The sequence below is a fragment of the Furipterus horrens genome, unplaced genomic scaffold (genome assembly GCF_987537825.1).
Source record: "Furipterus horrens unplaced genomic scaffold, mFurHor1.1.pri manual_scaffold_3, whole genome shotgun sequence".
NCBI lineage: Eukaryota > Metazoa > Chordata > Mammalia > Chiroptera > Furipteridae > Furipterus > Furipterus horrens.
In genome coordinates this window covers 36,797,843-36,940,706 of record NW_028327173.1, presented here as the reverse complement: position 1 = coordinate 36,940,706, position 142,864 = coordinate 36,797,843, and the positions used below count along the sequence as shown (strand labels likewise).

General features: G+C 49.4%; 1 protein-coding gene across 5 annotated transcripts; it reads left to right on the top strand.

The window, feature by feature from the left end:
- The first annotated feature begins 61,967 nt into the window (after positions 1 to 61,967).
- On the top strand, positions 61,968 to 135,040 carry LRP8 (LDL receptor related protein 8). 5 transcript variants are annotated; one of them, XM_090269496.1, is made up of 19 exons: positions 61,968 to 62,179; positions 62,943 to 63,062; positions 95,421 to 95,543; positions 104,430 to 104,558; positions 107,652 to 108,032; positions 109,076 to 109,198; positions 112,036 to 112,074; positions 113,308 to 113,427; positions 113,501 to 113,626; positions 117,127 to 117,301; positions 119,398 to 119,625; positions 120,562 to 120,680; positions 120,926 to 121,065; positions 122,471 to 122,612; positions 124,797 to 124,949; positions 125,799 to 126,023; positions 127,851 to 127,919; positions 131,301 to 131,473; positions 134,868 to 135,040. In XM_090269496.1, the coding sequence occupies exons 1-19, from the start codon at positions 62,068 to 62,070 to the stop codon at positions 134,904 to 134,906; spliced, it is 2,736 nt and encodes a 911-aa protein (XP_090125622.1). In that variant the 5' UTR covers positions 61,968 to 62,067; the 3' UTR covers positions 134,907 to 135,040. The 5 variants fall into 5 exon arrangements, with proteins under 5 accessions (XP_090125622.1, XP_090125620.1, XP_090125624.1 ...); XM_090269494.1 differs by lacking the exon at positions 112,036 to 112,074 and adding an exon at positions 110,011 to 110,133; XM_090269498.1 differs by lacking the exons at positions 107,652 to 108,032; positions 112,036 to 112,074 and adding an exon at positions 110,011 to 110,133.
- The last annotated feature ends 7,824 nt before the right edge of the window (positions 135,041 to 142,864 follow it).

Sequence of the window (142,864 nt, the reverse complement as noted above, 5' to 3'; positions counted from 1 at the left end):
TCTATTTCTCATCCCTTTTCTCTCCCTCTGTCTTTTTTCTTTTTTTCTCCCCCTTCTCCTCCCTAGACCTCCCTTGCTTTTGTTTCTCTGCTCTGCCTCTCACTCCTCTCTTTCCCTCTCCCCTCATCCCAGCCTTCCTGCCTCCCTCTCCTTTCTTAGGTATCTGCCCAGAGGACACCATTTTTTCTCAGGTGTGACAACCAGGAAGACCTAAAAAAATCCTGAGTCTCTGCTATGCTCCAGTGACCACACTATGGCTTTTCTTTCTCAACTTGGATTGGGTCTGCTTTTTACCCTTCTGAATTCTCTTTAGAATTAACAATGTTAAAAATAAAAATATTTTTAAAAGCCTGGTTGTTTTCTCTTCCTAGGGGAGCCACAAACCGAGATGGGTTAGTTAGTTCACCACGAGTCCACCCCATGCGCTATAGAGGAGACCATTGCTGGCCCCTCTCTAATAGAGGCTGGCCACAGGCCACACGTGGGGGTGATTAGGGACCACACTATCATGCAGTTGCACCATTTGCTAAATTTTTGTTGTCAGTGCCTTAAGCCTTCACCAGGTTTTTTCTAAGCTGTTCCTTGTGATCTGGTTGGTCTATTCTGAGTCCAGATCTTGGTTCATTGCCCTGAGGAATACAGATGCTTAAGTCCTAGGTAATCAATTAGCAAACCAAATCTAGCAGAGTATTAAAAGACTAAAAGGCCATGACCAAGTAGGGCTTATCACAGACATCGAGGAAGATTCCAAGAGATGAACCATTGATATATGCCACACCATGGATAAATCTCAAAATCATTATTCTGAGTGAAAGAAGCCAGATGAAACAAGAAAACGTATAAAATTCTAGGAAGTGCAAATCAATCAATACTGACAGAAAGCAGACTGGTGGTTGCCTGGAGGAAGGGGTGCTGGGGAGGGGCCAGGAGGAATTGATTTCAAAGGAGCAGGAGGGAACTTCTGGGGATGGTAGGTATGTTCTCTTTCTTGGTAATGGGGATGGTTTCACAGAGGGTATGCATATGCCAAACATCAAAGGACACACAAAAAAGATCACAGAAGATTCCACGTTTAAGAAATCATTAATGCAGTCGAGTATACAAAACTTGGTACCAGGGGTCAAGACGTAAACTGGAAAGGCACGTGGCAGATGGGGAGAGCCGGTGACGGCCCCACACAGATGTGTTCAGTGACAGTGGATTCCGGAGTCCAAAACTACCCCCTGGGTCTCACCATGTCTCTGCCGGCAGCTGCAACTGGATGACTTGTGTTTGGGCTTTGAGTCTGTTTTCTGCAAAATGAGGATAATAACTGTGAAATGAGGGTAGTAACACCCATGACTGCAGTTGTGAGGGCAAGAGGCAGTAAGTGTGAGGTGCTCACAGCACAGTAGAGGCTCCACAGATGGCAACAATGAGAAAGGGATTATTCCTCACACCTCTTCTGAGAAACTTCTGCATGCCAGGTATCAACTTCGCAGCCAGATCCCGAGAGGAAAGGCGTGGATCCTGCAAGTGTGTCATTCTCAAGTCCTGTGTGCAGGAACAAACGAGGTCTCCGCCGGGTATAGGGACCAGGCCACCTCAGTGCTCAGCACATTGACTTTTCAGGTCTCTCATTCATGAGTCCAGCCCAAGATCCATCCTCACCCTCTTCCCAGAAATTGTTCTGGGATCTCCCAGGGGAGGGAAGTCTTTTCTCACAAGCAAATTTTAACTGTTTGAAAAGCATTTTTAATATACTCTTTGAAAGCTGGGGGGAATGATAAACACCATAGAACAAAATATATTTTGGAAAGGACATTCAGATATTCACTTGAAAAGAAAGGAAGCCATACTTTTGACCCAGAACAAAGGACAGCATGACATTGACGGAGAAAAACATTAAGGACATGTTTTGTTAGTTGAGTTTTTAACTTTTAAAATACATATCCAAGTTCTCTTGATTGTGGAGGGCCTGATTCATAATCAATACCTGCCTTTCCCAGCGGAGGCAGAGACTGGTGATGTGGTGGGGGCTGGACCAGGTTGGGGGAGGGGGTCCAATGGGTGTAGGCTTAGTTGTATGATGGCTGGTGGTGAGTCCTCTAGCCTCTCCTGGTAGCCCAGGTATAGGCCCCATGTTGGATCTGGTCGGGTTGCTAAAGGACAAACCCATCACCATCGCAGCAGCAAGCTCCTGCAGAGTACTTACCTTGTGCGAGGTGAGGTTTGAAACACTTTCCATCTTTCACGTATATCTTGTTTAATCCTCACAACAGCCCTCTGAGGATTAGTACTGCTTATGAGAGTTATAATATAATCCCTGTTTTGCAGATGAGGAGACTGAGGCATTGAGGGTTAAGTAGCTTGCCCAAAGTCATGCACAGAAGGTTGGGGAGGAGTGAAGAGAGCTGAGATGCTGGCAAGGAGAATTAAGAGAGAGGCATTGGAAAGGGCAAAGCCAGTGCCATTTGCCAAGCAGGCCTATGACCTTGTTAAACATGACTGCCATTTTACTCTTCTGAGCTTACGTCTCTACGACTGGAAAATGACTGGACAGCAAGAACAGAACATGACTAACAGCTCCCCACAGCTGCCAGCAGAAGATAACATTGGCGCAAACTGCAGCTTACGCAAAACCAACCGAAACCTCCTGTGTTGCAATGCCCCTGACAGCCCGGTGGCCACACAACAGCAACGCCCCCCCCCCCCTTTATAATCCAATAAAAGCTCAAAACCACAACCCCGCAGGGCCCGCATGATTCTCCGCACCTGGCCTCTTTCCTCTCTTGCAAAGTGAATAAAAGTTTGCTCTCTACATTTTCCTCTCTTTGTGAATTCTTTCACAGCCTGCATCAGTAGCCACCCTAACAGTATTGTTCTTAATGGACCATTAATCTAAATCTAAAATTTAAGGAGAAACTGAGTTGAGAGGAGCTAAACAACTTGACCAGGTCCCCACAGCAAGTACAAGCTTGAACTCAATATCTTCCGTGTGCTAACTTTGCCCACAACTAAGAACTGTGAGAGGCCCCTCTTACTTCAGCCCCAAGAACTGAGGCCATCAGAAGTGAAGACACTTGTTGAGGACACAACTGGCCAGAGCTACAGCCAGAGCTCCATGTCTCTCTGTCTCTCCAATCTTGTACCTTTGTCTCATCCACAGGGACCCAACTGCCACAGGGCTACGCATCCTGACTGTGGATGAAGGGCTTTTTCACCACGGCTGCTCTTCTGGGTAGAGACACAGACCTTGCTGTGGCTGGATAGCTCAGCTGGTTGAAGCATCATCCCATACCCCAAAAGGTTGCAGGTTTGATTCCCAGTCAGGGCACATGCCTAAGCTGTGGGTTTCATCCCCAGTCAGGGCGCCAATAGGAGGCAACCGATGGATATTTCTCTCTCACATTGATGTTTCTCTCTCTCTCTAAAATCACTAAAAACATATTCTCAGGTGAGGGTTGTTTTTGTTTTGTATTGTTTTTTTTTTTAAAAGACACAGACACCTCCCATTTGGACAAGCAGGGTCCTCAGGTGCTGGCTGATGCTCTGCTTGCTCTCCCTGGCTCAGGAGGGGTAGGCATGATCCAGGAGAGTGGATGTGATTTTTAAATAACCTTTAATACCTGCCCATTGGAAAAAAGAACATCCACATAGAGAAAATTAAACTAATGTGCTGCTTGAAAGACCTCGATTGAGAAAGGCTCTTGATTAGAACTGGAAATGCAGCCAGAAAAAAAAAAAATCATTTCCACAGCTCTACTGTGGAGCTCTACTGGGATTGGAGACAATGATTCAGTTAGAGAAGCCTTTGGGAAGGGCCTGTCCTGACTGCTCCTCTGGAAGGCGGCCTTCCACCCCTTTTCTCTCAGAACCACATGAAGGACACAATTCTTTAGGATCTTTGATTTTTTTCTCTTAAGGAAGTGGGGTGTTCTCTCAGCTAGGGACTGAATTAAGCTAGTCATGACACATCCTTACTATGGAATACTACCCAGCAATAAAAAGGAGTAACCACCAACACATGCAATGACATTGATGAATCTCAAAAACAAGCTACTAAGTTAAAGAAGCCAATCTCAGAAGGATACATACTGTATGATTCCATTTCTGTGATGTTCTGGAAGAGGCAAAACTATAGTGATAGAGAATTAGAGGGACCAATGTGGCCGGGGCTGGGGCTTGGGTGAGCATCAGCTGCAAAGGGTCCCCAGGGGACCCTTTGGGGATGATGGGAATGCTCTATGGTTTGTGGGAGTGGTGGTTATACTTTGTCAGAACTACTCAAATGTGTTAAATAGTACATTTTATTGCTTATGAGTTATACTTCAATATAGCTCATTGAAGATCACTGAAAAAGGAAGGAAGGGAGGAAGGAAGGAAAGAAGAAAAAAAGGAAGGAGATAAGGGTAGCATCCACCAGCTGTTGCTGGGTCCCAGTCCCTGCCTTCATGATCATGTGAGAAGGGTCCTTTCAGGGTCTTTCTGGGGAGGGGGCAACCCTGTGGAAGCCCTGACCAGGCCCAGCATCCACTGGCTCTCACACTAACCTGTGAATGAACGAATCCAGGGACAGCTCCACCAGGAGCGGCTCCTCTGACCAGAGATACCACAGAGAAGGTAGATGGCAGGTCCCTGGCCTCTGTCCAGGAGGCTGCTGGCAGACACTGTCCTGGCTGGGTCCCCAAGGACTGCCTGCTTCCTTCACCCCCTGCCCCTACTGCCCCTCCTGGGTGCCAGACCCTGTGCAGGTGCTGGGGACAGGACCCTTTCCTGGAGGGACTCACATGCTGCTGGAATGGCAGACTCAGCTGCAGACAGTTATAACAGGTGGGACAGAGGGAATCCACTGACAGTGGAGCCTGCGTGAAGCGGACTCTGATGGGAGGTCGGAGAGGCTTCCTGGCAGAGGCCACATTTGGGCTAATCTGGGACAGGGGGTGAGGAGGGGTTAGCCAATAAGAGGCCAGGGGAACGTCATAAAAGAGGGCAGGCAGGGGGCAGCTGGGTGGTTAGGGAGAGAGGTCAGCAGGGGCGGGGGTGGGGTTCTCACTGGAGAACAACAGACAAGGCAAGGGTCAGGGCTCTCTTGGGTCTTGAAGGTTTGGGAGCCTCTAGGACTCGGGACTCTCCTGAGTGAGGCCCCTGGAGGGCAACATCATCAGATGTTCATTGAAGAAAAATCCCTGTGGCAGAGGATTTACATGAGCCACAGCCAACACGTTTATGGCGTTACAGCTGGAACAGGGCACTTGGGTGAGCGCCGCCTGGAGTAACAAACACAAGCGCTTTGTGGATTATGTACAATTATGATGACCTACCTCAGACAACCCTGTGAAGTTGGCGAGTGTTTGGAGCCTGTTTCACTGGTGGGCGGGCAGACAGTGGAGACGTTTGCCCAGAGTCCCAGTCATTTGTGGTGGGCCAAGGCTGGAGCCTGGTATGGCCCTCCCCATCCTGTCTGCTAAAGCGGCACAGGAGGTAACGTCATTCACACACTTCTGTGTTCAGTAGTTTGGTGCCCGCTCCTCGGGGGTGCCGCCTGCGCATGCCCAGGAGGACTGCTTGGCCGGCCTGCATCCACCCTGTGATCCTTTGTCCAAACCGGAGAGGCCTGAGCTGGGCAGGACGCCGTTTTGCCTATGGCCAGCAGGGGGCGCCGCAGGACAGACGACTTCTTCGGGCTCTACTGCAAGGATCACCCAAAGAATTGTGTCCTTCCTACACTCCAAACCAGTGTCCTTGCTCTTCCTCTTTTGCCCAAAGCCAAGGTGGCCAGGTGTCTTCAATAAATCATGTTTAGGCCTTCTCCACCTGATACCCTTGACCAGGCCCAGCCCTTGGGAATGAGAGGTCCTTGAAAAGCCTCTACCAGTAGCTTTTTCCAAAAATAGTCTTTCCCATTTATCAAGGAAAGGGAACAGATCGTTTTAGGGAGAGCTTGGGGAATACTGATTGGAAGAGTTTCCCAGGGGGCCCTATTAAGTATTCACCACAACCATTTATGGAGCCCACTCAGCTCGTTCCTTCATTAAGCCCGTCACTCTCAGGGAACCTGCCTGCCAGGAGGGATGTCAGAATTTTGGGACCCTACACCCATGATAGTTCCAGAACTGCCTTGGTGTGGCAAAGGGTACTGTGGGCCCCAGAGGGAGGTCTTCACTAGTTATTTTAGGGTGAGAGCCGACAGTGCTCAGGACTGTGCAATGAGCTGCACAGATAAGCGTCACACAAGCAGAGCTCAGCACTGTAATTAAATACTACATACAACAAAGTCAATCCCACACCTCCTTAAAGACACGTGTGATGGCGATTGTGCAGCATGAGAGGGGCAGAAATAGAAAATGACTATAATTAACACTGCTTTGCTCAGCCAATATTTTGGCAGCTTCCTGTCCTCTGCTAGTGCTTTCCTGTGAATGGTTTCTCCTGACACCAGTCTCATGTCCATCCACCCACCCTGACAGAGGCACTGATTTTCTTGGAAGAAACTTCCTTACCCTGCTTGCAGTCCATGTGGTATCCATGGTGCTGACCCCATGACAACCTCAGACACACCCAGTTAGAACACTGCACACACCTGTGCCCTGGTGATTAGGGATGAGCAGGCAATCTAGTCACAGTCGATGAAACTCAGCTCTGGGATGCTGGTTAGATCTGTAGGGAAGAAAGAAATATCCTTCTGTTGGCCAATCAAAGTTGCACTGATTGAGGGGGGGAAAAAACAAAGCAGAAAGACCAGGTATCATTGACATTGTTTGGCCTTCTGGAGTCGGCTATTCCTGAAAGCCACTTCTGAACTTTTTAGTTATGGGAATCAATAAGTTCAATTTTTTGCTTAAGCCAATTTGAGTTAGGTTTATGTCACTTGCAGCTAAAATTCTTTCTGCTGAATGTTAGGGAAGATTAAGGCAAAAAAACAAATGAACAGAAAAAGGTGAGGAATGAGAGGGAATCAGTCAGATATGAAAGCCTGAACTTGAACAGGTACTAGGAAGACAGAGAAAGAGATCCAAGAAGAACTAAGCAGGCAATGGGCCTCCTTGAGTGACTGGACTGGTTGAGAGATGGAGAGAGGAGTGAGGAAGAGCCAGTGGCCAGGGTCATGCTAGTCACTAAGGCGGAGAGTACAGGAAGAGAGGTACATACTGCCACCATCAGTTTCCACTTTGCAAGTGTGTGGTTTGGGTACCTGTGGGCATCTGGGCACTTTCCTGGTGGGCTGCTGGCCATGTGGGTCTGAGGGTCAAGGAGCTCTGGGGAATTCCTCTCCAGAGAGGAGAGGACAGAGGAGCCAGGGCCAGGTACCAAGGGGCACCTATGTTAAGGGATAAAGAAGATTTGGAAAAGGAAGAATAGAATTTGGAGGTGACAATGTCAGAGAGCCCTGTCAGAGTCATTGCCAGTCCCCACGTTGACCTGGCTTCACCAGCCCGGGTCAGGGCAAAGACTGCGTCTGAGTCATTCTCTCAGCACCAGTCTTCACCTGGCATGTGATGGGAGCTCATAGGTGTTTGGTGGAGGGAGGAATGAGTGGATGAAAGAATGAAAAAGGAGTGGGGCTGGTGGGCTACAGATATGAATTTTGTCCAAATTCTTAACAAAAAAAATCAGATTGGGACATTAGGACAGCAGGCTGGCTTGTTCCTTGGGGTACGCACTTTTGTCTGACACCTCTGAGAGGGACTGTCTCCTCCAACTGCGGGGCCAGGGTCCTCCCCCACTCCCCTCTCTCCCTTATGCTGCCTCGAGTCACAGCCAGGAAGGAGCTGGCAGGGAAATGGGCCACTTGTTTTTGTTTTTCTTTCCAAGAGCTTGGTCCTCCCTTCATGTAGGTGCCCCTCAGCGCCTGGCCCCAGCTCCTCTGTTCCTCTCCACTCTCCCCAGACAATGTCCCCATTCTCAAGGCTTTCAGATGCTCCCCTCTGCCCACTACTGCAGTGCCTGCTCAGACCCACATGGCCAGCTCCCCACTGGACAGATGCCCAGGTACCTACGGCACCAAAACCACATATTTGCAGTGTCTTTCCGTGTACCCGCTCCTCCTCGTACTCTGCCTAGGTGAATACCATGACCCTGGTCCCCTGGTTCATCATCACTGCTCTCCCTGCCCCACCCCCACCCAAATTCAGTTTCTCATCCAGTCCCTTTAATGCTGTCTGCTAAGTACTTACATCTGCCCACTCCAGTCTTCCTTAGTTCCTGTTTGACTTCAGGTCTTTGAATCTGGCTGGTTCATGCTCACTCTTTACCCTTCCTCTTCTTCTGGTCCCCAAACTCCCCTGATGACACTGCAGGTGGGAAGTCGAACCCAGCCTCATCCCAATTCCCATCCTGGTCCCTGGACTCCCTGGACTCCCTGGACCAGAGGGTCTGCTGCTCTCATTCACCAAAGTCGCCTTTGTTTTTTCATCTTTCCCATCTCTGCCTGGGCTCCTGACACTCCACTCAAACAAGTAAGTGAAGTCCTGTTAACGGCAGGTGGGTATTTGGAGTGCCGGGATGGAAGTCATAGGTGGAGAAGAGAGATAGACCAACTCCTTCAAACTGCCAGGAGCTGGTGAGCCAAACTCACTGCACTGCCTGGGAGCCAACATAATGAAACTCAGATTGGGACCATCCTAGCAGGTGTGGTATCTCCTTGTGTCTTTAATTTGCATGTCCCGAATAACTAATGATCTTAAGCATCTTTGCATGTACTCATTTGCACTTTGTATGTCTTCCTGGGTGAAGTGCCTGTTCGAACATTTTGCTAAATTTTTAAAATTTAGTTTTTTTCATCTTAAGTTGCAAGAGTTCTTTATGTTTTCTAGATACAAGCCCTTTGTTGGATATGTGTTGTGTCTGGGTACAGCTTTATTGAGATATAATTCACACACCATAAAGTTCACCTATTTAAAATGTATAATTCAGTGGCTTTTAGTATATTCACAAAGTTATGCATTGATCAACATGTTGGATATATATTTGTAATTATTTTCTTCCAAGGTCTGGTTTCCTTTTTCATTTTCCTAACATATTCTTTTGAAGAACAAACCTTTATCATTTTAATGAAGTCCAATTTATTACTTTTTTATTTTGTAATTTGTAGTTTTTGTGTTATATTTAAGAAATCTTTGCAAAACTCAAGGTCATGAAGATTTTTATCCTATGTTTTCTTCTAGAAGTTTTATAATTTTTGCTCTTATATTTATATCTATGATCTTTTTTAGGTTGACTTTTGTATAGAGTATGAGGTAAGAATCAAAGTTAATTTTTTTTCTTTGTCATTTTAGTCATATAATTGTTACAGCACAATTTGGAAAATTGGAAAAGAGCAGCCTTCACCTTTGTTGAAAATCAGTTGACCATATATGTGTGGTCTTTTTCTGGACTCCCTATTCTGTTTCATTGATTTGTCTATTTTTATAACAATACCACACTATCTTGATCACTGTAGTTTTATAATATGTCTTGAAACCAGGTAGTATACATTAAGTTTGTTCTCTTTCAAGTTTGTTTTGGCTATTCCAAATTCTTTACATTCACATACAAACTTTGAAGACTCAGCTTGTCAATTTCCACATAATTGTAAAAAGGAGGAAAAAAAAACCTGCTGGGTTTTGATTGGTATTGCGTTGAACATATAAATCAATTTGGGAAGAACTGACATCTTAACAATATAGAATCTTATGATCCATGAACATGGTCTATTTCTCCTTTTATTAGGTCTCTATTTCTCTCAGCAATGTTTTGTAATTTTGAATGTTTGAATCTGAATATCTTTTGGAAAATGTATCCTTAAGTATTTCATATTTTTGTTTTCTTAATTTTTTTTATTTATTGATTTGAGAGAGAGAGAGATTTGTTGTTCCACTTATTTATGCATTCATTTGTTGCTTCTTGTATGTGCCCTGACTGGGGATTGAACCTGCAGCCTTGGCATATTGGGATGACACCCTAACCAACTGAGCTACCTGGCCAGGGCTCATATTTTTGATGCTATGAAATTGATATTATGTTTTAAATATCAATTTCCAACTGTTTATAGTGTATAGAAATATAATTGATTCTTGTATATTGACCTTGTATCTTGAAACCTTGCTGAAACTCCTTTATTTCTAGTAGCTTTTTTGTAGGAGGTGTACGATTGTCTACATAAATGATCCAGTCATCTGTGAATAAAGAAGTTTTTTTGCTTTCCAATCTGTAAGCATTTTATTTTGTTTTCTTGCTTTATTGCACTGGCTAGAACCTCCAGAATACAAGATGAATAGAAGTGATAGAGAGGACATCCTTACCTTGTTCCTGATCTTAGAAGGCATTTAGCTTTCCTTAGAAGCATTTTGGTATAGCAGCTAAAGGTTCTTTTTGTAGATTCCTTATACCAGGTTGAGAAAGTTCCCTTAAATCCTTAGTTTTCTTAGAGCAATTTTTTTTATCATGAATACAGACCACATATTGTCAAAACTCTTTTCTTTTATTAAGATGATCATTTATTATTTTTTAGTCTGTTAATATGGTAAATTACATTGATTGGCTTTTAAATATTAAAATAACCTTACATTCCTAGGATAAGCTCTACTTAAGTCACAATGTGTTATTATTTTTATATAAGGTTGGTGCAAAAATAATGTCCGATTTCAAGGTCTATTTTAAAAATGAAAAAGCTCACGATAATGAAAATACTTATTCATTAACATAACCTCCTTTGTTTTCTAGAACCTCATTGCATCTGTCAACTAGCTAATAAATGCCATGTTTGTAAAATTCTTTAGGTTTTGAAGCAAAATATGAATCCAACTGATTTTCAACCTCTTCTCTTGATGTCAACCTAAGAACATCAAAATGGCCCTGTAGTCCCCAAAACAAGTGATAATCAGAAGGAACAAGGTCAGGAGAATATGGAGGATGAAACAATATTTCTCAATCAAGCTCTTTCAAGAAATTTTTGGTGAGTCGAGCTGTGTGAGGACGAGTGTTATTGTGAAGGAAGATGACACTCTTTCTGTTGACTTAGGAGAGTCACTTTTGGTTCAAAGCTGCTTTCAGACGACGAAGTTGTCCACAGTAAAGATTAGCAGTAATTGTTTGATTGTTGTCTAACAGTTCATAATGAACAATTTCTTCTATATCCCACCATACACTCAACATGATCTTCTTTGGATGAAATCCTCCTCTTGGTTGTTGAACTCTTCTTCCTCCTCAACTGATCCACGATCAGCAGTGTTTAACATTATGGTAAAGGATCCACTTCCCAGCACCTGTAACAAGTCTACTTAAAAATGGTGCCTGAAGGTGTCGTGAAAGCAATGATTCACAATAAGCAACACGCTGTTGCAGATTCTCTGGAGACAGTTCATGTGCGGCCCGTTCTCCAACTACTGGAACCTTTCCAGTCCTTTTCAGCTGGCATAGCACGGTTGTATGGGCTACATTAAATTGTTCTGCAAGTTCCCTGGAGGTAATGGTGGGGTTTTCTGTAACAGCTTCTGACACTTTGAAATCAAGTTTTTTTGGACGACCCTCTTTTGGCTCATTTTTCAGACTGAAATCCCCACTTCGGAAATGGGAAAAACAGCTCCTGCAACTTCTTTCAGTCACTGCATCGTCCCCAGAAGCACTCTGAATAGACTTTGCTACTGTACCTTCATTTGCACCTTTATGAAACTCATAGAGTAAAACATTTCTAATGTGGTCTTTAGATGGGACAAACATGGGTGCAAATATTGCGGATGATGATGAACAATACTTCGATCATTTTTAAAAAAGATATAAATTAGTCACTGTGACATAAAAAAATTATAAGAAGAGGCACAAATTTAATAAATACTATCTAAAACTTTCTTTTAAAAAAGTCAGACATTACTTTTGCACCAACCTATATACTGTTGAATTCCATTTGGGGAAATTTTGTGAAAAAATTTTACATCTACATCTGGTAAGAAATACCCATGATTTCCTGTCTTGTGTCGGCTCTGGTTGTCATGTCCCCTGTTCCTTTGGGGTGGCTCTTTCCCCAGCCTCAAGTGGTCTCCTCATGACATGGCCTGATCAATTCTCAGCTGAGGAACGAGGGAGGCAGATCCCCAGAGCTTTCCCTCTGAACAGCTGCCTCTTCTCTGGTACTGCACCTGCAAACTCTAGTTGTCTTAGCTCCGCGGATTTTCACTCTGTCACCTCAATTCAGGGGACACGCTCTACCTGGGACCCCCACCCTGCATAAGCAGCCTGAAAACTCTTGCCAGGCAGGAAACTGGGGCAACAAGCCTCCTTCCTCAGGGGTGTCTCCTCTCTCAGGGTCACTGTTCTGTTCTGTCTGTTGTTCAATGTCTGAAACCCAAGGTGTCATATATTTTGTCTAGCATTTTAGATGTTTCAGCTAGGAGGGTGAATCTGGTCACTGTTACTCCAACTTGGATGGAAACGAAGTTCCAGTTTGTTTGTTTTTTATATGAGAAATTTAGTCAGTTTTCAGGTAGTAAGGATCATCTGTTTGTCTGACTCAACATTTTAGCATAAGCGTTTTCACGGGGCTGTAAACTTTCCACAGATGTCATTGCGAGGGATTCAAAATACCCAGTCAAGGGCGTTGACTTGCCCTTCAGTCTGGACAGCCCCCCATGCCAGCCAAGTAAAAGGGGGTTCGGCCCTTCCCATGTCAGGAGCTCTGCTTTCCCTGCTCAGATATGGCCCATCACTCTGATGCACTTCCTCAAAGGGAGACATTCTGTGCCACAGGCTTCAATGAGGTGGTGATTAAGGGCTGCAGGAGAAACGTTTTTCAATTTAAACCTTTTTTTTTTTTTCCCCTGAATGGAGCAGGTGTCTGGAAGTCACAGTTACAGGAATGAAAGGATCACATTATTCACAATTTCTCTGTGATTAAAACTCATCCGCTTTCTGAATGGAGCCATGTGCTCAAAATAATAACTACAGCTCCCACTTGGGGAGCTTTCACTGTCTGTGCACCAGGCACCCTCTTAGGCACCAGACCCAGTCTGCGGTTTGCTCCAGATACCAGTGAACCCCAAAAAGGCCTCTCTTGGGACCTTGGTCTGTTGTTAGCTGAACTGCTGCTCTGACCAAGCTTTCTTTTCTCTGGTGCTGGCGGAGACCTGGGGGAGGAGATAAATGGAGCATGTTATAAGGGAACTGACAAGGTGAACTCAGCAACAACATAATGCTAATTACAACCATTTATTAAGACTCAGTGCTAAGTGCTTAGTCCTCACAAAACCCTGTGAAGGATAGACTGGGCTATTACAGCTCAGAGAGGTAAATTAACTTGCTCAAGGTCACACAGTGAGTTGGTGGTGTTACTAGGATTCTAATCTGGACACTAACTCCAAAAACATTTCTTTTAACCACTATAATTTCTTTAGCTAGTAGAAGCCCCATACCCCCAATTCCCAGCCACCCTTCTCTCCATCCACACGAAGCACGTTGGAGCCCCGGTGTGTGGGACAGTCTGAGAAGTGCTGAGCCCCAAAGAAAACCGCAGCCCTGGGAACTGCTCGCGAAGTGGCCAGAGCACACCTGAAGCGAAGGGCCCACAGCAGCCATGCTTCTATCCCGAAAACAGCAGGGTAGGCTCTCTGCCCAGCGCAGGTCTCTCCTGCCCCCATGCCTATCCCCTGTCCCCAAGTCCCAGGGCCCTCTCCCTGCCCCAGGTTCAAAAAGAACCAGAACATTCTTTAGTGAGGTCCATCATTGTCCTGCCAAGCACCACTCCTGGGTGATGCATTGCAGTGTTCTCTCTTGGAATTCTCTGGGTATTAATATTCCAGCCTCACTGATGAGGAAAGCAAGTCTGGGGCGGGGGAAGGGTGATTTGTCTAAGGAAAGTGACGGGAATAGGACTTGAAGCGAGGCCTGCTAAGGATCCTGCCATACTATGCTGAAATAGGGTCCACTGGTGGTGAAATCCTTCATCAAGTATCAAAGGCCTTCGTGTCCCTTATCTCATTTGTGAATCTATAAGTACTTACTGAGTGAGTGGCAAACAGAAGGCACTCTGTTTCTCCCGGGGGGCCAGTGGAGGATCAGACAGAGAACAGATATTACACTCTTAATCCGAGGCAGCCCTGACCACACAAACTGAATCTGAAAGCTCCCTTTAAACCCTCCTGTGGATTAATTATGGCATGTACATGGCAGGGTCCTTGGTTAAGGACAACAAAAATGGATTTAAACAACTTGAGCAGAAAAGGGCTTGTTGAAAGGATATTGATTTGAGCCAAGGGTGGCCAGGCCACTGAGCACCCAGCCACAACCATGCCACCTGGTGTCCCCGCACCACTATCGGGGGTCCCATGGAAGACCTACCCCCACCGGCAGGACCATCAGAAATAACAGCAACAGTTAACCTTCACTGAGCCCTCCAGGTCTGGGCACATGCTCAATGCTTTACCTGTACTAACTGATTTTATAGATGAGGAAACCGAGGCACGGAAAGGTGAAGCGAGGTGCCCAGTATGAACAGCCAGCGAATGTAAGAGCCAGGACTCCATCTGGCTGGATTGTTCTGAAGCCCACACTCTTAACCACCATGGTGCTACCACCTCTGGTGGTCCTTTCAGCTTCGTGTTCCTCCTTCAGGATCCAAGGTCCTAGCAGAGTTCGGAGCTAAGCCCACCCCTCAGCTTTCAGGGTGAGGAGACCATCTGTTCTGCATCAGTTTCCAAAGGGGTGGCATGGCCCTGCATCTCAACTGTCTTCAGATTCCAGCTCATGTGGAAGGGGACTTAGACACTGGCTAAGCCTTAAATGTTAACGGCGCTGCAGGGAGGAGATGATTCCTAATGAGGGCTATCTGCCACGTCTAGCCCTCAAACTTGTAGACCCTCAGATAGGAATCTAGATACACAGATGTTAGGATTCTTAGCAAACAGGTTTGGTCCTGCATTCCAGGGTAGAAGGGGTAGCTTGTGGCATGGGCTGGTGGTCTTTCATGGGGACAGCTGGGCTGGGGTTCCCCAGATGTTCAGGGGCCATTTCCCTACAGGCCCGAAGTCATGTTTTTCCCAGGATGGTGTCAGCATCCCTCACCCCATTTTCCCGAGAGACGGTGGTGGCTGCCTCAGCATCCCTGAAGTCACAGCTCAGGGAAAGTGGAGCTGCTATCTTTGTTTGGCATTTTTCAATGTCAGCAACAGGGAAGCAAAATCAGCCCAAAGGACTGTTTAATTACAATATAAGAAATCACAATTTTTCAAGGGAAAACGGAGAGTTCTCCCCCTTCGGTTTCCAGCGCAATACCGTATCTGCTGATTCAGTCCCACCCCAACCCAAACAAGCACATTTGTCATCACAAAAAGTGCCATAAGTGAACGCTCTCTATAGGCCTGTATTTCACCTCAAATGTTCCCAAGCCCAATCCGGGTGCAAGCTCCTGAACCACAGCAGAACAGGTGTGGAGGGGAGATGCTGAGATGGCACCTTGGGAAATGCCACCCTGGGGTTTCCCCCAGGGCAGAAGGACAGTCAGAAGGAGCCCTGGACTGAGTCAAAAGCCAGCTTGTACCTCGGGCATGTCCCTTCCCCTCTCCGGGGCTTAGTTTTCTCCCTATAAAATCAGAAGTCAGGCTGGATCGGGGATGGCAAGTATGTGAAACCCACATCTCACTCTCCCTGCCCCCTCTTGCCCACGCCAACTTCTCTAATGACTTTAGGCTTTACTTGCTGAGCCCAGGTTCAGCCTCAGAATCCTTCTCAACACAGCACTTCAGGCAACTGGAGATGAAGTGTGTTGCCACCCCCTGGGCCAGAACAGTCTCCTGAGTCCCTTCCATGTCATGCACTTGAACTTTGAGAGTCTCAGTAACAACCCGCAACTCCTGCTATGTGCTTTTTGTGGGTCAGATATATTCTGAGTGCTCAGTGCACACAAATACTTACTGAATCCATTCAATGACCTGTTGCCAATGGCCCCGTTTTATGGAGGAGGCACCACTGGGCAAGTAGAGGAGTTGGAATTCAGACGTCAGGTCGTCAGGTTCCAGACTCTGAGCTCATAACCCCCCCACTATGATGTAGGTCAGCCAGCAAAGAACCTACCTTTGGATAGAGGAAGGGGTCCCACCTGCGTCCTCTTTATGCCCCGTCACCCTGCGTGCAGTAAATGGTTGTGACTAAGTGAATGAATGAATGAAAAGAAAACTAGAAAAACATTAGAAACAACACAATAATAATTTTGAGAATGATGGCTTCCATTTCTTAAGTGCCTACTGTGAGCCTGACATGACCCCACCGCCACCACTTGGAAGAAGCTCAACAAATACTTATAGAAAAATGAGGATGGTAATACCTGTTTTATCCAACCTCCACACCCCTCTGAGGTAAGAAGCACATGGCCTCATTTTATTGAGGGGAGAATGGACCAAGTTTCCTCTGTTAGCAATGAGTAGAGTCAGGCTCTGTGCCCAAGTCTGACTCAAATAGTGCCCTTCTGGACTTGACCTAAGTGCTATGGGAGGGCCTGGGGAAAGAGAAGCTAGGGAACCTGGAGGGGAGTGTGCCCTGGTTAACCTGCCCAGGGAACTCCCTCATGCTGCTGAAAAAGAGAAGATTAAGGGGTCAGCCTGTAGCAGCCTCTGGGTTTCTTCTATCCATGTCCAGTGCTTCCTCTGCCTGGCTGCTCAGTGACCAGAGGGCCAGCCTCGGGGAGGCACATGGAATATCGGTGCCCTTGGTGCCCCCCCCCCCCCAGCTCCTGCCTCAACACCAAGAGCCAGCCACCAGGGAAGGAAATGGCCTGACATTGCTCAGGCATAGGCTTTTAATCTTTTTGACTGTGACCACAGAAAGAAATCTGTTTATACACACACTGAAACAACAGTCCCACGAAACAATACTTACCCTTTCGAATTGCAAAATATTGTGATAGCTTTCTGGTTGAGTCTATCAAAGGAAAATGTCAGTAGTGACGCACTAAGTTGATTCCATGGTCCAAAGGAGGGTGTGTGATTTGAAATACATCCCTCTAATGCCATGCGTTATAGTAGCTAACAGGAACTGAGCGCTCACTACCAACCATACATCTGGAGCCCACTGGACTCATGCAGCAGCCCGATCAGGTAGGTCATGACTCTCCCTGTTTTTCAGTTAAAGAACATGAGACTCAGAGAGTCTGAGTAACTCAGCGGGGCATCCCTGATGTACTGGTCAACCACTACCACAGAATAAGCAACCTCAACATCTCAAAGGAGCGAAACAAGAAGCATTTATTTGTCACTCACAGTCTGTGGGTTGGCCACAGCGGCTGTGCTCCATATGTCCCTTCCTTGTGCTGGGACAGCAGGCCAGCCGGGACATGCTCTTATCCTATCCACGGCAAGGGCTCGCAAGCACATTTAAAGCCCCTGGTTGCATCACATCTGCCAGCTCCCAAGTCATGGATAAGCACTGCTGCACTTTCAATTAAAGCTCTGGGCTCTTCGACAGAAGAGAAAGAGACCCATGCCTATCAGCACAGCAGCGGAGCACATTCCATTCGGACTGCTGATTGGGCATGGAGTCAAACACAGCACTTAAAAATCATCCATTTATGTACTTGATGGCAAGACTTTCTTTGTTTCTGTGCTTCCGGGACTTCATTTCTGTGAGAAGAAAAGAAGGGAGGGGGGAAGGAAGGAAGGAAGGAAGGAAGGAAGGAAGGAAGGAAGGAAGGAAGGAAGGAAGGAAGGAAAGAAGGAAGGAAGGAAGGAAGGAAGGGAGAGGGAGGAAGAACCCAGAGGGTGGGCTTGTGGGCAAAAGGTCCCATATCTCTGAGCTTAAATTTCTTCACCTTTAAAATAATGACACAGACGAATATGTTTAAAACGCTGTTGGGTGACAAAATTAGGTTATGGCACAGCATGTAGAGTAGTGTCTGATTTTTGCACCTTTGTATTCATATTTAATATATATGCATGTGTGTATGCATAAAGAGGTGTCTGCAAAAGCTTCACCTAAATATTACCAGTGGCTACTTCACAGTGGTGAGATTTGGAGTGATTTTTTGTTTGTTTGTTTTCTGGGTACTTCTCTGTTCTGCGTAAATGTTTTTATCAGGAGAACCGATTATGTAGATCATCAGAGAAAGGACAATCATATTTTGCTAAACAAACTGCAAATCACCAGCACCAGTGCCCTGCCCCACCCCCGGATGCAGGCAGCCTCCACCTCCCGGCTGGCCCTCTGTTGGAGTTTAGGCCTGCTTATCTCCCAGGCAGGGTGCGGGCCCACGCATGTTCCCTCTACGTTCTGGTCTTGTCCTTGTTTCTACTGCTCACAGCTCAGAATACTCTGGACCACTTATCTTTCACATTCCATTTCTCTTCCCTGTTCCCATGACCCTTAACAACTTGGAGTTCATCTTCACTAACACCCCACCCTGTGAGTTTGGAATTCATTCATTCATTTTTCCATATATTCACTCATCTACTCATTCATTGATCAAACACTCTCTGGTGCCCTCTCTGTACCAAGCTCTGTACTGGATGCCAAGGACCAAGAAATAAATTAGAGGTCAGCCCTCAACGTGTCCCTAGTCTAACACGTGGCATGTATCAGCTAACAGAAGCATGTACAAATGGCTTACAGAAGCACAGAGGAAAACTTTGACTTTCCTGGTCTAACACTCAAGTTTACAAAGAGGGAAATAGGATCACCTTCTTTGTACAGAGCGGCACAACAGAGGCCCTAGTGTCAGAATTGGAAGGCCCTTAGAGGCACCTATTAGGAATGACACATACATGGCATGTGTAGCATCACTTGTCCTAGCCCATGACCCTGTTGGACACGACTGATCAAGTAGGCATCTTTCCCTGTGAACCTGGGCACCGGTGGGTCCATGTCTGCCCTCCATTCCAGGTAGTCCTACCAGGGAACTGGAGCTTGCCTATGTGTTATTACGTCCAATCCCAGATGGAGAAACGGAGACTCAGGCTTAGAGGCACTGAAGGTCATTTACCAAGTTAATCTCCTGACTGCTTGCTCTTCTTAGTCACAGAGGAACTGACCACAGAGGGGGGTTGTGTCAGAATCTCATGGTTTTGCTTCAAGCTGCCTCCCTGCACTGCTAACAGGTGAGCTCCTGGGTTTCTCTATTTGCTGCCCCGTGGCAGGCAAGAAGAGAAGTGACCCTCAGCTGAAAAACTCGCAGGTGAAGTGGCAGGGTGGCTTTTTGGCAGGCCCATATGTTGCCAAGCAGATTAGGGAGGATAAATAAACCAGAAGATGCCAGGCCCACACACGGTCATGGGCAAGCTTGGATGTATTTTATTTCTGATCACACCAGAACAGAGCAAGAATTATGGACAAAGTGCATAAACCTAAGTAGCCATGCCTGATAATTTACACTCCTTACTGTCATTTTTAATGTGCCGTGGCTGCCTCTCTCCAACCTGGGAAACACTAAATCTGGCTGCTTGAAGAACCACTTCATGCTACAATATGCCAAGAGTCTTTCTCAAGAGTCGGCTTGGTTTCCGTGGAAGCTCCCACACATACTGGGAGCCGGGGCACCCACCTTGTGGCCCTGGTGTGGGGACAAAACAAGAGAACAAGTCTGGGCGAGGGGTACTTGATACCTGGTCCATACCTTACACATTAAGCACACAGTCCATGGCCATAGCGTACCCCTTCTTTCCAAAGCCCAACCACATGTTAAGCATTAAAGCAAGTTGGGAACATAGGCTTCAGGGTCACATGGACTTGGATTCAAGTCCTAACCTCAACACCTATGAATGGTATGACTTTAGATAAGGCACTTAATCTCTCTCAGACTCAAAGCCCTCATTTGTAAATGGGCTAATGAAATCTACTTTCATGGGGTTGTTCTGAGGCATCCATGCTGGAAATATGTGTCTGACCCTTAGCACAGTTCATGGTACCCAGTTAATTTTTCAAGCAACACAGTTATTATCATGGTTATTGTCCAGATACAGAATGATGGACCGGCCACCTGGATCCTGTCTGAGATGCTCTCCAGGCCAAGCTTCACAGAGCCCATGGCTGGACACAGGATGACTGTATGTATTGGATGGATAGATGGATGGATGGATGTCTGAATAGGTTCTTTTCCTGGTACAGAGAACATCAAAATAGGGGTTTGAGAAGGCCCAAGTTTGGCTTCCCTTAATGTCAATCTCAAAGGTGACATTTTCTGCTTCCCTCAGTAACCCATCACTCGCCCACTATTAGAGAATTTCCCTGAACTCTTCCCAACCCTATCCAGATCCTCATTAGGACTACATAGATTCTGTCCTCCCTACCCCATCTTCTGCCTCCTTCAGTCCAAAATCCTTAGCACTTAACTTAGACAACACTATGGTCAGGTCTGTCCACCCACACCCTGAGCTGGGGGCTCTGTGGAGGGCAGGGATGGCTCTGGGACATTCCAGGAGCCCTGTTCTTGGATCAGCAGTTAGTATTTCGGGGAGGATGCCCCACTGGCAAGAGTGACTGGGGCAGGCACTTTCAAAGTCTGCAAAACTGTTCAAGGTCTCTGGTTCTCTGCTCATCTGGGTCCATGGGCACCATCCCTTCCCAGCTTTAATGAAAAGTACAGAGCACCCCTACCATCTCAGCCAGATGCCCAAGGTGGTGCAGGGCAGGGCCTTCCTCTTATCTCCTGCCATTACCAGACACATTGTAAATTGCTTTTTCTGAACTGAGGGAAAAGGCAACCCGGGGGAGCCACTGCCTTGTGACAGGTGACATTCATAAGGTGCAGTCTTCATTCTGCTCAGGCAGAACCAGGACTGCCTGGTGTGGAGAACCCACAGCAACAGGCTGCTGTACCATGAACAAGGCCAAGTGCATCAGCCAGTGGAACTCCATGGGGGGCAGAGACACAGGTGGGGGTGGGACAGGCGCCCTGAAGAGACTAGTGTCAGCTGTTTGCTGCTGTTTCAGAGTTTTGGCTTCCTCTGCTTTAAAATGAGTGCAATGGTTGCTCCCCTTTCACTCTGTTATTCTGAGGATCAAACAAACAGCAGTCATTAGAATCATAACAACGCTAGCATTTGCACAGCTTTCTAAAATTAACAAGGGCCCTTTCCTTGCCAGGAATATGATTCAGTAAATATTCTCCTCTCATCTATGAACTGCTGCCTAAAGTTCAGCCATGAGAGTCCAGTTCCTTTAACCTGTCTTTTTAAAAAATATATTTTTATTATGCTATTCCAGTTGCCCCAATTTTTCTCTTTTCCCCCCTCTGCCTGGTACCCCATTTCCCTCCAACCATCCCCTCATGGATCGTACATGTAAGTTTTTTGGCTTCTCCTTTCCCTGTACTATTCTTAACTTCTTGTCTATTTTGTACCTACCAATTATGCTTCTTAATCCCTGCACTAGTTTCCCATTTTTCCCTCTTCCCCCTCTCAATTGATAACCCTCCACATAATCTCCATATCTATAGTTCTGTTCCTGTTCTGGTTGCTTGCTTTGTTTGTTTTTTAGATTCAGTTGTCAATAGTTGTGAGTTTGTTGTCATTTAAATGTTCATAGTTTTGATCTTCTTTTTCTTAAATAAGGCCCTTTAACATTTCATATAATAAGGGCTTGGTGATGATGAACTCCTTTAGCTTTACCTTGTCTGGGAAGCACTTCATCTGCCCTTCCATTCTAAATGATAGCTTTGCTGGACAGAGTAATCCAGGTTGTGGGTCCTTGCTTTTCATCACCTTGAATACTTCTTGCCAGTCCCTTCTTGCCTGCAAAGTTCTTTTGAAAAATCAGCTGTCAGTCATGGGCATTCCTTTGTAGGTAACTCTCTTCTTTTCTCTTGCGGCTTTTAAAATTCTGTCTTTATCTCCAACCTTTGGCATTTTAATGATGACATGTCTTGGTGCTGTCCACCTTGGCTCTAGCTTGTTTGGGACTCTGTGCTTACTGGGCTTGTATGTCTATTTCCTTCACCAAATTAGGGAAGTTCTCTCATTATTTTTTCAACTAAGTTTTCAACTTCTTGCTTTTCCTCTTCTCCTTCTGGCACCTCTATGATTCAGATGTTGGGATGTTTAAAGTTGTACCAGAGGTTCTTAAGCCTATCCTTGCTTTGTTTTGTTTTTTAATTATTTTTTCTTTCTGCTGTTCTGATTGAATGCTTTTTTCCTTCCTTGTGTTCCAAATCATTGATTTGATTCTTGGCTTCATCTTCTCCAGTCTTGGGTCTCTGTAGAGTTTTCTTTATTTCACTTAATGTAACCTTTATGTTGTTGCTATACTCAATGAGTTCTTCGAGCATCCTGATAACCAGTGTTTTAAACTCTGCATCTGATAGGTTGGTTATCTCTGTTTCATTTAGTTCTTTTTATGGGTTTTGTTCTGTTCTTTCATTTGGGTCATATTTCTTTGTTTCATCAATTTGGAAATCTCGCTGTGTTTGTTTCTGTATATTAGGTAGAGCTGCTTTGACTCCCTGTCTTAGTAGTGAGGCCTGCTATAGTAAAGGCACCTGTAAATTGTGTGGGGTGGAGCCTTAGGTAATCATCAGGGTGGGGCAGCCAACATCACTGCTTGTGACTCTGTGTGGGGGGAGGGTGAGGAGAGGGCAGAGTGCTACTGCCTGACTTCTGGAGGTTTGCCCAGCACTTGCCCCATTTCCAGTCACTTCACCCACTCCTCGTATGCAACTGCACCTTCCAGCTGTTGCCCTGGTGGTGAATCCCAGAGTGGGTGGGTGTGCGTATGTTCTAAGACTGTGTGGGTCCTTTAAGCAGAGTCTCCTGAAAATCCAGCAGTTTCTTCTGCTGCCCCAACCCCTACTGGTTTTTACAGCCAAAGGTTATGGAGATTTATCTTCCTGGCACTGGAACCTGGGCTGTGCAGTCTGGCTTGGGGCTGGGATCACTCACTCCCAAGGTACCCCTCCCGATTTTTATCCACCACATATGAATGTGGGGTTGCCTGTTCTGCCTCCACTGCCACCTCTCAGCACCGCACTGCATCTCCTCGCCTCTCTGCCCATCTCCATGACTCCGCCCCTCCTACCCATCTGGATGCATGTGAGTTCTTTAACTGCTTGGTTATCAGATTTCCATACAGTTTGATTTTCTGACAGTTCTCAGTGTTATTTGTTTTGAGGTTTATTTGTTCTCTCTGTGGTTGCACAAGGAGGTAAAGCATGTCTATCTACACCTCCATCTTGACTGGAAGTCTATCCTAAGTCCTTATTACTACCCCCCATCCCTTCCCAGAATGGAATGTTCGGGAACAGAAGCAGCAGCTGCCCACCTCCCAGCTCTAGCATTCTCCTCTACACCCTCCTGGCTCCTTCCATCTTTGAGGTTTGGGGAAGAGAAGGACCTTGCTGGCATGGGCGGAGGGGGCTCCCTATGTGTGTCTGTGTTTGTTGTGGGGGCAGAAGCAATGGGCCAGGACAGGGGGTATAGGATGCCACAGAGGAAGCATCTTCTACCCTAGAGAGGATGGAAGGGAAGGGAAATGAACCCCACAAGTGCTGGCTGTTCCCAGATATGTGCTGGGTGTTTCACAAGGTGTTATGTGATGCTCCCAACAACCACTGCTAGGAAGATATGTATTAATACCCCTGTTTTACAGGACGTATGCCCCAGCTATAAGGCTAGCAGGTGGCCATGCCAAGTATTCAGATCTGCTCTGTCTGAGGTGGGGGTGGGTAGATGGGAGAACAGAGGACAGTTAGGTGAGTCTTATCTACATGGATAGACAGACAGGTGATCAGGTCATGGAAGAGTGGCGGATGGTGAAGGAATGGAATCTGGAGGGTTGCAAGTTAATAGCAGAAGACTGAGTCAGGCTTCATCCCTCCAGCTCAGTGTTCTCCTGGACTTCTCCAGTCTGGGCTCTCCTGGGCCTCCAGCCGAGGGCAGAAGAGGCCTTTACCTGGGCACAGTCTCCAGGAAGCTAAGTGGGCCCCCGGGGAGGATTGAGGATGGGGACAAGAGTAGTAGAAGAGATTGACTTCCTCCCGCTCCTCCTGTCCAGTCCCCAGAGGTGTGGGGGCACAGGCTGAGGGACCATCTGGAAGAAAAGCCAAAAAAGCTGTAGTGGGAAGTCCCACCAGAGTAGAAGTTGTATCAGAGAAGCTCCCAGCTTCAAGAATAGTCACAGCATTACTCCTGCTAGAACAGAGGAAGCCCACCCAGGAGGGAGTCCCCTGGGAGTCCTGGAGTGGCCCAGCACAGAACTGTTTCCACCTCGGCTGCCAATAGTTTCTTCTCATTAAGGCTCATCAGCCTCCTGCATTATTCACCAGGCCCTGGGTACGCACTCAGATCCACATGCACCCAGGTCCCCTCCTCCCCTGCTCCTTTTACTCCATGACCCTTGCACACCAAACGCTTTTCTCTCGTTTCTCTGTTTTATTTTTATTTTATTTTTTAAATAATTTATTTATTTGTTTGTTTATTTATTTATTTATTCATTTTTAGAGTGAGGGGAAAGGAAAGAGAGAGGGAGAGAAACACCACTGTGTGGTTGGCTCTCACTCATGCCCCTAACTGGGGACCTGACATGCAACCTAGTAATGTGCCCTGACTGGGAATTGAGCTAGCGACACTTGGTTCGCAGGCCGATGCTCAATCCACTGAGCCACAGCAGCCAGGGCTCTGTTTTATTTTTAAATACACTGGTTTCCTTCCTCATCTTTTAAGCCATCTGCATGGACAGCTCTTCCTCCCAGTTATCCAAGCCCACAGTCTTGGGATCAATCATACTGGGAGATTCTCTGTTTCTCCCACTCACATTCAGTCTGTCAGATCTCTGGGCTCCTCCTTCAGGTTCTAGTATCTTTCACATTCCCTCCTCACCTGAACCCCCCCCCCCCCCCCAGGCCCAGGTACTCACAGTGGCTGCTCCTTGGTCTCTCTGCTCCTCCCTGTGCCCCTGCGGTCTCTTCTCCGTTTAGTGTTGGGAATGAGCCTGATTAAATCCAGGTCAGATTACAGCCCCCCTGAGCTCAGAACACTGCAAGGCTCCCAGCTCAGCTCGCCTGACCAGGTCCTGTCCTCTCTCTGGTTCCATCACTTGATCTCACCTCACTGGCCTCCTGCCTGTTTTGTATTCCCAGCTCAGGGTCTTTGTCTGGGCAGTTCCCTCTGCCTGGAACCCCCGCCACACTCTTCAGTCCTGCAACCTGCCTCCCCCAATGAAGCAGATCCAATCTCCTTCACTTCCCTCAACTGCCCTTAGTACCTTCTTGCAGCTAGATAATTCCTTATTTACTGTATCTATTGTTCATTTTTCTCTTGCTTAGGCAAGTCAGAGGCAGAGATTTTTGTCTGTCTTATTCATCCATGCATCTCAAAGCCTAGAACAGTGCTCGGCACATTATAGGCACTCAATAAATAGTTGTTGAATGAGCAAAATAAGAGTCATTAGAAATGTCCTCATTGTACAGGTGGTTTACCATGCTATAAAAAAATACGGAAAACAGAAACGATGAAAATTTAAATTGTTCATGATTTTACCACTTAAACACAGCTCATCATTAATATTTTGGGAAAGGGCCTTCTACTCTCTTTTGTTAAAATGTTTATATCAAGAACCATGAATTGTTTGTCCTAGGCTATTTCCAAATATCATTCTATTCTTTTTCACAATTAACCACATGGTATATATTGTACTGGGCTTTTATATGAAGAAATAGAGGCTGAGAGGGATGAAGAAATTTGCCCAGGTTTAAATAATCAGTTTTATAACTGTGTTAACTAAATATAGTATTTTTTTATCCTGCCTTTTTTACTTACCTATATCATGACCATGTCCCCAAGTCACTAAACCTATTTGTAAACATGATTTTTAATGGCTACAGAATATTCTGCCAAGAGGCTATGGTTAGAATTTCAAATATTTCTAATTTTTATTATTATAAATAATAAAAAAATATTCTTAACCATAAAGCTCTTCCCACATTAAAAAAGAAAATTATTCTCTTCATCTAGACTTCAAGGAAAACCAGGGGTAAAGTTGTGCAAAATTTCAGAAAGTCTCTAGGTGACTGTTACCAAATGCCATGTTGACGTCTGCAATGGAGTGGTTCTGAGCGTGCTAGTATGCATGTGGGCAGCTCATCTCGGGTGTTTTCCTGTGGTTTCTGTGTCCTATTCATGGGCCAGAGCAGCTCACGTTTCTCCAGGTGAGGCACTCGTTCATTATTGAAGCCCCAGCCTCAGCCTGGCTGCAGCCAAACGCTTTGGCCCACCACGTTAATATTGCAGACAGGACACCTGAGGCCCTAAATATTTGATCAGAGTGTGTGCCAGGCTGTCAGTGAGCCATATTCAGAGCAAATGACACCTTCCTCCCCTTTCGCAGTACCCAAAGTAGTGTGAGGCCTGGCCACCATCAGATAATGCAGCCAGTTGTCTGTGTAGAGCGAATAACTGTGGGGAAGACAGGTTAAAACAATAATGACACATGTTACAGCAGCCTCAGCATTCACTCTTTATATGTCACATCTGACAGTCTGCAACAGCCTCCCGCCATCTGGGGGTGGGGAGGGAAAGGCAGGATTTATAACACCCAGCCTGATGCCTAGTGCACAGTAGGCCCCCCAGCATGTTCATCTGTGAGTGGGTGACTTGTCCTTGAGAAGTGAGAATGTTCATTCAGTTCATTTGCTCACCATTTATTAAGCACCTACTGAGCACTAGGCTCTATGCTATGCACTTCGAAGTAGTTATTTTAATTGCACTTAGAACAGTGCCTAGTACATAGTGTTTTAAAAGGGTTAGCTATTATAATAATAACAAAGAAATGCTATTATTATTTATTATCTTAATTCTCCAAGGCAGGTATGATCATTATTCCCACTTTACAGATGAGAAGACAGAGGCTCGGAGACTCAACTGAAGAGTCAGGAGTCTGACCACAGACCTTGATCATTCATTCCAGATCTAGAACTGGACATGGATGCCATGGCCCTGGCCCAGGTTCAGGCGCTGCCTGGGATTCCATGTTCCTCAATCCAGGCTCTTCCTGCCCTGCCTCAAGCCCTAGGTCTCCAACACCTGCTCCTAGCTCAGCCGCAGCTACAGGGAGAGAGGAACAGACACACTCCTGGGGCCAGTGGATCTGCCTCATCTGACAGGCATGGCCCTGAGGAGAGAAGACCCTGGTTGTCACAGTGGAAGGCCCCCACCTCTTGCCTTTTATAGAGCTCTCAGGGCTATGACAAGGTCCTGGAAGAACAGGAATGAGCTGTGGGGTGACTGGGAGATGATAGAGTGCAGAGGATGGTGATGGAGGAGGCTCAAGGCAGATACTTAACCCTTAGGGACACAGTTGACCATATGACACTAATATAGAGCTGACAGCTCAAGATGAGGCCATCTGGAGCAGCCACATCCTGGGCCCCAGTGAGAAGTGAAGATCTGCCCTACACAGGGCCAAGGAAGGGGCCAGGGCTCCCCTGTCTGCCTAAAAGTCACCCCCTTCTGGCCTTGGGCAGATTTCTGACAGACGTGTCCTGCCCCCCAAGCTCTCCCAGCTCCGTCTGTGACACCATGTCCTCTCATGTCCCAAGAATATTATTTATTACTTCTAGGAATGCATTCTTGGAAAATAATCAAAGAGGTGTGTAGATTTAGTCACAATGGTGTTTATCATGGTGGTGACAGCAGTCATGCTACAGCTGTATGCCTGGACCCACTCACAAACAATCACTGATTCTCTCCCTCCCTCGTTTACTCATTCATTCACTGAAGAGGTGGGGACTATCACTCCTCTGTCTTAAATGCTCCAATGACTTTGCTTCACATTTACGACAAAAATCAAACTCCTTTCCTGGCCTGCAAGGCCCTAAATAATCCTCCCTGGCCTATCTTTCTGATGTCTTTCTGCTTCTCCACTAACATCTGCTGTTCCTTTTGTTTAAAGCTCCCTTCCTCATGGCTTCCCATCATCTTTCAGTCTCGCTCAGCCTCCCCTTCCTGGCAGGCCTGGCAGCTGAGGTGGCCTCTCCACCTGGGGAACTCTAGCCCATCACTCTGTTTTAGTTCCTCGATAAGTTATCTTACTTAGTAAGTTACTTGTCTGTCATGCACCCCATGAGAACAGGAACTTGTCTTGGTCACTGCTGTACCCAGAGTGTGCTCACTCTTGCCTAGTATTGCTGAAGGGAAGAAGACAGGAGGAAGAGAGACCAAGCAGGTCACCGTGCTGTCTCTGAGACGATTTGGGGGGTACAGCTGAGGTGCCGGGCCAGCAGGCTGATGGAAGGGGAGGGAAAGACGCTGCAGGTACCAGGACCCACTGTGTCCCTGGCCTGTGGGGTCTCTCTATCTCATCTCAGGAGAGGACTAGGATGAGTGTGACTTCGCCCATTTTGCAGGTGAGCCTCGGAAGAGACTGACACCCTGGGATCAGGCCCCCCTCTCCCACTCCCGGGCATTCTGCACCGGCCCCACCCGCTTCCTCCACGGCCAGGTGCACGGCTCTCAGTTGGAGAGTCTGCCTGCCCTGCTTGTCATTCCGGCCTCGGCTTCCTTCACTCCCGCGTTTCCCACCGCGCCAGGAGGGGGTTTGTGTTAACGTCCAAATAAATTATTCAAGCGACTTTCCGCGAGTCGGAGATGAAACTGCAGGCAGACCACCGAGTGGGGGCTGGAGGGGAGGTTCAGGCCCGCCCACTCCGACGCCGTTAGTGACGTTCCATGCGGGCCCCCTGCAGGTAGATGCGCGTTTATTACGCGGGCAGTGCGGGCTGTGACGGCAGTGCGGGTGGCGCGGGGCCGGCGGCGCGGGTCCTCCTCGCTCTTGGGCTCGAAGAACCGCCGGCAAACCACGGGCAGGGAAAGCAGGCAAAGGTCCCAGGCTAGGAGGGCCACAGGGAACGCCCCCCGCCCCCCGGAACTCCCCCTCCAAGGGGAAAGGGGCCCTGATAGGGGCGGGACTGACCCATCAGCATTGCTGGCTCCTGAGGGATCGGGATGGGGTAGGGAGTCCTGTAGAAGCAGATAGGGGTAGAGTGGGGGACCCCATGGAGATAAGGTGGAGGGAGGTGTGCGGTGGGGTGGGGGCGCCTCTGCGGAGAGTGGAGGACCTTTTGCAGGGATGTGGTTGTTGCCTGAAGAAACACTTCTGAATTAGGGGCAGATTGGGACCCAGGTGTGTCTGTGGACTGCCAACAGTCCTTCCATATGGCTGGGCAGGGAGCTTCAGGCAGGTGACTTGCTCTCTCCCCATGGAGAACAGCACAGCCCCCTCAGGTCAGAGAGTGTGGGGAGGTGAGGTAAAGCATGCCCTGGTGAACCCCGAGGGGAGCTGGGGGGGGCCAAGCACACATCTGCCCGTGTGTGAGTACTACTTCCTGGCTTTTTCTAAGAATCAGTTTGATCTGCTCAAGATGGTGAAAAGGGCCTTGTGGTGCAGGCTAAAGCCCAGGCTGGTCCACACCAGTCCCTGCTCAGTCCTACTGTCCCCAGCCCCTGGTGCTGTCAGGCCCCCTGTGGGTCATCCAGTCTCTGGAGGGGATGGAAACGCGACCTTTCCTGCCCAAGATCCTGTTGTTTCAGGGCCCGTGTACCCTCCCCACACCCAGGGCTGCTGTCTTATCCCTCTCCCTGTGCTCCCCTGACAGGGCCCCCTCTCCCCAGGTTTTCCTCAGAGGACCCCCTCACAAGAATAGTGAGATTTTGACATCTAAGCCTGGAAGGGAAGTGTCTAGCGGGCAACTTCTGCTTTGGGCCATGCTACAAACCTCCCCTGAGCCAGAACAGATCCCTTATTTGAAAAAGGGAAGAGAAGGGGAGAAAATCATAAACAGTTATCCCAGATGATATTCCTGCTCTTTGTAATCATTGGTAGCAGCAGCATTCATTAGGGGCTGCCAAGGCTTTCTTCTGCACTAGTGTGGGTGCAAGGGGAGGGGCAGAGCCTTGTAGCCTCCTGCAGGGATAAGAAGGTTGGGGGAAGATTCCTGGCTGGGGAATGGGCACTTAAGCTTTGGGCTTCTTTCTAAGTTTAAGGGAAAGTGGGTGCCTAGTTGGTGGGCTCTGATCAGGGTATCCTTGAAAAGTTTCTGTTTGGGAGCAAAGGACACAAGCAAAGTGGGTTCAAGACCTGGCTGCTGTGTGCCCCGTGTGGCCTTGGACCAGTATTCTGACCTCTGTGAGCGTCTACCATCTCATCTGGAACTTTCATTAAAATACACTCTCCTATGCTCCCCTCCCATGGCCCTAGGCCTGTCCAGTCGTGGGCTGGTGTGAGTCCCTCCAGCACCGAGCCCGTAGGAGGTCTCTTGAGTCCAAGAGGACTATGAGGTAGAGAACTCGTGTGGAAGCTGATGGGCTGGTCTAGGAAGGGTGGAGGCCAGGAGTGAGGTCCAGCCACAGTCCGTGGAACTTTGTGATCTTAGGAAGTCGTGTCCCCTTCGGAGCCCCAGCTTCCCTACCATCAGTGGGCATCACAGTCCTTGCCCTGCCCACTCACAGGATACAGATAAAATAATAACAGCTCATTCTCATGGAATGCTTCCTGAGGGCTATGCTCTCCTAAAAGCCATTCATGACTCATTTAGTCCACACAACAGCCCTGTAAGTCGGGTACCATTATCCCACTTTACAGATGAGGACACAGACGTAGAGGGTTAAACAACGGGCCCAAAACACAGCCAGTTGCGGCTAACAGCAGCGAAGGTTGGCTTCACCATCAACTCTCTTAACCTTCCCAACTGTGTGATGGGAGATGGGGAAGATTTGCTTTTCAACTTCTTGGGCTGCCAGAGCTGGCCTAGGCTACACCCTAAGGCCCTGGTACCAGAAGGACTTGCCCCAGAGCCTGGTGATAAACTCTGCTCCCTCAATCCTAAAGGAGGCTGAACCTGAGAACTCAGGCTGCTGGGCTGTGGGTGGGACTGTGAGGGGAGGAGGAGCAGAGGTCTGGGAGGAGGGTGGGGGTGGGGAGGACAGGCTGTCCTCAGGCAGCAGCGACCCTGCCTCCATCCCCATTCCAGGCGCAGATCTTCGTCACTGTCTCTGGGGCTGCTTCCTGCTCCCTGCAGAACCCTCCCAGGTAAAGGGCAGCTGCTGGTAGGGAGGGATGCTGGCAGCTGATGCCACGTGGAAAGTCAATGTGTCAGGGCCACCTGGCTCCTAGTTGGAAGGGTGAAAAGAAGGAAGCAACACCCCCACAAAACCTCTGCTGAGCCAGGCCCCAGAAAGCAGTGCCTCATTTCATCTTCACAGCAATCTGTAGCGTAGACTTGTTGTGACAGCCCGTATGACAGAACAGAAACTGAAGGCTGGAGGGTGTGGGAAGAAACTGTATGATTGAAGCAAAGGGGACAGCTGAGCATGGAGAGTTTGCCAGCTTTGGGCTAAGCACTGCAGAAGATGCAAGTTGCATACAGGCTAAAGGTTCAGAGCCAGCATTTACTGAGCACCTGTTTTGTGCCTGGCAATGTACTAGGGCCATTAGCTTCATTTTACAGATAAGCGAACTGAGGTTCAGAGGAGAGAAAGTGGCCAGCCCCAGGTCACACAGCTGGCTGTGTTACAGCTAACTTGAAGCAGTCCTCTGCCCTTCTGGAAGTTTTAGTCAGTTGGGGGAAACAGATTTATACCAGACCCAAGGCAGCTTTGATGGAGAAATAGGCCAATTCCTTTAGGAGACAGAGGAAGGGAGAATGCCAACTAAAGGTATCTTGTGAAGAAGGAGAAGAAAGAGTCTGATGAGGACATCTGGGCTGCTGTGCAATAGTTAAAAAGGCAAGATGAGGGGCAAGAATTCCAGGCATGGGAACGGCCCCGGCAAAGGCACGGAGGCAGAATAGGTCGGGGCAGTGCCCACAGAATTTTGAGGTGTCCTGGGAGGCTGGGGCATCAGCCATGACAATAGGGAGGGAGGGAGGCAAGGCAGCATCCTGGAGGTCCCACAGGATGTGGAGAGACTTTTTGAGGTTTGGACCCTGGGAAGGCTAATGGGATATGGCTGCGAGGGAGATAAATAGGGTCAGGCCAGAGACACCAGAGGGGAAAAGTGTGGTAAGGAGGGAGGCACCTGTGGGGCTCATGAGTTCAGCTGGGCCAGTTGTCTTAGGCTTAGACTCTGGTATCAGGCACATCTGGATTTGAATCCTGGCTCTGCCCTTACTTGCTGGGTGGCCATGGGAAGTGGCTCATCCTCTCTGGGCCTTGGTGTCGCCCTGTGTAAAGAACTGCCTCCTGTGGTCATTGTAGATGACAGCTAGGAGTCCAGAGCTTTTCATTTAACCCTTCTAACCTGGGAAGTAGGAGCTATAATGCCCCCCCCCCCCCATTTCATAGAAGGGCAAACCAGTGACTAATCATGGTTAGGGTGTAAAGGTCCAGACATTTCGCCCCACCACAGGATAACTTAGATGGGCCGTGTAGTCTCCAGGAGTGGCTGAAGCTCTGTTGGGCCAGGAGTGCTGGGTCTCCCCGAGTTCTTCAGGGTCACCAGGGTGGCTGTTGTGTGACTCACAGAGTCTGTGGATGGGGCCAGGCTCTATGAAGGCAGCCAAGGGAGGTCTTGCACCACCCCATTATTCCCAGATAAAGGGAGATCTTTAAATAGAGATTGGGTTTCTGGGGAGGGATCAGCTGTGGGAGAGGCAGGGAGGGGCACTGTTCCACAGCCTGGAGTCCTCCCCAGGATGGCACCCAACTCCTCATGATAGAGGAAGTCAAGAGTTAAAAAAATTTAGCTTTAGTTATATGGTCAATAGGCTTCACAATTAATGCATATAGAAAGCTGTTGTTCCAGGTACTAAAAGGTATGACAGACCTACCCTGACTCCAGGAGACCTACAAGCAATTCAACCCTTGTGGCCCAGGAGGACTGCAAGCGATCAAGGTGGAATTTGAACCATTTTGCTTCAGGGAGAAAAATTCCAGACGCAGATAAAGAATTGCTGGTATGCTAGGGAAATCGCCGGACTTAAACTTTTATTCTGATTAACCTTTTTTCCTGAATTACAAACCCCTTACCTACCCTTTTCTTCTCCCTGTAGTAAAGGTCTGCTTGAGATGAGATGTTAAGGTGGTTTTTTAGGGTACATAACCCACCACCTTCTCAGATTACTGGCATCTGAATAAAGTGCCCATAAAGATTCCAACCTTGTCTCTACTTATTGGTTCTAGTAGTTGGTTCTGGTAGTGGCAGGCAGCACAAAAGCTGACTTTTCCAGTTTCACTCAGAGGAATGAAGACTCCTGAACCATGCAAACTGAGTATTTGCAGGGAAAACTGGGAACTGATTAGCACTATTAGTACATTCCACAGGGTTAATCAGATTAGCTCCAAAGAGGGCCAAGGAGCAGGAAGATAGAGTAGGAGGAAAAGTGGACAAGAAAGGCCTCCACTCTGAACTCTCCTAGTCTTCCCCACAACTCCATTCTTTTTTTTTTAAAGTATTTTTCCCCCCCTGGCTGTTGTGGCTCAATGTATTGAGCGTCGGCCTGCGAGCCAAGTGTCGCTGGTTCCATTCCCAGTCAGGGCACGTGACTAGGTTGCACGTCAGGTCCCCAGTTGGGGCCATGAGTGAGAGGCAACCACACAGTGATATTTCTCTGCCTCTCTTTCTCCTTTCCCCTTTCTCTACAAATAAGTAAATAAATAAATTATCTTTAAAAAAAATAAAAGTATTTTTTATTAATTTTGTTGTTACAGTAGTCCCAATTTTTCCCCTCTTTGTTTCCCTCTGCCCAGTAACCCTATTCCCTCTAGCAATCCCACCCCCCTTAGTTCATGTCCATGGGTCATGCATATAAGTTCTTTGGCTTCACCCTTTCCTATATTATTCTTAAGTTCCCTGTCTATTTTGTACCAACCAACTATGCTTCTTAGTCCCTGCACCTTTTCCCCATATCTCCCCCTTCCCCCTCCCAGCTGATAACCCTCCAAATGATCCCCATACCTATGATTCTGTTCATATTCTGTTTTGCTTAGTTGGATTTTGTTTTTATTTTTTATATTCAGTTGTTGATAGTTGTTTGTTGTCATTTTAATGTTCATAGTTTTGATCCTCTTTTTCTTAAATAAGTCCCTTTAACATTTCATATAATACTGGTTTGGTGATGATGAACTCCTTTAGCTTTATCTTGTCTGAGAAACACTTTATCTGTCCTTCCATTCTAAATGATAGCTTTGCTGGATAGAGTAATGTTGGTTGTAGGTCCTTGCTTTTCATCACATTGAATACTTCTTGTCTGCAAAGTTTCTTTTGAGAAATCAGCTGATAGTCTTACAGGAACCCCTTTGTAGGTAACTCTGCTATTCTCTTTATGCTTTTAAGATTCTCTTTTTATCTTAAACCTTTGGCATTTTAATTATGATGTGTCTTGATGTGGGCCTCTTTGGGTCTAGCTTGTTTGAGACTCTGTGCTTTCTGGACTTGTATGTCTATTTCCTTGGCCAAATTTGGGAAGTTTTTCTTCATTATTTTTTCACATCAGCTTTCAATTTCTTGCTCTTCCTCTTCTCCTTCTGGCACCCCTATGATTGGATGTTGGCATGTTTAAAGTTGTCCCAGAGGTTCCTAAGCCTCTCCTCATTTTTTTCAGTTCTTGTTCCCTCATTCTGTACTGGTTGACTGTTTTTTTCTTTGTTATGTTCCAGATCATTGATTTGAACCCTGGTTTCCTTCCCTTCATCATTGGTTTTGTGTGGATTTTCCTTCGTTTCATTTGGCATGACCTTCACTTTTTTCCTTATGCATTTGCCTTACTTAAGGATATCTGTCAAGTCTGTGAACATCTTTATAGCCAGTGTTTTGAACTCTATATCTGTTAGGTTGGCTATCTCCTCATTGCTTTGCTCTCCCACTGGGACCTTGATCCGTTCCCTCTTTTGGGCCATACTTCTCTGTCTCCTCATCTTGACAGGCTGCTGTGTTTGTTTGCCTCTTTGTCTTAAGTAGAGTTATTGCACCTGTTACATTGTAAGGGGCAGAGCCTTAGGGATTAATCAGTACCGGCAACCTATTTCACTATGTTGTGGTGCTGTATGTGGGGGAGAGGTCTGAGAGGGAATAATGCCATTTGCTCAGCACTTGCCCCTTCTCCAGGCACTTTTCCTACTTCCTGTATGGGACTGGCACCCCTATAGCTGTTGCCCGGGCTGTCCTTCCCAGAGTGGGTGGGTCTGAGGACATTCTAGGGCCATGGGGGCCCTCTAAACAAGCAGACTCTACTGAGAGACTGGCAGTTTCTTCCTCTGCCCCAACTCTCACTGGTTTTCACAGTCAGAAGCAATGAGGCTTTATTTTCCCCGGTGCTAGAAACATGAGCTGCAGGTCTGGTTTGGTGCTGGGAGCGCTCCCCAGGTGTCCCTCCTGACTTTTTAAAACGTGTGATTGCGCTTTCTGCTGGCCTGCCACTGCTGCCGCCACCATACTGCTCCTCTCTGCCCTGGCTCCGCCTCTCCTACCTGTCTGGGTGAGTATTTCTTCTTTATATCTTTGTTTGTTGGACTTCCATGCAGCTCAGTTTTCTGGAACTTCTGGTTGTCTCTAGTTTTAAGGTAGTCTTATTCCTTCTTAGCTGTGGAGGGAGACTCCGAGTGTCTGTCTATGCCTCCATCTTGGCCGGAAGTCCTCCTAAATCTTTTACATCTCACTATCTAATTGCCCTCCTTGTTGTTTATATGGGGAAACTGAGACCCAGAGGAGAAAAAGGACTTGTTCAGAGTCACATAGTATCAGGAATAAGTCATGACCCCAACCCTGCTTTTCTTCTGTTGTTTTCCCAGCCCCTTTGGTAATAGTCTCATCCCCACCCCATGTAGGACTGGTGCAAATAAAAATGTGAACCCTCCCCTCCTGAAACATTATTAAGAATTTCAAGATGGTGACTGCAGAGCACTAAACCCCTCTCACTGTGGAGCCCTGTGGGAGTGCACGGACTTCAGGAAGCTGGCCGGCCCTGACCAGTTCAGTGCTGCCCAGGGCTGTTACTCCTCTTCCCCATTACCTGTTAACATTCCACCCTCCATCATCTCTTAGGTCCCGGTCCCCACCTGCCCTGGGAGGGAGGGAAATCTTTCTGGGTGGTGGGTGGGTCATAGGCTCTCCCAGATGCAGCACCTCCCTCCAGCCTCACTCAGGCTCACTCAGGACCCAAGACCAGACCTTAGAATGGGATGTCCCCAAGAAATAAGGGGCATAAATATTAGAAAGAAAGAAAAAGAAAGAACCCAAGAAAATAGAACAATTACTAGAAATAAGATAATTTGGTAAGATAACTGGATACAAAATTAAAATATAAACATGAATAACTTCCCTATCCATGAACAATGAGTTATAAAAGATAATTAAAGAAAAAATGTCATCTAAAATATAATAAAAAAGACAAAATAGAGAAAATAAACTATCTAGCAACATATTTAATAAGAAAAATGCAAGATCTATATAAAAAAAATTAAACACTACTGAACACCTAAGAAGAAACACAAAAGAACTGAATAGGAAATCCAGAACTAGACCTCCCTTATATGGTCATCTGGGTTTCAACCAAGGCACCAAAACAATTCATTGGAGAAGAAACTTCTTTTTCTTACCAGAGATATTGGAATAATTAGATATCCATATGAGAAAATATTAAACTCAGTCTTTATCTCATTCTAAACACAAACATTAATTTGATATAGATCATAAACCTAAATGAAAATGCCCAAATCATAAACCCTCCAGAAGAAAACAGGAGAATATTTTGGGGACTTTAGAGGTAAGCAAAGATTCTTGGGCAGAACAAAATAACCATTAAAAATTGTTAAACTAGACTTGGAAACTAAAAGCTTTTGCCATCAAAAGATACATCAAATGTCACAGATTGGTAGAAAATATCTGCAAAACATAGGATTGGTATCCAGGATATACAAAGAACTCTTACAACTCAATAAAAAAGTCACACCCAATTTTCAAAATAAGCAAGAGATTTAAACAGATGCTTCACAAGAGATTCAAATGGCCAAAAAGCAAATGAAGAAGTGTTTCACACTGTATATTTTCATGGAAAACCACAATAAGATACAACTACACACGCATCAGAATAGTTAACTTTTTTAAAACTGACAACATCAGTTATTAGCAAGGTTGTGGAGCAACTGGAGTTTTATATATTGTTGGTAAGAATGTAAAATGGTACAACCGTTTTTGGAGAAAAAAAAGATAGCTTCTTATAATACTAACCATACACCTGACTTTCAACTGAGCAAATCCCACCCAAGATAGATGGAAAAATATATTCATGCAAAGATCTGCATTAGAATCTTCATAACAGTTTTATTCATAGAAATCCCAAATAGGACACAGCCCAAGTATCCATTGACAGGAGACTGGCTACACAAACAGGAATATTCACATCATGGAATACTGTGCAGCAATAGAAAGGAACAAACTATTGATACACACAACTTGGATGAATTTCAGAAACATTAAGGAGTAAAAGAAGCCTGGTATAAACATGTACATACTGTACGATTCCATTTCTATGAAATTTTAGAATATGTAAGACAAATCTATGATTGAAAATTTTAAAGTTACTGCCTCCAGGATGGTAGGGGTGGAAATTGGGAAGGAGCATGAGAGAATCTTCTGGGATGATGGAAATTTCTGTCTTGTTTTGAGTGGTGGTTATACACATATACATTTGATAAGAGGTACTGAACATTTAAAATCTGTATTTTATTACATGTAAATTACACAAAAAAGAAAAGAATAGCTGGGAAGATGGTAAAAAAAGAATTGAGAATTAGACACAAATACATATGAGATTTTAATTTGAAAAAGGTGTCATCCAAATGAGTTAAGATACCTGGAAGAAAGTAGGTTGGAACCACATGTCATTGCTTACACCAACATTAATTTTGGATGGATCAAAAACTTAAAGGTAAATAAAAACATGAAAGCACTGCAGCAAACATGGATAATTCTTTTGTGATTTTTAGTCTGGGGAGGAGAAAGACTGTCTCAAAATTATTCATACCCAGAAACCATGGAAGAAAATATGAATATGACCACTAAAATTGAACATGCCTGATTGAAAATGAAATCTTTAAAAAAAAGAAACTGTCTCATAAATATGAGAGACCACATGTCAATTTTTTAAAAAGATTGATAACCCAAAAGAAAAATGAGCACAGGACAGGGGCAGATGGTTCACAGAAAGTACATGCAAGTGGTTTCTAAACATATGAAAAGGTGTCCATGCTCAATTACAGCAAGAGAAACCCAATAAAATCTACACTGAGTTACCATGTCCCCTAGCAGATGGCGGAGACCAAAATTTTGGATAATATCCTGTGTTGGTGAGAGTGTAGAGCACAATTCTCTCGTGCGTTATTGATGGGAGTATAAATTGTTGCAATTCTTGGGAAAACAATCTGGAGGTATCTACCCAATATGAAACTTCACCTAGCCTGCGACCCAGGCATTCGGCACCTAGGAATTAATGCGGCAGATCACTTCCACATGTCCAGAAAGATGAATGACAGTACAGCCTTGTTCACAGTGGCAAGTAATGGCCATCAAGAGGAAGCTGGTTAAATAAATGATCATGTCTGGATGTAATAAAATTCCATGAAACTGCCTGAAGTGCCCCAAATGGATTAATGTGGTCCCTCACACTGGACCCTGCAACCAGAAGGCCTGGGTCCGGAGCCTAGCTCTGCCACTTACAGGCTGTGTGACGTTGGGCCAGTTGCCTAACCTAACTTCTCCGAGCCTCAGTTTTCTTATCTCTAACGTGGGATTAGTAGCAGTAGTCATAATGCCACCTACCTTAAAATGTGCTAAGGAGTAAATGAGTAAGAAAAACTTGTCTTAAGACATTTAGACCAGTGCCTGGCACAGGGTAAGTACCATGTATGTATCAACTGTAATTATTACTGATCTGAAACAATCTTCAAAATATATTAAGGCCAAAAAAAAAAAAAAAAATAGAAAAACCAAAATGCAATTCCAGTTGCATAAAACCTGGGTGTGCTGGAGGATCCTACATATGTACACTTGCATATACAGTAGTCCCTCTCTATATTGCGGTTCACTCATCACAGCCCCACTGTACCACAGGACTTAAAAAAATATATTATTTATCACCAATTTTTCGCTACATCGCGGGATTTTGCAGTACTGCATGATATATTGTTAAAGTTACGTAGATTTAAGAGTGTAGAATATGTTTAAGAACATAAATAATGTTTATAAAAGTGTGGAAAAGATTAATAAGGGAGTGGGAAAGGTTAATAAGGACGGGGAATGGTTTATAAGTGTGTGGTTTAAAGCCTTACAATATATATAAATACAAAAATAAATGTAAGGTTTCTACTTCGCGGATTTTCAACTATCGCGGGGGGGGTCTAGAATGTAATACCTGTGATAAGTGAAGGAATACTGTACGTAAAATATCTCTAGAAGGAGACACCAGAGAGAGTGCATCTGAGCAGTGATCAGGAGTGGGAAACTCCTCACTGGGTAACTTATACTTTCAAATATTTTTACGAAGTATATATATTCAAAAAAGAAAGTCCCTTTGGAGGACAGGAGGACAGTAGGAGGTGATTCATTTTGGGGGAAAGGAAATTCTTAGAGCCCAGGGGAAGGAACAATAGCTATTGCTTATTCCTGCATCTGACTCAGCCGCTGAGTCTGCTGTAGGGCAACCAACCATCCAGGTTTGCTGGGGACTGTCCCAGGTACAGCACTGGAGACACCCTTCCCAGGAAAGCCCTCAATCCTGCAGCTGGCAGGTCTAGGCTGGCCTGGGCTAGGATGGCTGGGGCCTCTCTCCATGGTATCTGCCATCCATCCTTCAGCCCACTAGCCCAGGTTGTTCTCAGGATCGCAGTGACAGGGACCAAAAGCAAAAGCATGCAAGACATCTTACGGCTGAGGCTCAGAACTGGCCTATCATCTCTCCTACCACATTCTATCAATCAAAGAAAGTCGTAAAGCCAAGCCAGATTAATGGGGTAGGAAAATAGCCTCCCCTCCTGTTGGAAGGAATTGTAAAATCACACTGTCAGGGGCATGGATATGAGGGCCAGGGGTGGAGAACTGGGGCCCACTTTGTAATCAGTCTGTCACAGGAGGGAAGTCCTAACTCAGGTGTAGCAATAAACCCAGCTGACCTGTAAGTGCTTATTGTTTTAAACCAACTACTGAATTTTAGAGGTTGTTTGTTAGACAGCAAAATCAAACTGATACACCTTCTCCAGCTCATGGTGTATTTGGAGAGGGGCGGGAAGTTCAGTGTGGCTGGAGCATGGTGGAGCTCTCAGAAAGTGGGGAGAGAGAGAAGAACAGATGGGTCTAAGCAGGATGAGGACAACAGGAGAGGGACCATCGTTCCTTTTTATAGGTGAGAAAGACTGGGGCCCAAGGCCACACAGCCAGTCAGCATGGGCAGGGGTTAGAACCAGGGCTTTCCTTGCTGGGCCCAGGAAGGCCATAGGAGGAAGAGGGGCTTGAAGGTACTTTTGCAATCTCTTTACTTAAGACCAAGAGGCCATCAGGTACCCATAAAAGAATGGGGAGGGATGGCCTGATGGAGAAGAGGGCGCTGAAATTATGAAAGCTCCCCTTGGCACCTTCATCTGTGCAGGACCGCGCTTATTTATTCTTTCCATTTGAATGATTGTGTTTTTCCTTGAAAAATTCCCTGGAGCTCCCTCTATATCATTAGTAGCAAATGGATTTGAAGGTGTTAATTAGGCTGGAAAATTATAGGCAGCCAGAAGACTTGACCAGGATTCCCTGCCTCCTGGGGAGGCTCCATTGGCCAGGAGCTCAGGCCTTTTCAGGAAGGGATCTCCCTGCCCATGTCCTGGCCAACAAGGTCCCTTAAATCCACTGACCTGTCACTAACTTTTGTGTCTTCGGACTAGCTGCTCCCCTCTCAGGGCCTCTCCTCATGGCCTCTACCGTGAAGGGTGGACCAGATGAGAAGCAGTGTGGTGGGATTTGAGATAGCCTGGAGGCCTGGTATGAGCCAACTGGTGGTAACAGAACCAACCGCGGGCTGTGCCGAGGACACTGAGCCCCAAAGTGGCTGTGAGGAGTCGGCTGGGCCTGTGGAGCAGGGAGGAGCGGGAATGGGCTCTGTCCTCTCTTAGAAAGGGTAGGCGATAGATATTCTGGTTTGACCAGCAAGCCTACTTAACTGTGCCCCAATACATGGGGTCTGCACTGATTCACTTCAGCTTCTTAGCACTCCGGGAAGGAGTGTTTGTTCCCCCCAGTGACAGAAGCGGGAGGTGACTGTCCTGTGCGATGCAGTAGGTGGAGGAGGTGTGGTCTCGGGCAGTCGGATGTGGGCTTCCAGGCCCTTTCCATAATCTGCTGGATGTCTGCAGCAGTGCTCCCAGCCCCAGCTGCCCAGGGTAGGACTGGTGTTCTCTGTTTGTCCCTGCAGGTGCACACTCTGCCCTTCTCTCTACGCCACTCGCTGAATCATGAGCGCACCCCTGGCCCTCTGGCTCCTGGGTGGTTCAGCCGGTGGGAAGCAGCAGCTTGGCTTGGGGGTTTGTTACCGGGCTCCCCTCCTGTGGGGTCTGGTTGCATTGCACCAGGGAAGGCCACAGAGGCCACAGCTCCTGTCAGGTGGCCCTCTCCCAGAGCCTCTGCCCTCAGGGGACTCCCGCAAGGGCTGCCTGCCTAGCCCTGAAGGTGCTAACTGCTCCCACTGCGGCTAGTCTCAGGGTGTGTCACCACCCTTCACCCGTCATCAGGCACAACTCTGAGAGGGACCCTAGCAGAGACATCCACCCACAGGCTGCTTCGGTCCCCAAAGAGCTCTGTGCTCTATCATCCATGATTTCTCCTCTCCTCTTTCCCTGTCCCCACACTCTTGTTCTGTGAACGCAGTGGGCCCGGGGTGGCAGGAAAGCAGGCCAAGGGAGCCAGTTTCCAGCAAAGCAGTGTTTCCCACCCTTCGGCCCCTGCAAATCTCCAGAGCCAGTATTTAATATTTTCCTTTAATCAACTCTCTTTTCTGTAAAAAAATTAATATTGAATCTCGGGTTTTAATTAATTTCTTTTAAATTTTAGAATAGTTTTAGATTTATAGAAATATTGTGAAAGGAATTCAGAGATTAACTTACTTCTTAAACTTTATTTTAAAAAGAAAGTTTTCATTATTCCTGCATATGAAAAAAAAAGCATGATTTGCCTCAGATAAACTTCACTCTTAAAAATGAACAGTGAAAACAAAACAATGCTATTAAATTATTAAAATTGAAATAAAAAATTAATAGCCCACTAGAAGTACTAATAAATCTGATATATTTATTAAAATACATTCTGTTCAGAATTGATTGGTGTGTGTGTGTGTGTGTGTGTGTGTATGACCCTGACAAAAGTTCTCCAAGGAGGGGGTCAACCATAGCATAGCCTCTGGTAGGGCACCATCCTGGTGACTTAATATATTAACTCATCAGAGCCTCAGGACAACCTGATGAGGTGGCAGGTGCTGCTATCATCTCACTTTTTTGATGGATAAACTAAGGCAGGTTAACTAACTGATTCAAGGCTGCAGCTCAGAGACACGCAGAAGCAGTCAGGTCCCAAGCCTGCACTTGTAACCACTCTATTCTGCTACAGAGAAAACAGGACTATGTGTAGAAGGGAATTCAAGGGAGAACTATTACCCCCACCAACTTTGTGCTCTGAAATTCTTTAATTGCACAGAAAAGGTGAAAAGACTAGAGAAAGAAGACCCTGTCTCCTTATCCAAGATTCAGCAATTGTTAGCTTTCTCTCTGTGTGTGTGTGTATTCTATTTTGGATTGAAATAAACAAAACCTTTCTCCATGTGTCCTTGGCTATAATACTAGGTCTGATGCACTTGTTATTTTTTCCAGATACATTTTAAAATAAATACATTACTGTAAAAATAAGGAGATGCTGTCTGTGTACCTCCTAAGTCACTCGGTGCAACTTACTAGTATGACTGCTACATACTGGGGAACTCAGGCCCTAAAGTGGGGGGATCTCCATGGACCTCGGTGGTTATTTTCAACAAGGATGCCACCTAGACCCACCAGCTCTCTCTGGTGGCAGGGCTGGGAGCTGTGTGGCAAAGATACTGTGGGGTCTGGGTGGGGAAGACAGAGGTGTCCTGTGGTCAATCACCTCGACTGAGGAGGCCATGGTGCAGTGAAGACATGGCTTCACATTGGTTGTTCCCTGTGTCCCCTGTGCTTGGACACTCTTTCCGTGTAATTGGAGTCACCCTCCTTTCCTTTAATTGGGTATCTGCTCAGATGTCCCTCAAAGAGGCCTTGCTGACCACCTAGCTGCAATGCCCACTGTACTGCTTAACCTTCATTTTCCATCAAAGCATTTCAAACCATGACATTGTTTTCTGCACTTGTGTGTCAACGACCTAAGGACAGGGACATATCTCTACTCAGTGTTACACCTGCATGCCTAGCACAGAGCCTGGTACTGGCACATGCTAAATAAAGGTTTGCCGAATGAGCCTGGCTGAGTGGCTCAGTTGGAATGGTTGGAATGTCATCCCATACACCAAAACGTCGCAGGTTTGATCAGGCACATGTGGCAGGCAACCAATGCTTCTCACATAGATGCCTTTCTCTCTCTCTCCCTTCCTCTCTCTCTAAAATCCATAAACATATCCCCAGGTGAGGATTTTTAAAAAATGACTGTTGAATGAATGAATCAGTGGCATGGGGTTCAGATTCAGACTCTAGGCCTGATGCCATCCATCACTAGGGGCAACCCAGTGTCTGCATGCACTTTATGGCGGGGATCTCAGTTCCTACATCCTGGAAGGGGCTCACCTTTGGGGAGTTTCTCTCCAGATTTTTCCATAGATATGATATTTTATGTCCCTCCAAAACCTGAAACTTATTATTTCAAACAGTAATATAACTCCCTGAGGAAATGAGAGGGAGTTTGTGCCCAACACAGGGTGCCTGCCAGAGGCAAGGATCCTTTGCTTTCTCTGAACCCCCCTTATACATATTTCTGAGAAAGAGCCCAGTTTCCCATCAGGCTCTGAGCCCATGGGGTTCTCACTTCCCACTCCCCTCCAGTTTACTCCTCTCCCTACCCATTCCTATTGGGAGGAGATGGGAACATCCTCATCTTGCCTGGAGGCCTTGTTGACAAAATCCTGAGCTGGATGAGGGATAGAAAGTGTTCCAGCTGAGCTGCGTCAGTGCTGAGTTCTCTGTCATGGACTCACTGTGTGACCTTGGGCCTTGCCTTCCATACCTGTAAACTGGGGATGGTGGATTTGTTCTGAGTCCAGGGATAAGAAACTATATTAGGTCACATTTCCAAACCCCAGGGGGCTCTGCAAATAGCAACTAAACCACCCCATCTCCAGAGGCCTCGGGCACAAATCAGCGGCACAGAAACACCTCAGGCGGCCCAATTCACCTAAGCACAGGCAGAATCATGGAGGAGAAACCAGGTGCGGGGCCCTGCAGCTGCCTCATCCTGAGCTGTCAGCATGATGCATTAGACTAAATAAGTTCATAATTTAGTCAGATTGGGCTGTGGCAACTTGGCCTCAAACCATGCTCCTGGCCACTTTGGCTGGGGCCTGGGTACCTGGCCCAGAGTGGTCAACATGGTGTGTGGGGGTGGAGATTTGTGGTGGAATCAGGAGAAAAAGCAAGTGTCCTGGGCTGGGCTGGGGACTGATTGGCTGTGGGAAGTGGGTGAGACAAAGAGCCTCTTAGACTGGCTCTTGTTGGCCAGCCCCTAGTCCTGGTCTGCAGGGCGGGCCTCACCCCAAAGGGTTGCCCCGCAAGGTACAGGGAGCTGGAGGTTCTAGCCTGACACTGGCTCTCAGGACTCCATGGATGTATGGTATTTTCTGTTAATGGCAGGAAGCTGAAGCCAGCATTGCCCTCCGAGAGTCTGCCATGTTGGGTATGGAACAGGCAAATTGACTCAGCTAACACAAGTGCCAGGCTCCTGGAGTCCTCTGGCAGAAGTGACTGTCACTGATTGAGTGCGTGCTATGTGCCAGGCATGGAATGGATCTTTTATATGCATTTCATCCTTACAAAGAGCAAGGCAGGTATTATTATTACCCCCAATTTAGAGACATGGAAACTGAGACTCAGAGGGGCTAAGTAATTTGTTGGGTTGACATAGCAGCAGAGCTCTTTCCACTCTACCATGCTGCCTTCTGAAAGGAAGCCAGTCAATAAGCACCCAGAAAAGGCATTTATGATCATCACAGCAGCTCAGCAATGGAAGGGCAGCCTGGGAAGGAAGCAGTAGCCTGTCCCAGGATGTGCAGCTAGAGGCCAGGTGAAGCTTGTCAGTATGTCTGTGGAGGGGAAGGGGAAGGTGAGCTGTCTTTCGGGTTCCCTTCCAACTGGCATCTCATAATGTAGGAAGGCCGAGCTGAGGGGCAGCTGTGCCCCGGCCCCAGGCCCCCAAAGACCCCGTTCCCAGGAGTAGAGTCCCCTTCCTCAGGCTGGGCCTGATACTCTGCAGAGGCACGATCCTGCCACATTCGCTCTCTCTCTACCTCATAGCCCTGGAACGAACTCTGTAGCACAGGCCCAGAGAGTAACTGGGACTGGCCCAAGTCGCATTTGTGACATTGGAGGATCAGAACACACTGTTCAGTGGTGTCCAAAGGCTTTGACTGTTGTTGAATCAGCTGGGCTTAGCCCTGCCCTGGCCACCATGGTTGCCTGGCTGCTGGACACACGCCTGCAGGCCCAAGTTTCTCAGGGAACCAGGGAGCTGGAATCCCTAGGACTCATGGTGCAGTCCCTGCACACTCCGGCACAGGTGTGCCAGCCAGAAGTGTCGGTGGGACCATAGCATCTTACCCTCAGTGTGGCTGGAGAGCTGCCTGTCCTTCCCCACTACCTGGCGTTCCACAGTTAAAGCAGCATTGCTTTGGGTCTCAGTGGTGTCTCTCAGGTGTCTCATTCCCACTGGAGAGCTAATGACCTATGTCCACCGATTCTCCATGTTTTGGACCTGGTGAAGTGGGTGCAGACTCAAGAATCCTAGCCATGCCCCCAGTTTTGTGACCTTGGCCAGTTTCCCTCTTGTCTCTGGGCCTCAATTTCCCAGAGGGTTCAAATACTCCATGGGCAGAACACAGCCTGCATAGTAGTATGTTTGTTTTAATCAATTAGCTGCCAACATTTAAAAGATAAAAGATCATGAAATTTCACACAAAAATCTAGATTTTCAGCTCTTCCTGAAAAATCAGAAAAGCTGGCCTCACTGGGTCCCCACCCCTGCCAGGTAAAAATCTACTGGATTGAATCACATTCTCAAGGCCCTACAGGCCATGTGGTCCCTGGAAGCTGCTGAGTCTTCTGTCCCTGAGTCAAGCTGGGACCCATCAGCCTCTTGCTTCAGCATCCCCAGAACTCCTAGCTCAGGCCTGGTTATTGGATGCGTGCTGTCTGGGTTGATGAATGAATGAATGAATGAATGAATGAATATAGCAAAAATGATAATAATAATGCCTACTCACTGCCACCCACTTTCCCAGAAGAGCACAAGGAGGTTCTGGCATTTTGTTAACTTTGAAGCTCTGAGAATAATAATAACAACAAATATGTATACAGCACTTACCAAGTGCCCAGCCCTATTCAAAGCAATTTTTTTCTATTATCTCATTTGTCCCTCACCATGGCCCTATGACGTGACATCTTTTCTGTCCTGGGAGGAGAAGATAATGAGGAACAGTATGCCACTTGCAGGATTGGTGGGAAGATAAACTTTATTTTTTATTTTTGCCTTTTTTTTTTATTGTTGTTCTTTTACAGTTGTCCCTGTTTTTACACTGTTGCTTTCTCCTGCCTCCTGCCCCCAAGATTAACTTAATAAATGCAGGTAAGTGCCCGGAAAAGAGCCATGATAAGCTCTAGCCATCAACTTACACATCAGGCACTTTCACCAGCAGTGAGCTAGTGTGGTGAACAGGTGAGCCCGCCAAAGCCGAAAGAGGTTGCGAATTGCCTAAGGTCACAGGGCAAGTGGCTTGGAGAGGATTCTTGAGCAGAAAAGATTCTAGAGATGGGGAAACAGGTGACTTCCTGCAGTGGCGTGGCTGCTCTGGAGCAGGTTCTGATGAAGGGACTGGATTCAGGGAGAGTCTCTGGGTAGGAGCAGTGAAAGAGGATGGGGCCACAGCAACATGATGCTTGTCCTGGTTTGAGCTCTGGCACTTTGGGCTTTTCTGCCGTTTCCTCCCAGGTTTGCAGCTGGTGTCTGGAGGCTGCCATCCTGCAGCCTGAACTCAGTGCTCTCCACCCTTATTGACCCATCCAATAGACCCTCTCAGTTCAGCTTCTCCCCTTATAGATGGGGAAACCAAGGCCCAGAGGAGAGGCAGCCTGGGAGGGTGGAGGTGCCTGGGTTTCAGGTCAGACCTACTACGCTTGTCCCAATCCTGCCACTTGCTAGCTCTGTGACCCTGGCCAAGGCTTTTTGACAGCTCTGATTCTCTGTTTTCTCACCTTTTATGACCCATCATAAGTATTTACCCAGCACCAGGCACTGGACTAAGAGCCTCGCATGTACCATTCCATTTATTCAGCCCTACTTATTTCCCAAGGTCACACAGCTGGAGGTGGACTCAGAGTCAGAATTCAGACTCAGGTCTGGGTGAGTCCAAAGCCTGCATTCTTATTTTATTATCCCTTCTGGGAATAATAAAAATAAAATAGTAGTTAATGCTTCCATAGCTGTTAATTGCCATGCCAGGTGCTGTTCTAAGTATTTTACCTTATGAAATTGTTTAACCCATGCATCAACACTATTAGCAGGCACCAGTCCTACTATTATCTGCCTGTTATAGATCAGGAAACTGAGGCACAGAGGTTAAGTGACATACCCAAGGTCACAAACTAGAGAGTGGTAGCTCTGAATCCAGGCTTTCGGCTCTGGATCCTTGCTGTTGCTCACTCCCCTGTGAACACGGAGCACCGTGCATGATGGCCACATGCAAGACCCTAAACCCACCTGCGCTCCTCTCCATCCTAGTTGGTGGCAGAGCCAGCAGTGAGGATGCAGTTCCCAGGGATTCCTGTCCCAAACCTGCCCCCCATCACCCCAGCCTCACCCCAGGGTATGGCCCCCGGGTGCAAAGGACATAACCACCAGGATAGAGAATTAACAGGTTGAGGACAATGCAGGAGCGGCAGCGTCCATCCTGCTGGAACTCTGAGGCAGGGCTGGCCCAGCTGACGTGGGGGAGGAGGGGGCATTTGCCTCCTGTTCTGCATCCCCGCTCAAGGCTCCCTTCCTCTCAGTTCCCTGAGCCTGGGACCTCACAGCAGGTCCACGGGGGCCATGACCATGCTCTTTGCCTACTCCTGTCCTGTATCCGGCCCCTCTAAGTCCCCTTAGGTGAGGACACTTTTACAACATTGTCCCAACATGCTCTTTCCAACTTCTGGGCCTTTGCTGGGACTATTCCCTCTACCTGAAGGCTCTCCCACACCGCCCCTGGAAAAACTCTCTTTTCTCTGAAAGTAGAGTCTGTCCCACCTTCCCCATTTCCCCCAAGGCCCTCATCACACCCCCAGCACACATTATTGGGATAATGTATGTATCCGTCTCAAACCTGGCCTGTGCACCTAATAGCTTTATGCAAGCACACAATCCTCTCCAAACACACAGAAGCACACTCAGAGACTTGCAATCGCACAGAAATAGGCCACGACTTTCTTTTCTTGGTGGCTCTGAAGCTGGGGAGATCCTGGCCTGGCTGAGGATGTCCGATCTCACTGTCCTCCCAGCCCTTTAACCCTCCCTCAAAGGTCCTCAATAAAATGGTTTGATCCCCCCAAATATATACCATTACTCTCTTCTACACAAGGGCCTTTGCACACACATATGACTCCCTAACCAAGACACCCCCGTACATGCTTACACTCAAGCAAGCAAACAAGATAACATCTGTGAGTTCACACACACACACACACACACACATACACACATCATACATCCCAGCAAACAGAGACACGGCTCCCCGCACAGAATCTCATACTTGCAGACATAGCCAGCCTCCTGCGCTCCTGAACGTACACAAATACACAATCTTGCAGAAACATGCCACATTGCCCAACAGTGGGATACACACAGATGTGTCGAACTGCATGCATGCTAGACTCAGTCCTCAGAGTCAGCTGGGCTGGCTCTGACCTGAGGCTGGGAGGACATCTCTTTGCCTCCACCACCTCCCACTGGAGCTCACACCTGGAGGGGAAGATAAATGACATGTCTATTCGGCTCTGGCGTGGAGGGTTCTGGGCAGGAGGGGCTCTTGGGCTGATTGTTAGCTTCTGGTTCCTTCTTGCCACTTGTGTTTTCAGACTCCCTTGGGCCCAGTCGGCCCCTGCCTGTTCCTGTGGGACCCCAGGCTCCTAAAATCCCTAACCTAAAGGAGCTGGGAGTCTCAGGCTATTTCGGGCACAGCCAGACAGCAGCTGGAGTTGGCAGCGGGCATGAAGGGTCTAAGAGATTAGGACAGGTTTCTGAAGACTTAAGAAACCTCCACGTGAGGCTGATTGCCCTTAAGAATTCAACAAGACTACCAGGAACAGCAAATTTTGGGTTTAGAGGGAGAATGAAGCTGCTCCTGGGTCCTGCGTGCCCCCCGCCCCTCCCCAGGACCCCGAGGAATGCTTATCCTGGGACTCACTGAGTGAGGTCGGAAAAAGCCTGCCCATCTCTGAACCTCAGCCTCCCTGGCTACTGATGCCAGTGGAGATTTTCACATTATGTTCCCCATTTGGGGGAGGGGCGCTTGGGCGGAATGCTGCCAGTGGTGGGGCTCTGTGATTCCGCTCCAACCTTCAGCAGAAGCACTCAGCATGACTGCAGGCTCACGGGTCTTATTTCTTCTTCCTGAGCCACAGGAAGATTGCATTTCTCACCTAACTTGCAGAACTGACAAAGACTGTTAACTGGGTTCTTTGGAAAGAGTAAGCAGAAGTGATGTATACTGTCCCCAGGGCCAGCTTTAAAATCCCTAATGTGACACTCTGTTCTTTCCTCTGCCTCTCAGAGTGACAATGTGCTGATGTCACATTATATAGTGGCACTATAAGATGGAAGGAACTGGAATCCCTGAGTCGTCACGTAGAGAAGAGGTGCTCAGGAGAGCCACTGACCCATTTTATATTTGTGAGTGAGAAATAAACTTTTATTGTGTTACCCAACTGGGATTTCAGGGTTTATTTGTTACTTCAGCAGAGCCCAGACTAGCATGGCTAATGTACTCCTCTTTGATGGGTTTTATATCATGAGGTTTCACATAGGTTTTTATTGAAGAAAGACCTTTGTGCCTAAAATCCCACATCCCAGGTGTTCTTCCTCGAGGTCTCCGAGCCCCACAGTCCTGAGACGCACTATTCAGACAGCTGTGGGGCAGTGGAAGCCAGGAGTCTTGAGCATGGTCCTATATCCTGGCTGTGTGACCGCGGGCAGGCTTCATACTTCTTTGAGCCTCAGTGTCCTCACCTGTAAAGTAGAGGCAGCGATGCTTCAGTCTACAGGGGCGCTGTGAGGATCAACAAGGAACTGGGAACTGTAAAGCGGGGAGATTGCACTTCAGGGATACACTGTCATTACCTCACTATGTGCATCGTACCCACGACACCCACTCCAGGCAAGGACAGACGAGAGACTTCAAGTGGGGCTGCCGGAAGTCATGAAATTTCATTCATTCACTCACTAAACAAATATCTATTGTCACTGCTCTAGTTGCACAGGGCCCAGCAGCAAAACACCGAACTCCTTGCATCAGGGTGTGTGTATATACTGATGGGGGGCACATCCTGCCCTATGCTGGGTCTTGGGCTGCAAAGATATTCAATGCAGTCAAACCTTCTCTTCTCAGCTGTAATACCTTCTTCTTGGAGGAGAAGGGGTGGTGTCTGCCCCCAAAACAATGATGGTTCCCACTCATTGAGAGCTTACTATGTTCTAGGCCTTTTATGATTTAATTAATCCTTATCATATATTATAATATTCTTTATTCAGAATGGGAAACTGGAGGCACAGAGGGATTGAGCTACTTGTTCAAAGTTATACGGGTAGGACATGTAGCAAGGCTGGGATTTGAGACCAGGAAGTCCTACATCAGTGCCTGCACATGAGACCACAAAGCTGTTTAGATCTTGTGTGTATGGAAAGGTATGTGTGTGGTGGGTGCAAGATGAGGGGGAGGAGGCTGGAAGGGGAGTGGATTTCCAAGATTAAGCAGAATAGTAAAGTCTCTATTGCTTTGTGTCCTTCTGTCTCTTGGATTGTCTCTTCTCAACTTCCTTCTTAACCCCATTTGATATGACTCCTCTCTTTGCCTTGGTTTAATCCTTTAGTGCCTCCTCACTGCCCAGGATACAGCCCAAGATCCTAGGCTTGGCATTCAAGGCCCCCAGGAGTGCCCTTCTTGGTCTTGTCCCCTGCTGCTGTGCTGCTCTGTGCTCTGTGCTCTGCTTAGAGTGAACTGTGTGAGCTGCCCTCCCTGAGCCCAGCTGGCTCCTTCTCACCCAACGGCTCTCTGTGCACTGCCCTCTCTTCCTCTCTCCTCCCACCCAGCCCCAGGCCGCTTCCCTTGTCCTTGGGTTGGGCTATGTTCTCTCCCTGGCGGTATCACGCCTGGACTGTGACAGTCTCCTTCTGGATTGTCACAGTCTCCATCTCCACCTGACCCTTGACAACTTCCCAAGAGCAGGTCCCAGATGGAGTCCCTAACTGTCCCCAGCACAAAGCCTGGCATAGAGGGGACATCAGTGAACCTATAAGGGCCTGGATTATAGGCAAGTTTTCAGTTCAGGGACCCCTAGAGAATGACCCCACAGAGAGTGACAGGTGGAGAGGAGGGCAGAGTGAGACCTAGGGTAGGGTAGGGTAGGGTATGAAGACTAGAGAATGAGGAGGTCAGAATGGCCAGGTGTTCATCTGAGGCCCCAAGAGCAGATACCCGGACTGGTTCAGAAGAATGGCAGGGCCAAACCACAAACATTCTATGTGACCATGCCTAAGCTACAGCCTTGGCATTAAAAATGACATATATTAAATAATAATAGATACATACAAAACATGTATGTTGTACTTTTATAAGAAATAAATAGATAAGTGGTATAATTTATTATCCAGTTCAGGACTTTCCTGAGAAAGAAAGGGGTTGCAATGAATAATTATGTTGGAACAAACAGGTGTAAATCAGGACTGTTCTGGGAACACCGGATGTATGGCCACCTGGATATGAAGCATAAAAGCAGACACCTTTGAACCCAACTTAAACACAAGAGTGTGACTAATGCTTCGGGCTTCTTCCTTATCTCAACCCCTCTTCCCTACAATAGCACCTACTATGTCAAATTTTGTGTGAATCATTTTCTCAGTAATAAAAAAAAAAAAAAAACTTGTATCACATATGTATGGAAACCTAAACACTGTTAATTATTTTGCTTGTTTTTGAGACTTAGAAATGTTGGATTATCTTGTATAGTCTCCTACAGCAAGTTTTTCTCAATCAGAATTATATTTCTAATATTCATTCTCATAGTTGGCTGCACCTATATTTGATTCATTTCTACTGCTATATAGGATTTCATTAGATGGAGAGAGCATAATCCATTAGTTAATTTTTCTACTAAGGACATTAGCTAGGTTCCCAGGTTTGTACCATTATAAGAGGTGCTACTATGAACATACTTGTACAGGTCTCCTGGTGTTTTTTTGCAAGAGTTTTTCCAGGGTTTTCACTTAGTAATGAAATCGCAAGTTTCAGAGTGATTGTAACAATTTTTGCTTCTTTAGGAGCATAGAAGAATTCCTGCTGCTTCTCATCCTCATTAATACTTGTCCCTATCAGATTCCCCTTCTGTGAAAAATCTCATTGTGGTATTAATTTGCATTTTCCTGATTTCTCTAAGTTGAGCATCTTTTCTTTAGGTTTATTTTGCATTCATATTTCCTCTGCTGTGGAATGCTTGTTTATAGCCTTTGCTATTTTAATTAAGTTTTTTGTTCTTCTTATTGATTTGTAAGAGTTCTTGATATATTCTGGATAGTAATGTTTTATTCATTATTTGTGCTGTAATAGAGTTTCCTGATTTGTGGCTAATTTTTTCAACAATCAGGAAAAAAGTGAACTTGGAGGAAGCAGAGACTATGTGTGGTGATAAGCACTTTAACAAAAACAATGACAAAACATTATTAACATCCTTAAAGAAATAAGAAAATATTACATCCATGAAAAAAGAACAAGGTTCCATAAAAAAGAAATAGTTAGCAAACAAACACAGAGTTCTTGGGAATATGGTAAGAGAAAAAGAAAACTATATAGGGTTGTAATTTTCCAGCATGGAGAACAAAAAGAGGTGGGGAAAAAAAAAAAAAAACAGTCCAGAAGAGTCAGTATTGGAATTATTAAGGAGATCCAGAAAGAAAAAACCATGGGGGGTGGGAATGGAGGTGAGGAAATCATTATAAAGGTAGTTTTAGAGAATTTTCTCCTAACTGAAGATGAGTTGCAGAATGAGAGGACCTGCTGCATGTCCAGCACAATGAATGGAAATAGATTTATTCTACGACACACTCAGGACACAGAAGTCTAAAACCTTCCAGAGAGAAAGAACAGGGTTGTTAGAAAAGATAAGGAAACAAAATGGAATTAGACTTCTCAGCAGAAACTAGAAAACAATGGACCAAGCCTTCAAAATTCAGAAAAAATAAAAGTATTTCCAACCTACAATTCTATACCTAGTCAAACTATCAATTAAATGTGAAGCACTTATAAAAATGCACAGTCGCCCAAAATTTACCTCAAATGTCTACTTTTAGAAAGCTATAGGTAGATATTCCCCAAGTAAGGTCGGCAGCCGTCCGTCTCGAGAGACGATGGTGTAGCTTCTTAAGAGTCTATCTGCACCGCCGAGAATGGCTGTGCAGTCCAACTCGGGAGTGACACGGTATCTGTCTCCTCCCGTGTTGAATCGACATCTTGTGATGACGCTGGAGTGTCCTCTCCAGTGAAGCTGAAGCTACAGAGCCTGGGCAGGGTGATATGGAGGGTCTGCTGTTGCCCATGCAGCAGACCCCCACTCTCTTCGCAGCTGAAGGGTCCAAGGGAAAGACGGAGTCAATACAGCTTGGCTTCAGGTGCGCCGCAGGAGTTGCCGGTGTTGACTACAATGTCAAACCGCCTTAGGGACTCCGGCTCCGGATTTTCTGTCGGGGTTTACTCCCTTAGCCTTTCCCCTGAAGAGGTATGCCGCAAGGCAGCGGAGGTTTTTTGGAGTCAGAGTTTTCCTTCTCTGATGTGCCCTGACTGGAAGATCGAACCAGCGACACTTAGCTCGCAGGCCGACGCTCAATCCACTGAGGCAAACCAGCCAGGCCCCCCAAGTAAGGTAGTGCGTATAGAAAGGGAAGACATTGGATCTAGGAAGCAAAATATTCAACAAAGAAGAAAAGTACAGAGAAACTTACACATGATGGTGAAGGAAGAGCCCACAATAAATGCTCTGATCATATAAAAATTCTTTTAAGATATGACACCAAACCATAGATAACAAAAGAAAAAAGATAAGTTGGATTATATCAAAAATAAAAACTGTTTATCAAAGAACACAATCAACAGAGTGAATAAGCTACCCACAGAATGGGAGAAAATATTTTCAATCATATGTATGATGAGAGATTGATATCTAGAATATATACAGAATTTCTACAACTCAACAACAACAAAACCAAAAAAAAAACTCAATTAAAAAATGGGTAAAGGACATAAACAGATATTTCTCCTAAGAAGATATACAGTGGCCAATAAGCACATGAAATTATGCTAAACATAACTAATCAAGGAAACGCAAATCAAAACTACAACAAGATACCACCTCATACCCACTAGAATAGCTACAATAAAAAACAGAACAGAACAGAAAGTGACAAGTGCTGACAAAGATGTGGGGAATATGGAACCCTTGTGCACTGTTGGTGGTATTGTAAAATGGTGCATTACTATGGAAAATAGTATGGCAGTTTCTCAAAAAATTAAAAATAGAATTACCATATTACCCAGCAATTCCACTTCTGTATATATACCCCAAAGAACTGAAAGCAGGTACTAGAAGAGATTTTTGCACATTCATGTTCATAGCAGCATTATTCACAATAGCCAAGAGATGGAAGCAACCTAAGTGTCCACTGACAGATGAATGGATAAACAATATGTAGAATATACATTCAATGGAGTAATATTCATCTTTAAAGAGGAAGGAAATTCTGACATTTGCTACAATATGGGTGAACATTGAGGACATTATGCTAAGTGAAATAAGCCAGGCACAATACGGTAAATACTGTATAATTCCTCTTGTATAAGGTACCTAGAGTAGTTAACAGAGTACAAAGTTTCAGCTTTACAAGATGAAAAAGTTCTGGAGATGGACAGTGGCCATGGTAGCACAACAATGTGAATGTACTTAATGCCACTGCACTGTACACCTAAAAATGATTAAGATGGCAATTTTTATGTTATGTGTATTTTTCTACAATTAAAAATTAAAAAGACATTTTAGAAATATGGGCAAAAGTTAACACATAGTTGTGTTTGTGGACGTCTGTATGTGCATGTGTTTGGGGGTGCTGGGGTGTGCATGAGAGAGCTAAATCTTTATCTTTGTGGTGGGAGTCAAAAGATAGTGCCTAAAAACGAAAGATCAGAAATAGAAGTGTGTTATTTAATGATAAGAAGGTAAATACCAAAAGAATCGGCCATAAGAGTTGAAAGTGTTTGCCTCTGAGAAGGAAATGAAGGTGGGGAGTGACTGACGTAAGTTTTCCATACCAGCCTTGCAGAACTATTTGATTCTTTAAACTATGTGAAGGAAAACCAGAGGCGGATTAAAGTCAGTTGAGGCCCTGGGCGCAGAAGAAAATATTGGGCCCCTTAAAAAAAAAGAGAGAGACAGGAAAAATAAAAGTACATGTTAACCATATTTTATGTGGTGTAGTAATGAAACCAAACTTGGTGTCATTAGAAAAAAGGATAAAGTTAGGGTTTTGTGGGGCCCTTCAGAAGTCGGGGCCCAGGGCGCTTGCCCAGTGTGCCTGACGTGAAATCTGCCTCTGAGTAAAACTTTGATAATAAAACATAAAATAAAAACAAAACAAAACAAAACAAAAGCAAACAGAAAATTGTTGAGCCTCCCCTAGAAGGCTGTGTGACTCAGGCAGTGGGCACCCTGGGCCTGAAGGCCTCCACGTCACCTTGAGGAACCTGTCATCATGGGCAGAGGGGTCAGGGCTCCTGCCCTCCATCCTTCCCCCAGATTAAACGGGGGACACAGAGCTGGAGGCCTTGGGAGAAGCGAGCCACATCTGGATGGACAGAGGAACATTGTTTACTTGAATTAGCACACACTTATTTTAATGTGTGTTGGGAAAATATAATTAGCATATCAAATGTGATTTCATAGAGATTCTTGCTTAGGATAAAGCTAAGTTTATTAAGTGAAAGGATTTAAAGGAAAATGCTAGGATGACAGTAGAGGCAGTAAATAGAAATGGAGATAAGAAAATGGTATGCCAGTTTCGGGGTAAATACTGACCTAGTCCAACCTCTCGTGTTAGAGGTGGGGAACCCAAGCCCAGAGGGGGAAAGGGACCTGCCCAGTGTCCTATAGCAAGGCAGTGAGGGAGGTAGTTGTGACCGAGCTCTCCTGAGAGTACATGGCCAGTGGGCAGGAGACAGGTGGGGTTAGTCCTGCTCTGCCTCTAGTTGGCTCTGAAACCCTGAAACACCTTCATCCTCTCAATTCCGGGGGTCTCCCTCTGCATAATGAATGGGTTCTATGGCTAACAGCAATAATGTTCATGATAATTATAGACAATCCTTATGGAGTTCTTAATATGTACCAGAAAAAAACAATAATAATATGATAAGTGAACACTCATATAGGGTGTACTACGTAGAGAAAACTCTTCTAAGCACTTTATATATATTAATTTATTTCATTCTCACTAACCCTGTGAGATAGTACTGCAGCCAGGCTCTAAGATGACCAAGTTATTTTTGCCTCCTGGATGCCACACTCCTGTATAGAGTCCCTTTCCACATGGAATAGGGTGGACCTGTGTAACCAGCAGGACATTGCAGAAATGATGGAGTGCAACTTCCCAAGTGAGGTCGTAAAAGACATTGTCGCTTCCTCCTCTCTCTCTCTCTCTCTCTCTCTCTCTCTCTCTCTCTGTCTCTCTCTCTGTCCAATCAGTCACTACGGGGAAAGCTGGCTGCCATGTTGTGAGGACACTCAAGCAATCCTGAAAAAGTGAGTTGTCCTGCCAACAGCCAACATGAACTTGCCAGCCATGTGAGTGAACCAACCCAGACCCTCTGACCCCAGTTAAACCTTCAGAAGATTGCAGCTCAGCCAACATTGTGAACCAGCTAAGTTGCTCACAAATTCCTGACCCACAGACACTGTGAGAGATAATAAATATTCATCGTTGTTTTAAGGGGCAAAGTTTGGGGATTACTATTAAGTAACCTTGTCATCCCTGTTTCACAGATGAGGAAATTGAGGCCCAGAGAGTTCAAGTAACTTGTCTCAGGTCACACAGTTAGAAAGTAATTAAAATCCTGACAGTTTTGGTCTACATAAAGTTCATGTAATGAATTAAAATCCTTCTAGTACAGGAATGAAGATGAGGAAGAGAGGGAGAGAGAGAGGGGAGGAGAGAAATACAGAGAAACAGTGACAAGGAGAAATTAGAAGTTGCTTCATAGTACAACATGAAGGACTTGAGCTAGACTTCTGTAAAGTAAAGGTAGTGAACAGTGGGAGAGCTCTGTTGCCCTTGAAGCTCAGCTGTGACTAGCTGAGGACCTCTGTCTCTGACCCTGCCTGACCATGTGACGTAGCCTTGGGTACCTGGGGGTGGGATTCTGATGCCTCTGAGCAGCCCCCACTCTGGTGGCTCTTATCACACTGTTTTGACAGTGTGTTCTCAGACCAGAGATCTCAATGGCCATGATGGGGTCTTGTTAATCCGTGTCGCTTGCCTAGCACAAGATGAGAAAGAGCAGGCTCGGGGAAGTGTATGCAGAAGTCCCTCTGATCCTAGCCCGTGCCTTGGTGAGAATTCATATGGTCACACTTCCCTTTAACAAGTCACACTGGGGACAAAGCAAGAACCAGGATGACCCAGTTTCTGGCTTGAGGGGCTCCCCATTGGAGGGAGGATTCAATGGCAACCCAGTGTGATTAAAGAGATTGGGATACTCTGTGTTGTGGGAGCCCAGAGGAACAGGCAGGACCTCTCAGAAGGAGGCTGGAAGTCTTCCCAGAGGAAGAGACATTTGAACTGAGGCCCAAAGGAGACTAGAAGTTAGCCAGTGCAAGTGTTCTAGGCAGAGGGCAGCCTGGCAGAAGCTGGAAACTTCAGCTCTGGGGGGACAGGGTGAGGGAGTAGAGTGTGCAAGGGGTGGGCTGCTGGGCCTCTGGTGGCCCTGGAGGGAGGATGTGGAGGCTTAGGTGGGGCAGGGTGTCACTCTGACAGCAGGTGGAATGTCTCCTATTTCTGTTTCATGGGAAATTCATTGTGTTTGGGGTTGGGTGAGGGTTTCCTTTGGAAACTCAGGAATGGGCCAGGCCCATACGCTTGAGTTAGCCCAGGAGGGAGAGAGAGGACAGGTGAGGACAAAAAGTCCCCCGGGCAGCAGAAGTTGTGCAGGGATCTTGGTGTCCATTTGATGTGTGGTGTGTGCCAAGGGCTGAGCTTTCTCCATTTTCCCCTCACTGGAATTAAACAATGTGTATGCCCTGAAAAATTCCCAGTTCTGCCATGTAAGTTCAAATGATGGCTCTGCCATTTACTAGCTGTGTGACCTCCTCATTCCTCAGTTTGTTTATTTGTAAAATAGGAAGACATAACTCTTGTGTCATGGGGCTGTTGTAGGGACTAAATGAGTTAAAGCATTTAAAGCACTTAGCCTGTGCTTGACTACCAGCAAGTGTACAATAAGTATTTACTATTATTTTTCAAGTATTTAAACATCACTTACCTAATGCTTGTTACACGTCAAGCCTTGTATTTATCCTCTGAATGAGGATGACAAGACATAATCCTCCTGGGAGTGCAGAAACCTTCAGTAAAGGCAGGAATAAGCCCCGGTAAAACGTGGCCTGTGCCAGAGACCCAGAAATGCAGGAAAGCTGATTCCTGTCCTCAGGGAGACCACAGACCGACCAGGGAGAGAATAAAGTGGCCCAAATTGGATGGGGGTTGAGAGGAGCCCAGAGAACCTCTGCCAAAGGGGCTGTTGGGTGACCAGACGGATGTGGGACAAGACTCCTTTGGCAGGGAGGTCAAGGAAGTCCTGGGCTCAAGCTACATTCTCTGCGTGTTGAGAAGTCATCAGGGTTTTTGTGAACAGGAACTTATGTTTGAATAATAGTAACATAATTAACAGTTATTATGCACCTACTGTATACTGCATGCTATGCATACATAATCTCATCTGATATAATTCTCACAGAACTCCATGAGGTGAGTGTTGTCAGCATTCCCATTTTACAGAGGGAGAAACTGAGCCATAGAGGTTGTGTTGCCCAAGGTCACAGAGCGAGGAAGGGAAGGAACAGACTTAAACCCAGGCAGTTTAGCTCAGAGCCCATGCTCTTAATCTCTCTATCTTGCTGCCTCTGAACTTCAATTGACATAATTATCTTAAAACTAGAATGAACCTTGTAGATACCTCAACTCTCCCATTTTGCAGATGAGACACTGAGGTTCAGAGATGGGGACTAACTTTCCTAAGACCACAGAGTGGAAAGGGTGGGGCTGAGCCAGGGAGGTCAGTCTGGTCTGAAGAGGGGGCTCTATGCTAGACCCCACAGCAGGTATCATTGTGTTTAGAACAAAATCCAAGCTTTCTACTGGGGCCTACAAAGCCCTCATGTGATCAGGGCCTTGCTGCCTCCCCCTGACCTCACCCTGTCACCAGCCTCTCCTCATTACCCGGCTCCAACCCTCCTCAAGGCCTCTGCACTGCTGTTCCCTCTGACAGGAATGCCTTCCCACCTGATTTTCATGTGGTTGTGGCGGTGTCTTTGTTTGGGTGGCTAATGAACAATGGAAATTTATTATAATTCTCATAGTTTTGGAGGCTGGAAAGTCCAAGATCAAGGTGTCTGCAGATTTGGTGTCCGGTGAGAACCCACTTCCTTGTTCAAAGACAGCCCCCTTCTCACTATATATTTTCATGTTGTAGAAGAGGCCAGAGATCTCTCTGGGGTTGCTCTTATACAAACGCTAATTCCATTCATGTCCTAGTTTCCTCCCACCTTCAAATACCCTCACACTGAGAATTAGGTTTCAACATATGAATCTTGGGAGGACACAAACATTCAACCTACAACAGGCTCCTTTTTGCCATTCAGTGAAATGTCACCTCCTCAGAGAGGACTTCCCTGATCATCTCACTAAATTAACCTATCACCACTCTCACATAACTGTGACTTATTTTCTCCATAGCAGATATGATGATCTGAAAATTCTTTTGTTTGTTTTCTTGCTTTCATGTCTGTCTCTCCCAACTAAAATGTCAGCTACTAGAGAGCAAGGAGGGACCTCATCTATTTCTACACTTTATCCCCAGGCCTCAGACAATGGGTGGCATATAATAGGTGCTCCATAAGTTTTTGTTGAAAGTATGTCTGTATTTCATTGTCTATCTGTTGATGGTCTATCTTCCCACCAGTCAGGGACCTCACAGGTGCTGGTACCATGTCTGATTCACCTTGGCACCACCTCTAGGCTCAAGACAGAGCTGGCACAGAGCAGGGCTGGAATATGTTCATTGTGTGACTGTATGAACAAGGATAGAAGGGGTCATGGCAGAAGTACCTGCTGGGCTCCCGGTGGGGTGGCCACAGCCATTGCCAAGTGGCTACCGTTGTAGGAAGTATCAATAAGAGGACTCAAAATGTTGATGATGAAACGGTAGCTTCCAGGCCTGGGATTACAGCTCCTGAAGCCCCTTATTCTGCCCCTCTGCAATGGAAATAAGAGGCCAAGAGGGGAGGAGATGGTGGGCTTAGGCACCTGTGAATCTATCACCATTAGTGGCCAATGTCCTCAAACCTCATTGTACAAAGAAGGTTGTATGGGTTGTGCCTTGCTTACTAGCAGTCACCTAAAATCCAGTCCTGGGTCTGCTCCTTGCACCCTGGCATGGGTGAGGTGGGCTGTGACCTTCCAGAGGAGGGGCCTTCTCATTCATGCAGAGGTCAGCAGTACCACTGGGTGTGCGTCCCCTGTGGGCAGGAATTACTCATCCCTTCTGTAGGGCCCCACAGTCCCTGCCCTTCTCTATTACAACAAGGACTACCATGTTGTTCCTTCTGATTGTCTGCCCTCTGCACCACCCACTGGAGTGTGTCCAATGAAGATGAATGAATAAAATCTGTGCACCAGGCCCAAGCCACTGCCTTGCATCTTCTGCCACGGTCACATGTGTAATATGCACAGATGTACATGGGCACATAAACCAGCTACACAGATGTCTAATATCTGGGTTGGAGCCAATGAGGGGTGCAGAGATCCAGTCCTGCTCCCCCACCTTCTTTCTGATCATACACATCCCGGTACCCAAACTCCTATCCAACACCACCTCTGCTTTGTGTGCACACTGCCCAGATCTGTGCACCCAGGAACATGATTCCCCTTCCGCCTAGGTCCACTCCTAGGCTTCCTTCAGCCTCCTGTCTGCCTGTCACCTCCTCCAGGCAGCCCGTGCTGCCTCGCCGGGCTCCCCCAGCGTCTGCAGCGCCCAGCACGCGGCCAGATCAGGGTCACGAGAGCCTGCTGAGAGAGGAGCGGACCAGGGACAGAAGGGAGGAGGGAGAGGTGGCAGCAGGAAAGGAGCCTGGGGCGGAGGCGGCAGCGGGAGGGGGCGCGCGCGCCGGCGGCCGCAGCCCAGGGCCGGGGCCGCGCGCCCAGCCTGAGCCCGCCCCGCCGCCGAGCGTCACGGAACCTGCTTGAAATGCAGCGGAGGAGCCGGGGCGGGCGGCGGCGGTGGCGGCGGCGGGGGCAGCGGCAGCCCCGGAGCCGGGGCAAGGACTCGGCAGGCTGACGTGCGGCGGCGGCAGCAACACGGGGTGCGCAGGGCGCGGCGGCCGGAGCCCCCGGCCCGCCATGGGCCGCCCCGAGTGGGGCGCGCTCCGGCCGCTGGAGCTGCTGCTGCTGCTGCTGCTGCTCCAACCCCAGCATCTTGCGGCGGCGGCGGATCCACTGCACGGTAGCCAAGGTGCGTGCGCGGCGGGTCCCCGGCCAGGCTCTGCGCCGCGGTAGCCGCCAACAAAGCGCGGCCCGGAGGCCAGGGGGACGGGCTGCACCGCCCCCACCCCCAACCCCGAGCCTGGCAGCGGCGCCCTGTGGGATAGGTACCTCTGGACCCATCATCTATCCTTTCATTGGCACACCCCCGCCGCCCCCGCGGCTCCCTGTGTTGTGGGCTCTGCCCTCCGGCACCTGCTTTTGGGGGATGGGCGCAATAGGGGCCGGGCGGGCCGGGAACTTTGCTGGGGTGGTGTGTGAGAAGGGGTCATTGATGGTTTCGATGGACTGTGTGATTCTCGTCGCTGACACGCGCGCTCCGTGGCGGCTGCAAGTGGAGCCAGGCGACTTCTCCGCCTGACAATGCGTTTCCGGGGACCCCTAAAGCGCTGCCGAGGAAGAGAGGCTGTGTGCAAGAAGGGGATGTGCCCGCAACACCCAGGGCATGTGTTGCGGCGTGTTTGGGGGCTCCCTGTGGGCTGTGTCTGCGTGGATCTGACTGTGGGCCGAGTGTGCTGGGTGAGTGTGACTGGATGGGAGGTATGCCTCTAAGTCGTGTGACACCGACTGTATGTGCCTGGCCTTATGGTGCCACCGTCCATCCGGATCGAGGGTGCCCGATGTTGCTGGGGTCGTGGCATCGCCCCCTTTCCTTTCTCTCAGGAGAACCCTGCCCGCTGCCAGGACCGCATGGTCTGCGGAGCCGGCTCACGCCCCCTCTCCCCCCCGCGCAGGGCTGGTCAAGGAATGCGAAGAGAACCAGTTCCGGTGCCGGAACGAGCGCTGCATCCCCTCTGTGTGGAGATGCGACGAGGATGATGACTGCTCGGACAACAGCGACGAGGACGACTGCCGTGAGTGGCCGGCGGGGGAGGGAGGGAACGGAGTGGGGGCGCCATGCTTAGCGCGCACTTGGCGGCATCTGCCGCTGGGCCACATGCGTGGACCTACCCCCCCATGCCCCACCCCCAGGAAGCCTCCCGGGCGTCGCCTCCGTCGGGACTGGGTGGCGCTTAGCATTAACGTGGAAGCTGGGCTGCAGGCGCGTCCTAAAGGCAGAGGGGACGAAGCCCTGGGAATTGTGGCCCAGGAGGAGGGCACACCACGCGCGGCTGCTGGGCGGGAACTGTGGACCGGGGCGTGACTGTCCCTGCACATGTCTAGCTTCCTGCGATCAGACCCTCCGGGACTCCAGCCTCGGCTCACAGAATGCGCGGGTGTAACAAAGTTCCATGCAGCTCCGGGCCTCCCTGCGCTCCTTTTCCTGCTCGGGTTTTTTGTGAATGAATGGACTCCCCGGGGCCCCTGATTGGCTGGGCGAGGACCACCCCATCTGGCCCCCATGGCTGGAGAGGCCAATCCTGGTGCGGGCGGGTGTGTAGTTTTGGGCAGAGGCTCAGGGACCTTGCCCTGGTCCCACCCAGGCCACACCTTTGTGCGCATCCAGCGGGTAGTAGGTGCTGGCCGGGTGCGAGAGCTGACGCCCGCCGTTTTTCTGCCTAGTTACGGTGAAGCCCTTTTGTGCCACCCTGGTTAGCCGACCTCGATCTCCAGCCAGACCCGCTCGGGCATGAGTCCAGGGGCAGATCAGGAAAGAGGGAGCCAGGAGGAAGAGCTTGTTTTCTAAAATGGACCCGAGGATCCCAAGGCCGCGCGTGTACCCCCGGCAGTGTTTGGGTGCAGGCAGTCTTTTCTGAATGTGGTGTTTTACACCCGGGGGCGACTGCTTTGGGAGTTCCTTCGTGAGGTGCGCGCAGTTTCGGATGTCTGTGGGACCGGAAGTGGGTTGGCAGGCAGTTGCCACGGTGCAGTGTAGTTCCAGGAACCAAAAAAACAGTGCTTTAAGAAACAGACTCTGAAGGTCCTTCCTTCTCCGTTACTGGGTGCCTGCTGTGTGCAGGCACTGGGGCGCTTGGAGAACAGGCCCACCCCGATGGCCAGGGAGCACAGGGTCTTCGGGAGGTGAGCAATGAGTAAGAGACCCACAGCTCCACACAGTGGCAGGTGTAGGGGTTGGGTAGAGAGGACACCTGTACAGGAACTGTTTGTTGAGTCCTCAAGGTCTTGTTTTTTTAACTGGGTTTGTCAGTCAGCCTCTGGGTTCATTTTCTGAGATCCAACCCAGAGTTGGCTCTGTGACCGGGGCACATCTTTTCCTTCTCCCTCAGTTTTCTCACCTGGCCACTTGGGCTAAAGATTCCTACTTTGGCTTAGAGGACCAGTTCCAGTAATGTAATTGAAAGTAATAAGACTAACACATGCTGCTGTTAGCTATGTGCCAACTACTGTGGTTGTGCTTATCTTATAAAAACTCCTTTCATCTTTGGAGTACTACTATTTTACAGACAAAACAAACTGAGGCACTGAGAGATGAAGTTACTTGCCCCACAGCTATTGAGTTGCTAAGTAGAAGCTTGAATTTAAGCAGGTGACTCCAGAGTTCTTATTTAGCCTAATCATGATGACCATTTGCCAGTGCTATTGAAGTTATGAATATGGCTGAGCTGAAGTAAAATATTATAATGAGTCTCATCGCGAGGAGTTGTCCTGGTGGTCCCCTTCCAGCAGGAGTGCTGAGGATGAGGCAGAGAACTAAAAGCTGCATTTCTGATATTTCTGGGCTAGTTTTACCTTATGTCCCTGATTCTTTATAACAGCAGTCTTGCAAGAGTGGCTGTGAAGAGCAGACAATTTTCTTGTCATCATGTTTGTAGATAAGAGTTCTGAATCAGAGAAGTTGAGAGATTTGCCTAAAGTCACACAGTAGAGAATGACAGAACTTGGTCAGGATATCCGCCTGCCTCCCAGCTCAGGGGCACTATTTGCTGTGGTGGGGAGTGTGGTGTGGAAGGATCTAGGAGGGTGATCCAGGCATGTTGGCCCTGTCACTTCTCATCTTTATGTGAAGGTCTGGGCAAGATAAAGGTGTGAAGTAGTGGGAGACTGGGTGACCCCAGGTGGGACCATGGGAGCTCTGACGGCCAATCTGGGTTCCTGTTTTCATTCTGAGGTGGGGTAGAGTCATAGGCAGAGAGTGAACAAAAACAAATGACCTTGACAGTTTGGAGTGGGAGGGGTAGGGGCTTTGCTGTTAGTACCATGTATCAGTTCCACACACTTGTCTCCTCTGAGCTTGTTTCCTCCTTATCTGCCAAGTTGGGGTAGCTGTTCCTCCCTTATAGGTTATACTCACAGGGCTGGCAAAAAGAAGTGGATGGATGAGTGTTCACACCTTCAAGGTCTTTAGAAAGGGGCCTCTGGGAGCCACAGAGAGAAATCTTGAAGAAAGAGGGTGGGCCTTTGGGTGGCTATGTGGGGCCAGTTGTTCGAAAATTATCTCTTCTCATGCCTTCCTTCCTCATCTTGGAAATTCTCCCGATTGTGGGTCACCTGCCCAAACTGCATTTCTTTGAACTGTCCTCCCTTCAAGGCTGTTGGCTTCTGCCTGCACAGCCTACCTTTCTTTGGCACTCCAACCCTTCCACTCCGTGGGAGCTGCCCCACCTCTGTACCTTTTGACCTGCAAAATGGGTGATGCAATTTGTAGGTGAAGTCTGTGAGGCAAACTGAATTCAAGCTCCCAGACAGGCCAGAATGTAGCCTGTGAATACCAAGGGCTGATGGAGGCTGGTGGGAGGGAGCTTGCATATTGAGATAGTACAGGAAGGCTTCCTGGAAGAGATAGCTAGACCAAGCCTTGAGAGATGGTGACTAATATTATTTCTTTAGGGCTTACTATTTAAAAATAGGTAATATAGTCTTCATATTATAGAGGAGGAAACTGGGGCTCAGAGAAGTACGATGACTATCCGAGTCACACAACTACCCAGGGCTAGAACCAGCACTCAAAATAAGGCCTTCTAAATCCTGATCCTCAACCATAGCAGGTGGAACCTGGTATTCTGGAGATATGGGACAGAGTTGGCAGGATGGGGAAAGGAAAGGCTCATGGTGCTTTAGCTTCCAGCTCAAAGGGCCTTCAAAGTGTAGGAAGGGGCTGGAAGCTGGAAGGCCAGGCCCAAGGAAGCCCAAGGGTAGCCCAGCCAGGGGAAGTTGGGTGGGTCCCTGGCTGTGGACCTGGGTCACGTAGGCCCTCTGGCCCCTTGGCCTCAGTTTCCTGTTGCTTCTTATTGTCTGGTAGCAGAGATGGGGGCCAGTCCTTTGCTCCCAGAGTAACAACAGTGAACACTTACTGTGGACCAGGCATTGTGCTGAGATTCCATGTGCATCTCCTCATGCTTCTCAAGTCTATAAAATGGGCAACTCTGTGAAGTACCTGCATTATTCCCATTTAACAAAGGCACAGAGGAGTTAAGTAACCAGCCCAGGGGTATATGATTTTTAAGCAAAATTGTTGGGGTGTGAATGCAGGCACCCAACTATGGAACCTGTGCTGTCTCAAGCATTAGCTGGTGACCTTGGGCCTGTTTTCTCCTCTTGAGATAGCATCAAACCTTCCCACTGTCCCTCCACCTCTGGAAGGAAATCTGTGTTTCTCTTTGTGGGTGGGCTGAAGGGCTGGGTATATGGTGGACTGGTTTTGTACTCACATTCCTCTACCTGTTATGACTTCATTAGGCTGCCTTGTTCTCCCAGCCCCTATCACCCCTCCATTGCAGGTTTAATGAAGAGTGGCTGCAGTGAGGTCTCCTATGGCCAAGGGTTTATTTGCTGGGCAAGGCCAGGCTGCAGGAACACTGAGGCCTGCTGGGAAGCAGCCTTGATAATAATGAGAACTCTGTCACGGCTCCTAGCTGGACTGTGGCCTGCATCTGCCCTTCAGTGTGCCAGCTGGCCTTCGCCCCATTCTCACACCCCTGACACCAGGCCCAGGTCCATCTCCTTTTTGGGTGGAGTCATCTGACAGATAGTGCTGTTCCTCTCTGAACCTCAGTTTCCTCATCTGACCAGGCACCTCCATCCTTCTGAGACTCTGTAACCAACTCTTGTTGTCCACTCCCCTCTAGCCTGTTCTGTCTCTTCCTGTGAGCTTGTGACACCATTTTTGTCTCACTCTTGCTTTCCTATGGCTTCTTACCTCCAGGTCTTTGCATGGGCCATTCTGTCTGCCTGCAATACTCTTTCCACTCCCTCACCTGGCTACCTTCTTTTTGTCACCTTAGAAGATTCAGCTCAGGTGTCACCTCCTCAAGGAAGCCCTCCCTGCTACCCTCTCTCTGCAAGGCTGAGATACAGAAGTTGAGAGAGGGACTTAGGGACCTGTGTTGAAATCACAGCTCAATGGGGCCCTGAATCAGACACACCTGGTTTTCTGTACTGCTGTCTCCATTGGCTGAATGGACTTGGGAGAGATTTAGTCTCCCCCTCCCAGAGATGGTGTGAGGATTAAATGAGATAATGTGCCTGGTAAGCAGTAGATGTTCAATGAATGGGGATTGTTCTGGGAGGGAGGATTTTCACTGAAGTCTCTAAGTACCTGAGTGCTGGGACCCCCCTGCTGCCCAGACGTGTGAAGGATCCTGCAGCTGGGGCTTGCCTCAGCCAGACAGTTATCCAGCCACAGTGGAGGTTGCCCCAAGGCATTCAGTGTTGGACCTGGAAGGGAGAAAGTTGCCCTGTAAGGGGCTGAGGGGAGAAACGTGTCAAATAGGCCTTGTGGCAGCGAACAGGGCCCTAGGAGGGGCTGACAATGGCTTCCCTCAGGCCCTGCTTGTCCCAAGACTGGCTTTAACACTCTCTGGCCTGTGCCCCTTTCTTCCTGGCTGTGCCTGGGAAGGAGGAAGTCCAACAGCCCCCAGGGCTCTGCCCAGCAGGCCCCAAGTTTCCCTCTCTTTTAGGCCCAGGTCTGTGTATAAGTAAGAGGCCTTGGGAGTGTTGCTGAAGGCTCTCCCATGGGCCTTCCCACCGCCCTCCTGTGACTTGGCTTTCTCATGCCTGCTGTGGATCCTAAATGCAAAAGCCTCGTGGCTGGTTGGCCTCTTCCTCCCAATTGCCTGTGGGTGACTAACTTGACATTTTTCCCTCCTTGGGGAATGTCAGCAGCAGGTGAAGCCAGAGGGTTGTTCTCAGGGAGAGGGTGAAGACAAGGAGAACCCAGAGGGCTGATAGAGCATGAGTATGTGGACTCCGCTTGTGCTGGCAAGGGATATAACCAAGTGGGAGCTTTCCTGGCCCCAGGGTGAGAAGTCATACACCCAGGCCACCCCCAGGGGGGCCATCCCAGGCCTGTGTGAGGGTGTGGGGCTGAGTTCTTGGGGCTGTGGAGCCAGGTCCTGGAGGTGCTATTCTAAGCAACACTGATAACACCTGCCCCACAGGTGCCTTATATCCAGATCATTCAGTCTTTGAAGTCACAGATGCCACCTCCTCCAGGTGGCCTTCCCTGACCCCTTATCCTTTAGCCTACCTGTCCTGAATTTCCCAAAACACACCCCTGTTGTTCCCTCAGTCTCAGGTCCTTCCCCACATTGCTGGATGCTAGGGATTCCAAAATAAAATTATTAATAACAGATATTGGCTACTTACCCCATGCTTGGCACAATGCTGGACAATGTGCATTTGTTATTTTTGCTCCTCAACCCTGTGAGCATGTTTTGTTATTATTCCCTCTTTAAAGATGATGAAACTGAGGCTCAAACAGGAGAAGTGACTTGGCTAATGCCATGACGCTTAAGTGGTGGAGCCAGGATTTAACTCAAGTCTGTCTGCCCTGGAGACAGGTTATGCTACTCCAAGCTCTCTGTCTGCCCTCTTGGGATCAGGGGCCTGGGGCCCAGAGGGTATGGAGGAAGTTGGGTAGATGACCACAATGGCCAGCTGTGCCTCCCTTGGCTATAGGTTTCCAGCCTGGGGGATAGGGTTGGGAGGGACTCTTGTATCTGGAGAACACACAGTATAAATGCCCCCCTTTTCTGGCTTCACAGGGTATGACTCTCCACCATTTCTGAAAGTCTCTCTTGGCCATTGCCTATGAGATGGAGATTACTCTTTCAGGAGTACAGACGGGGAACTGGAGACCCACTGCTGGGATTGTCCCTCTCTGATTCCCACTCATGCTTCCAAATCAGCTCATCGCACCTCCAAGAGGAGGCTTCCCTCCTCTTCCTGGTGTTATCTAACCTCTCGTGTGTCTGGATGCCCATGGCTTTGTGCACACTTGTCATAGCTCATTACAGGAGCTCCAGGGGCCTTGGGAGTGTCTGTGAGTGACCACAGGGCCTGGCCTAGACGTGGCATTTTGGGGATGGTGCATGAATGAATAAATGGACTGAGGAAATGTTACTCACTTTTAAGGGTAAGAAGCTGATATTGGTCCGATGTGGGGGCCCAGCAGCTTCTGAGAAGGTACTGAGGGGCCCTTGAGGCTAGAGAAAGGAGCTGAATGTCTGCAGGGACCATAGTCAGGCCCCCTCTAGTGAGCTAGATCACCTGAAGCCCAGAGAGCACAAGCAACTTACTGGCAGTCACACAGGGCCTGGCTGCGTCCTTGCATCGGGCTTCTCAACACTCACCCCGCAAATTTGGGAGCTCTTCTAGCCCCAGGCTTCAGAAAGTGAAACTAAGGCCTTGGTGGCCAGAATTGGCTCCAGGTGTCAACAGAGACCCAGTCTCAGAACTAGTGTCCTCAGTTCCTGGGCAGGACTTGAGTCAGAACAGTCTTCTCCTACTCCTACCCACGACAGCACCCATCCACTGCCTCTGCCCTCTCTCCTCCCTGTGGGGTCAGGGAACAAGGTGTTCCCAGGCTAAGGGCTGGGCATAGGCTTCCGCACACAAAAAGGGCTTTGGGGGACCTCAGGTACACCACCACCCCTGGCTAAGCCCTACCTGCCTGCCCCTGGATTGCTGGGAACTCATCTAAAATAGTCATGTTAATGTAATAAGAGTTAATGAGCATGTTCGCTACTAGGGGCAAAAGCTCACTTGCCCCAGGCAGCCTGGCTGGCCAGTGGCAGGACTGGGCCATGCCTGTCTGGTTGTCAAGTCTGATGCAGGTGCACAGCAGTGTGAATGGCGCACAGGGTGAGATGTGGCCTGCCTTCCGTTCCAGGGACTCCAGGTGTCCCTCTTAGCCAGCCCCTGCCAGTGGGGATACTGGCTCCCTCCTGAGAAGCTCTGGCCTCTGCCTGTCCTCAAGTATTTTTAATCACCAACCGTGCTTACCCTGGCTCCCCTCACAAGCTGCTGTATTTATTTCACAGACCCCAGGCATAGCCCCTCAGCTGGAGTGGCTCAGAAGGGGTCCCAACTCAGAGCTCCCCCTCACTGCACCTGGTCTGACCTCTGTGTCCCTAGAAGGGCCTAGCACAGCTGCCCACAAGCTGGCCATGTTGGGGGTGTGGAACCCAGCATACTATGAGGTCCCTCAGAATGCCTTCTGGCCGCCCAGCAAGCCAGAGCCACAGGGCTTCCAGGCCCACATGGTCCCATGGCCCACATGGTCCCATGGCCCCTTACAGCCTCTACACACCTGCCCCTTGGAATATGGCAGGACAGATGGCCCAAAGCCTCTCTGGGGTCTAGGAGCCAATGGGAGTGGTCATGTGGCCACATGAGTTGCCACAGGGCCTTTATGCCAGTCACTCTGGAGACTCTCAGTTCTAGCCCTCTCCGCCTCTGAGGCCACAGCATGGCTTTTTCCGGTTTGTGCCTCACAGCCATGCTGGGAGGCAGGTGATACAGGAGTTAATTATTACCCCTCTTTCCTGATGAGGAAATCGAGGTTCACAGGGAGGGCATGGGGCTCACCCAGGGCCACACAGCTACTTATTGGTAGTGCTGGTGCTGAGACTCACTTCAATTGATTTTACTTATTTATTTTTACAGTAGAAGTAACTTTTCTGATTATATGAGTTATTTCATACTTGTAATAATAATTTAAAAAAAAAAAAAAAAAAAAACACAGACAATACAGAAAAGCCAAAAGAGGATGGTAACAACACCCTCGGTTATACCACCATGGAAGCAGCCTATCTTCCCACAAGTTTTCTTCTGCATGTGAGCTGGTGTGTATGAACATGGTTTTTTTAAAACAAAATGAGGATGTGCTATGCCAATTCTTTTCTCTCCATGTCATACATGTCTTTCCGTCTCAATAACAGTAGCTTCATATCATTGTTTTAAAGAACTAGGTAGTATTCTGTTGCGTGAAGCATTTCAATTTAATGATACCGTCTCCTATTGATAGACATGTGTTTAGTTGAGCCTGTGTTTTTCCTATTCCACTCAGTGCTGGGATGAACATCCTTGAAATACATCTTTGTGTGTTTGTCTGATCCTTTCTTTAAGATAAATTCTTACCAAAGGGATTGCTGAATGTGTGCATTTTCATGAGAAAGCCACGTTGCTCTCTCCTGAGGAGACTGTCTGTCCATCTCAAAACACCACCTAACACTCCATGGTCCTTCCTAGCCAGGCAGCGGCCCACAGGACTTCCTTCTTCCTTGAGCACAGGGCCACCTTGTCCCGGGTTCACAGAGCAGACAAAGTAACCAGATCTGATTCGCACAAAGCAAAGCAAGGAGAAAGGACAATTGTGTTCTGGTCCCAAAGACTCTCCACCCCCACTGAAGAAAATAAAGGGGAACAAAATTGGTCTTCGTTCCTCTGAAGATATTTGTAGAATCCATCTCCTCCACAGCATTATATTTGTTCTGTCTCCACCCCCAACTTGCTGTGTGACCCTGGATGAGTGGCTGTTTCTCTCTGAACTTCATTTCCCATTTACCCATTGGTCTTTGCTCTGCCTACACTGCAACCAGCACTCTGAGCAGATTCCTTCTCCCTGGAGTGGGGCTCAGGGCCAGTCCTGGCCTGGAGGAGGCAGACCTATGGCCCTCAAGCTCCCTATTGCCTGATGAGGACTGGTAAAGAGCTTGGCTGGTGTGGTGGGTGGATTCTGGGCAGGCAAATATGGAGGGTAGCTGGACTTCTTAGGGTCCACATCCAGACCTCAGCTGTTAGGCCCAGTTTCCTCGGCCACTTTCCCTTCTTCTGCCTTCTTCCTATGCCCATGAGTGAGTTGGATGCAGTGGAGGGATGGAGCAAAATGGAGTCAGGCCCTCCAGACCTGTGGCCCACCAGCTGGGGAACCCTGGTGTGGGTCTTAGGTTCTGAGCCTTAGATCCTTGGCCTGTGACATGAGATCATGAGGTCAGCTCACAAAGGCACTTAGGCTGATGTAAAGCATTCTGCCCAGAGCCCAAAAAGGAGCATCCTTGTCCTTCTCCCCAAGCCTGTGATCCCTGCAAGGGAACAGCTGACTAGGAAGGACCGGCAGCAGCTTTCCTCCTTCACCAAGGACACAAGAGGGCAGCTGCTGAAACAGCAGCAGGAGAGATGTAGGTCAACTGGCCAGTTGGGAGAGGACTTGGCTGCCTGGGAGAACAGCAGCTTCTCCAGTTGGGAGGGACTGTAGGAATCCTCCCATCTGCACTTGGAGCCCCTCAGTGGCTGCTTCCTGGGTGGCCTAGGGGAGCTGGTTAAGCAGAGGGAGCCAAGGAGAACTGGTTAAGCAGCCCGGCCTGCCATGGTTAGTTATCCAGGAGGGGTGCTGGTTCACCGATGGGTCCAAACTGACCTCAGAGAGTTGGCAGCTGATAAGAGGCAGGAAGGCGCCATCAGGTCAGGTTAAGCTGCTGGAGTGAATAGCTGAAGACCAAGGCTGGGCGTTCCTGGTGGCCTGAGTCCAGGGACACTCAGGTCAGTGCTCCTCTCTCCCCCTCTCCTTCCTGGACCCTGAGCTGCCATCTGCTGCTGGCATCACCTCAGAGCCCCCTCCCAGCCACATGCCCCAGCACACATGCATGTGCACTAGTGTGTGTTCTGGGGGAAAGGATGCATTAAGGCAGAGGTGACTGCTATGAAAACGTGGGGACTGCAGGGCCAAGGTGGCTTTCTTCCTTCTCCCACACTGACCAAAGAGGCCGTCCAAGCCAAAGCCAAAGCCTAAGCCTCCCGCCGGCTGTTTGTGGTGGGGAAGTACCTGTAGCTGGAGAGGCGCCTGCAGTCTTTGCTCCCAGCCTGCCCCATGCACCGCAGCCTCTCCCACGAAGCCTCAGCCTGGGCCCGCTGTCTAGCCTCCACCCAGAGGGCAGAGGTTATTATAAACACCATGGCCCAGGAGGCAGGCCATGCTGCACTCCTGCCTGCCCTTTCTGGGGTCTCTGTTCATGGGGAGCCAGGCATCTCCAGGTCCCTTTTGGCCTAATTCTCTGGGATTCTTTTGTTTTTCCCTGAGAGCCAGGATATCCACAGGTGTCCACCACAGCCAGCCCTAGGTGGGGGTTAGGGGTGGACTAAGGAACTCCCCCAGTTCCCTGAGGCCAGGAGATCCGGAGCAGGGCACAGGGACTGTGAAATAAAACCCCTCACACAGACCGGAACCAACTGTTTATTAGCTGAACCTACGACCACTCAGGGGTTTGCTGAGTCTGACCAGGCCGATTTTTTAATACTTGTGAGCCAGCAGAGCAGACTTTATATCAGCTGTGTATGTGACACTCTTTTGTTTCCCTCCCCTGTCCCCTCCCTTGTCCTCGCCCCACCCCCTACAAGCCACAACTGTCTGCTTCTCCGTGGAGCAGAGGGAGCAGGGACAACTGTGGCCTCCCAGTGTCAGCCAGACCTAGGTTTCCACTGCAGTTCTTCTGTGTCCTAGTTGGGGAACCTGAGGCAAGTCCCTTGAACCTGAACCCCAGATGTGGGTATTAAGTAATTTCTGGCTTATATAAAGTACTGGAAACTTTGTTGAGTCCCACAGAGCCTGTCTGTTCTTCCTACACCAGGACAGGGCCACACCAGGGCAGAGGTCTGCCAGCCTGTGTGGTTGCAGCCGGTTCCCTGCCACTTCCTCTGCCAGGCCCCTCGCCCTCCCTCTCCATGGCCTTTGACCCCTCCCACACTTGAAGAGTCTGTGCCAGTTCTCCCCCGCTTATCTATGTCCTTTAATTGAACCCAGTTACTACTCCCATCCCCTTGGCTCTCAGCCCCACCAGGAAACAGGTAGCCTCACTTTGTCAGACTCCCTGAGTGACCTAAGCAAGTCTCTGCCCCGCTCTGGGCTTCGGTCTCCCCCACCTGTACTAGGAAGGAGCCAGGACTGGTCAGGAGTTTGAGTCACTTTGGGCAGCTTTTGAAATTCAGATTCCGTAGCTCCTGTCCAGGCCTGACTAACCTCAGTTTTCTGTGCAGCCAAGTGGCAGCCATACGGTGAAGAACCGCCCTCTCCCCCCAAGCCCCCTGCCTCTGACGGCTCCTGCGTGTGTCACTTCATTCCTGAGAGGCCTCCCTGTGACTCAGAGGACAGCCAGGCCTCTAACCAGGCTGCTTGGGGTCCAGTTCGTACTTCACTCTTCCCTCGCTGTGGGACCTTGGGCACGTGGCTTCACCTCTCTGAGCTCTTGCCTCATCTGTAAGCTGGAGCCATCAATACCTAATCTTCAAGGTGGCTGGAGGATTACGTGAGTTAATTTACAAAAAGCACTCAGAGCAGTGCCTGGCCTGTGCTCAGTGCTCTAGTCAAGGTTAGCTAAGCTTCGCTGACCGTCTGTGAACCTCCATCTCCTGTCTGTACTTCAGGAATTCCCTCCCAGGCCGTGCTTCTTCACTGCTGGGTAGAACGGGAGGGGCGCCTTTGTCTCCTCTTCTTCCCTGCGTCCCCAGGCCGGAACTTGCTGTCCTAGTTTAATTAGGAAGAGTCCTTCCAGGGACCTCATTAGGAAATGAGCCCAGAGCCTAAGGGACCTTTGGAAGGGGTGGGGTGCAGGAGGAGGCTGCATTGTGCCTGACCCTGCCCAGCCCTTGGTCCTGTGCCCCAAATATGCCCAGGAAGGTAAAGGAGCTCACTCCTTTAGAGGGAAGGATACAGATCTGTGACGTGGAGTGTGGCAGCCAGGGCCTCCATCCTCTGTCCCCTGCCCTGCCCCAGCCTTGCCCCCGTGGAGGGGGTGGGGAAAGTTGAGAGAGGAGGCTTCTCTGGTTCGGTCCCACCCACCCCCAGTGCCCACTGTCCCCAGCCTGGCAGAGCAGGCCTTGGTGAATGTGTGTGCAGTGAATGAATGAGTGAACTGCAGCTCTTGGGGCTGGAGCAGCACCCTCGTTTGGCCAAAGCTGCCTCCTCACTCACACCCCAGTGCAGGAATTCCCTCAGCAGTCCCAGGATGGGGGTATATGGAGGGCTTTCCAACTTCTACTTGAATACCTCCAGGGACAGGGGACTCACTAACTGACTAATAGCCTTTTCTGTCCTTGGACAGCTTTTTCTGTTTGAAAATCTGTGTTCCTTTCAATCCCAGATCTGCCTCCTGTGACTCTCTTATGCCCCTTTGGTCCCATCTCTATTTCTGGGGCCTCTCATCTCAGACACCATCCCCCACCTTCACCCCAAGCCTGCTCAGTGTCCCTTCCTAGCTTGTGATAGCTGATGTGCTGTGTGGCCTTGGGTAAGGCCTATCCTCTCTCAGGCCTGGTGGGCGGCACATGTGCAGGTTCTATAAACACTGGCTGCCTCCTGCAACCTATCTGCCAGGGAAGTGGAGGGTGATGACAGATGTGTCTAGAGATACAGGTGACATCTCTACAGAGAGCTTGGGCTCCTGATCAATAGGGTGGCAGTGCCCAGACCTTATGATGATGGACACACAGGCACTGGAGGGCTAAATATGGACCTCTTCTGTCCCTGGCATCAGTCCACAGTGTGGACATCTCCCAGACCTCACCTTTAACAGCCACCAAGTCATTTGATTCCTCTCCTGCCAGCTACCAGTCCAAGCCCTCCCCAGCCACCTGGCCCAGGGCAGTAGCACTGACCGCCTCTGCTCGGCAGCCGAGTACTCTTAAACACACACACTTTTGTCCTGCCCTTGCTCAGCATCCACTCATAGGCTCAAGTCTGCTTGACTGGCATCCAGGGCCCTTCAAGACCTAACACACACTTGGCATCTCTCCAGCCCCAGACCCCACCATCCACTTGTCCCCCAAACCTAACCATGCTATGCTCCAGCCACACCTCAAATGAGGAGAAATGTCACAGAGGCATCACCCTCTCCCATGGGGCTCCCCTCTGCCTGAAGGCCCTTGCTCTGCTTGTCTGACTCTGCTTGACCTCAAGAGTCGCCACTTCTAGCGACCTTCCCCAACAGGTGAGTCGGGACCTCCTCTGGGCTTTGACCCTGTTTTTCCCTCCAGTTCCATTCTTGCCGCTCTGCACCAGGATGATGTGGTTAAGAGTGTGGGGTTCACACCAGACCATGGGCCTCAAGGGGACCTAGCCAAAGCCTGTGAAGGAGTGGGGAGTAGAAGCTAGAGGGATGGGTTCTCACACATGCCAAATGTCCCTCCCACCAGCCCTGTGCTGTGTTTCTGCTCCACATGGTACATGCCTGAACATGGGTGTTTCTGTGAGTCCCACAGAAGCATCTGGTGTGGATGGAAGCTTTTAGAGTCCAAGCTCCAATGTTCACTGAAGGCCTGTTCTGTGTCAGTGCCCTGCCAGGACCTAGGGATGGAAAGGCAGGTCCTGTCTTTGGAACGGCGGCCACCTAACTCAACATGTGACCTTGGGTGACTGGATTCCCTTCTCTGAACCTCAAGCTTCCTTGGCTATGAAAAGGCTGGAATACCCAAGACCCCTCCCCCTTTCCTTGGGCACATCTGTGTTGTGGTTGGGGTGAGATATGGTCCTACAGGGCCCCAAGACTGCAGCTGGGCCCGAATTTCCTCTCCATCTGGCCTCTGGGGCCTTGGGCCAAGTTTCACAGGGGTACAGAGTGAGCAGGGGTTACTCTCTTTGCTGTGAAATGCACCACTGCGTTTGCCCAGCACTTTGGTGTTGTTAACTGCCCACTCCCACACAGGGTGACCAACTTGTCCTGGTGTGCTTGGATCTATCCTTGTTTTTAAACCAGAAGTCCTGTGTCAAACTGGACAGTCCAGGCAGTCTACCTGCACCCCATAAACCCTGGTCACTGCTCCCCAGGTCTGTAGCAGAGCTTCCCCATTATTTGTGGGTTCTGCTGCCAGTTGGTCAGGGATCGCTTAAAGGAGAAAGTAAAAAGCTGATTTCTTCCTCATGTTTTGGAGGAACTCAAGGAGAAATAGAGCCACGTGGAAGGAAGGTCTGGAGGAGCCAGGGCCCAGCATCCTGTCTGGGGTGCTGGCATGGACAGGTCCCAGAGGCCAGGCCGTTGTCCCAGTCCTGCCTGTGACACAGCTGTGTGACTGCTTTCTGGGCCTCAGCTTCCCCAGCTCTGCCCTGCGCACATTCATATGGTGAGAATCATTACCTTGGTGGCCCTGCCTTGCCTTCTTGCTGCCATTTACATCCTTCAAGATGTTTTTCTGTCTGTTCTTGTACCCGTCTGACTTCTCCACTTCCGAGAGGAGGGCAGGCTGGGTCTTCACACCCACATTAAATAGGAAGAAGCTGGGACCAAACATTCGCCTGCACAAGGCCCTATGATTCACAAAGCCCTTTCCACATATTGTCTCCAGGCTCCTAGGAGCCCTTGGGAGGCAGGCGCGACAGGATTTACTGCTTAGTTGTACAGATGGGGACACTGAGCCTACAGTTCCACAGGATTCTGTTCCCTTAATGGGCAGGGAGAAAGAAGGTAAAGGATGGAGACAGATGGGTGGCTTGCTGTGGCTGTGGTGTGTAGAGGTTACAAGTAAATGGGGGCCCCTGGCTGGCTGGTCCTCTTCCCCTCCCCACTCCCACTTTGTCAATGTCTTCATCAGCAGGAAAGATGCAAATAAACAGAAGGGAAAGAAGACACAGAGAGGAGGGTGGTGGGGGGAGTGTTAGGGAGGCAGGGGGGAGGAGGGGTCCAAACAGAGTCGCTGCTTACTCTTGTGGTTCTCACAGTCTGTCTGCACCGATTCCTGACAGATGGAGGGTAGGGGGGATCTGGTGCCAAGAGACTGTCACCGCAGGCGGGCAGAGTTGGGGGAAGGGTGCTTTGTGACCAGGGTTTGTATGGGGAGGGGGCAGCAGCTGGTGGTCTGGCTGCTGGGCCTCCTTGGAGCCTGCTCCCCGGGAACCATGGCTGGGAGGGGGGCATGGATGCTGTGGGGCAGGAAAGTGGGCAAGGGGTGAGCCCACCACCTGCCTGGGGCTGGCTGTGCCCTTGCAGAGAGAGCCACCCCTCCCTCTTCCACACCCTGCTGCCAGCAGACTCCTCCTTCCAGGGCCACCTCCCACCCATCCCTCACTGGGTATCAGGGGTAGGCAGGGGCTCTGGGGGCTGGCACTGATCTGTGGTCAAAGTGCACCAGGGCACAGAGAGCATGGGAGGCACCTGGAAGCCTGGGGGAATCACAGGGCCATGGGGGGCCCTGGGAAATCCTGGGCATCACGGGGCCATGGGGGGCTCAGAGTAGGGTAGAACCCAGCCTCCGGTCTGCTGGGCCAGAGCTCAGCCCCTCTCTGAGCTGCCCTGGGTGATTCCCAAGCCTCCTTCATGGCAAAGTGCCTCTTCTTTTTCTCTAGCTCTGACACATTTACAGGGGGCAGGCAGGCCTGACCGGGATCTGTTTGGCACCTTCAGCATCTCTTGCCTTTTTAGACTGTGGGTTTATCCAGGCAGCACTGGGTCTCATGCTGTCTTTCCCAACCCCCAGTGCCCAGTACAGGGCTCAGCACAGAGCAGCGGCCGGTGAATGCTTGTTGAATGAATAGATGGATCCCTTGCTTGCACACCTCCTGGGATGGAGACTTCACTTTTTCTTTTTAAAATTATTTATTTACTTATTTGTTTGTTTATTTATTTTTAGAGAGGGAGGGAAGGAGAAAGAGAGGGAGAGAAACATCACTGTGTGGTTGCCTCTCACTCGCGCCCTCAACTGGGGACCTGACGTGCAACCTAGTTATGTGCCCTGACTGGGAATCGAACCAGTGACACTTGGTTCGCAGGCCAACACTAAATTCACTGAGCCACATCAGCCAGGTTTCCACTTTTTGTAAGGAAGTTCTATTTCCAGGAATGAAGTTCTTTCTGGTTCTGTCCTGAGAGGCCCTGTGGGTCCCAGGCCTGTCATGCGGTTCATACAAAGACCTGCAAAGCCCCCCAACCCCACCACCCCTGGCTAATTCCACTGCCTTAGAGCAAGCTTGTAGAGACTAGAAACACCCCTGAGCCCACCTGTCTCCTCAGGGTGCTGACAGGGTTGGGTTTCCACTGCACTAATCTCTGGGTTGTCAGCAGTCACAGCTGCCGCACGCAGTGCCAGGGGCTTGCTCGTTTGACCCTCACATCTGCCCCATTAGCTAGGTGCTCTTTTTGTCCCCCATCTTACTGATGAGAGCAAAAAGGTGGCAGGAATGGCGGCTTCCTCAAGGTCCTATGGCTAGGGTCTGAGTCAGGAGCTGGAGGGTTGGCTGCGGGGGCCAGGCAACTCTCCTGGAATAGGGCATTGTGGCAGGGCTTGGGGTACACGGGGCTTGGCTGGGCTGAAAAGCAGTCACACTCCAGGGATGGTTCTGCCCCGGCCTCTGCCCCCTCCTTCTTCCCCACACTATTCCCAAGCAGATTCTTGACACCAAGACTGCAACTGGGCAGTCCGTCGGGTGAGACCTGGGAACCTGGGGCCCAGAGTCCCTCCTGCCCCCTTGAGACCAGGGTACGGGGTGCTCCTGGTGGAGCCCAACTTTAGTACAGCCTGTCCTGTTCAGTGATCCAATGTGTGTGCAGAACGAAGGCTGGGCCCCATGTGCTGAGATGTGTGGGTGGGAACTGGGTCTTCTTCCTGCTACTGCTTCAGGTTGGCTCTGGTCATTAATATTAATGATGGTAGTCATTAATGATAAATGACGGTGTGCCTGCCTCGTGCCAGGGCTGGGCTGAGCACCCTGGGGAAAGCTGAGCAGTGGTACCAGTCCTGAGAGCGGGGCTGGGCCGGCCACTGCACTTATCTCCCTCCCACTTGTCTCTGCACTCGGGTGGGGGGCAGCTTAATAAAGTCTCAGTGGTTGAAAGACAGGCACCTCTCTGGTGGGTTACCCATTGCCAAAGAGCACACTTCTCCCCTCCCTCCATCATTCACAGATGGATTCCACAAACGCTATGTGCCCACCCTCGCATGGCCCCCACTGCCTGACCTTTGCCCTCCCCTTGGCTCTATGGATCCTTCCAGAGGCTCTCCAGTGAATGTAGTGGGTGCCTGTGGTCCCCTCACCCCTGCTGAATATCTGTGTGGCCTTGGGCAAATCACTTCTCCTCTCAGTGCCTTGGCTTCCTTATCTGTACAATGAGGTTATAACAGTCCCTACCCCAGAGAGCTGTTGGGAGGGTTACATAGGATGACGGATGAGCACAGTGGCAGTAATCATCAGTGTTTGCTCCAGTGCAGTGGGGTGGAGAAAATGAAGATCTCAGGGCACCCCTTGCCCTCCACGCCTGGCCTCGCAAGTCCCCGACAGCCCTGTGAAGGGGCACTTGTCCCGTCCCCTTTGCTGACAGAGATGGTGAGGCACAGAGAGGTCCCTGGGCATGAGAGTGGCAGATTCGAACCCTGGTCTCTCAGACTCTGATGCCCATGTGTTTGCCACTGCACTGGGCAAGGACGAAGAGCTCAGCCTGAAAGCTCCTTTGGAATCGGAGTTGCAGAGGCTCCTGGCTTCCTGAGCAGGTCTCCTGCAAGCCTCCAGCCCCCAGATCCCAAATCCCTCCTAATCCTGGGAGAGAGGCAGCCTCCATGGTCACGTCTGTCAGCAGCTCTGAGAGTCCGCCCTGGGCCTCTCACCTCCCATGTGAGCAGAGAAGCGGCAGGCAAGGACCTGGGCTGAAAGATGGGGGATTTCCCAACTACACTGAGCTCTGTCACAACATTAATGTTAATTAAGCCTTGTTAATTCAGCCCTCTGCTTACACAGAGCTCCTGACAGCAAATTACTCGTAAGTGAGGTGGTAAATTTATTGCTGCATTTTCCCAAAAACTCAGCAGCAAAGAAAGCATCCCTGGGGAAGGCAGAGGTGAGGTCTGGAGTGCATGTGCTCCCAACCTGAACCACCGTGCGCTCATGGTCCAGAGGATGTGCTGGGGCTCACCCGAGACCTGGGTGTGGATGGACCTTGGTCCAATCAGAGCAGCTGCCTGGAGATGTAGCGTGCTTCCCCTCACTGGAGGTGTGTAAGCAGGAGGGCAGGGAGCATTGCAAGTCCCTCTGGACCAGCCCTTCATCTTTGCAACTCATCCATCCCATGTAGCAGATGGCGGTGGCTCTATGCTTTGTTTCCCCTCAGAGTGCCTTGAAGTCACACAGTAGGGCTCGTAAAGGGTGAGTTTGGCTCTGGCTGTGAGCCCAGACTGCAGCGCAGGCTGACCAGAGCTCTGGTGGCCTTGCAGGGACGGAGCTCCCTATCTGCTGGGGTGTGCACATTGGGCCAGACATCCCTGCCAGGGATGCTGCAAAGGGGCCTCCCCCTGTTTCAGGATGTGGGGCACTCTTGGAATCAGGATCAGACCCATGTCTCAAGTTCAGCCTCCCTAGCTAGGCTAGGCATCAATGCTTCAGATGAGTGCTCAGCCTCTCCTGGGTGCAGTGGGAGCCCCTCTCCCTTCCTGGCCCCCTTCCCCTTCCCTAGGATCTGCTTCCCTCCTTGGCCTCAGGCTAGACCGTGCCTGGGACATTTGGAATAAACCCATGCTCTGGGTTCCTAGAATTTTTTAAAAATTAATTAGAGCATTAAGTGGTAGCCCTCTGGGAGAATCCCACCATCTGGCTGTCACAAGAGAGGCAGGAAAATCCACAATTATGTGTCTATAATGTGTAAGAGTCATATGAAGCCTGTGTATGTGTGGGTGTGTGCTGTGACATGTAGACAGTGTGGCATGTGTGTCTGAGTGTGCTTGGTATATAGTGCACATCTGAGTATGCAAATGTGTGTGCCTATGTGCACATTATGTGTGCTGTGTGCATGGGTCCGAGGGTCTGCATGTCTGCCTGAGCACACCTCTGTGCCCAGGCCTGGCTTCTCGGTGCAGTGAGTAGGGCGGGGCTGTATGCAGAGATGGGGCAGCCTCTCATCCCTTCCTGGCTGAGGAAGTGGTCACAGACTAAGAGAGCACACAGCAGGGGGGCAGGGCCAAACTTAGCAAGTGCACGACTGGCCTGCAAGAGGCAGGCAGGGCAGGATTCTTGTCCCCTGTTTGACAAGTGGGGAAACCCAGGCCCTCCCAAGCACAGAGCCAGGGTGCGAAGGGGCCAGGACTGGAGTTCAGGCTTTGGGGCTCCCGTGCTCTTTCTGCTCTGGTGGGCCGTCACCCTGGCCAGTGCTTCATGCTTTTGCCACCTTTTTGCTGTTGGATTTTCATGGCAGTTCAGAGAGGTTCTTGAGAGGGTACCATTTCCTTTCTCAGGGTTGCTCAGAGGGCAAGGTCATGACTTGCACTGCAGAACCTTCCCATTTTGTGGAGTAGGCAGCTGGGCGGATGAATGGTCCCGAGGCCATCCTGTCCCTTCCTGAGCCTCACAGGGTGGTTGTAAGAACTAAATGAGGAGGCTTTTATGCAAAGGGCTTTGTAAACCTCAAGGTGCAGGGGACAGATGAGGACCTGGCCCAGAGGCGGCTATCACGCTATGATCAGGACCACAAGTCCCCAAGGTTCCGTGAGGAGCAGGCCAGTATGTGGAGTCCCAGACAGAGCTCTGCAGACTCCCTTTCCAGAGCCAGCTCCAGTCTCCCACACATGGCTCTTGGTGATGAACTATAGGAAGAATGGGGCTCAGAGAGCAGTGGGACCCACCCCTTACCCAACAGGTGACTAGCTTGCTGAAGGCCACACAGCAGCCCAGGGGTTCAGCTGGAACAAGCCAGCCCCCAAGTCTGTTCTCCTTGGTACTGCGCTGCTGTGTTTTGGGAAAGGGAGAAAGAGAACACAGAGGTGGTTCCTGTCCCTGGAGGGAAGGATGTGGGAATGCCAACCAACTATAGAGAACTTGGGGTCCCCTGAAGTCCCAGGTCAGTGTGCATGAATGAAGGATTTTTAAAGTAATGTTTTGATGATTATTGTTTTTACTATGCACGTAGAATAAAGGGTGGTGAATTCGGGGCTGCAAATTCTGTATAGATAGAAAAGAGCCAACCCTCAATGTTGCATTCATTCATTCATTCACTGATTCAAAACACATTCCCTGAGCATCCCCTCAGTGCCCACCATGCAGACCTCATCCTGTCCCCAGTGAGTGACTAGTCTAGCGGGGAAAGGGAGTGACAGTGGTACAGGGTGAAGAAGCTGTAGCCAGAAGAGGCCTCGGATCCCACGTGGAATGGGAGCAGGGTCCTCCACTCAAACTCCCAAAGAATGAGGAAGATGTGCTCACTGGACACCCTAGCCTCCCAGCCTCACATGGGCTCAACTTTAGACCAGCTCATCATTCATCCAGAAATGGTCAACAGCTACCTTCCAGCTCCACTTTCCCACCGCTCCCCAACACAGCTCTCCTGGGCTCAGGCCCACATCCAGGAGTGGCAGAGAGGCCCCCTTGAGGACCCTGTTCTCTGTGGGGCTCGGGACAAACCAGTGTGGGGGTGGGAGTAGAGGCTGTAGGGAGTGTTGGTGGCTAGATCTCCTTGTGATTTCCACTCACCAACTGTAGGTCTAGGGGGGGCCAGTCTTGGTTCTGACAAGGTTTATAATCTTTATCGGCTAAGCTGGGGGCGCCACTTCTAAAACAGCTTGTCCTATGAGCCCTGCTGGCCATTGGGGAACAACTCCACCTGGACCTTTTTCTCCGAGGAACAGCCCTCTCCTTTATTCACGGAGAAGCCAAGTGAGGAAGAACCGGGTGGCCAGGCCTCCTGATGCCCTTCAACAATTGCAGCAGAAACTTCCCGAGGGCCCGTGTGCCGAGCCTGGGGGTGGGAGAGCAACTGAGGAAAGTTGAGAGGAGCTGCCACCACTATTTTCTAAGTACCAGTTATGTTGGGCACTGATACATGTTTGTTCACAACCAACTACCCTGCAAGGCAGAATTCATAATCACAATTTAAGGTGAGGAAAACACAGGCTCTGAGGAGTCAAGTAACCTGCCTGAGGTCACACAGCCAGTAAGAGGCAAAGCCAGGATTTGAGCCCTGGTTTCTTCACCTGCTCCTTGTGGGAGGAGGGCCACCGTGGGCAGCAGCCTAGAGTCTTCTGAACCTCTGAGCTAGGAAACAATGTCCACTTGAAGAAAAGAGCAAGGTAGGTAGGATCCTCATGGGGCAGCAGGCATCCTAGAGCAAGCTGTCTCCAAAGCGGCTTCTCTTTCATCCAAGTGGTAGTGAGTGGGACCCCTAGCTTGTTGGGGAAATAACCATGCTGCCTCAAAACCTCAGGGTGATGGGCACCCTATCTGAGGGGCTCCGAAAAGTGGCAGGGGTGGCCAAAGTGAGGATTTGTGGGCACCCGCCCCATTCCAGTTCTCTGCTCACCTCCTACAGCCATGTCTATCTCCTTTTCCCAGCTCTGGCCTGGAGCCTCATAGCCACCCTGCTGGGCCCCTGGCCCAAGGCACTGAGTGGTGGCCCACAGCCATTAACTCTGCCCACGCTGCCTGCTCATGGGTGGGTGGTCTCTGCCAGAGCCCTGAGCCCCAGGCCCTGAAGGATATGGCCACCTCTTAAAGTCTTACCTAATTCCAAGGCTTGCTAGCACCTAACAGGACACCTGGCACACAGTAGGCCCCCTACTTAATTCTTTTGGCTTCCGGCATCAGAAATCTGAGATTTTCCAGTTATAAGAGGGGTCATCAGCTCCACCTTCCCAGGCTCCATCATAGGACACAGGACTTAAGTGTGTGAGCCATGTGAGCTGGGAAAGAGGAGGCCCCAATGGCCCCTACACTGAGCCCTCCCTGCAGGGGACCTGGGGACTTCCTCTGCCCTGAACACTTGCCGAGCAGCCCAGTGACAACACATGGGCCTGACTGTCCTCTCCACGTCCCAAAGAGGGACTCTTCCCTCATTGCCATCATTAGGGTCCCAGGGCAAAGGAACAGCCTAATCCAGATGAGCCCAGGCCCATAGTCACAACCTCTTTTTGGGTTTTCTCTTTATTTCTAGCCATTTTGAGAAGCCCGAGGTAATTGGTATTCCAAACAGGTTACTAGAACTGCTGCCTCCTCAGTATTATGCCTTAATTTCCTTTATCACATAGCAAGTTGGAATTAATCGCCCGTCTCCATCCTTTTTCCCACCGAAAACTATTACCAGCCTGTCTGCTGGTTAAAGTCATTTTGTGGCAGCTCTTGGCTCCTTTCCACTTCCCTAGGAATCTTTCCGATCAGAGCCAAAGAACAAGGAGGGGTGAAAAATCCATTTGTACAAAGTGGGGATCTCCTGTTGAGAACTTATTTCCCTCCCTGTTCAAGAGGAAGGAACGCGTCCAGCCTCCAGCCGGCACAGCTGACTGATTCCCCTGTCGCTGAGTGCATTCAAGAAGGCAAGTGGCCATATGTCAGTGGTGGGAACAGAGGATTCCTGCACGGTTGGGAGGGGAGAGCAGGCCTTTGTCACTCCTGGATATTCGAATCTGTGACTCAAAGCTTCTAGGGTTCTGTTTACTGTATCTGAGTTTACAATTCTCTCTGTGATTTCGAAGTTGGAAAGAGTCTGTGCTTTCATGGTCCTAAAATGTTAGGACATTTAGGTTTAAGTACTTTTAGATTGTGTGTTTCAAGACTCTAAGATCCTCTCCTAGAATTGGAGATTCTGCTCTGTGACTCCAAGGCTAGTTAGTTTATGATTCTGTGAGCCTCTTAAGCTGCAATTCTTCTCCATGACTAGGTCTCAGGAGGGTGGGTAATTGCTTTGCTGAGTCTGCCTTGGGAGTGTGGCCTCAGGCCAGCCCAGGCCTTTGCGGGCCTCAGTTTTTCCTCATTTATGAAATGCAAGATTTAGACCAGATGGCCTCCAGGGCCTGACTTCCCGGTGTGTTCTGCCTGCAGCCCCTGTTGTCACCTTCCCAGCCGGACCAGGGATCCATCTGCACAGCCATCCCCCACACCTGAGGGGACCTAGAAGCTTTCCCCTCTGAGCCACGTCCCTTGTCCACTTGCCCCAGCCCTCTCCCATTCCAGCAGGAAGGCAGCTTTGCTCTCCTCCCAGTTCCAACCAAAGCACCAGTGGGATGATGGTAAAAAGGGAACCAGATCATTGACAAGAGCTCCACTGTCATTGTGTATGCTACTGTTCACATAATTTCAACATCTATAATATCTTTTATTTTTATTAATATTTTTAAATTCTCGCCCGGGGATATATTTATTGATTTTAGAGAGAGAGGAAGGGGAGGGACAGAATGAGAAGAGAAACTCGAACCTGCAACTTAGGTACGTGCCCCAACCAGGAATCGAACCCGCTATCTTTTGGGGTACAGAACGACACTCCAACGAACTGAGCCACCCAGCCAGGGCTATAATAGTCTTTAATTCTCACCCCTCAGGGGTATAGTTATTGATTGGCAGCCTCATTTTATAGGTGAGGAAACTGAGACTGAGAGGTTAGCTGACCTCATACTGGTGATGCCAGGACCTTGAGTCACACAGTCTCAGGCTGCCTGAGTTGATCCTGACCCCTGCGTCAGCATGATGAGGGAAGCACAGGGCCCTAGGGTCTCTCTCCTAGGAATCTGCTGCCTGGCAGATTGTGGCCACCACACACACACTTTCCTGCTGGAACCAACCCCTGGGATGTTAAAGGACTTTGGAGAATAGACCCCATTTCCTTCAAAATGCACAAAGAAGAAAAAAAAAGAACCACCTTCTCCATCTGATTTTAGAATCTACCTTCTTCTGGATCAAATGAGGTTTCTTGAGGGGGGCTTCCCCAGCCCCTGCTGCTGCCGGCTAAAGTCATTCCTTCTTTGACGTTCAACTTAAAGGCTCTCAGCTCTGTCCCACCCCCCTCAGCAGCCCTCGCTCACAGAGAGAGGAAATGCTGGTGAAAGTTTGGAGACCCCTGCATTCAGCATCCTTTTTCAGGCTAGGGCACTGAGGCCCAGAGAGGGATGACTGTCTGAGGTCACAGAGTGATCTCACCAGCCCTTATTCTAATCAGGATCACCTGACCTGGATCTGGGTTGTGACTGTTACATCTGAATTCCTAGCTCCTCAGCTTGGCTGTAAACTGTGACAGAAGGTCCACCTCTCACTTTTTCCTTTTCTTGTAGACCATTAGGGATAAGATGGCCTGGGTTCTGGTTCTGCCCTGAGCTCTATGACCTTGAGACAGTCTATTGCCTTTCAAGAGCTTTGCCCCCTCATCTCTCAAAGAGGGTGATGCCCCCCACCTCTCACCCACCTCACAGAGCTGCTGTGTATAGCCAGGGTCTGGGGTCTGTAACCTGTCACTCAGCACTGCATCCACTCAGGATCCCAGTTCTGCATATTTCCATTTGGCCCAACCAGTCTCTTTGTCCCCCAGCTATCCCCACAGCTCACCACCACTGAGCCGCAGCTCCTCTCTAGCCCCTGCTGTTGGCTCCCTTGCCTCCATGGAGCACAGGCCTGAGAAGCTTCACACTGACACCCTAACCTGCAGGCCTCCTGCAGGGCATACCACTGGCCAAGACTTTCTGGCTGGCCAGTGAGGAGCTGGGGTGATGGAGAGCTCATACCAGCCTCCTGGGCAAGAAGCCCAGGGCCAGCACAGTGGGGGTGCCCCTGAGAGACCCACCCAGTCTCAGGAGATGGATTTCCCAATAATAGGGTGTCAATGTTCATTTATCACCAGGATGGCCCAGTGGGGCTCCTCCTGGAAACGCTTCTTTGTTCCAGCCTAATTGGTGAAACTATTTGCATTTTCCACTTAGCCAGGGCAGCTTCCCAGCCATGTTCAGCCCCTGCCCCCTGGCCAGAGGGTGCTGCATGGACATTTCTGCAGGAGCTAGCGCCGGGACTGTGCATGGAATGGGAGGAGGGACCCCAGACAGTGGGGGTCATGCCCTCTGGCTGTGGGGCAGGAATGACTGGCTTGTCTTCTGCTCCCTCAGCAACCAGATCCAGGCTGTTGGCTGAGGCAGTGTCTGCCCTGCCGTGGTTCTCAGGCCCCTCTGGCCTGGTCTCCTCACTCCTGACTGCTGAGCTCTGCTCCGGGAGCCTTTTCCTCAGCTGCAGAAGAGGAGGCAGAAGAGCTGCCACTTCTCCCACTGGAGGAGAACAGGGCCTGGAAGGTGGATGTCCTTGGCAGGCTCTCAGGTCTGCCCGAGGGAGGCAGAGCCGTGAACCCCACAGCTCAGGTGGTCTACCTGAGGTCAGAAAGGAAGGTCCCCTGGTCAGTGGAGGCTCGAGTGACCCCTGAGGCCAGCAAGTGCCCCCGCTGAGTAGAGGGGTGGTATGTGGCTGGGAGCCAGGCAGGACACTGGCTGGAGGTCCCAAGGGGTTCTCCAGCCATACCTCCTGTCCTCTGCAGGCTTTCACTCCGAGGATACAATCAGTTTCCCTCTAGCTCTCCCCTTGGGACCTAAAATCCTAACGCTAAGTGGGTGGCCCAAATCCAGGTTGAGCAGTGCAAGACTGAAAAATGGGCAGGACCATGGGTGTCTTCTATGTGTGCTGCCTGCTCCTTTAAGCGGCAGCCCTGTGTGGTGCTCGGTCCTTCTGCAGGCGCCAGCCAGGAGCTCCTGCCGATTCCACCCACCTCTCCCCACACCCACTGTCCCCCACCCCCTCACAGCTGTCACTGGCTCAATACCTCCTGCATCCACAAATTACTGCAACAGGAAGACCCCTTTGTTGTCCGTACCTTGGAGACGCTCATCTTCCCCGTGGTGACACAGGCCCACATACCCCAGTGAGGGCTTGGACCTCCCTTGGTGACAGCAGGGCTGGGGTCAGACAGCGTCCTAGAGCAGCTGGGATGTGCAGGGGCCTGGAGGAGGGACTTGGCTGTGGGAAGCTCCAGGTGACCTTTCTGGTGGGGCCTCAGGCAGCACCATGAACCCCAGTCCGTCTGTGTCTTAGTCCCTGAATGCCCTCTGGTGGGGTCCTTGAAGATATGTTCACATGAGGGAACTGAGGCCCAACGTGGGAAGGGGTCATGATCTGTCTGAGGTGTGGGGCCGTAGGTATTCTTGGAGCACCACTGGGTGTCAGATCTTGTTCAAAGCCATGTGATGAGGACAGCGAGATGAAGGAGGTGACCGGGAAGCACTGTTGTGGGGCCAGATGGACACCTGGGCTGAGGACATCCTGAGGACATTGCCCAGGTCAAAAGCAAAGATGCTCTCATGAGAGTGGTTCTCTCACGCTCACCCCGTGGTTCTCCACCCCCTCCCACCCTTCACATGCCCACCCCTACCCCACCCCACACCTGCTGCTGCTGCACTTCCTCCTTCTCCCTAGGTGGGATGACAGGGTGGGAGGGGAAGCGAACTCAGATGTCACCTGCTGATGGATGGCAGTGGCCTGAGCTCCAGAACCCCTCGAGGGCCCCACAAAACTGAGAGTTGAGCCCTGGCTACCACACTCTGTGGGTGTCAGGACACTGTGGGAACTGTCTGCTTCTCTGGCACCAACAAGGGCCTAGAGTCTGACTCTCAGCATGTGGACTCAGGGACCCAGTCCCATGCAGGGTTGGAATGGGGGCAGGGGGGCATCCACAGCTCATTGACAAGTCTGACTCATGCACTGACTGTCCTGGAGTCCTGTCACAGGGCCAAGGGTGAGCAGGTCACAGCGGCACGGTCTTCGAGTCTTGGGTTAAAGAGTGAGAACCTTAAACCCAAGGCAGCTGTTCTAGATGTTATATTAGACCCACGGATCTTTAAACCCAGGGTTCTTAGGAGCATCACAGGTCTGGGGAGGTGTTGGGGTCAGGGTTTGGACCCAGAGATGCTGGTGACAGGCTGTGAACCCGGGTTTCATGCCCCCACCAAGCCTGGTAGGGGGATAATGGAGAATCAGCTGATGGGGTTCCGGCAGTGCAGCTTCCCTGGGGTTTCACTCGGGAAAAGGGTTCCTCTGCTGAAAATAAAGAGTACGTTTTCCAGGCCCTGGGCAGTGCTGTAGCCCCATGCCAAGCCTGCGGCAGCCGGAGAGGACTGCCGGCTCTGGCTCTGGCGGTGACTGAGTGGGCGTGGGGGTGGGATGGGGGGTAGTGGGTCCTGGGAGGGGCACAGGTTGCTCTGGGCCACCAGCTCCTCCCCCTCTCACTCCTGCTGTGTTGTTGCCGAAGCCAGAGAACACTCCGAGTCTGTCGTCCATTGACTGGGGTGACAGTTTAATAGTAGCTTCCTGGGCTGTCATTTAAATCTGCCTGCCAGGTTAGTAGGCCAGAGGAAGGCTGGCACACCCCCTGCCCCCACCCCAGATCTTCAAGCGGCTGACAGCAGTTGTCTTGGCAACGCCAGGGCCTGGCAGGCTCTGCAGAAGGGTAACCATGGGGGGAGCAGCCCTTTCATCTCCCCGACTCGGGTACAAGTGGCCCAGCTGTCTTAGGGCTGGGCTGTAGGGCGAGCCAGGCCACCCGGAGCCATGCTGCCCAGAGCTGGTCCAGGCCCGGGAGAGGAAGTGGGAGCAGATGAGTCCCTTCTGTGCACTGACCTGCAAGGTGGGGCTTCACATCTTTGCTCTGTCAAACTCTCCCCTGCCCTGGGAGGGGAAGCGGCATGCCCCAGCTGGCTCAGCAACAATGTTGAGCCGGAATCCACCTTGCCTACGGGTCTCTGCTCTCACAGAATATTCCTTGAGGCCCACAACTCGTGTGCAGAACCTGAGAGCAGACAGAGCCTGCACCCCTGACATCTCTCTCATCTCCCTGTCCATGTGGCCTGGCATCATTCCCCTTCTCTCACCTTGGGCTCTCCTCTGGACGTGTCCCTGCTCTGAGGACTGGGTGTCCCCAGTGGTGTCCCCCCAGCTTCACTCTGGGCCAAGTGCTCTGTGAACAACTTCTCCTATTTTTTACTGCTTGGTGGAGATGGCCCAGAAACAGAAAGCTGGGAACAGCCTCTGCTGTGTGACCATAGGCCAGTCCTTCCCTTCTCTGGGCCTCATATGGTCTGTAGAGTGAGGGGCTTGCACTACAGTGGGGTTTCCCCATGTGTGGTTCATCGGACCACTTGTTTCTTGGGAAATTAACACACATGGTGACTGAAAAAGAAGTTCCTTGGCTAAACAAGTTCATGAAGTGCTGGGGGAAACAAAGTCAATTCAATATCTTTACTGTAGGCTTTCTTAGAGCCCTGAGCAAAACAGTGGGCGACATGCATCTCCAACATGAAAAATAAGCGTCTTATCCCGGACATCAGGGTGGGTGGCCACCTGCTCTCCGTCCTGCCCTCTGCCTTTCTCCTCCTCTGCTAGGAAATCCTGAAGGAAGCCCTGGCAGCCTAGAGCCATGGGTTGTGTTGGCTGCTAAAAAGCAGCCCTGTGCTTAGCAACATCTGGGTAAGCCTCTGGGGGAGCTCAGGAAAAGCCAGGCTCTTGCACTGGGCCTCTGAGGAGGAGCTTTGTGCCAGGTGGGGAGAGCTGGCCTTTGACCTAGGGGAGCTCCCAAGTCCCCAACCCTGCGTGGCCATTCTGCTCCACGTCCCAGGCCCTTCATCGCTCTCCTCACTCCCATACCTTGGCTGATTCCTCTTCCTTGAATATGGTCTCCTCCTCCAGGAAGCCTTCCCCGACCCCTAAGCTGGGTCAGGCAGCTTCCCTTGGTTTCCTGGCCACAGGTGGAACCAGGAGTGAGAATCCTGGGTTCAGGTGCAGCCCTCCCAGGGATAGACGCTGTGACATTGAGTGGCCACTTGTCTTTGTCCTTGATTTTCTGGCCTGTAGGATGGGAGAGCTGCACAGAGGCCTTCAAGGCTCTCACCTGCCAGAGCACAATGATTCTCGAGACGAAGCCGCACCAAGCAGTTCCATCTGGCAGCCCGCACTAATCTTCGTTTTGACGCCCCTGTCCGCACTGGGGCTGTGGGATAAGGTGGGTGGGGAACAACAGGGTGAAGGAGGCATCTTCTCTCTGGAAAGGAGGCCTCTGGGGTGGGGAAGCTGGGAGGTGCTGAGTGATCATCGTAATTTCACAAAAGCATAGACTCTGGGTGCGGAGAGGGGCTGAAGAGTCTGTCAGCACCACACCTCCATTTCCATATGAGGAGGTAGGCCCACTGTGACTGATGGGTTCAAGGTCACACACACAGCAGCAACTGGGGCCACTGACTTCACACACCTCAAACTTGCACCTTCATGCTTTCCAGGTTATGCACTGGCTCCATCCTTAGCCCGTTGTCTCCTCACAGCAATCCTATGTGGTGAAGCAGGGGTATTACCCGTGAATGCAGATGAAGGAAGCAAGGCTCAGAGAACTTAGGTGACTTGCAAAAGGTCACACAGCCCACAAGCGGCAGAGCAGAGTTCGATTGACCATGGACTGTCTGCCACTTTCCTTGGCTAGTGTTCTTATGATAAATAGCCACTCCCACTTCCTTTGTCCTGGGTTTCTCATTCTCCCCCCACTCTGCCCTGGTATCAGCCCTTCCCCACCGCCCTCTGGAATCCTGAGTCCTTTGTGGCAGCTCATCTGTTGCCATGGCACCAGATTATGATGTCGCAGACCCTGGATGACTGGGTACTGCTCCTGGGATGTGGAGAACAGGGACTCACAGAGGTGGGCATTGTCCAAGAGGCGACTGGCATGAAGGGACATGAATCCCTGGAAACAGGGAGCCACGGCCTCCAGCCCAGCCGGGGAATCACCCTGGGAGCTGGAGCCAAGGTTGCCAAGGCCAAGAGAGTGGGGGCTGGCATGGTTTGCTCCAATAGCCTCGAAACACCGCCCAGCCCTCATCACTTGGCAGTGCCGATGTAGCCTCTGGATGAGGGGCTCTCGGGCTCCGTTCACTGGGATGTTCACTCAGATCCCTCAGGAGAACCGTGTTTACCTTGTGTTCTGTGTCGGCGCTGCATGGGAAAGCTGCTGCCCCCACTTGCCCAGAGAGGGCGGGAGCTTGCCCAGAGTCACCCGGAGATTCAGTCTCAGCTCTGACTCCAAATCCTTCCACGTGATTACACTTCAGACAGGCCCATCCAGGTAGTTTAGTCTAGTCCCCAACCTGAAAGTGGCATGCTGCCTGCCTCAGTTTCCCCAGGGCAGTCCGTTAGCAGAGCACAAGTTGTCATAAGCCCAGGTTTATTCTGCTGGACATTTACGGCCACATTCCAGGGGGACGCCTTGTGCAGGCACCTCCAGGCTATCATTGCTCCGCCTTGTCCTGTGACTTCTGGATCAGTCACACTGCGTGTGCCTCTCTGGAGTCCTGCTTCTTAGCCTGTATTGCTGCAATGGCTGAGGGACTTAGTGGCAGGATCCTAAGCGTTGGCAACTGCCACCTGGAATTGAAATCCCACTTCTGCCACCTTTCACCCTCACATCTTTGAACCTCCATTTCCTCTTGTATAAAAGGGATTAACAGCAGCTACCAGGGGCACCTGACCGTGAGGCCAAATTGTGACCTTGGGCATGTCAATTAGCCCCCTGCACTTCCCCTGTGTCAAGCAGGACAAATGGGCCCATTGCTGTGGGGGTTCCCGGAAAAGTGCCTAGCACAGACACTGGCACACAGAATACACTCAGAGGATGCTGGAAGAGGGAAAAAAATAAAACACCGGAAAAGTGTTTCTTTTTTGGACACTGAGATTCTGGTGGAGAAAATACTGCTGTCCAGGTTAGGAAATGCCCCAGGTGCTGTGGGTCATAACTGCACTTACTTTTCAGATGATTATGGGCTGTGATTTACCGTGCTGGTAACTGTTACCTACCACGACCCCTCGGTGCAGGGCTCAGGACCCTGGCCTGGGAGTCAGGAAAGCTGGTTCTGACCCCTGCCTTGCCGTTGCCCTGGGCTGGTCCCTTTCCCTCCCTGTCTGAGCCTCCAGCTCCCCACCTGTGGGTAGGTTCTGATTCCTGTGGTTTCTTCAAGCCCTGCACAGACAAAGGTGTTCTTCTATGGAAAGTGTAAAGAAAACTCATCTTAGAATGCACATCTACTGCAAAGATTCCACTGAAAAGAAAGGCAGAAATGGAAATGGATTTAGGAGACCCCGTATCTGTCCCCCAGTCCCTGCCAGGCTGCTGGGGTGATGGGGTGGGAGTGAGGGTGGGGGTGTGTGTGGCAGTCACGTGGTTCCAGAGGCAGCCAGAGGGCCTGTGGAAGGAGGTACAGAAGTCAAGGCTGGCCACTGGGAAGGTGCTTCTGGGGAGAAGAGGAGCCCAGCCCTGGAGTGTGTGAGCAGAGGCTGGGCAGCTGTGTTTCCAGTGGGTTCAGTGCCCCCACGAGAGCTACCCCGAGTGAGGTCCTGTGTTGAATGTGACGTAGGACCTACACTGGAGGAGCGTGGCGCCAATGAAGGGACAGGGAGGATAGCAAAACATACTGGACTCTGTGTCTCGTCCCAGTTCTGCTACCAGCTATGAGATCTCAGCCTGCTACATGCATCCCCTGGGAGAGCATGGAACACCCCATCTCCTTTGCTTCTAATTAAGAGTTCAAACCATAAAAACAGCAATGGCTGCTACTTTCTGAGCATCTGCTGTGTGCCAGGGTCTCTTCTGTATGTCCTTCATACATTATAACTTCTTGTAACTCCCCACGCCCCAGAGCCCTTTGTTTTCTTCTTCCCTTTATATAGATCAGAAAACAGAGGCTCGGGGATTAAGTAACAACCCCAAGGTCAAACAGAAAGGAGAGCTGGGATTCAGACCCCTCTCTCCATGTGGAGGCCTCCCCCTCCAGACTGGAAACACCCTGGGAGCAGAGACTAATTTGGGTATCTTGCCCTATAGATAGTCTCTTTCCACCACTCTAAACAGAGAATACCTTATTAATTATGCCACAAAGGAATCATTTGCCTTTATGATTTGTTATCACCAGCTTTCTGGTGTTTATGAAAGAGGCCTTGACTTTGGGCTGGTTGTGGTGAGCAGGACAAGCAGGTAAAGGGACTGAGGACTGGCAGAAGGGAAGTCTTCCTGGAGGCCGTGACAGTGGAGCAGGACTTTGGGGGAGGAAAGAGGTCTGGTAAGGGGCTTTCCCTTGGTGGATGGATCCTGTCACCCTTGTTGGACTTGAGTCTGAACTTGGAGGACAGGACAGGCATCACCTGTCTCCACCTGGTGCTCAGTAAAAGCCTTTCTCTCCTGTCCCTTCCCCGTGATTGATGGGGCACCCCGTGTCCTAGTGTGGCTGCAGGAGGCCATCTGGTTCAGCACCTTTTGGTCACCCCATGATCACCTGCCCACCAGGCCCCTTACACTCTTGTCCTTGCCCCACAGCCAAGAAGACCTGCATGGACAGTGACTTCACCTGTGACAACGGCCACTGCATCCCCGAGCGGTGGAAGTGCGATGGCGAAGAGGAGTGTTCTGATGGCTCCGATGAATCCGAGGCCACTTGCAGTGAGTCCTGTTCCTCGGGCCGGGGTGGGGGGTCTTGTTCTGGGCTTCAATCTCCTTGTTAGTCTTCCTTGTTGGGAGGCTGGGAGGCTCGAGTGAGGTGATCTGTCAGTCATAGCCCCAGACTCACTGTACTGCGACCTCGGGGGCTCCGGGCAAGCAGCAGGTGAATCTAGTAGCTGGTGTCAGGAGGCTGGTTTGGGGGCTTTCTTCACAGCCCTCTTGCATGTTGGGCCCAGCTCCTATAGTACCAGGAGCCGGAAACAGCCCCTCCGAGCCTTCTGCCCAGAAGTAGCCATAGCACATCCTCTAGGCCTCCCCTCAGCCTCTCCCACAATTTTTCTGAGGACTCCGATCATAATTCTAATAGTACCGATGAGAGCTGGTGCTTGTGAACCTGTACTGTGTGCCAGGCACAGTGCTAAGCTCTCTGTGTACATTAATTCATCTTCTCCTTGCAGCAGCCTCATGAGGCAGGTCCTGTCACTGTCTGAATTTTACAAAGGAGGACATCGAGGCTCAGAGAGGTTGAGTGACTGGCCCAAGGCTCACCAGCCAGGACTTTGAGGCCTCAGTGTTCTGCCCGGCCTCCAGAGCAGGCTGGGTGGCAGCGAGGCAGCCTGGGGTGAGGTGGAAGGCCAGAGCTGAGCTGCAGGCCTGCCTCCCACAGTCAGGGCTTTGTCTCTCTGTGATTTCTTTTCCAGGCGCTAATCCTCAAAGCAAACTTATACCAGGCAGGTTATTCATTCTGTGACATTTGTTAAATTAAAAAGGAGATGAGCAGGGGGGCGGGGAAGGACCCAGTGGTCCTGGAGGCAGTTTCAGCAGAGTAAGCCTGAGACAAAAACCTGGGGAGGGGAAGGAGGGGTGGGGGTGGGGCAGCACAGTACATGGAGGATGGTAGGGCTTGGGGAGACTTACCTGGGTCCTTGTTAGGGGTCACAGTTGCCCCAGAGGCAGAGTCAGGAACAATGGAGGTCAGTGTCCCATATAGTCCCATCCAGGGCTGAGGCTAATGATAACTGGGTTTCCTTGTCTCCTAGCAACAGAGCTGCCAGTCTCCCAGTGAGAGAGAGAGAGAGAGAGAGAGAGAGAGAGAGAGAGAGAGAGAGAGAGAGACCCCTGCCTAAGAAAGGGACCCCCTCGCTTCCTTGAACTGCAGCCCCTGCCTTCCCTGCCTTGCCCCTGGCCCTATCCGTTCCTCACCCACCAGACAGCCAAACCCAGTGCTATCCTGGAGGTGCCTGGATTGTCCTGAGCTTAAAAAAGAACAAAGCCCAGCCACACCCACAATGGCTCTCATCTTCCTGACAGCTTTGGAAGGGGGATCGGATCCCCATTTAGAGAGAAGAAAACAGGCTGGCTGGGATAGGTTCACCCAGCTAACAAAGGGCACTGCCAGCCACGTGCGTTTGCGGAGGGGGGCTGTGGCCACAGGGGGCTCTTCCATCATTGCAGTCAGCCAACTGGGCCACCCAGCCCCGGCTCCAGCAGTTACCCTGGACACTGGGGGCAGAGGGGAGGAGAGGGGGGCCTCATCACTGTGATCATGGGGATCTGTCTCCCTGCCGAGAGCTGTGCTCCCCCCTCCCCACATGTCTTACTGTGTTGGTGTCTCTTTTCATCTTCCTCCTGCCTCCCGCCCCCCACCAGGCCCTGCCCACCCCTGCTCTCTGGGGTGACTCCCTCTGCTGCCTGCCCCTCTCCTGCACGCTGACCTGCCTCATGTTTCCTTGTCTTTGCCCCTTTTGCCCATTTAGCACTTGCTGCCTTTCCATCCTCGGGGCCGTGCAGGGGCCCCTGGTCTCACCCCTCTGCCGCCCAGGCCTGCTCTGTACCCAGCTCTGAGGCACTGCCCTTTGACAGCCGAGTAACTGGAGGCCTGGAGAATGTGAGGACCTTGCTTCCAAGACACACAGGCACAGCATGGCTGGTCTGCCTTTTGTGACAACAGGCTCCACAGGCTCTCTGAGGCTTGACAGGGCACCCCATGGGAGCACAGCCCAGGCTGCCTGCAGGGAGTTGGGAGGCTCAGCTCTCCAGGCTCACCCACTGATTGGCTGTGAGGGCTGCACACGGTCCTGCCCCTCTCTGGGCCCTGGTTCCTAACATTCTGTAATTCTAAAGGCCATGATTCTATGATTCCTAGACTCTTAAGATTCTGAGGCCTTCTTTCTCCCTTGCCTGGGCCCAGTTGGGACACAAGGCCTGGGATCTCACTTCTCATGCGGAGCTGCACGGTCAGAGGCCAACAGGCCTAAGAGTGGTGAGGGCTGCCTGGCAGAGGTTGGCCAGGGTGGGAGCTTGAGGGTCAGGCAGAACTGGGGGCAGAAGGACCTGATAGTAGGTTTGCTCACGGCTTCCTGACTGAATGGGAACCCCTCAGCCAACTCCACTGCCCGTTTAATTGGTGTTGTCATAGCAACCTTCACAGCCTACCAGGTTTCTGGGGACTGTGCCAGCTCCCAGGATTGAGCCCCCTCCCCGCCCCAAAGAGGATTATAGGCAGCAGTAAAGTGTAGTGGACATGGTATTTGATGTATTTGGGTTCCGGCTCTCTCACCTGTGAGGCAAATTGCCCAGTCTCCCTGGCCCTCAGCTAATTCATCATTAAAATGGGGATACAGTAGTCCCTCTCTATATCACAGTTCACTTATCATGGCCTCACTGTATCGTGGGATTTTTAAAAATATTATATTTAATTATTTATAGCGGATTTTTCGCTATATCATGGGATTTTGCAGTACTGTATACGTATGTTGTTAAAGTTACGTAGGTTTAAGGGTGTAGAATATGTTTAAGAACATAAGTAGTGTTTATAAAAGTGTGGAAAAGGTTAATAAGGGAGTGGGAAAGGTTAATAAGGGACTGGGAACAGTTTATAAGTGTGTGGGAAGGGTTTATAAAGCCTTACAATATATATAAATACTAAAATAAATGTAAGGTTCCTACTTGGCGGATTTTCACCTATCACTGGGGGGTCTAGAATGTAATACCCACAATAAGTGGGGGAATACTGTAATGGAACCTGCCTTAGAGGGGATATGAGGATCAAATGAAAAAATGCATATAAAGTGTCCATGCTGGAGTGATTGTCAGTGTTATTTTTATTATTAGATTTTGACTTCGGGCCCTTTCCCTCACATACACCAGTTTAAAATCGTAGAATAGTATAAGTGTGTGTGTGTGTTGGGGGGTGTTATATTAAAAGGGAACAGGATTTGGGAGCAGCTCCCCATTCTTATGTCCCTCCACTATGTCATCGACCCCTAGCTGGCTAGGGTTTCTCCCAGCTCGGTTTCCTTCTGGTTCTGGATTCTGTGTCTATCCAATATAGCCAGGAGTCACAGTAGGAAAGCCTGGGACATTTGCCTAATGAAAGTAGCATCTCGGCTCTAATTATAGCTCACTTGATTGGGGCTTCTGACCCCCCCTTTAGGCATCTGTTGGGAGAGGAGGGGGTGGGGAGATTGTTTTCAAGGTGAATGAGTTATAATCCTGGGTTCTGCTTATTGAAAAAAGGGTTTTATTAATGAATCTTAGAACCTTTCCACCAGGAAGAGAACTGCACTGATTAACCAAGTATACCTTCCTATTATAAATAAGAAGTAGCAGGCTAGAGATTTTCTGTGATCACCCAGCAACTTAGGGGCTGACCCAGCTATAAGTACTTTTCTGACCCCGTGTGAAGAAGCTGGGACAACTGCCACTTCTACACAGTGGAAGGTCCTGTGCCGTGCTTCCTAGGCAGCAGCTGGACACTGACAGTTACCACTACCTGAGCTCTGGTCCCCTTGGAGCTGGCAGGCCCCCTTTGGAGGTTGTCTGCCCCTAAGCATCACGTGACCTGACACTGCAGACATGCTGCTCCCTCAAGCAGCCGTCAAGTACTTTCATTCTTTTATTCAACAGACATTTCCCTTTTTATTAATTTGTGAACTTATGAATTAGAGAAAGTACCCAAGGGTTTGGATTTCTGGGGCAGGATTCTCTGGGAATTTATCAATGCCTACAGTCGCTCCAGCAAGCCAGAGCTTTGCCAACTGTGTGGGATTCCTGAATCTGAGATGGCAGACTCCTCACTCCTGCCTCTCAGCACCTGGGGACACTTGGAGAGCAGGTGGAAGGCTTCCCTCAGGCATCTGCCCTCAGAGGAAAAGACAGAGAGAGACAGAGACAGAGACAGAGAGAGGCAGAGACAGAGACAGAGACAGAGAGACAGATACGCACGTTCCGGGGTGGGGGTGATCCTGGTGGGCCACGTGGACTCTGATCATGTGCATCTCCAGAAGTGAGACCAGGGCCCTCCCAGCCCTTTGCGTTTGCATTTTATGAAATAAAACAAAGGTAACTGCTGTTTCCTGAGCTCTGAGTTTGTTCCAGGCTCTGAGAGTAGGGATTTTCATATATTCTCCCATTTAAACCATCCACCAACTCTAGAAGTTCATGTAACCCCGTTTTCAGATGAGGAAAGCCAGGGTGCAGAAAGGTTAAGTGACTTGAGAAGGAACTTCATGTTAGTAAATAAGATTTGGACACAGGTCTGTCTGACTTCAAAACGCATGCTCTACCTCCTGCGTCATGCTGCCTGGGGCCTCTGGCTTTGGTCATCCTGAAAGTGGACATCAGACTGCCAGCTGCCACCCTGCAGACCCTGCCTGCCTGAGCAGGGGCCCTGTGAGCTCCTTCCTCCAGGACCCCTCTCGATCCCAGGGATACTGGGGAGACTGACAGGGGGCAGGGGTGGGGACCCACGGGGCCTGCTTTTCCCTTGCGGTAGATAAGTGCAAAAAGTCAAGCAGTGAATTTGGAGTCAGAACCTGGGATGAAAGTCCAGCTCTGCCCCTCACTGCAAGACTGTGAGCAAACAACTTACCCTCTCCAGGGTTTGTTCTTCTCAGTCATAAAATGAAGGTAATGGTAGTACCCCCTTCATAAGGAGATGCTGCACTCCCAGGACTAGGCAGTGAGAGGCCTGGCCCAGTAGCCCAGAGAGCGAGCATCATGTCCTGGCTTAGGGAAGAGCTACGTCACAACTGGGACGGGGAGGTTCCGGGAAGGACCAGCAGTTGGAACAACCAGCATCCAGTAGCCTCAGCAGGACCCTTCCCCTCCCTGGCCTCTGTCTCCTGTCACTCTAATGGCTGCTCCTCTATGTGACCTCCAAGGCCTCTTGAGTCCCGGCATTCCAAGACAGTCCCTTTGCTCTGTGAGGGCAGGAGGGCTAGAGTCAGGCACTGCTGAATCCTTGAGAGCTTGTAATTAGAGCTGTCTATTTAGGGACACAGCAAACGTCTTATTAATTATAAAGAAAGGAAGCAGATGGATTGTTTAATCATTGTCCTTGCTGAAAGGTTATGCAATTAACTGTATAAATATTCACTAAAAGTTCGTGACTGCCTGCTGCACTGGGGTCTGCAGAACCAAGCCCCCACAGGTAGTATGGATGGTCAAGGGACATTTTAGTTACCTGGGCTTTGGGGCAGAGTGTGGAGCTGGTTTGGAGCTGGTTTGGAGCCAGTTCTCCACCCACAGGGTCATGTGGGGTTTGAGGGAAAGGGCAGGATTCTAATCAGAGGGACCTGGACTCTGCCTTTCACTGCTGTGCATCTTTGGGCCATGACAGTACTCCGTCTGTCTGAGCCCCGGCTTCCTTATCTGCAACATAGATAGAGACCGCTACTCTGCTTCACTCAGTGGGCAATGCTGACATGACAGTCTCTATGAATGGTGCCCTTGGAGATGACGCTTACAGCCTTCAGGGCCTGTTTGCCTGGCAGGGTGAGGGTAAGAGTGAAATGGGAAACCAGCAAAGGCTCAGCGTGAAGCAGCCTGATGTGCTGGAGGTGATCAGTGAACATGACGTACTTCCAGTTCCCCTGTGAGTTTGTTCCCTGAGGCCTGGGTCAGGAAGAGCCAGTCCCTTGTCCCTCCATCCCATCGCTTGCTCAGTGACTTGCAAACATATAGAACATCACTATCACTTTTCTAGGAGTGGATTTAAAAGAAATGAAGTATCCTATATCTTTTCAACTTGCAGAATGATAACCTGGGAGTTCTCAAAGCAGGCGCATGGGGGTGGAAGGAGTTGCTAAAATGCAGATTTCTAGGCTCTACCCTCAAAGTCTGGATTCAGTCTACGATAAGCTGGGGCCCAGGAACCTGCATTTCTAACAGCTCCCACGCCTTCACTCCTTAGTTAGGACTCTGGGAAATGCCAATCAGCTTCAGCTCCCTTGTGTTCTGGTGGCCCTGAAGGGCATGTGCTTACTGAGGGCCTGCAGTGTGTTGCTGACTGAGATGCTCTTGAAGAGCCCCACTTGCAGACTCCCAGGCCCTTCAACACCCTGTGTTGCAGCCCCAAGGCCACCCCGGGCTCAACCAGACAGTTACTTGTTAAGAGAAATTTCTGTAAAATGAATCCTGTGAGTCCTGTATTCCCAATGGGTTTCCTTCTATTTCACAAAGTGTATTCCTAGGGAGCATAGAATATAGTCAATAATATTGTAATAATTATGTATGGTGTTGTCCTGGCTGGTTTGGCTCAGTGGATTGAGCGTCGGCCTGCGAGCTAAGTGTCGCTGGTTCGATCTTCCAGTCAGGGCACATCAGAGAAGGAAAACTCTGACTCCAAGAAACCTCCGCTGCCTTGCGGCATACCTCTTCAGGGGAAAGGCTAAGGGAGTAAACCCCGACAGAAAATCCGGAGCCGGAGTCCCTAAGGCGGTTTGACGTTGTAGTCAACACCGGCAACTCCTGCGGCGCACCTGAAGCCAAGCTGGATTGACTCCGTCTTTCCCTTGGACCCTTCAGCTGCGAAGAGAGGGGGGGTCTGCTGCATGGGCAACAGCAGACCCTCCATATCACCCTGCCCAGGCTCTGTAGCTTCAGCTTCACTGGAGAGGACACTCCAGCGTCATCGCAAGATGTCGATCTAACACGGGAGGAGACAGATACCATGTCACTCCCGAGTCAGACTGCACAGCCATTCTCGGCGGTGCAGATAGACTCTTAAGAAGCTACACCATCGTCTCTTGAGACGGACGGCTGCCGACGACGACAACACCGGCAACTCCTGCGGCGCACCTGAAGCCAAGCTGTATTGACTCCGTCTTTCCCTTGGATCCTTCAGCTGCGAAGAGAGGGTGGGTCTGCTGCATGGGCAACAGCAGACCCTCCATATCACCCTGCCCAGGCTCTGTAGCTTCAGCTTCACTGGAGAGGACACTCCAGCATCATCGCAAGATGTCGATCTAACACGGGAGGAGACAGATACCATGTCACTCCCGAGTCAGACTGCACAGCCATTCTCGGCGGTGCAGATAGACTCTTAAGAAGCTACACCATCGTCTCTCGAGACGGACGGCTGCCGACGACGACGACGACGACGATTCCTAGGGATAACTTTGGGGTCCATACTGGGGTCTAAGGAACTCCTCTCTCATAGCATGGTAGTGTTCGGAGGCCTGGGCTCAGACACCTGCCCCCAGCCCATCTTGTCCATGTGCTTTTCTCCATCCTGTATGGCCTTTCATCCCAGCTATGGAAGAGAATAAACTTGGTCTGAGATCAGAGAGAAGAGCTGAGCATCAGGCAACAGTGACCCGCTGCCGTTGGGTGCAATGGACTATGCCCAGTCCCTGGCATCAGACACAGCTGACTCTGAGTCCTCACTCCGTCCTTAACTGGCTGTGGACTTACCACCGTGTCCAGTGCACACCAGTGCTCAGTAGATGCTCACTGAGAGAATAAAGCAGTCAGTCCTCATCTGTTACGTGTGGATTAAGTATCATTTGTGCACACCGGGCTGGGTGTTCTAGTTCTAAGTTCTTCCCAGACGTTAACTTAGGCATCATAACAATCCTATGAGGTAAGGAATAGCTTTATCCGAACATCATTAGCACAAAGATAAGGATTGTTGGCTAAGGTAGATAGCTGGTGAGTGACCAAGCTAGGATTTGAACCCAGGCAGCAAAGCTCCCGAGCCTATGACCTTGAGCTCCATGCTGGAAGCCACAAAATAATCCTCACCCTGCTGAGTTACTGTGAAGACTTAAGGCTGTGCCTGGAACAACCCAAGAGACCATTGTGTTTAGGCCTGAAAGGCAGGAGCCAGCCATCAAGGTCTCAGGTGCATTTACCTTGGCTGGGTTTGTCACATGGGTCATCCTGAGATGCTCCGGGTGAGAGCCATCCCCAGCCCTGATCAGGTTCTCATTCTTTCTTCCAAATTGAGAATCAACCCTGGGGCTTCAGGCCCCTGATTGAGTCAGTCCCTGATTGCGGCTGCAGTAATTAGAGCTGTGTGGTCCCGCTGGGGCCTGCCACACGGCAGCTGCTCTGAGCAGCCGCTCGCACCATTGCTGGGAGAGGGGCTTGGAGGGGGTGGGTTGTACCAGGGAGCTGTTGAGGTCTTGTTGAGCCCTTCAGATCTACAGGTTCGGATCATGGAGTCATTGATCTGGAAGGCAAACCGAGGCCCAAATGGGCATGCCTCGCCCAAGGACACACAGCTCGGAAATGACAGAGATGCATGCAAGGCATGGCAACTCCATGTTGCTGGAGCTTAAAGGGGAGATTCATAGGGGTGGGGGGTGGGGCCGGTGAGGCGGGCAGGGCTTGACCGGATCAAAGAGGCTTGAGTGCCAAGGACGAAGGGGGCATGAAAGGGGACTAGTCAGGACAGCGGTGGAGTCAGATACAGGATTCAGAAAGTCTTAGGGGCAAACAGAGACTTCTTAGATGAAGAAACTTGACACACGAGACAGGAAGGCTTTGATGGATTCTCAGGGCCTCGGGCCAGGTGGCTGGGGCCAGGCAGTAGGACTGGTTGGCACTGTGCCCTGTGTCCTCCTTGGCCAAGCCATGCACATGTGTCTGTCTCCACAGCCAAACAGGTGTGTCCTGCAGAGAAGCTGAGCTGTGGACCCACCAGCCACAAGTGTGTGCCCGCCTCCTGGCGCTGCGATGGGGAGAAGGACTGCGAGAGTGGAGCGGATGAGGCTGGCTGTGCCACCTGTGAGTCCGGGTCAGATCCCCAGGGCCTGCCCAGACCTGGGAGGGGCTTGGTCAGTGGAGCAGAAAGGGTGACAAACAGGACACTAGTAATGGCCAGGCACTTTGGAGACATTTTCTTCTTTCATCCTCACAACCACCCCATGAGCAGCCATTATCATTCCCATTTTATGGGTGAGGAAACTGAGGCTCAGACAAGCGAGGAAAAGTACCCAAGGCTGGGTGGTGGGACTGAGATTCAAATTTAGGTCTGGACAGCAAAGCCCATGAGTTTTTACCATGCCTGACATTTGCACATCCATTCCATACGTCTCTACCAATCTCTGAGCAGGGCAAAGGGAACCAACGGGGCCAAAGCAAGACATGGTGGTGGCCTGGTCCAGGGCACTGGCAGTGTCAGGGGCAGGTGGGGATATGGGGGGTAGGAAGGAGAGGACAGATTCCTGAGGTGTGAAGAACTGTTGCTGAAATCTCAGATTTAAGAAGACATTCCCAGCAGCCTCGGCAGGGACAGATGGAGGAGGTCACTGGGACAGTTCCACATCACTGAGCTTCAAACACAGGATTATCTTCATCCCAGAGAGCAGGCCAGCAGGTCCTAGGCCAGTGGAGAGCGTGGCTGGGCCACACTTGTTTTAATTTGATGGGCGCCTACTGTGTGCAAGGCCTGAGCCAGGCTCTGGAAGGGACAAGGGGCGAGTCCTACACAGTCCTCTGTCTAGGAACTCAGAATTAATGGGGGAGACAGACTGGCTATTGATAACTAGGCTGTAAGGCTGGGCTGAGACCTGGGCAGTCACTCGGGTGCTCTTGCCAGGCACTTGCCCACCACTGCCTTCTACCCCCCTCCCTCCACCATCTTCTGTATTTGCATCTTACCCATCCTTCCTAGCCCAGGGAAAATGCCGTCTCCTCTGGTGGCTTCTGAGTCACGGCACTCTAAGGTCCTAACTAAGTCCAGAGTTTGGATGTGTCTGAAGCAGGAAGCATCTGGGTGTGGGGAAGGATCCTGGTGGGGGCCAGCAGTTTCAAAGCCCCGATGATGGCACTGGCTCTTTTCTTCAGCTGGATAATTTTGTGGGTCCTCACCACCGATGAGAATCCTCTCCCCTCCTCTTCCCCCCCACCCCCAAAACCAGGTATTTACTTGGTCATGAAGGCCATCAGCCACTATTGTAGAGGGTGGGGATAGCTCTAACTAGGGCATGTTGTAGCAGGAAAGTTCCCTGTTAATTATAGCAGATAGGGGTGTTAGAAGGTTTTAGAGGGCTTCACTCCTACAGCTCCCAACCATGTGGGCAAAGGAAAAAGAATGCTCCCCTCTTCAACACTCAGTTTCTGACATTTGTGAATGCTGTGAGCGAGGTCTCTGGGCATAGGCCTGAGAATATAGATCTCAAAGTTGCTGTCAGCTTTAAACCCTTAGAGAGAACTCAGCATAAAGAAGTACTTCCTTTCAGGACTCTGAACATAGTGAGTCCTCCCTCCCTTGATGTGTGTAAGCTGAGCCTGGACAGGAAGGAGGGGAGCTAATCTTTTCTTGAGGGGCAGACATCACAGGGTGGTGTGTGCTTTTCCCACCAATGCCTCGAAATCCCAAAAGCCCAGAAGGGGAAAAAGTGCGTCTGTCATAAACTTGATAGATCTGTCAGTGACACATGGCATGAACTGTCTACATTGTGAAACTGAAGGCATCATTCTTTTCTATGTTAAATAACAATGAAAAGATGACATTTTTCCATCAGTAAATAAAAACACAGGCTCTTGGCGCCCCCACGTGGAGAGGTCTGGTGCTGTCACCTCCATGTTACCTGTGGTCACAATCATGCCCCCACCTTAGCCCCCAGGCTTGTTCTTGACCTCTGTAAGAAATGAAGGAAGGAAGGAGGCAAGGAGGTAACAGCTCTGGAAACGGCTTGCACTCCAGGAGAAAACCAGAAAGCTGAGAGGAGTCAAAATAGAAAGGAAGAGCCCCAAAACCTGAGTTCTGTTTCCCTTGTCACCCTGGACTGTGCGACCCTGGGAAAATTGCTCCCCTCTATGGGCCTCAGTTTCCCATCTGTAAAGTGGAAGTTGGGCTGGTGATCTCTAAGGCCCTCCTGGACACTGGGCTCAGAGAAGCCCACAAGAGAGGGGAAGCCCAGGACCCCAGGCAGGGCCAGTGACCTTTGCCCTTAACTACTGCACGTCCCTAAATTAGTCCTTATACCCAAGCTAGTCCAGCACCCATTTACAACACACCCAGCCACTGCAGAGAGCTCTATGCCAGGCCCTCAGGACAATACTGGGTTAATCTCAGAGCAAGCCCCCAGGCAATCTGTGGTCATGGGGCAGATGGAGAAGGATGTGAGACCCAAACACCTGAGCATGATGTGAAAGGCACCCGACTGGAGAGTAAACGTGGAAAGGAAGGAGGCTTCCCAAGCAGGGGAACATGAAGTAAGTCACAAAAGAGGTGGAATTTGGGCCCTTGACAGATGAGAACTCATCGGTGTAAAGTGTAGAGACAGTGGTGGGCAAGAGGTGTGTACCCAGCAGATGGAACAGCCTGTGCCAAGGCCCAGAGGTGGGAACGTGTGCAAATGACCCAGTGAGCGCAGGAGTGACGTAGTAATGGGACAGAGCAGTGGCTCCATGCCAGTGGCCTTGGATGCCAGCCTGGGGGACTTACTGAGATGGTACAGTGCAGCCAGATGGGAGGGTGGGGAGGAACCGGAGCTGTGCTGTAAGGAAATAGCCCCAGACCTTCTTCCCTGGAAGTCAGTGTCATGTCACATACCATTTCCTAGGAACGTCACAGAGTCCTTTAAGACAGGCGGCTTTAGAGACGCTCCTAGTGCCATCCCCCTGCTGGCGGCAGGACGGGAATTCCCACTCCCAGTGAGGCCAGAGGTGCTCAGGGAGGGCAAGCGTGTTGCCCAAGGTCACCCCCTGTGGAAGCCCCGTTTCCGGTTCCTGACGGCATGTCCACCCTTCAGCCCCCGAGCAGAGCTTATCCTGGCCCAGAGGTGAGGGTCTGGGCCCCTGCAGCGGACCAGCGGGCCGGGTCGCTGTGGATGGGGTCCGGCGGGCCGACCGGCTCTCTGTCCCGCGCAGTGTGCGCCCCGCACGAGTTCCAGTGCAGCAACCGCTCTTGCCTGGCCGCCGTGTTCGTGTGCGACGGCGACGACGACTGTGGCGACGGCAGCGACGAGCGCGGCTGTGCTGACCCGGCCTGCGGGCCCCGCGAGTTCCGCTGCGGCGGCGAGGGCGGCGCCTGCATCCCCGAGCGCTGGGTCTGCGACCGCCAGTTCGACTGCGAGGACCGCTCGGACGAGGCGGCCGAGCTCTGCGGCCGCGCGGGCCCCGGGGCCACGTCCACGCCCGCCGCCTGCGCCGCCGCCCAGTTCCCCTGCCGCAGCGGCGAGTGCGTGCACCTGGGCTGGCGCTGCGACGGCGACCGCGACTGCAAGGACAAGTCGGACGAGGCCGACTGCCGTAAGCCCGCCCCCCATAGCGCCCAGCCCCGCCGCGGATCCGCAGGTCCGCCAGGCGCGCCTTTCCCCCGCTGCCGATCAGTGAAAGTGAAGTGGCTGCTAAGCTGCGGAGCTCAGGTCCCAGCGGCACCGGTGTCCTTGGCTGACGCCCTCCCTGCCATCCCCTCCCACCGCTGCCCTTTTCAGTCCTAGGCAGTCACCCACTCGTTCCAACACGGGGAGACCTCGGTACACCCAGGAACTCGTGCCACCCTCCTACCTGCTGGGCCTGCTCATCCTTCAAGGACTCGCCCAGAATCCCAGCTGGGCTGGGACTGTCCCCTAGGCTGCTGCGGGTCCCCAAGCTGCCCTCTCTTACAGCACATCCGCCAGTGTTATGCTGCCCTCTGTGTTCCTCAACCCTCCTCTGCACCCTTGCTCTCCTAGAGCAGCAGTCCCCAACCTTTTAGGCACCAGGGACCGGTTTCGTGGAAGACAATTTTTCCACAAACTAGGAGTGTGTGTGTTGGGGGTCGGGGGTGATGGTAGTGTGGCTGGGTTCCTAACAGGCCACGGATGGGACCAGGGTCGGGGGTGGGGAGTTGGGGGGGGGTTGGGGATCCCTGTCCTGGAGGATGGGGAAGCTCTTAGCAGTTTTTTCGGTTCCCAGGCCTGGCACAGCGCGGCACACCATGCGTGCTCAGGAAGGGTTTGCTAAGGGGATGAAGTCCTTAAGAGATGAGCACCTAGGCTAAAAAGAAAACCACGTTCGCTCTGGAGGTGTAGCCCTGGGGAGAGGCAGCAGACGGAGAAAACAGGAGACCTGAGTTTTAGTCCTGGCTCTGTCAGCCAGAGTGCTGTGTGACCCTGGGGGAGGCCTTCCCCCTCTCTGAGCTTCAGTCTCCCTATCTGTACACTGAAAGTGCCTTGGTCAGGTGTCCTTTGAGAACTCCCAAGCTCAGCCACTGGTTCTGTTCTTTCCAAGGGTGGACATGGGGTGGGGGCCGGAGAGCTGTCCCAACACCATGTTGGGTTTGACCCTCTCTACTTGCCTTCTCCCTGCAGCACTGGGGACCTGCCCTGGAGACGAATTCCAGTGTGGGGATGGGACCTGTGTCCCTTCAATCAAGCGCTGCAACCAGGAACAGGATTGTCTGGATGGGAGTGATGAAGCTGGCTGCCTAAAGGGTGCGTGTGGTCAGAGGCAGAGGGGCAGGATCCTCCATGAGAAGCCTGACCTCTCCCCTGACCCCAGCAGAGAGAAAGCAGAGTTGGAAGCTGCCTCCCCTTGGTCCCTGAGATGCATCATTCCTCAGAGCATCACTTGCCCCTAAGCCACACGGACCCCTCTCTGGGTTCTTAGTGGCACCAAAACTGGATTTTTAAGGACTTTGCAAAAGATGAAAGAAGCCTACAGGGACATCAAAGGGCAAGCAGGAAGTCCAGCTCCCACCATTTGTCCACGTCTAAGTCTCCCAGTGGCTTTTCTTACTAGTTCCCAGATGAGCAGAGGCTGAGTCATACTTCCCAGGGGCCCCCCTTAATTCCCAGATGGCTCTTCTGGTCATCACTCACCCCCTCACCACCACCCCACCACCCCGCAGGAGCAGGAACCCTGACCTACTGGTCTTCTGGGGAAATGCAATGAGGCAGGCCCCCCTTTCCAGGGCCCCTGGGACATAGGTCCCCCTCAGGAGATGGTCAGTCCAGCCCCCAGGGTCTCTGCTGTGCTGCTGCTTTTCCCTCCCAGGGCCCTGGTCCTACCATATCAGATGCAGACCCCAGCCCTGCCCAACTCCCTGATGCTTGGGCACCCCGACAATCCCTGGGGCCCTGTCCTTCTGTGAGCAGAGCCCCTACCAGCCCTGCAGACACTGTCTGTCCTGGGCCACCCTCTAGAGACATTGGGGCTGGGGATCTGCTCACCTCCCCTGGGCCCGGCCCAGCCCTCCATGCCGAAGGTCTCACAGGTGCTGTCCACTCTCTTGTCTGGCCAACAGAATCGACATGTGAGGGTCCCCGCAAATTTCAGTGTAAGAGTGGAGAGTGCGTGGACGGCGGGAAAGTGTGTGATTCTCAGAGGGACTGCCGGGACTGGTCGGATGAGCCTCTGAAAGAGTGTGGTACAGTACCTGTCTACATCCAGCTGCTGGACTAACCCTCCCTCCATGCCTCCTCCTGCAGCCGAGCCCAGGCCCTGGGCTGCCCTCGGCGCACGTTCTGCTCTGACCCTGTCTCTGGACTCCTATGGTGTCCTGTGGCCTCAGATGGAGCTCTCTGCCTCTGGGGCCTCTCATTCTGCCTTTCTACACACAGGCCTTTCCTTTCCAGCCCAGATGCTCAGAAATTATGCTTCCTCTCACAAACCCAGGCTCTGCTCCTTTCACATTCAGACCTCTGAGTTTTCTCACTCTGGAACCTTCTCTCTTACTCAGTGTCTCTTCCCTGCTGTCCTAGCCAGGGCCCTGGCCTCTGAGGCCTTCCACCCCCTACAGGAGGTAGAGGCGGGAATAGCAGGCTTGGTCACTCACCACCTGGCTCAGGTGAGGGGAGGACAGAACCAGCAGCAGAGGGTAGTGTCATCCTGAGCCCTGAGGAGGCTGGACTTTCTGGACCCCAGACCTATGGGCCGGGCATTAGTGAAGAGCAGAAGGAGATGGCTGTCCTGACGGCTGGAGCTGTCAGGTAGGTTCCAGGCTGAAAAGAACAGGCGAGCCTGGGCTAGAGGCGGGGTGGGCATCCCAGAGAACATGCAGAAAGCTCAGCATAGGCTCCAGGAACATTCATTTCTGAGGTCAGGGGTTTGGACAGAGAATTCCTGGGAGGACAGAGCCTAGGTCACACCCTCCCTCTCTACCTTCCTGGCAGACATGTTTTCACCAGCACTTCCCCTCTGGGGCACTCAAGGGAGCTTCAGGCTCTGGAACTGCATAGGAACGGCATGTTTCTGCCCCTGTTGGAGATTTTAACATTTATTTTGAAAGGAAGAGTAGCTGGGTGAAGGTCACTCAGCCTGCACTTGAGCTTGCAGATGACAGATTCACACCCCAAGGCCCTGCCAAGAGAAGTTCTAGAAGAAGGAACCTGTGGAAAAGAAGATGGGGAAGCAGGAGCAGCTGAGCCCAGTCCCACCCACGCCCGCCCAGATTTGGAATTAGCCAGGGACTACTAACCTACTAAACTCTCTTCTCTCTGTCTTTTGCATGACATGCCAAAGAGAAGTATGTACGCATGTGTTTGTGTCTGTGCTGGTGAGAGGCCAGTATCTGTATCCATGGCTCCTTCTCTGAGTCAGGCAAGGGAATTACATCACATGTCTCTGCGTGTGTCCCCACGTCTGTGTGAATGTCTGTGGAGTCCATGGGCCTGTCTGTGCCTCTGCACGTAGGCTGGTGTGTGCATGTGCTGGGAAAGTGACACTGCCCCTTCCTTCCATGGGGGATGTCTAGCTGCTCAGGCCTCTCCGGACCACCTGCCTCTCTCCTCCCCTTCAGGTCCTCCAGAAGGATCACCTCCAGGCTAGATAGAATTGGGAAGACCCAGAGATTCCCCTTCAGCCTCTGCCTCGGTGCTAGTCTTCCAGGGAAGGGTTGACAGCGAAAGACAAGTCCAAACCCGCTACTCATTGTCTCCCTGACCACCTCAGCCCTGGAGGACTCTGTGCTGTCCCTTGTCCCCTTTCCAAGCCATCCTACACATGCCATTCCATCAGGGTTCAGTAAATACAAGTGTTGAGTTGCTGCCACCTGCAAAAGAAGAGGGAGGAAGTGAGCGGGTGCATGAATAAGGCAGGTAGGGAGCAGGTGAACAAATGAATGGACAGCACTGAGGGAATATATGGATGGGAGAGGTCAGGGAGGGCTTGGAGTGACAGGAAGATTCCTGGAGGCGGTGCCTGACGAGATCACCCCAAAAGTACCATGGCTTGGCCCATGCCAAGGGGCTGGGGCTTCTGGGGCCAGGCCTAGCTGAGTCACTCCCAGGCCCCCCCGAGTCATGGGGTTGCTTTGGTCTTCTTCTTTCAGTTATGCCAACATCCCGGGGAAACAGGAGGAGGCCAAGGGGTAAAAGGAACATTCCCTAAGCATGGCTCAGGCTGGTGGTGGGGCACCCACAGCTGTGCATGGCCTGGGGTAGGCAGCTCAGACCAGCTGTTTGCATGGCCATGGCTGGCTCAGCTCAGCTCAGCTCTGCTTGGCTTCGCTGGAGTGGCGGTGCATGAGCCTGGAGGGCAGAGGGGTGGTACGGCACCTTCCCTCGGTTTGCAGCAGTAACCTTCTGTGATTCTAAAGCTCAGAAGATGCTGGGAGGACTTGGTGAGCCTTGGTCCCGGCCTCTCTGACCTCCTCTAGGACCCGGCTAGAAGGTGGTAAGGGAGTGGGTGACGGGGAACCAGATGACCTCCTAGAATCCCTTCATCCTTGGCAGCAGTCAAGGCCTGGGATCAGGCCTGGGACTAAGCATGGGACTAGACAGGTGCTGAGAGGAAAAGGGAAAGAAATTCATTGTAGTTCATGGCAAGAGAGAATTGACTTAGCAATAGCTCAGTGTAGGAAAAGGCCTGGAAGTCTTAGATAACCACAGGCTCAATCCAGGGAAAACTGTTCAGACTTCTGTGGGGTGGGCTAGCTCTGGGCCCTGTCCAAGTGGGACATGGGCAAATGGAGGATATCCAGAAACAGGTACCTGATCAGTAAGGGATCAGAAATCAGTGCTTTGAGCAGATTCTGAGGGAGCTATGAGACTCTGGTCAACCCCACACAGCAGAGCTGAGAGTGGGGGCAGAAACTGCAGGGAGGCTGATCCTGGGAGGAAGAGCTCTGCTCCGGGTGGAGCCAGCTGCCTCAGGAGGGCAATGGGCCTCTGAGGCTGGAGATGTTGAAGGGAGGGCGTTTCAGAAGGGATTACCAGGATATCCTGAAGGTTATATGTGGCACATATAGGACCCTTCAACCCTGAGGTCACGAGGAAGGAGGAGCTGGGAGAAACCTGTTTGTGAAAGGAAAATCCTTAGGCAGCCAAGCTGCCTCCAACCTGGTGATGGACAGAGCCCTGGCCTGGGAGGCAAAGGATCTGAGTTCCGGTTCCACTCTGTCCTTGAGCAAGCACCTGCCCCTCTTTTGACCCACCTCTTGCCCAGTCACCTGGTTAATGAGGCTGAGGCTCAATGAGGCCACAGTGCATCCTGCTCTATGGGAGTCCCGCTGCCTGAGTCTCTGCTTCGGCTCTGGGCCCACCCCTCTGGCCCCCACCCCAGGCTGGGCTCTGGGACCCTCAGGAGCCCATGTCCCTTCCAGGGCTGAACGAGTGTCTGCACAACAATGGTGGCTGCTCCCACATCTGCACTGACCTCAAGGTTGGCTTTGAGTGCACCTGCCCCGCGGGCTACCGGCTCCTGGACCAGAAGACCTGTGGCGGTGAGACCCTCCCCTCACGCCCCCAAGCAGAGGCAGACGCTCGTGCCAGTTCTGACCTCTGCTCCTTCCCCAGACATCGACGAGTGCGAGGACCCCGATGCCTGCAGCCAGATCTGTGTCAATTACAAGGGCTACTTTAAGTGCGAGTGCCACCCTGGCTACGAGATGGACACGCTGACCAAGAACTGCAAGGCTGTCGGTACGGACACCCCGAGGTGGGGGCGGGGAGCTCTGAGGGGACTCAGAAAGCAGTGTGCTTCCATATATGTGAGGAGTAGGGGTGCACACAGTGCTCAGAGTGGACGTCATGTCGCATGCACACTGCACTGCACACCATGCCCACATGGACACGGCCCAGAGCCACCCAGTTCAGCCCACAGACACCACACTCGCACCGCACACAATACACGGACAAACTGGACCATGCAGACTCCACACAGCACAGGCAGCCCACACAAAGAGCGTGACATGTACAGACCTAACATGGATCAGGTCAGCCAACTGAATTCATTCGTTTTATTAGTCCTTTATACGGGACACCTACCATTGTTGTAGGCACTGGATTCAGCAGCAAGCAAAACAGACACAAATCCTCATCTGCCCTCATGGGACTAACATTCCAGTGGGTGAGACAGACAAGAAATCGGATAAATAAATAAAACACAGTGCATGGCAGATGGTAATAAGGGTTAAAGAGAAATACAAAGCAGGGAAGGAAAGAGGGATGTCCAGGAGGGCAGTGGGCTACAGCTCTAGACAGGGTGGTCATGGAAACCCTCACCTTTATGAGAAGGTAGCATTCGAGGTGAAGCAGGGAGCCATGCATTTATATACCGGAACAGCATCTGGCTAAGGAACAGAAGTGCGAAGGCCCTAAGGTAGGAGCATGCCTGGTTTCAAACACCACTGATAAGCCAGTGCCGCTGGAGGAAGGAGAACAGATAAGTCAGAGAGGTGACTCTGGGCATCTCTCAAAGGTCTTCTAGACCATTGTGGGTGCTGACTCTGGTTTTACTCTAAATCAGGGGGAAGCCTTTGAGGGCTTTGAGTAGAGGAGGGACATGGTCTGTCCTACGTTGTAACTGGCTGCCATACCCGCTGTGTTGAGAACAGACTGTAGGGGACAAAGGAGGAAGCAGGAAAGCCATCGAAGGCGTTTTGGCAATAATCCAGAAGAGAAGTGATGGTGGCTCAGGAATATGAGAGATGGAAAGACTGGATAAATTTTGAGTGTCAGGATTTATTTTAAAGCAAAGGACTTACATATGAGTTGAATGTGAGTTCTGAGAGAAGAAAGAGAGCCAAAGATGACTCCAAGGTTTTTTGCCAAGCAGCAGGAAAAACAGGATTGCTATTTATGGAGCTGGGCAAGATGGGGAGAAAAGCAAGTTTGGGGAATTAGATTGATTTGGACATGGTATGTTTAAGAAAACTAGACATCTAGTAGGCAGTGGGTCTATGAGCCTGGAGTTCAGATGCACAAGTACAATAAATGATGTATATTGATTATAACAATATAGCCTATAAACCCAAAAAACACCACCCAAACTGTACAATATACAATACACACATAAGCACATAGCATGTAACATGCAATTTGTTCTTACCCCCACATGGGACACATGCAATATACAATATGTATTATGTACATGCATTGGAGACAGCACACAACTGCCCATGTAGGCACCAAACCCCACAGATGAATATCTAAAGTGCAGTTAGGCACTCTCCCCCAGGGGATTGCCCCGGCCTTTCTTCTCAGGCACCCATCTCCTAAGCTCTAAGGGTCCTCACAAGACTTACAACCAGGGGAGCCGTGGGCAGCGGCAGCTCATCCCGGGCCAACCTCTGACCCTGTCCCAGTGAGCTGACAGCAGCCCCACTTCGCTCCTTTTTTTCCTATAACGTTTCTTCAGAGCCAAAGCAGCTCGCCTAGGCTCTCTGCTGTTGCTTCCTGTATCCTAGGTCCTCCTTATTTAACTGTCTCCAGCTTTAATAAATGTACTCTCAAAATAAAAAATAAAATAAAGTGCAGTTAAACAAAAACTCAAATCATAAACACACGGGTTCCTGTCACAGTCACGGCTCTCAGTACAAACCACCCCAGGATACCAGGAACCCCAGTGACTGCCCTCAGGAAGGTCAAGTGTCATTGCTCTCATTTGGGGAAGAGGAAACCGCCCAGTTCGGCGGCGGCAGAGCCAGGCCTGGAAGCCAGCTTCCCTCCTTCCTCCTGCCTGCACTTGGAGCCTGGTGTTCCTATGCTCTCTGTTTGTGCCACGCCTTCCCAATCCCCCCCCACGCTGCTTTGAATTAGTCTCCATCATTACACGCAGGTCACACTCCCAGCCCCAGGCCCCACGTGGCTCTGCGCTCATCCCACCCTGCCCCTGGAGAACACATTAGCCTGGCACAGATGCACAGTGGCAGGAACCAGGTGGCCTGCAGAAGTGGCAGCTGGAAAACAGAGAGAAGCACGGACAGCTCCCGGCACAGGTCTTGCCACTTAGACAGAGCAGGTGCCTGAGAGGCCTGATACACCTAAAAATGGGCTGGGGGACCCACCGCCTGTGCTCAGTGCTGGGCCCTGATAGGCCTGTGGCACAGTGTCCCTCCATGGGCAGTAGCCCAGAATGTCTAGGTCACTGATGATCTTCCTAAATCTAATCTAAGTCTATAAATGGGTTTTGTGAACACGTGGGCAGTTGTGTGTTGTCCGCATTGCACATATATAACCTGTGTCATGTATTACCTCAGAATCAGGTGCAAACTCTTCACCCAGCTCACAGGACCCTTTGTGGTCAGGCCCCTGCCAACCCCTGCCATGTCCCCAGATGCACTCTGCATAAACTAAAGACTCACAGTGACCTCCCTGGATCTCTTCCCTTGAGTCTCACCCCAGCTGTGATGTCTGTCCTCCATACGGAGCCTCAGTCATCTTTCTAAAACACTGAATGCTCATTTTTCCCCTTCTCAAACTATAGCAGTGGATCCCTAAGCGGAGGAGGTGGTAGCTACTCGGGGGAAGCGCCTTCTAGGTAGAGGGGACAACTTGAGCAAAGGCCCTGAGGCAGCAAGAGTTCTGCCATAGCTAGGTATTGACAAGTAATCTGGTGGTTGGAATCTTTAGAGGGTGAGTGATGAGGCTGGACAGGGAACTTGGGGTCACACTGCCCTCAGTGCAAGCCTAAGGAGGAAATGGGGAGTCATAAAAGATTGTGGGGGTACCCTTGCTGGTGTGGCTCAGTGGATTGAGCACTGGCCTGCAAACTGTAAGGTTGTGGTTCAGTTCCCAGTCAGGATACATGCTTGGGTTGCAGGCCAGGTCCCCTGCAGGGGGCGTGTGAGATGCAACCAATTGATGTATCTCTCACACATCGATGTTTCTCTCCCTCTCTTTCTCACTCCCTCCCCCTCTCTCTAAAAACTAAATAAATAAAATCTTTAAAAAAAAAAAAAAAGATCGTGGGGTAATTTGTATCTGATAAAAAGATGAAAAATCCTTCTGTTATGTGTGGTGCTTTTGCATCTTATGCTTTTTGTATCCATTATTCCATCTGCTCTAACCTGTGAGGTAGTATCGTCACTTCTGTTCTACAGGAAAAGGAGGCATCACCCAGCAGACCAATGGCAGAGCCTTGGTCTCCACTCCCTGGCCTCTACACTGACCCTTTCTCTCTCCACCTACCTGCATGGCAGCTGGCAGAAGCCCGTCCCTAATCTTCACTAACCGGCACGAAGTGCGGCGGATAGACCTGGTGAAGCGGGACTACTCACGCCTCATCCCCATGCTCAAGAATGTCGTGGCGCTGGACGTCGAAGTTGCCACCAATCGCATCTACTGGTGTGACCTCTCTTACCGCAAGATCTACAGGTGAGCAGTGGCAGGTGCCTGTCACCCAGGCCTTGGAGGGTGGGGGAAGGGTGGAAGAGGAAGAGAGGAAGAGTGGCCTCTCTGCCCCCTCTGTCCCTAGAATTCTCTAGAACAGAGCTGGGGCTTAGGAAGGGATCACAGAATCACAGTGGCTGTGGAACTGCCAAGGACTTCACCCACTGGGCTGGCCTAGGCTGCAGGCTCTGTTGGGAGAGCAGCTTAGAGCTCCACACTCCTGACCCCTGGCGACCTAGTGGGGCAGTACAAGACACAGGGCAGAAAGGAAGAAATCCCCAGCTTTGGTGCGGGCTTTCAAAACAGCTCACACATCTGTGTGTTGGATCCTGAGGACTCAGAGTTGACTCAGACTGCCTAGAGGATTCCACTCAATACAGTGACATCCATCATGATGGCAATGAGGGGGAAGTACAGAGGAGGCGCCGGCCCAATCTGAGGGGTCAGGGAAGTCTTCCTGGATGCACCGCCCCGGTCTAGCCCTTAACTGTGTCTGAGACATCACCGTCAGTGGACTTTTGCTCTCAGGAAGGCTCTTCACACACCACGATCTCTCCTAAGATTTTCTCAGGTGCCACAAGCCTGCCTCCCGCCATGTTCCAGCCCCATTTTGGCAGTCAAAGCCTTTCTTTGTCCTGAGATACATCCACTTAGCAGACCTGCCAATGATCAGACATTGGGGAGACTGTTGAAAGAATGATGGGGGGACAGATGGATGGATAGACAGATAGGTAAAAACAAACATACCAAGTGCTACTCACTGACAACACAATGTCTATCCCCCCCTCCCCGCCCCCAACACAGAGACATACTCAGTCCGTACTCACGCACACAGGAACAGCTAGAGCAGTGCCTGTCCAACGGGTGTTACTGAAAGAGGCAGAACTTTATGACAGCCTGGCTATGGGGCGGAGGAGGAAGAGTCCAGATGAATTCCCAGGTTCATTGTGGGAGTTTTAGGCTCTGGCTCAGCAGGTTTTGTGGACAGTGGTGCTGCTCTCTGAGGTGGTGGCTATGGAGGAGAAACTAGTGGCTGGTGGGGCAGCTTGGCCGCTGGCTGAGGGGAGGGGAATGGAGATGAGGGGTTTTGGTTGTGTTGAGTTTAAGGTTTCCATGGGCCATCGGGGATGGGAGTTGGCTTTACAATATGGAGCATGAGAGATCTGTCAGGATGGGAGAGTCAGTCATGGATGGCAGTGGCCACTGTGGAACTAACTGCGCAGAGGTTATGGCGGAGAAGAAAACCTTGGGAAAAACAGCACTGGGGAGACAGACAATCCTATTAATGTTGCCCCCTGGTTGTGTACTGTATTTTCAGCCCTTTCTATCCATTCTCACTGGCGCAACCTTCCTGCAGACCTTCTTTATCTCTCACTTGGATGCAATGAACAGCCTTCTAACCGCTCTCCCTGCCTTCAGTCCCTCCCCTTCCCAAGGAATTTCTATTTCCTTACAATCATCTCCTTACAGTCCACAGGTGCCACAGTAACCTAACATGCCTACCTGACTGTCCCCTTACCTGTCCAGTGGCCTGCTCCAGGATAAATCCCAACCCCTTAGCATGGCATGCAGAGCCCGCCTGGATGTGGCCCCTTCCCACACTTAGTTCCAGTCTTACATCCCACCTGCCCAGTTCTACCCCAACTGAATATCTCACCTTCTTTGGTATTCCATTTGCACATGCTGTTCCCTCTGCTTTCTGTTCTTTGTGCTCCTAATGACCTAGTCCTTTAGGACTTGACTATAAAGCCTTCTGCAGCCTTCCAGGATGAGGTAGTTTCCATTTTTTCTGCTGCTATAGCCCCCAATACTTTCCATAATCACATTATATTGTAATTATATGGCTATAAATTTCTGTCCCCCACTAAACTGAGCCCCGCTGGGCCAGACACTGTGGCTGATTCAAGCCTATATGCTTACCCTGCTGGCCTGGGAATGTGTTGGATAGAAATTAGCCAAGCTCCTCTAAAATCCATTGCCATGGCCCAGAGGGGAAAGAGAAAGAGGAGCAGGGTGCACAGGAAGCTGGAGGGATGCATGGGGAGAACACCTGCCCCATGGCCAGCTCTGGCTGCTTCTAGTGCCTCCATGGACAAAGCCAGCGACCCGGCGGAGCAGGAGGTCCTCATTGATGATCAGCTGCACTCTCCGGAGGGCCTGGCGGTGGACTGGGTCCACAAGCACATCTACTGGACTGACTCGGGCAACAAGACCATCTCAGTGGCCACAGTCGATGGCAGCCGCCGACGCACTCTTTTCAGCCATGACCTCAGTGAACCCCGGGCCATCGCTGTAGACCCCCTGCGAGGGTGAGTGTCCTTACCTAGAACTTCCCATTCTCCTACGGTAGGCACTCAGTCCTCATTCGTCTGTCATAAGAGCTCTCTTGAGGGCTCTGGAAGGCCCTGGGCTCCTCAGCCTATTAACCCCTGACCAAGGGTACTTGGGGCATTGGTCTCCAGGGCTCTCCCAGGACCCTACCCCTCACTCATCTGATCGTAGAATGAGAGCACCTCAGAGCAGAGCATGGCTCTAGAGATGGCCTGGTAGATGCTCCTGGGGCAGGACGTCTGTCCTCAGGCTGCTGTACATGGCAGACAGGCATCTGGTGGCTGCTCACACACTTCCAGACACAGGAGACCATTCCTTCTCCTGGGCCTATTTCATTCTGGGACAGTTCTGCCCATTAGAAAGTATATTTTTATTGTTGTTTGTTTGTTCTCTCATATTCCCCAATCTGCCTCCCTTTGACTTCTTCCATAGTCCTGATGTAAGTACATGAGGTGAAACCACTCAACCCAGTGCCTGGCACATAGTAAGAACTCAATAAATGTTCGGCAAAAAGAGAGAGAGGAGCCCTAGACAGTTCAAGCTGTGTGACCCTGGTAGGCCATCCACTTTCTCCTCTGGAGACTGGAAAAGTAAGAGTGGGTTGACAAGGGCCCTTCCCACACTGGCATGCTAGGGCTCTGACTGGAGCTGCTGGAAGTGGGAGATGGGCTCCCAGACTATCCAGCAGAGGCCGGTGGACACTTGGGGAATACAGGCCTCCCAAGACTCAGATGAGGTGAAGGCTGAAGCACCTGCTAACTGTAACATTCGATGGTTCCAGTGGATTTCAGAGGTCTTCTCAGTTCCTGCTAAGCATAATCTTCAACATTCAGTGGGTCATTGAGCCCTTGTGATCCAGACCACCCCAATCATGTCCTTGACAAGAAACCCCATTGGGTTCTTCTCTCTTTTAGGTTCATGTATTGGTCTGACTGGGGATACCAGGCCAAGATTGAGAAGTCTGGGCTCAATGGTGTGGACCGGCAAACACTGGTGTCGGACGATATTGAGTGGCCCAATGGAATCACCCTGGGTGAGCCCTGCCTTCCTGAGATTGGAAGCTGTTCTAGCACCTGGTTCTGACCACTGCCCTGAGCCCCCTGGGTCTTGTGTCTGCATCCCCCTCACAGTGCCAGCGTCTGTGTTTCCTGATGGTTGCCCCACACTGGCCTCCACTGAGGCCTGGCCAAGAGATGTGGGCAGGGAGGAGGTACAGAGAAGCAGAGAGCCAGGCTATGGTCCCAGCCTGGATCCCCTGTCCCCTTTTTCTTCCCCAAGATTTGCTGAACCAGCGCTTATACTGGGTAGACTCCAAGCTGCACCAGCTATCCAGCATCGACTTCAGCGGAGGCAACAGAAAGATGCTGATTTCCTCCCCTGACTTCCTGAGCCACCCTTTTGGGATAGCTGTGTTTGAGGTGAGTCCCGTGAGGGGAGACATGGCCCCATCAGGAAGGTAAAGCCTAGAAAAGGTTTATTCCGATAGAATGATCCCCTGAGAGTTGTCCAGATGGAAATAAAGGGTCAGGGAGGCCAACTGACGTGTTTGCACGCACTGTGTGAGCTGCCTCTGTGAAGAGGCTTTGCAGCCTGTTGTTCACCTGGCAGCCTTTCCTGTACTCCCTTTCCAAGACCACTCTCTCAGAGCACTGCTCAGAGGTAAGTCGCTAGACCACGTGTGTTTTCTCTCAGAACTCTCAGCATCCTGCACATGTACAGAAGGTATATTGGGGAGGAAGGGAAGAAGGAACTTCTATTTCCTTACAATGACTTACTATTGGAAATGGCCTGAGAGATGCTACTCAATTCAGCACACTTTTACTGACATTTCCTGGACCCTGGGGTCATAGAAGTTAATCAGACAGCATCCCAGTCCTTAGGAAGACCCCAAGAGGGTGGGAATTAAGACCCTCCCATGTGCTGACCCTAACAGCCTTTCTTCTTGGGGAACAAGGAATCAAGAACCAACAAAGGTCTCAGACACCCACCTCTTTCCCCAAACTAACGCCCACCAAGGGGAGGGAAGACAAAGGGACAGTGGTCTGTGGTGGGCATTGGCAATATTTGCTTGGTGTGACATCTCCCAGCAATGCTCTGAATTTATGGGCAAAGCCCTACTACAAGTCCAGCGCCAGCTTCAAAAGACAGGTATATTCAGACATGTGTACATGCTGATGCATATCTGTGGCATGTCTGTGTAAAATATATGTATGTATATGTGTGTACATGAATGCATTTAAAAGAGTGCATTCCTGTGTATGCTGGTGCTTGTAAATATGCATACCAATACTTAGACAAGTGCTTATTTAGGTACAAGTGTGCCTTTGTGTGTAGATGAGGACGTGGCTATGTGTCCAGATCTGTGCATGAGGCTGCATGGTTGTACCTCTCAATGTGACTGTGTCTACAGATGCACATCCAGGCTTGTACGGACTAACCACTGGGTGCAGGAGGCCCAGCATGGAATAGTCCTCAGTAGCTCACAAATCCCCTCCGATCATGGTCCTGGGTCCCAGTTATGGTAACAACTAATAGAGACTCAAACTTAGCTTTCCGCTGGGCTCCAAGAAGCAGGCCTAGCTAAGCCTTAGTGAGCAGCCTCCAGGACAAAGCACAAAATCACCAAAAAAGTCTCTGGGACAGAGGGAACTAGAGCACGTACCATGGATCAGAGGCTGAGAGTCCCACTGTGAGTCTGTGTGCAGGAGAGAGCAGGGGAAACGGCAGGGCAGTTCTTAGGACTGTGGTTTGGGGCTGAGCCCTCAGGCAGAGGTCATGGGTTCTGGCTCTAGACCTCCCATCCTCTATGTCTGTACCCCACAGGACAAGGTGTTCTGGACAGATTTGGAAAACGAGGCTATTTTCACTGCAAATCGGCTCAATGGCCTGGAAATCTCCGTCCTAGCTGAGAACCTCAATAACCCACATGACATTGTCATCTTCCATGAGCTGAAGCAGCCAAGAGGTGAGCCTCCCCAGGTACCAGGTCCCTGGCCCATGTCTTCTCCCTCCACTAGCCAGGCTGGTTCACGTTCATGTAACATAATGTCCCAGCACCCCCAGGAATCACAGCAGCAATCCCTCTCGCCACTCAAGTGCTTTGCTATCAGATATTGCATCTCATTTTGCCTCAAGCAAGCTCTTGGTGAAATAAGCCCGGGTCGTCGTCGTCGGCAGCCGTCCGTCTCGAGAGACGATGGTGTAGCTTCTTAAGAGTCTATCTGCACCACCGAGAATGGCTGTGCAGTCCGACTCGGGAGTGACGCGGTATCTGTCTCCTCCCGTGTTGAATCGACATCTTGCGATGACGCTGGAGTGTGCTCTCCAGTGGAGCTGAAGCTACAGAGCCTGGGCAGGGTGATATGGAGGGTCTGCTGTTGCCCATGCAGCAGACCCCCCCTCTCTTCGCAGCTGAAGGGTCCAAGGGAAAGACGGAGTCCATACAGCTTGGCTTCAGGTGCGCCGCAGGAGTTGCCGGTGTTGACTACAACGTCAAACCGCCTTAGGGACTCCGGCTCCGGATTTTCTGTCGGGGTTTACTCCCTTAGCCTTTCCCCTGAAGAGGTATGCCGCAAGGCAGCGGAGGTTTTTTGGAATCAGAGTTTTCCTTCTCTGATGTGCCCTGACTGGAAGATCGAACCAGCGACACTTAGCTCGCAGGCCGACGCTCAATCCACTGAGCCAAACCAGCCAGGGTAGTCATAGGATAACGATAGTACATATCCCAATTTTCCAAAATTCTCTCCAGTGGGCTGCCATCAGGGACTTGCCCAGAACTGCTTTTATTAACCCAGACATACATGCTAATGGCTATAACCAAAACAATCCCAAGGACTAGAAAACATATATACCACTCCGGCATCCATAATTCTATTACTTCCAGGAATTCTCCTAACCGGACAAACAAATCTAGTATCCACGATGCCATTATTTCAGAAATGCTCAGAAATAATTTTTAGCAAACAATCTTACTTCTCTAATCTCTTCCCAGTTCTGTTTTCTTTTCACCACACAGGCGTACTTAGGCGGTCGGCGCCCTCAGAAGGTGTCTCCCAAGGGGGTCGACCTGCCACGGGCAATTATTAACGTCCCATCTGGGTCGCCAAATTGTTACAGAACCCCTGGGCTGCTCCAGTTGAAAACAAACCCACGGGCTCTTTAGTTAGGGGCCCGATTGCCCGCCGCCAAAATTATAACTCTCAATACCAGAGTTTGGTGAAAAGAAAAAGAATTGTTTATTTAACAGTTATACAGATTTAGTTATTTGCGGATTTCTGTTGTTAAGTCTTATGCTCTTTAAAACACCCACAAACACATATCCTTGCCTCAAGCAAGCTCTTGGTGAAATAAGCCCGGGTATAAAGAAATAAATATCTAAATGCCCTATTTTTACCAATCCTGTGAGGTGTGGGTGGGTGTTACTGTTCTCGTTAACAGTTGAGGACACTGTGGCTCAGAGAGGTAAAATAGTGTTAGCAGGTGGCAGAACTAAAATCTAATTTGGACTCCAGAGTCCTTCTGCCATGAGGAGCACATTTCTCCTGATTTATTATCTGTATCCATTTGACAGTAGTATGAACTAATATGTCCTGTGGCCAGGTAGTAATTCAGTTTGTTGGTTGGGAACAGGAGCCAGGAACCCTACTACTTGGTTGTCCCCTCCTCTGTCACTAGGATATGCTAAGTCTAACTGGGACTGGGGGTCGGCTGCCAGAGTGAAGGTGAGAAAGCATAGGAGGGCAGAGAGATAGGGCTGTGGCCTTATTCTAAATCTAGAAATTTAAATAAGAAAGCGAAGTGGTATGTGGCATAGGGGAAAAACGTGGACTTTGGAGTCCAACACACCTCAATTTAAATTCTATCCCCAAAATTACTAGAGGTACAGTTGTGACAAGTTTATTCTCCTTGTGAGCCTAGGTTTCTTTTACCCATCAATCTGGGGCACGATGCCCACCTCCAAGAGTTGCTATCAGGATTCAGTGAAAGTGGGGATAAAACACCAGGAACCGTGCTGGAAGATGCCCAATAAAAGTAGTAGAGAAAGGTTTTTGAGCAAGCTGAGTGGGAGGGGCCTCATTCTTGGGAGGAGGGAAGACCTGGCCTGTCCTGTCTGTGCCCCATCTCTCTCTCTCTCCCTCCCTCCCATTAGCTGCTGATGCCTGCGAGCTGACTGCCCAGCCCAATGGAGGCTGTGAGTACCTGTGCCTTCCTGCCCCTCAGACCTCCAGCCACTCTCCCAAGTACACGTGTGCCTGTCCGGACACAATGTGGCTGGGCCCAGACATGAAGAGGTGTTACCGAGGTAAGGGACCTACCGGGAGGGGTGGCCCCTGGCCATGTCAGACCTCCTCCCACTGAAATCCTCCCTTGGCTTCTAGGACACTCTGTGCCTCTGGTTTTCCTCCCCTGCCCTGACTTCCGGTTGCCTTTGCAGGCTCCTTTCCTTTACCTTCCTTGAATGCTGATGTCCCCCAGTGTCCTTCCAAGGCTTTCCTCTTGTGACTCCTCCCAACAATGCACATATACAGACAACATTTTCAATTCATGTTCAGGGGCTTTCTGGAACCCCTTGAAGACTTCAAATTAAGAGCCTTTGATCCCATGGCTTTAGCTACCATTTACAAGTATGCACAGTGACTATGAGTTTGGTTATTTCTTGCCCAGAACTTAATACACTACACAGAAACCCTTGTGTGATGTGATTGGTAATAGTTAATAATTCAACCATATAAATTTATATTTTCCCCCAGTCTTGATGCAGAGCCAAGGCCTTTTGTTTGAGCATAAGTCTGCTCAACTGTTTAAAGTGGAGTGGGATTTCAAACCTAATGCTATAACAGTATGTGTGTAAAATCCTTCTAGATATGATTTCCTCTCCTCCCAGACTTTTACAGTGGTCTTGCCCAAACCTAATTCTACAGCGTAGCTTTAATAACTCACCTTTATCAAATCAACTTGCAGTATAAACACAGACATAGTGTTTGCAATTCAGCTAAAGAAAAGATCACAGCCCATTTGGGAGTGTTAGAGAAGGGCACTTGAGCTGAGCTGTGAGGATAAGTTCACAAGTATAAGTGACAGAGGCAATAATTTAGGCACTAAAGCAATACAATTCTCTGTCTAAGTCACCTGCATGGTATTTCCCCTCCAGCACCTCAATCTACCTCAACTACGACGTTAGCCTCTACCACAATGAGGACGGTGTCTGACTCCGCAAGAGCCCCTGGGACCACCATCCACAGCCCCACCTACCGGAACCACAGCACAGAGACACCAAGCCTGGCAGCTGCCTTCCCCAGCCCAGTTAACGTCCCCAGGGCCTCCAGCATCAGCCCCTCGATCCCCAGCCCTGCAACCAGCAACCACTCCCAGCACTGTAAGGAAATGAGTTCTGCCCTCTTTCCTGATATGGGAAGCCAGCATGGGGGACTGTGTGGGGAGGAGAGATCACACCAGAGCTGAACATTGGATATCTCTGAGGAGGAAGCAAAGGGAGGTAGAGTGCCCACCCACGATTTAGGAGTCTTAGGTGCCCCTAACTTACAGAGGGTCTTGAAGGGAGCTACTTTCTGTCTCTGGACCTCAGTTTCCTCACCTACAGAGTGGAATAATAATTACCCTTCTCCTCCCTGCTTCACAAGATTGCCATGAGGGGCAGAGGAGACGGTGTAAATAGAAGTGCTCACACACACAGCCTCTGCAGCTCTGGATATGTGTCTGTGTGTCATGTGTTATGACATGTATATGAGGGAGTGTCCCTTAGATCTGGAAACTTCAACAGCTCTGGTCTCAGTTCTCAGCACCCTCAGTAGATTCCTCAGACGATAATATCCATAAATAGTCTGCTCGTGTCTCTTTCCAAATTCTGGGATAAAAGTAATTAAGTTCACCACTTATTAAATCATCAGGAGCAGTAATTATCACTGCTAGAAAAGTTCTCTCTCATTAACCAGCAAATACCTTTTTAATTGAGTTATCTGCCGAGGGGAGTTTATTTAAGAGGATAAACTTTCCCATACATGCATGGCCCAGAAAACCAGCAGCTCCACAGCACCTTTCTAACTGGGTCTGTCCTCCCAGCAGATGCTGGATTTTCAGAGTTGAGCACTTACCCAGAAGTTCAGAGAGGTGGGCAGAACATGAGGGAATTCTGGTTTCTCGCATCCAGGGCCAAGCCTCTGACCGGGAGCCCGCACTGGCTTCATCATGCTCCGTCCGGCTTTAGCATTGCCACCCCATGTTCGCTTGGGGCCCGAGGGGGAAGCCAGGGCACTGCCACCGTAAGCTCTGTAAGCAGTGCAGCTCTCTCCTTCCCTCAGTAACTAGGCTCCCTTAGAGCAACTTGGAGAAACAGACACACTGAGAACTTGGCATTTGGACCACTGCCAGGGGACAGTCATCTCCTCTCTGGGAGCAAAAGTAGATCTCGGTCTCTTCACACTTCAGAGGGTGGTCATGAGGGTCCAAGGGACAAATGCCTTCTAAATGACAAAGTGCTGCCCTGGCTGGTGTTGCTCAGTGGATTAAGTGCCGACCTGCGAACCAAAGGGTTGCTGGTTCGGTTCCCAGTCAGGGCACATGCCTGGGCTGTGGGCCAGGTTCCCAGTTGGGGGAGCGTGGGAGGCAACCACACATTGATGTTTCTCTCCCTCTTTCTCCCTCCTTTCCCCTCTCTCTGAAAATAAATAAGGTCTTTAAAAAAATAAAATAAACTACGAAGTGCTGAACACATGTTACAGTGAATATGGTTGCATGAGTGAAAAAGATGACACAACAGACCTTTTAAAAACTATAGTTCATTTCCCAAACACTTTTCAGTGTAGAATGTGCTTTTATATACCGTGTACCCCACTTCCTGCCCCCTTTGAACTAAGCAAGGCTGTATCAGGCATTGTGCTAAGTAAGCATTTACATAAATCCTCATTTAGTCTTTACAATATCCCTAGGAGACAGGTAATATTATTCCCAAGATAAAGATATCTATTTAGAATATATAATAACTTGCCCAAGGTCACATGAGTAGTGAGTAGTAGAGCTGGACTTGAACCCAAGAAGTCTGACCCAGAAGCCTGTACTCTTGATTCCACTACGTGATACTGAGTCCCATTTTAATTATGTCTTAAAAATAAACTGATAATGCAGACGGACAGACCAACCACCAGAAACAAGAGAGACATCATCCTGCAACGTTTGTATTTTGCAGATGGGAATGAAGGAGGCAAGATGGGTTCAACAGTCACTGCTGCTGTCATTGGGATCATCGTGCCCATGGGTGAGTGTGGCCCCCAGTCCCTGGGGAGGAGAGAGAGACCCAGCCCAGGGTCTGGGGAAAAGCACTAGAAGTATAGAGCCCTCAGCATGCTGCCCTGGCAGCCTTCCTGTCCACCTCCCAGTCCTGATTGAATTTGGTTTCTTAGCTTGGCCCACAAGGCCATTTAGGACCTGGCAACCATCCAGATGCACCCCCCCCCATGACCCCCTCATTCACATTCTGCATGCCAGCCATGTGAGGCTGAACTGTAGGCTTCATGGAACAGGGATGGTGTCTCTCATGCCCACCCCTCTTCCCAGCTCGCAGCAGCATCTGGCACATGGTAGGAAATAAAATACTTGTTGAATTAATGAGTAGAGCTGCTTACTGTTGCTTTAGTCATGCCACCCTGCTTTCTTTCTGTTTGGTTTTCCACAAACATTTATCAAGCAGCTACAATGTACCAAACTCTGTGATAAGGGGAGGGAAGGTGGCTAAAAAAGGATGAGACATGGTTCCTGCCCTCCAAGTTTATAGTCCTGTCAGAGAGACAGGCTTAACACAGATCATTTGATTATGACATGGTAAGTTCTAAAATTAAGTCATCCATAGTTCAGTGGAAGCATTTAACTTGGAATTGGAAGAGAAGAAAAGCAGGCAGGGAGGGTTTCCTAGTGGGAATTGCAAGATATTTGAGCTGAGTCAGCCAAGTGAAGAAGAATCAAGAGCAACGCAAGCAGTGAAGACAGCATGAACAAAGTCAGGAATGGGAAACAACATGGGGGTTGGGAGTGTAGGTTTGGAACCAGGAGTTCACCGTGGCCAGAATACAACATTTGGGTAAACCTCACAAAGAACGCCAGGGGCTTATTCATTCTCTCCCACCCCAATGTCCACACAGTCTCCTGTACATCCTGTCTCTCACACCTGTGTCATCTCTCGGTGGGATCTTTGAATTATGATTGTCTGTTCATAGATTCATTTCCCTTAATTGCCCATGAGTAGTACCTCAAGGTCAAGGACTTTGCCCACTTATCCTGAGAATCCCCAGTACAGTGGTGAGTTAGTGACTATTTTTAAAAATTCTACACTGTGCAAGGAACTGTGCCAAGTGCCAAGGATCCAGGGAAGAAAAAAAGATTTTAAGAGCTTTCAGTCTTTAATCAGACTCAGTCATAAAAAAGTGATTACACAGAGGTATTAATACGTATTTTGTGCTGTTATAGAGGCGTGATACTCTGTGGAAGAGAGGGAATGGTAAATGCTTCTAGAGGAGAGGGCATTTGCATTGGCCTTGAGAGGCTTCAAGAGTAAAGATGATGGTGAGGCTACTCCAGCCTCACATTGAGTGGGGTGAGTGGAAAATACTCTGAGCATGGTTTAGTGGAAGAGAAGCCAGCTCCTTTCCTGGCAGCCTCTGCTCTATAGAAAGGCATGTGTGTGCTGTTTCCTCAACAATAATCCATATTTTAAATTTCTGTTCATCTGATGGGAGAAAGATGAGTATTCTTTCCCTGCTTTTTTTCCTGTCTCATAAGCTTATTGGCCATTTATATTTCATCCTTAATGAATTACCTATTAAAGTCTTTTTTATTTTTCTATTGATTCTTTGTCTTACTCTTATTTATAGAAATGTTTATACATAATGAATGTTAAACATGTTACAAATATTTTCTCCCATAATGCCACTTGAAATTTATTTATGATATCGTTTGCCATGCATAAATTAAAATTTTTTAAGTATCAGATATATTGACCTTTTGTGTTATGACTTTTGGGTCTTGCTTAGAAAGGTTTGCCTCACCCTAAATTATTAAAATAGCTCCCTACATATTTTTATGCTACTTTAAACATTTTTTAGTATTTAAATACTAATGTACTAATACATTCGGAGTTTATTTCAGAGTATGGAGATAGAGATTTAACTTTTTTTTCCCATATGCCTGTCTAGCTCTCCCGAGACTGTTACTGGACAGCTTGTCCTTTCCTTCTGATGTATATTGTCATCTTTATTATAAACTACATGCTCCTACAAACTTTGATCTACTGCTAGGCTGTTATTTCTCCTCCACCAGTTATCTGTCTATTCCTATATACTAGAAGCACAACTTTGTGATATGTTTTAATATCTAATAGGACATTATTATTCTTGGAACATTTTTCCTAGCTATTTTTATTCAATTTCTCTTCAAGGTGAACTTTAAAATCATCGTGTTAATCTATAAAAATTATAATGGCATCTTATTCTTTAGATATATAAGTTGATGTGGAGAGAATTTATATTTCTACAATATTGAAGCTTCCCACCAAGGAATATGATATACTATTTATTTGAGCCTCCTTTTATGTCCTTCAGTAGAATTGTGTAGATCATATATAGGACTTGCACATACCTTTTTAGGATATCCTAGGTATTTTATAGTTTTTGTTAAGCTATTATCAATGTGTTCTTCTTCCATTCCATTTTCTAATTAGTTATTGCTGATTAACGTGAAAGCTATTGATTTTTATGGGGATTCTTGATTGGCTTAAATTATTTCTAAATGTTTTTCTAGCATTTTCCAGACATACACTATTTGTTGAGAATAACAGTTTTGTTTTTCTCTTTCCCATATATGTACCCTTTAATTTTTTATCTGGTCTTATTGCATAGCTATATCTCTGAGACAATAAATAGTAACAGTGATAACAGGCATCTTTGCCTTGTTCCTATCTTTAGTGGGTACTGATTACTATCATCTTGCCAAAGTGGAAACTCCCTCTATACCATCCTGGAAAGCTATTATCCAGACTCCATGTAAATGCTCAAGGTGATTGTTATCATAGGAAGATGGTTGCTCCATTTTTGCCCATCTCTGTTTGAGAACTTCCTCCTTTAAGCATTAATATATTCATTTGTTCTAGCTCAGAGCCTGTGTTTCCCTGCTCTGTCTTCTCGCAGAGCCCCTCCAGTTTGGAGAGAATGGTCTTCTTAGAGAAATCCAAGGAAGCAGCAGCATTAGGGCAAAGGTGTGGTGAAGAAATTCACTCATTCACTCAGTTCATGTTACTGAGCACTAGGCATAGAGAGAGAAAAAAGACACAGTCCCTGCCCTCAAAGAGCTCAGGCTAGTTGGGGGTACACACATGTAAAGTGCAATACCATGGTCTGGGAACATATGTGAGGGAGCCACTGACTCTACCTTGAGAAGTTGAGCAAGATTTCACATTTGAGCTGGATTTGAAGGATGAGTAATTCATGAAAGAAGAGACAGGAAAAGGGCTTCCAAGCAGCAGAAAAAGAACATGCAGAAACAGAGCCTAAGGAACAAGGGCAGTAAAATGGGGCAGCAAGAGATGCAATGATGTCTGAGCAACGGGCTGGAGCCCGCTGGAGGTCCAGTAACATGTCTCTTCCTCCAGCGGTAATAGCCCTCCTGTGCATGAGTGGCTACCTGATCTGGAGAAACTGGAAGCGGAAGAACACGAAAAGCATGAATTTTGACAACCCAGTGTACAGGAAAACAACAGAAGAAGAGGATGAAGATGAGCTCCACATAGGGAGGACTGCTCAGATTGGCCATGTCTATCCTGCAGTAAGTATTCCTTGCTGGAAGATTCCTTCCTCTCTTCTTTCCTCCCCTCTTCCCTTCTTCCCTTCCTTCCCTTCTTCCCTTCCTTCCCTCTTTCCTCCTTTTTTCCCTTCTTTCCTTCCGTTCCTCTTTCCTTCCGTCTTTCCTCCCTTCCTCCCTTCCTTTAAACATTTATCAAGAACCTACCATGTGCCAGGCACTTTTCTAGGCCCTCGGGACACAGAAGTGTTGGGGTGGGTAGTTGGGGTAGGAGGGTTATCAGGTCCATCTTGTACCTAGAGGCTCTTCCTGAAAGTAAAGACACCAAATATCTTTCTTTCTGCTGAGTAAGTTTTCAGAACCTTTGACCTGGAAGAGTAACTGGCCATTCAATTCAAATGTATTCATTTCAACAAACGCTGTATGAGCCAAGCTGGTTATGAGCTAAGCACCACATTAGGTTTTAAGTGTTCAAAAGGAAGGAAGGAATATACTTGCTCTCAAGGAGCTGGCGGCACTTAGAGCTAGCCACTTACTGTTGTGCAACTGTGTGCCAAGTGCCATGGTGGAAGCTCAGGAGTCCCCTCTTCTAGGAAGCTTTCCTGGCTTTCTTTGTTCTCCCACAGCCTCTCTCCATCACCGCACCGGTCACACTCTGGTCACCTTGTCTTTTTACTCTTTGGTCTTCCCACTAGACCGTGAGCTCCTTGAGGGCAGGACTATCTGATTAATCTGTTTTCCTGATGCCTAGCACGGTCTAGGTGGCTCCCAGTAAACGTGCTGAATAAACCAACAGGGGAGCTGTTAATTCTGTTTGGGAAATTTGGCAGGAATTGACTCTCAGATGAGGTGACAGATAAACTGCATCCTTGAAAGAGTAATAACAGTTTTCCAGGTAGGGAAGGAGGACAATGGCATTCCAGAAACAAGCATATGCAGAAGCTGAGCGGCACAATGGGGCATGGCTTGCTGGGGGAGCAAGAACTGCAAAGAGGCTGAAGCAGGTGTCATCAGGGGGCTGAGTGTAACCACCGAGGTCATTCAGTCCATCCCCCGTCAGGCAATCAGCAGCTTTGATCGCCCACTGTGGGCAGAGCGCTGTCTTGGGGAGACCAGAGAACTGGAAGACCCAGCCCCTGCCCTCAAGGAGCTTTTTGTCTTGCCGGGAGAACCAAGGTCACAGCCACACCAACTCCCGAAGAACCCTCTTTCCGAACTGCCTGTCGTCAAGTGCAAGGTAGGGCAGTGCCGCTCTGAGTCTGAGGGGCCGACAAGTGAGGGTGTGACCCCAGGCAGGTACAGCCAATCCTAGAAGGCTTTCTGGTTCTGGAACGCTGCAACCTGTGAACTGGGTATCGGGGCAAAGAGAAAAGATGGGTTGGTTAGCTGCAGATGGAGGAAATGGCATGTGGAAGATATGATTGAGTATGAGCAGGGCAGACTATTGCTGCTGAAGCAAATTGTACATGAAGGGGAGATTTGGGAAATGAAGTTGAGCCAGTGAGGGGGGCTAACAGGTGGCCTTCAGGAGCCTTAGCCTGGGCCGATCCAAGCAAACAGCTGCTTAACTAATTTTTAAAGGTCCCAGAGGGCACAGTGGAGGAAATATTGAGCTTGGAGTAAGGAGATGACTGCCGCTATTCTGCAGCCCTGTGATCTTAGTCAAATCTCTGCTCATTTCTATTTGTAAAATGGGAGTAATAACCCCCCCTTCTATCTGCCTCCTAAGTATATAAAGTTCAAGGGAGATAGCACATTTGAGAGTGCTTTGTGAGTTCTAAAGTACTCTGCACATGGGAAGTAGCATTGTTTCCAGAGAAGGAAACAACCACTCGGAGGAGCCGTTCCTAATGAAGCTACAGTAGAGCTGAGGAATAAGCTCCTGCCAGTTGCAGAGAAATTGGGTAGGAGAGTGAGGAAGTCAACATTTAGTGAGAACCTACTATGTATCAGACACCACTCAGTGTTTTACATACATTTTTCTCACTTAATCTTTACTGTAACCTTATAAAGTTGATGTTATTAGCTTCATTTTGCAGATGAGGAAACAGACTCAGAAGTTAAATGTTGCCTAGGATCACAACTAGGAAGTAGCAGAACCAGGATTTAAATACCAATCTGTATATTCACAAAAACCTGTTCTCAACAACCTGTTCTCTCCCCTTTCCTTCTGGGACCTGTCCTCAACCTAGAGATCTGTCTTAGAGAAAGCAGGAGGGTAACTGGACTAGAAAAAATACTCTCAAATATCTGTGCCAATGGAGGAAGTTCATGGTGCTCACACAAAACCACAAACCAAAAGATTATTTGAAAGGCAGTGGAGTTACCTTTTATTGTATATAGAATATCCAGAGATGGAAAATGCTAGTCTAGCTGTATTCCATGCTGGTTAGGTTGATCTAGAATACTCTGGACCCTGTGTGTGTTAGGTATTATATTAAGCACTCCACATACATCATCTCATTTGCTTTTCCAACAACCCTAGAAAGTAGGTTCTATTATTATTCCCATTTGACAGATGATGAAACCAAGGCTCAGAGAGGTGAAGTGGTTAGCCCAAATTCACATCACTATGAGAAGATATTGAAACACAGGTCTGTCCAGACAAGAGTATCCCAGAAATGGATGAGTGGGAAATAGGAATCCAACAGGACCAGCTGGGGAGAAGAAAACGCTCTGAAGGAAGGAAACTCACTCTGCATATTTCAAGTGTCATCTGTGTAGAAATCTCTGAAAGAGACAGAATCAGGGAACATCAGGAGATATAAAAAAACAGATTTCATGTCAATATACGTCCACTGTTCACATGGAATAGACTGGCTAGAGATTAGTGGTTTCTCCATCCAGGGTCAGCCCTTTGTCACAGAGGGAAGTCTAGCAGCTAATGACGTGAATGTAGGGCTGAAGGAAAGAGGTGTTGGATTTCATTGACCTTCATTGCCTTCCAATTCTGTATAATCAGTTGGGAGGGGTGCAGCAGATTATCTTCCTAACTCTGACTAGCATGCTAGAAACAAAGAGCTAATAACCTAGGGATAAACATATGCCAAAACTAACCCATTAAAGTTTAGCAAACCTAAAATCCTATACGAAAGGACTGTGAAAATTTGGATCTCTGCAGCCCTCCTTTACAAAGAAGTGGAACAGAATTATGGAGAAAGCTAAAGCTCTGTAGTCACACAGATCTGGGTTCAAATTTTAGTTCACCCCCTTGCTACATGATCCAGGACAAATGTTTAAGCTCATTGAGTCTCAATTTTTTCATCTGTAAAATAAATATGACAAATCTGTCTCTTAGGATAGTTTGAAGAGTATGTGAGTTAATGCCTGTAAAGTAATAGAATGTCTGATGCCTTATGCATACTCAGTGAATAACTCCTATGAGTCTAATGATGATTTCTTTGCTGTGTCTCCCCAGCGAGTGGCATTAAGCCTCGAAGATGATGGACTGCCCTGAGGATGGGACCACTCCCTTCGTGCCTCTCGGAATTCAGTTCCACGCACTACACTCTCTGGATGTTGTATGCCTGAATGGAAGGGTTTCTGTATTTGGGTCTGTGTGAGTGTGTGTGTGTTAGAGAGAGAGAGAGAGAGAGATTTTTAATTTATGTTGCGGAAAGGTAACCACAAAGTTATGATGAACTGAAAACATCCAAAGGATGTGAGAGTTTTTATATGTATAATGTTTTATACACTTTTTAACTGGTTGCACTACCCATGAGGAATTCATGGAATGGCTACTGCTGAGTGACTAACATGATGTACATAACCAAATAGGGCCGATGGTACAGTAGCTTACTCATCATTTAAAAACTATATTTACAGAGAGAGTATTTGATTTTGGGGGGATTTTTTAGGTTTTGAAATTGTGGGTTTTTTGGTAAATAAAAATGATTATGCTTTGTGGCTATTCATCAACATAAAGAAAAAAAGAAGAAAACACTTCAACTCCCTCCCCAATTTAATTATTTATTAACAAACTTCAAAAATAAGATTAGTTCTATAAATAATTTAGAGACACGAGAGTATTTATTTTGGGTATGACTGGCCCACCACACACACTCTGTGTGCATTTATGTTTGTCTGCATGTGTGTGCCAGAGAAAAATGGAGAGATGAGGAGCACCTATGGCTGTTGCTCAAGTACATAAAGATAAATATATATTAAAACAGTCCACAAAAGGGTATCTGTAGACTTCAGAGAAGCCTTTGGAAATGTGACTCAGAAGACAGATACCATGGTTTGTGCAAACATGCAGTGGAAGGGGCAGAATCTTTCCACCTCTGGCTATTCCTGGGACCCCAATCAGCCAGGAAAAGCCCATCAGCTCACCCATGGCTCTGTGACTGCTGCCTGGCCTTTTTCTTGTGTGGTTAAGACCAGCATACAGACGACCCAGTGCCAGAAGTTCTCGTGAGATCAGGTGAGAACATGCCTGAACCTTGGCTACTCCTTGTTTTCAAGTTCAGCATTTCGAGCAAGTTCATTTTCCTTCAGGACACTTGGGTTGAATTCATTAAGGTTTCTCTGAAGTACCCTGAGGGTACCTTCCTTACTTACAGGGAGCTAACTGGAGATGTTTCCAGAACAGCCCGTTTACTCTAGGGACTGGCTTAGGCACAGAACCTCTGAGATATGCTATGGATGAAGATGAGGATAAGGATGGTGGAATAGGTTTTGTTACATCTTCATCTCTCCCTCTTCCTCTCTACCATTTCCTTTAGGTGGGGAAGTGAAATACATAGGTTTGTTGCCATAATGTGTCCATATAGATGAAACTAATTTGGAGCTTAAGTCAGAAAAAGTGGACAAACCTAAAGTCCTATTTGAGGGGGAAATGGCAAATGCAATATTATAATACACTGGAATATATGTTCACACGGGGACTTGGTTTACTGCTTTGTAAATAAAAGGAAAAACTCTAGGTATATGTACAGATTTTTTTTTCCCACTATGGACACTTTCTTTGCTTTTCCTGGGCCTTGGGGGAGGTGGGGGAGAAGTGCTCTTTTTCTCTTTGCGGGGTCTACCATTTAAAACATAACCCTACAGTCCCAGAAGGAATTCAGTCCCTGCTGGCTCTCTCATCTTTTCTAAACTCTGCTGTTCTGCCACTTCACTCCCACTGGGAAACCAGGGACAAGATGTGACACAGAAGTGCTTGGCTTACATAGGAACAGAGGACATGTATCTAACCTTAACATACCTGGAACTTGACACATTTAAGCAAATTCCTCTCCCCTACTTTTTGGCTGCCCCCAACTCAATGAAGCTTGGATGTCTCACCAGCTTGATATCCACTGAGTCTCCAGGCAGACATTCTAGAGTTCTATCACTCTATTTCTAGTATCTCTCTCTACATCACTCATGGTCTCCTAAATTCTGAGAAAACAACCGTATTCTGGAGCTGGGGCCCTATACTTTGCGTAAACAAGCAATTTCCTCATAATATGTACGTGTTGATAGTTCCGAAACCTCTATTGAGAGGGTAAATGCAATTGACCTAAAATGATCGTTACCAAACAGAATTTAAAAAACAGGTGGCCAACTCCTATGGAGCTTAATTACTTCCTATTATTCTTTAAAGAATGGAAAGTAAAATAACTTTTGAATGGAGAAAAAGGATGAAAGTGAAATTGAAATTTACACAAAACAAGCAACGTTTTCCTGTAACCTGGCTCTAAAGAAAAAGAATTTCCTAGGGAAATAATAACAGTGACTAATGCAAAATATCTAAACTTTCAGTTGATCCTGGCCTTCACAGAAAAAATAATGAATGGGATCAGGATGATTCAGCCTGGGAGCTCAAAATGATGATGAAACACAACTTTCTCGGAGACACTCATGTTTTCTGAATATGCTACAACTGCAGTTTGAAAGAGGCAGCTATGGGAGCAAACTATAAAGGACAAAATGGTGGAATACTCACGTGTCACATGGCAGTAAAATAGATGAAATCTAAGGAGTCAGGTTCATCCTCTAGTCCTGAAGGCTTTTAAGCCTCATTCTGAGGTTTAGGTGCATTTCTGTTGCCTTTTGGTCCCGCGCCATCATAGATCAACAGTCAGGAATGGGTCATTGGACTATAAAGCTGGGAGGAAGCTTAGACATAAAGCCAGGAGTAAGAGAATTTATCAGGTAAATTTTTCCTGTTTACAAGAAACTGGTCCAGGTCCTTTTCCTCTCCAGTTGACTTCTTTGCCTTGCCTGAACACTGCACCAAACCTACCTATCTTTCGCACGGAATTATGAAGGCACTGGCAGAAATGGCCTTCCAGAACAGGAAAGACTAAAATTTCATTTATTTACTTTTGATAACATCATAATTTATAAAACAGGTTTAGATAAACCTATAACCTCAGAATGAGATCAGATTTAAATTTATGGCAATAAGCACTATTGACCCTTTCAGTTGTTCCTTTGTGATTGCAATATATTCATTCATTGAAACCATTTGCTAGGTACCAACTAAGTGTCGGGCACTGCAGATGTACAGATCAATCAAACGTTGTCTGTCATTATGGAGCTCACAGCAGCTGCAGAGGAAGACATATGTGGAAAGAAAAAGAACAGATTCTTTTCAGAGTACTGATATGGTACAAAGAGGCCATTTCTACCCAAGGAGACAAAGAATGGGGTCAAGAAAGCCATCATAGGAGAAATGGCCTTAAGCTAAGTCTTAAAATCTAAGACACAGAGGCATGAAACAGCATGGGAACTTTAAGGAACTACATGTAATTCATTATAACAAGCAAAAAACTCACGGGGGACTCAGCAAGAAACAAGGCTGGATGGAAAGACAGGTTTAATATAAGCACTTTATGGAATACAATACTTCTATTTAACTTCTGATTCAGTTAAGCAAACATTTCTTGGTCATTTATTGCGTGCGAGGCACTAAGTGCATGAGAAATTCCTCAGGATGCGTTGCCAGCACTTGCAGACATGACAGTCTTCAGCCTCAAGCTTTCCAGAAGCCAAAGGGAAACAGTGACTGCTTTTCATATATTTGAGTCGAAGTTTTTGGATATGGTCAATGAAAACTAATATGAGGGTAGTTAAGATTTTCACAGAAGCATTCCATGTTGTCAAGAGCCTCTGAGGTTTTCTCAACAGTAAGAAAGAAAACTGGAAATTTTGAAGACATGGAGTCCACAGAGGAGATCCCAAGCACTGTCCAGGCCGGCGCTAGCAGAAATGAGGAGAGGGCACAAGAGTGTAAACCTGCCCACCTCACCCCCTACCTTCAGCCATGCATTCATCGTTTCTCACAATGTCAATGGTTAGCAGTTCAACCTTTCAGAGTAAAGTATTTCCTCTCTTATCAATGCATGAAGATGAAGTATCAGAGTCTTCTCACCCTGTGTTTTTAGCACATTGGGGATTTTCAGGATATGGAGAACTTATAGGTGGAGGAATTACAGCTTCAAATTTTCAGTTAATAAAAGAAATTAGGAAGCTCTATTCATTCAGGCTATGCACCATATGCATAGTGAAAAATCAGCAGAAACCCTCTGTATTTGCAAACACTTTGTGCTATAAAAAGTAATATTAAAAGAGCCACCTATATATGTGTATATATATGTATATTTAAAGACATGAAGGTTTTGATACTTTTTTACAAAAATTGCAAGAGAAAACAAATACCTGTACAGACCATGTGTTTTAAAATAGCATTTTGTTCTATACAAACTGTTGTTAATTTGGGGCTAAAGTTCTGGTTTGCAAACTCCATCACATTGTACCCCAATGAATTTTCCTTGTTTGTCTCCCACACACACATGCCCCCAAATTACCATATTTAATGTTTGACGTAACAGGCATGTTAGAATGTTGGGTCACATTAATCATTTCTGCTCTTTATGTATTGTCTCTCCAAGTTCTGTTAGCTTTTGTACTCAGTCCCCTTTGTAGTCTGGTTTCTCTTCCAGATGCAAAAGGTGGTGTATTGCATCTCTCCAGCTGTACTGACATCATCTTGGTAGGCTAAAAACCAAACGTGGACATTTGTAAAGTCAGTGCACTGTTTCTAGAGAAAGATTAAATTCATTTTTAAAAATCTGAAAATATCGTTCCATTACGATGTCTTTTTATTTTTAATATGCTTTATTGATTATGCTGTTACAGTTGTCCCAATTTCTTTTCCCTTTGTTCCCCTCCACCCAAGTGACCTCCCTCCATCCACTTGTCCTCCGTCTTGTCCATGTCCATTGGTTGTGCATATAGTTCTTCTCAACATCTTCCTATCTACTCCACTCCCTCCTACTATGCTTCTAATTCCTGTACCATCGCCCTCCCTTTCCCCCCTCTGCCGACCTCCCCGCTATGTGTTCCCCATACCTATAATTCTTTTCCCACTCTCGTTGCCTACTTAGTTTGCCTTTGTTTCAATACCCTAGCTTCTGTTGTTGGTTGTTGTGATAGTTTTCATTTTAATACTCATAGTTTTGATCCTCTTTCCCCTAAATACATCCCTTTAACATTTCATATAACAGTGGTTTAAACCTGATGAACTCCTTCAGTTTTACTTTGTCCTGGAAGCACTTTCTCTGACCTTCTATTCCGAATGACAGCTTCACTGGATAGAGTAATCGTGGCTGTAGGTTTTTGCTTTTCATTACTTTGAATATTTCTTGCCAGTCCTTTCTTGCCTGCAGAGTTTCTTTTGAGAAATCAGCTGACAGTCTTATTGGGACCCCTGTGTACGTAATTCTCTTCTCTCTTGCTGCTTTTAAGATTCTCTCTTTATCCTTAATTGTTAACATTTTGATTATAATGTGTATTGGTGTGGTTCTCCCTGGGTCCAGTTTTTTTGGAACTCTCTGTGCTTCCTGGACCTGTAAGTCTACTTCCTTCCCCAAGTTAGGGAAGTTCTGCTTCATTATTTTTTCACATAATTTTTCAATTTCTAGTTCTTCTTCTTCACCTTCTGGCAACCCTATGATTTGGATGTTGGCCCACTTATAGCTGTCCCAGAGGTTTCTGAGCCTCTCTTCATTTTCCTCACTTTTCGTTTCCTCTTTCTGCACTGGTTGACTGTTTGTTCCTTCCCTATGTTCCAATTTGTTGATTTGGTCCCTGATTTTCTTTCCCTTACCACTAGCTTCATATGTGTTTTTGTTCATTTCAGCAGGGCTAGCCTTCATTCCTTTCCTGTCTTGTTTAAGACCTGCTGTTAGGTCTGTAAGCACTTTTATAACCAAAGCTCTGAACTGAGCCTCAGGAAGATTTCCTATCTGCTGCTTCGTTAGATTAGCTATTTGCTGGCTGGTCAGCTGCGTCACTGGGATCTCTATCATAATCTGTGCCATCCTGGCAGATTTGTGTTTACCTTTGCTTCCTGGGTGGGGCTGTCACACCTCCTATGCTATAAGGGGCAGAGCCCCGTGCACTCATCACAACCGGGCGACCCTTCTTACCACACTGTGGTTTTGCGTGGGGGCGGGGGTCCAAGATGGATTCCTGCCGTTCACTCTCCGCTGAGAGACTGGGAGCCTCCTCCTCCGTCCTCACGCCCTCTGGCCCTCACAGTCCAAGACAATGGGGGTCTGCCTTCCCCGGCGTTGGAATTGCGAGCTGACGGGTTTGGTCTGCAAACGGGGTGCTCCCCAGGCACTTCTCGCCTCCCCTTAAATATGGGTGTCTGTGCTTACCGTCATCCCGCCGCCGTCACTGTAGTTGCCGCCACTAGCACAGCTTGACCTCTCTGCCCCAGTTCGCCCCTCCTACCTATCTGGACAAGCACCACTTCTTTATAACTTCATACGTTAGACTTCCGTGTAGCTTTATTTTCTGGAACTGCTGGTTATTTCTGGTTTTGTTGTAGTTGCAGTCCTTCTTAGTTGCGGAGGGAGACAGAGCATGTCAGTCTAGGCCTCCATCTTGGCCGGAAGTTGTCTCCTCATCTTGACAGACTCCTGTATTTGTTTGTCTCTGCCCATTACGATGTCTTAATGAGGGGAGAGTGAATGGTCATTTAATCGAGTCCCCAGATGTGTACCCTGTATTCTACACAAATACCTTAATCTTCATCAACAATCCTGTGAGATAAATACTATCAATATTATAATTCCTATTTTATAGATGAGGAAATGGGTGAAGGAACTGCCCAAAGCCACACAGTTATGGTTCGGGCCCCCCAAATACATGCAGCACATATAGTATTCGTGGTGTTCTCTGCCTAGATTTTCCCTCTGCCTCTTCACCTGGTTAACCCCTGTTGGTCCTTGAGTTCTCCAGGAAGCATTCTCTATTCTCTTAGGCCCAGACCTAACTCACAGGGCTAGGTACCTATGCTCCCGCAACAAATTTGGCTGACCTGTATCCCAATACTTCTGCCCTGCTTCTTACTGCCATGCCACTGAGGTTGCTTTTACCAAGGTCACCCAGGACCTCCTTGATAATAAGATAATAAATCTTGTAAATACTTTTAGTCCTATCTTCCTTGACCTTGGAAGGAGTATTTCACATTGCAGGCACTCCTTTCTTGGGTACTCTTATGTCAGTTTACATGACACCATACTCCCTGTTTTCCCCTGCCTTTCTGGCCATGTGCATAGTCAAGAATCAGCAGAAACCCTCTGTATTTGCAAACACTTTGTGCTATCTCTTTTGTCCACCCTTTAAATTATAGTATTCCATCTCAAATCCACCCACTTTTATATCTCCATTACCACTACTGGGGTGTGTATCACCATCATAGATTACTTTAATAACTCAGTCGTTGGCAGTCATCCGTCTCGAGAGACGATGGTGTAGCTTCTTAAGAGTCTATCTGCACCGCCGAGAATGGCTGTGCAGTCCGACTCGGGAGTGACACGGTATCTGTCTCCTCCCGTGTTGAATCGACATCTTGCGATGACGCTGGAGTGTCCTCTCCAGTGAAGCTGAAGCTACAGAGCCTGGGCAGGGTGATATGGAGGGTCTGCTGTTGCCCATGCAGCAGACCCCCCCTCTCTTCGCAGCTGAAGGGTCCAAGGGAAAGACGGAGTCAATCCAGCTTGGCTTCAGGTGCGCCGCAGGAGTTGCCGGTGTTGACTACAACGTCAAACCGCCTTAGGGACTCCGGCTCCGGATTTTCTGTCGGGGTTTACTCCCTTAACCTTTCCCCTGAAGAGGTATGCCGCAAGGCAGCGGAGGTTTCTTGGAGTCAGAGTTTTCCTTCTCTGATGTGCCCTGACTGGAAGATCGAACCAGCGACACTTAACTCGCAGGCCGACGCTCAATCCACTGAGCCAAACCAGCCAGGGGTAATTTAATAACTACTTATTTGAATTTCATACTTCTCATCCTTCCATTCTCCAATCCAGTCTACAACATTGCAGCCAGAGTGATCTTTCTAGAATACAAATAGTTCATGTCACCACCACCCCTTTCTACTTTCCTGCTTCAAGCCCTTCATCTGCTTCCCTTGCA

What these genes read in the sequence shown, in the direction of transcription:
- LRP8 (XM_090269494.1), top strand. Translation starts at nt 62,068, where the DNA reads ATGGGCCGCCCCGAGTGGGGCGCGCTCCGGCCGCTGGAGCTGCTGCTG. An exon ending in TCTTACCGCAAGATCTACAG is followed by an intron (nt 117,302 to 119,397) that starts GTGAGCAGTGGC and finishes GGCTGCTTCTAG; the next exon opens with TGCCTCCATGGACAAAGCCA. An exon ending in TTGGGATAGCTGTGTTTGAG is followed by an intron (nt 121,066 to 122,470) that starts GTGAGTCCCGTG and finishes TGTACCCCACAG; the next exon opens with GACAAGGTGTTCTGGACAGA.